This window comes from Erigeron canadensis, chromosome 5 (genome assembly GCF_010389155.1).
Source record: "Erigeron canadensis isolate Cc75 chromosome 5, C_canadensis_v1, whole genome shotgun sequence".
In the NCBI taxonomy this organism is placed as follows: domain Eukaryota; kingdom Viridiplantae; phylum Streptophyta; class Magnoliopsida; order Asterales; family Asteraceae; genus Erigeron; species Erigeron canadensis.
The window spans coordinates 36,981,845-37,126,023 of record NC_057765.1 but is presented as its reverse complement, the minus strand read 5'-3'; the positions used below and the strand labels follow the sequence as shown (position 1 = coordinate 37,126,023).

Here is a 144,179-nt window from a genome sequence, read left to right as displayed (position 1 = left end):
CCCAAACAGCACAACGGTGTATTCTAAATGCACATACCTTGTAGGAAACGTCGTCTTGAGATGTCATCTTTACGGACGCGCAGTTGGCTCTAACCTAAACGAAGGTAAATCTTGGAGGAGGGATTAACACCTTCTAGTTGATCAAATGAGTTCTCATTTATCGAGAATGGATACTGGTTTCTTCATCGTGATGCTTGTTCAATGCCCAGAAATCGATTCACTTCATAGAAGGCTCATCGTTCTTCCTGACAATGGAATAGGAGCTCCCCATGGTGATTGGTTAGGATGAATGAACTCTTTCTCTTGAAGCTCTTTAAGTTGAGGTTCCAACTCTTGCATTTCCATTAAGGCGAGTCTATAAGGAGCTTTGGCTATGGATGCGACGTTAAAAGTTAGTTCGATAAAAAAATCAAGTTGTCAAGACGGGGTAACCAGATAAATCGTCCAAAAGCACATCGGGGAGGTCATGAACGGTATGAATGGTTTTCAACTCAACTATTGTAGCGATAGCACTAATCACTTTTGAACTAGAAGGATCCGATATTTCACCTTGAACTCTTAAGACTTTTCCGTTAGACAACAGTATCTTGACCATTCTTCCACCACAGTCAATAGCCGCATTAATCGTCAACCTCCAATCTAAGCCCATAATGATGTCAAACTTCCCATATCAAATGACATAGAATCGCTGAATAAATCTAAGTCGTTTAAAGTCAAGATACAATCACGGAGTATTTGACTAAGTCTAATTAGAGCGCCATTGACCATTTCAATATCAAGCACATAGTTTAAGGCACGAGGATGAATAACTATCGAAGGAACGAAACTATGCTCAGCATCAGGAGTCAGATAACACCGTGGCGTAATTATCGTTAAGAGTAAATGTACCCGTCACTACATTAGGATCGTTACGAACTTTAGTAGTACCCGTCACAGAAGTCCACCTAACCCCTTTTTCCTCTGGTTGACGTCTTGCACAACACCCTGCTTTTCACCATAATGCTTGGCAACACCTATCGGTACGGTTAATTGTATCCACCATAGTAATGATCTTAAAGTTTATGACCCGAAGGTTAGTCTCAAAGTCCTTACATGTTAGTCACATAAGTAGTCAATGCTCTCTTACCGACATGTCATACACAATTCATATATTTACACTAAGGCAAAAGTACTAATGTTCTAGGGGAAGCATTATGTATCATGCCATCATACCATGTTCACAATAATTGTTCATCATCAACCTACATACTCATGTTCAATAAAACACACAACCGAGCAACTAAAACAAGTGGTCCAAAGTATAATCCGAATTCGATATGCTCCCTAGTTATTGACCGGGTATGTATACAGGATGTACCAACGGCTAACCCTCCACCCAATCAACTCCCATTAAGCATATCAGTTCCTTATTATACTCCAAGCCACACGTGTGCAATCCGCGATGTCATTAACTTGTTATAATACCGGGTAACCATAAAACAGTTGATCGGGTTCTTTTAGGGTTGCCACAATATTATATCATGTTAATGTCATAACTTCATTTTGCCCTAAATCATCAACAATATCAATTTAATCATCACAATATGCACATGACCTCATTCACTTCAAATAACCACATTGACCTCATGCACTTGACCATCACACAACAACACATTTGTCCACATCAAGCCAATTGTACTCATATCATTATGTATAACGATCCTGCCTACAAACTCTTAGTGTACACTTACAAGGTTCATACATATCACATTGCATCCAAATTCCTAACCATGCATGCTATATGAAGAGTTTTTACTTAAGCCGTAGTCTAGGTCAAACCGCCTAATTCTCTACGACCTGGCATGGGCCACCATTCTGTAACACCCCGAGCTAGGCTCGAAATACTACTGAAAAGATATAGTGTATGCATGGGATTATCGTAGAACATGAACTATATGAAATAGAGGGGATTCGGTGAACCCTTGAAAATTTTGAAAACGCGTTCAAAATAAAAGATGGAGTTTTCATTTTTCCATTTTAGAAAACTAGAAAACATGTTCAAATTCACTTGTTTTCTAATTTTAGGTTTGGAAAATAGAAAAGTGAAAACAAAAACTGAAAAAAACAGTTTTCGAATTTTAGTGCAAAAATTGGAAAGGGGAATTTTCATTTTCTAGGAAAACTTTTCTAGAAAAATACAATTTGAACGCGTTTCTTATTTTCCATGTTTTCTTGGAAAATGAAAATGGAAAACAAGGGAGTTTTCTTGAACTAAACGCACCCTTAGTATTTCTGTTTTCTTCAACCCAGTACGTTTAAGCATCGACTTGCCAATATTGCCTTAAACTGAAATAACAAAACAAAATGAATGAGCATTGAAAGTAGCGGCCGAATATTCGAACCATGAAAAGAACACTAGTTTACGAAGGTTGGGGAGGGATGCCATTATTATAAAAAAAATTTTAAAAAAATAAAAAAGGTCCCTAAATTATGTAAGAAGACGTGTTACCCCCAAAACTCAGGCAAGTGACCTTCCAATATAAATTGTTTGGGATAATGTCAAAATTATAAATCGGAATGAAAGTATTAGGGTTGATTTAGAGGTGGAAACGAACAGGCCAGTGGGATAATGGTTAGGAAAGATTGGCATTTTAGAAAAGAATAACTCATTTAACATCATTACGAAACGAATTGAAGTTTTTTTTATACAAGTTACCGGACTTAATGATATGATCTTAAATTGCAGCTTCTACGTCAAGATAAAAACAGATTTTAAAGTGCAAAAAGTGAAAGATGAAGTTCCTTCTAAGACTAGATTGTGCCTCAATCATTCATAAAGTGAAACGTACGCAACACCATATTCCTATTTATTAATAAAGTGAATTATTATAATCGCGGAACAAGAAAAGAATACATCATTTGTATAATTTGCACAAACACTCTGTTTCAGAAGCAAAATGATGCTCTTAAACAAGCCCTTGATTTGCAAATTCAATACGCCCGCAGTCCCACACATCCTGAGTAACAATTACAAAAGGAGTAACGTGCTAAAGTTCCCAACAATTCCAAATCCAAATTTAAACCGACATGTGAAAATGGAAAAGTGGAGTTTTCACAAAATTTCAACCAACATAGAATTATAGGTTAGTTCAGATTTGACAAGCAAACGGTCTCAAATAACTGAGGTGGCAATTTTAACCTATTTATATATGAATGGTTTTATTAGGCCTGTGCTTATAGGCAGGCCGTCCTCAGGACTTCTTGTCTGCCACATCAGCATCACATTTTTCAGGACTTTCCTCTGGACACTCACTGCCTATAAGGACAGTTTCTTCAGAACTTTTCACCACATTATCAATTCTTTTAACATTTTTTATAACTATATATATATATATATATATATATTTAACATTAAAACACACTTAATTAATTGAAAAAACACATTTTATTATAAAACCACAATTATTCATAACGACAACAACACGATAACATAAATAAAATAAAAACACATTACAACATTTATTTAAAAAGTTACAATCCTAAACATAATAAAAACATTAATAAAACATCATCAACGTTGACGGTAATTTTCCAGGAGGTTCCAAACATGTTCCACTAGAGCATTGCGAAGTCAATGGTGCGTCCTTCTTTCACGTAACTCCCCAAAGGCCCGCATTTGCGTTGCAACCCTTTCATCCCACGTACGTGTTGGCACATTAGTTGGATCGGACAAATAATCTTCCTCAAAGTCGGATATTGCGTTACCGTTGTCTTGAACAATCATGTTGTGTAGAATAACACAAGCATACATAATACGTTTTATTTTGTTCACCGAAAATGGGCGGGCATTATGTTTAAGGATTGCCCAACGACCTTGAAGCACCCCGAAAGCTCGTTCGACATCCTTTCTTGCAGCCTCTTGATAGCGCTTGAACTTTCCAGTCTTTGGATCCATCGGGCATTTAAAAGACTTGACTAGTGTCGCCCATTCTGGATAAATACCGTCAGCTAGATAATATCCTTTGGTAAACTCTTCACCGTAACAGTATATTGGAGTGCAGGAGCCCTATCTTGGAGCAAATCTTTGAACAAGTCTGATTCATTAAGGACGTTGATGTCGTTGTTCGAACCTGCGGGGCCAAAGTAAGCATGCCAAATCCACAAATCATACGAAGCTACTGCTTCAAGCATGATCTTTGGATGTCCTTTGTCGCCTCGTGTTTACTGCCCTTGCCAAGCCACCGGAGAGTTTCTCCAACCCCAATGCATACAATCAATATTACCAAGCATACCAGGAAAACCATGTATCTGTTCATGCTTGCTTACCAAACGTTGGACATCTTCACTTGTCGGCTTTCTCAAGTACTCATTCTAATATAAATAATAAACACACTTACAAAAGTTATTTAAACATTCCATTGAAGTCGCACGACCCATATGCAAATACTCATCTAGTTGGTCGGGATTAGCACCATACGCCGGTTGACGTATGGCAGAAGTATATTTTTGAAAAATGTTAGAAACCATGCCTACCAGTGCAATCGGTTTGATTTTTTTGAAAAAACTGAAAGTGTTTGGGTAGGAGTTGGATGGCGCTAAAGCTGTGTATAGCTTGGCATATGTAGATAAACATATGTTTGCGCATTTGAAATCTTCGTCGGAAATAATCGGCCGGGAACGTTGGTGCATCAGAAAAGTAATCATTCCATAAACGTACCGCAGATCCGGCATGATCTCGTGATAAAACCCTTCTGGTTCTAGGAACATATGAACCAGACGCGTTATCGTTTGATTCTTCTTCGTTACAAAGATCAAAAACGACGCCTGCGATCTCTGGATTAAATAGTGTGTTCATTTGTGTAGCAGTGTTAGAAAGGAAATTGAATTCATCACTTGCTGATGATGAAGTAGACATAATTTGGGTGGTGTTTGAAATAAAATGTTTGTGCGTTAAAATGAAATGAGAAGTTTGTTTGATGAATTGTTTGTGTGTTAAAATGAGAATAAGGTTAGTGTTTAAGTAGTATTAAATAAATATGTTACCGTTGAAGAGAAAAAAAAAATAATAACTAACGGCTACAAACGGTCCCACTTTGGACGTCCTCGAGCTTCCTGGCGAAGAACAAGTAGAGGGACGCAACGAAGAAGATAATCAAGGCTTATACACCATCCACGTCTTGGCAGCTTGGGACGCTACTCAAGACAGTGTATAAGCACCGGCCTTAGAGATTTGACACAGGTCAAATGGGTTAATTCAAAATTTTCACTGAAGAGGGAAAAGGTGAAATGGTTTAAACGAGTTGAAAGTGGCACAAGGTCTCTATTTTTATTGCATACAATTTCCAAATTCGTATTATAACATTCAAATTTGTATTATCCAAACCCGTTTCAGTCTAAACAAAACTGAGGTACTTCAATCTAACCCGTCTAATCCTACCATCTTGCCAACTCTAAAGCATATGAAGTAAGTCTGCACTGCACCTCAAAGTCTCCACTTGAAGGATGGGCATTTGGAGTGATCCTCATCCCACCAAAGAATTGTGCATTTCCGATGCACGGAGCAATTACCTGGGGATATACTTCCTACTCGCCATCATTGACCTATAAAATTCAGCATCAAGAACAAGTATGTAGGGCGAGAAAGAACAGGAATAATTATTAGTTCAGTAAAGGGAAGTGCTAACTCTGATTTTTAAATCATGGTTGTGATGTTCAAAAAAGGCTTGCAGTGCACCAATCACATAACACAGTTCCCAAATCTTTTGTATTTAGATGCATGATAGCCTAAATTTGCACTCTTGAAATTATACATAAGTAGATTCAATTGGAAAAGTACTTTGTGTACAATATTCAAAGGAGACAAAATGAGGGGGTCTGAGGATTGGGTGATAGGTCAAATCCACTAAATCATAGTGCAGGTCAAAATGGATCGGGTTGGCAACTTGTCCAAATCTTGTTGAAGAGGCTTGTCAACAAGCTTATCCCCACGTCCCCAGGCATCTCCATGCCTCAATAGGAATTTGATCTGGTCTTACTGCTTTGTTTCTCCCCATTTTCTTTAAGGCGAGCCTTACTTCCTCTTGACCGATCATCGTGGCATCGCCGTCGTCGTAGCGTGTGTCTGAGTGTGTACGATATCTTAATTTTATTTAAGTAAGAAGTTACAAGGTTTGCATCTTCAAAAGTAGATCTCTTTAATATAAAGAAACTTCCCTTTTCTTTGTGGGTAGGGGAGTCTAACATTCTTTTATCTCTCTAATAGTTGTAGTTTAATTCTTTCTAATAATTTTAAAAACGAGAAGAAAAGAATCGCCTAACATATTGGTGAATGATGATGCTTACAATGTTATTTTATTATGTTTACGTTAAACAAAAAAATCAATATGCAAAGTATACAAATGATGCATCGACAAGTTAACTAACACAAATTATTGCCATTCCAAAAAAAAAAAAAAAAACCAAACACAAATTATTTGATTATCTTTTTACCCCATGGGGAAGGGGGATGTGCACCGATTATTAATCCCCCTCTCAGCCCCAAGTTAGGTCGCATACATCTAAGTCAAAGACTCGTCTTTCCTACATAACCTGAATGTTGAGAAGTTTATCCGTTTTGTTTTGATGTTTTCATAACTTTTTCTTTTTAGGGTCTTCAGTTATACATGATAGTTTTTAATGTATATGTTATTAGAATTAGAATAAAACTTATCGACCAAGCCTAAATATGTATCCAATATTCCACGAGGGGAAAAAAAGCATATGAAGTCTGCACTGCACCTCAAAATCTCCACTTGAAGATTGGGCATTAGGAGTGATCCTCATTCTGCCACCAAAGAATTGTGCATCAGAGCAGTTACCTGGGGATACACTTCCCACTCGCCGTCATTGACCTACAATATACCATACCATATATGATTCAGCATCAACACAGAAGGCTGAGAATGAACAGGAATATATAATAGTTCAGTAAAGGAAAGTGCTAACTTTTCAAATCATGGTTATGATGCCCAAAAAAGGCTTGCAGTGCATCAATAACAATATAACATAACACAAGTTCCCAAATCTTTTGTATTTAGATGCATGATAGCCTGCATTTGCACTCCTGAAACTATACATATCAACTGAAAAACTACACATATTGAAAGGAGGCAAAATGAGTGGGTCAGTAGGATTGGGTAATAGGTCAAATCCACTAAATCTTAGTGCAGGTCAAAATAGGTCGGGTTGGGAAGACATATAATTATTTAAACAAACTTTTATCTAAACATGAATTTCAGAACTATAATTATTTAAACAGACTTAGGAGATCTTTGCTCATTTAAATACACCTCGGATAACTTCCAACCACATTTGACCCAGTCAACAGGCGTAACCCATTTCATTTTGAGTTAATTCACTTAGCTTAACCTAATTGACCTGTTAGTGATATAGCACGACCCTAATCAACCCATAACGGCTAAAATTGTTCAAAAAGATCCACCTCTAATATTGAAGTTGGTTATACTAGTTTCTGAACTTCATGATGCACATGCACTTACAGATAAGTAATGCAAATCTCCACCTTCTTTAGTGTTTACACCTACATCAAATTCGTGACCTAGACCCTACAGAACACTCCCATTCAGCAAAATGCATACAGCAGGTTACACCCTCCAAAAAGTCATATGTACTACGGTACTACCAAAAAGAGGACCCGTGACATTTGACTAAGTGTTCACATGATCATTTTTCTGAACAAAGAGAAAAAGATATGCTCAAGGTAATTGAAACAGTGATTGATGAAAATACCAAATAGCTAGAAGAAACCAATTGAAGGGGGTACTAAACTACTAACCAGCCAAAAGTTCTAGCAAAATCAGACCCAGTTCCCAATGGGATTAACTACAATACAAAAGCATAAGAACTTAGACTCTTCCATCAGATAATAGAATATTTGAAAAATAACAATGCCGATGATAGAATGCAATCACTTACAACGAAGGCTGTTGCATGTAAGTTCTTCGAATCATGTTTAGAAACTGGTTTTCCACCCCAGAAATATCCATTAACAACCTGCCATTCAAGCGAGTGATATTTCAGAATAAATCCACAGAAACCTCCTCTTTTAGCACTAAACTTAGCACTTTTTTACGTTCCCGGAGAAAGTGCAAATGTGCAATTATAAGGAATGATATTGTGTTTTTTACATTTAGGAATTGTGCTCAGGTGATGGTAGTATTGTGGTACCTATAGATTTGCCCATTACAGCTGACTAATAGATGCTAGTATAGTATGATTTGAAGGCTATAGACACACCACATGCTCATTAGCTATAAGAATGCAACAAGGGACAAGGAGAAGTTATGGTATTGCAAACACCAGTCAGAGCATATTATAAATACCTTCTACACTTATTAGCTGATAACTGCAGCATGTACTAAACATGAGTAACCTATGGGTAATCAAATTAAGTAATTAAGCTGCATATCCAAACTTCACATAAACTACCCACTACGCGTTGATGTGTCGCTAATGTCATGGTGTGGAAGGTACATGCCTCTTGCTTAAAAAAAACATATAATTTCTTCAGCAAGTTTCATGTGTGATTTCAATACCCCAATCCATGTCCAACTTGGACATGGATTAAGTATCGACACTTTTAAGCTTGACTTTTGATTTCTAGATTAAGTATTAAGCATTAATTGTTATATATTTAAACATACACTGTATGTTGTTAATGTCATGGTGTGAAAGGTACATGTCTCTTTCAAAAAGAAACCATATAATTTCTTCAGCAAGTTTCTTGTGTGCTTTCAGTACCACAATCCGTGTCCAACTTGGACATGGATCAAGTATTGACACTTTCAAGCTTGACTTTTGATATTTAGATTAAGTATTAAGCATTAAGTATTATATATTTTTATATATTTCATAATAATAATATTTCGAAATTCCCACCGAAACTGAAATTTTCAAATTTTGGTCCTTGACCGAAACACCGAAATTTCAGTCTTTTAAGTGCTGTAAACAAAACGTACTTAGTGTTCTAGTAACTAAAATCTGTTTACGACATCAAGTTGGTGACGATGTGACTAAAACATTATTAATACATTCTTAGGTGAAAATGATGTTCATACAAGGTACATGAAGGTGTATTGATGAAGTAAATCTCAAATACATTGTGCATGAAATTAGTCCTTCTAAAAAGAGTTTCACCTCATGAAGAGTCACATTGCCCCCAACTGCCACAACTGCATCTGCACCTCACGTATAACCTGCCAACATTTAATCAGGTTTTGTAAATTTGTATGATATAAAATACATGACTTTATTACTGCAAATATCCTACCTCTCTAGGTATGCCTATTGATATGTGAAAATCTAGTTAAATTAAAATCCTTAAAAATACTCCGAATCGAATACCACACACAATCGGGCAGTGGACCCGTCCGTATGCAATATAGATTAAAGCAAGTAAAGGTTCGTTCCACGGAGACTACAAAGAGCTAATGAGTTTTAAGTAGTTAAAAAGATTTTGGTTTTTAAAGACACCACGTCATCTTGATTTTATATTAAAAAGTTAGTTGATTGAAAGAGTTAGAAATTCCTAAGAATTTATCGAAAAGAGAATTGTCTTATGTCAAATAGAATGAGAGAATCATCCACTTTCGACTCCGTGATACACTAACTCCGGTTGCATTTAAATTAAGACCCAATCCAAATATGTTGACAAGATAACCTAGACTCGAACAAAGAAACTCACTTGATGGCCGACAAGCTTATAACTCTATTCAAACCCATTAACTAACTAGTTCAATCCTAGAAAATTGGCACCACCAACGTTTAATAAGATTTACCCCAATTAATTAATTTGTTTTGGATAAGTATTAACAATTATGTCTACTTGAAATTAATGTGACACCATCAACTATTAACTCCAATTAACAAATCGTTTCCTATAATTACTATGCCGTTTACTATCACTCCATGAACTAGCACCAATTACTCATAGACATGTAATTGAAATCAAACTTATATACTTCCGACACAATCGACAAAGCATGTAAGAATCACCAACAAGCACAATAATATAGAATAAGAAAACGATTCATTAAGATCACAACATAACGCTAATAAAATCAACTTGGATTAAAAGTATGCAACCATAGTCAATGTATCACTTCATATCAGTGGATGATGAATTATTTAGCTACTCATAATCATAAACATAGCACAAAGAGTAAAAGTATAAGAGAACATATTTTACCAATGCCTTGAAACTCACGAACAACCCTTAGACCTTGATGGACATAAAAGCTGCTGAATATTGCCTCAAAGAACCCTAAAATCGACTGGAGGTGATTGTATGTCGAATGGGAGGGTTTTGGTCTTGTATTTATAGTGAAATCTCAAAGGGTTTTCAGTCGACCTAGTTTATGCACCGCACAAGGAATCTATGCACTGCACAAACTAGAGTTTCCATATTTTGGGCACCCGTTATGCACCGCACAAATTAGCTGTGCACCGCAGAAACTTCAACTTCCAGACTTCTTGCCCGTTATGCACCGCATGACTTCCCTGTGCGCCGCATAGACACTTTTGCTCGACTTTCTGACCAAAATCACATATTTCCATGCACCGCATACCCTACTTATGCGCCGCACAAGCTACCAGAACTCGCAAAACTTGTATTGTTCAATCCGTCTTCACTCGAACTCGTCCAAAAACCATCCAAATGCATCTTTTAACCTTCTAAATGTCATTTCTAACCATTGTACCTGTTCTAAGCCTGAAATCACTAACAATACCATCAAAGCATCGAATATACATACAATTTGCACATTATTAAGCTTAAAACGACTTATAAACGATATGGGAATATACATATAAATGAACATATCACCTATCAGATGATATGGACTCGAAGTCATAGATTTGCATATCTGCTCAGCAATGAAGACGATAAACACGTTCAAAAAGACATCATTAAGACACGCCAATCAAATGCACTTAATGAATACAAAACAAAGTCATTGACTACGACTACATGTAGTAACAATATTTTTGCCCAGCATTCATTAACTTGGAAGCATGCATATGTTTGGTTACCAATTTTTAACTAACTACAGCAACACACTATTCTCAGAGCATTGTTGATTCCTGGTACCTCTCATGATTACCTCGAGTTAAGTTACTCAAACCAAGAAACTAATAAATAAAAAACACAGAGAAACATGATTACTGTATGGAGTCATAATCAACATCTCTGTTATGTGTTTAGAAAACTAAATCAGAAGCCAATAGGAAAACCCATCCAATTCTGAATCCAACAATGCCACCAACTCAGCCTAAATATCATGGGAAGCCATCATGAAAACCCAACCAAAAAAACCGACTTGGAGATTGATTCTGAAAGTCGTGCATATGATCTGAATCCAAGCAAGAGTCTGATGCTAATCTAGACTATGTTGCCAACAAATTGTTACCTAATCCTCCTAGATATCAACTGAGATCTGCCTCATCTCAATCTGTTTCACTTGATGAACAATTTTCCATCCTCTCAAATCTGCAATCTGCAGCCACAAACCCTAAAGCCACCAACTAGTCAGAGCAACTATCTATGTATGGAACAGGGAACATCCAGAATAAGAGGCTCAAAAGATGAGTAATGAGAGCAAATGTCACTAAACAGAAACCAAACATCTTTTAATCACACAAGTCTTGAAAATACTATAGATTCAGTGTTCTATGATTACCTATTCACTGGTTCCAGTTTAAATGGTGAAACAGAAACAGCAATGATTTCAACAGACAGAATAATAAATGGAATATAGTTCATTTGTGTACAACTAAAGAATTATTACAGCATGATGTAATGAGGTACCAAAGTATTATCATCTTAAACGTACAAGAATCTAACAAACATCGAACTTATTTACTGCATCAACAACAACTGTGTAGGAGAACATTACCAAAACAAGTAGATGGCTTTCTGAGTATCATAATTGGATATCATTACAAAAAACAATTGTTCTTACGAAATACAAGAGTGCAACCGTAATATTCTAGTTTGCACTTTCACAACAACAATAGTTAGTTTGTAATGAAAAGCCAAGAGTGATAGGTCAAGAAACACAAGCAATTGTTCTAACTTCAAAACTTAAAAACATACAGTGTATTTGTTATATCCATACTTGAGTATCCATTCTTCAAATTCCATACTTGAGAGTTGACATCTTCAATTGCATTAGCATGAAATGTTTAAAATCAAACATCCACCACAGTAGGCTTTGGATAGCTAGATTTTAGATCAATTTCAGACATGGGTACGCGTGACCATCCCTCAGAATTTTTGGCCTCGGCCTTTCTTCTCATAACAAGAAACGCAATTGCCAGCAAACATACTGCAGCACTCAAAGATAATAAACGACTCACTTGACCACCCGACTGATTTTTAGACTCCAACTGGTCAGCACACATATCACCATCAAGACTCCTCATTGAATTATTCATCTTCCATATCTCCAACCCATTTAATATACCATCAACCGCATGTGACTTGCTCAAACTTGAAGGACCGATATCAACCCTTATAACATCATTGTACTTCTCAGGATCAACATCAAAATCAGCATAAAATGGAGAAGCTAGCATATAGTTTGTGAGCGCCGACAGATCCAAGTTCTCATAAACCAAATTCCTATTTACATAAACATTGAAATAAATCAATCCAATAGAAATACTCGCAATATCACAGAAATGCAACCTTACAAGATATTTAAAACCATTCTTCACAGGGAAAACCCAAGTCATATTCACTTTCGGGATAGTATCATTCCAACTAGAAACAATCCTCGCACTATTATACATATTATCCGGACCAACTTCACGACTCGCCCCACCTAACCGGTACTGAATCCATCCATCAAAATGAACCTTTCGGTAACTTTCAACCAACCCATCACCCGATTTCAAAAACTCATCATCAGGAACCCAATTTCTCCATAAAGAATCATTAAAGGGAGTAACTTTAACACCGCCAACACTAACCCGATAAAGAGTCTCGTAAGCACGTTTCGGATCATTATTACCCGTATCGATAATTATATCTTTAGGAGCAGAAATGACTTCAATAGCATTAACAAAAGCAAAACTAGTTTTCTCAACAGGAATAAACCTAATCACAATCTCATCATCACTAACCCAGATCAAAAAATCCTTAATTTCAGACTTTCCATTATTAGAAAGCGAGTAATTATGTAACAACACATACCCATTAGCAAAAACATGAAATTTATCATGACAAGTATCACTAGTACTAATAATACCAATATTCTTGAATTTATAAAAATGGATTCTTACCAAAAAGTAGGCACCTTTTTGCTTAATTTTGAAATTATAAGATGTTGGTTTTGTGAAAACCCTAGCAGTGTTATAAATTGGGGAAATATTCGGATCCGGGTTCGGGTTCTTGAACTCGGTTGATTTCTTGGTTGATGAGAGAACCGGTGAAGATCCGTCGCCGGTGAAGTGACGGTGGTCAAGGTCAACGGTGGTGGTGGATGCGGTGGTGCCGCAGTTGATCAGGTAGTGATCGGCCGGAGAGAAAGCGGAGACCGCCAGTGTGAATGTGATGAAAAGGAAAGCTTTGATTTGAAACGACATCGTTTTACGGTTTTTAATTAATTGAAATTATGGAAATTATGAAATATGAAAGTATTTATATGATTGTTATATGCAGATGAAGATGAAGATGCTTTAGCGCGTTTTTATGATGTTTCCTTCAGTGGCATTTTCGGTAGACTTTTTCAAAAGTCTTTTTAACGCTTTTTCTTGTCACTATTTCTTTTTCTCATTTGTGTGGTTTTCATTATTTCAAACAAAATAATTAATTCTAGATTTAAAATCCTCTTAAGATTTTGAATTCGATCCTTAAAAATAATAAAATCTTACATTTTCTCATCTGAATATTTATAACGACTCATAATGAATATCTCGTTGTTTATGGTACATGTAAGATTTCACTACTATACGGTGAGATTTTTCCGATGATGTATAAAGACCGAATGTTCGAAAGAAACTCTATAATTACAACATGTGAATTCCACTTAAAAGCATATATCATTTCCTTTGTAATTAATACTGATATTTTCATGATATACACTTTAATCTAATAACTTTCTAATTCTATTAAAATGTGGCAAATGTTATATTATTTTTTCTCATCATATCATCTTGTGAATTTTCATATGTTTATGAGTAAACTAGCTAATCAAACACTTTAATTTGATGCAATACACATTGCTAATTTCCTATGTTGGTGATTAAGCAATTTGTTGAGACCTTTTTACACAAAAATTATACTCGTATTTAATCAATGTAATTGTTAAACTAGTTTGAAGAAAACAAAAATAGTAGATTCTATAGTACATATAACTATAAACTTCCTTTTGATAACGTTAACTGTTTACTTCAAAGCAAACTAGCTATCAGAAATTCAGAAGCATATATTTCTTACATAGATTTACCCAATTCACCCAAGTCATTTTTATTTATAAAAAGTGTATATGTCTTCTTGCAAGTTTCCTTGAAAGGATGCTTTTGGTTGGAGAACATGCATTTATTACATAATTTCAAGAGCGACTTGTGTTTAGCATCATCAATATTGATTTACTTCAGCTTCTGAACTTATCAAAATCATGAGTTCAACATCATTGTTTTGCTTCAACTCAACATGAATTCAGCATTGCCATTCAAAAGAAAACATTAGTTGAAGTGTTCAACAAGACAATTAAAGAGACCCAGGATTCAGACTCATAGATATTTAGATATAATTAAACATGGTGCGATTGTTTCTGACCGACACAGGATCTTGTTAAAAGATGTGCATGTAAACCATATACACCAGATTGTGCACGAGCCAACTAAGTCATGAAGGCTTTGAGGCATGACTTCCACTTTTCCTAGTATAGTGTATGCATCTAAGTAAACTAAAAAATGCCTAGATTATACAGTTCACTACACATCTTCCACTTTCCCTGAACATGACTTGTGAACATTTCTCAGAGATCAAAGTCAAAGTTCCCATGTGTAACATTACCAGAACAGTTGGTATTACCATCAAATTTGTTCAAGAATCAGACAAGTTCTGGATAAACCTTCAAGTCAATTGCTAATTGCATATCATGGCTCATTTTGCTTGCCCGGAGCAAGCCAACACACGAAGGTATGAATCATGTCACAAAAAGAAGAAAGCGGTAGTCATTTAAGAATTAAGATTTAAAAGAATACAATCAACATAATACAACACACATCTCCGTTAAAGCTTCTAGTAGAGAAGCACTAAACTCTCATTCTCACTCTTATTCTTCAAGAATTTTGGCAGCGAAATGCTTGGCATAAAAAGTTCCATCATTTTCTACAACAGTTATCATGGGAATTTGTAAACCACAGACCAATTATCAGAGGTAGAAAAGGACCGAACTCCCTACGGATGATCAGAAAAGTTAAGGTCAATATTTAGCTTTTTTTCACCCTGATGTAGGCTGCAGTATCTCAATTTCCAAGCATGCTTTTGCTGATCCATGAGAAAAAAGTGTCTTTATAAATGTGAACTCTCAGCTAGCAATGAGCCAGTTATACAAACATCTCCACGACATAACGGGCAAATCCTGTGTCATCAACCGAATTTAAACTTATTTACATCACAACTTGTTCAGGAAAATATACCCCTTTTCATACCTAGGGAGCATTATGAGGTACAAATTGTCATAACAAGGTGTCAGATTTTATGTTGCTGGTCCGTCATTCTTATGGTCTAGCGAGCACACAAAATGCATTTTTAGGGGGTCTTTGGATATGCAATGTAACATGCGGTTTTGAATAATGCATTATGAAAATCAGGTAATAACTTATAACAAGACAAGTTGTACAAAAAAGGGTCTGTATGTCCTTTTGGTGTTTAAAAATTGTAATAATCATCCAATTAGTTGTTTCAAGTGTTTGACAAATTCTGATTTGTCATTAAGATTAATACATATAAATATACAATGATCAAGAAGGACATTCTAGTAAAAAAAAAAAAGGAGATGCATCTAGAAGATTGGAGTAAAAAGTTTCTCAAATTTAGGTGATTTGTTTAACCCTTTATGTTTTGTTGGAAGTAGTATTTAAACTGATAACTTCAACTAATTAAAAAAATATCAGTTTATAAAACCCAATAATATATAGTTACAACTTTACAAGATAGAAATTACTTGGAATAAACATCCAAAGGGATTCATCTTTTAAGGCTATTTCTATTTTCTAGGAACAAGTAGGGGGGAATAGGAGCAGAGATGAGATAAAATACCAACAAGAACGCACCTGTGAATTTCCTTTAGCCATTTGTCAATACATAATCTATGAAACTCATGATGGCACGGGAGCACCCTAACTTCATCTCCATCGTCGTATTCAACAAGGCATATATAGCATCTATTGACAGGACAAATGAAAGGAGAAGATTGATATTACCATTAGATCAAGGGTAAAGAACAGCATATAACTCTACATCGTATCATAGTACTTCCAACATAATGCATCACTTTTAGAGGAATTCCAACATTCCTTTACTAGAAGGATATTTAAGGTCAAACTACCTACCATGCCATTTATCATCGTTACATGCAATCAAATGTACAGTTTAAATGCACAAGACTTCTTTGTTTCTAATTGATTTAGAGAAAAAGTGGCTACTTTATCTTTATATGGTATTTGGTAAAGCTCAATGCTTGTTAGAATTAAGAGACGGTGAGCCCCAACACATTAATACATGAAACTTTTTACAGAACCCAAGTTTTATATGCAAGTACCCGTATTCTATATTTCCACATGTCGAGTGAGCGACATTCTGAACTATCGTATGTGGCTTTTTGCTGTATACAGATAATTGCACACCCAACATGCCTATGTCTTTGCCTATCAAACAGATGAATGATGCTTTGTTCTCACCACTACCGAGTATACTGATAGGAAAAGCTAATTAATGAAAAGAAGGGAAACAAGATACATAACAAGCATCGTATTCAACATGACTAAAACAAAGTGAAGATCGATTGACAGCCTAAGTCACAAGATGATGTATAAGTTCAAAAGACTGATCATATACTAACATATTTACCAAGAGAAAACTATAAAATACATCATATGGGATCGTGAGCATAAACATTAACACCTAATAAACCCTCATTCTAAACGCTGCTAGTTACAAAGCTATGGGAAGTTGATGCACAATGATAGCATCATAAACTAGAGACCTTATGATACAGAGAAATTGAGTTGGAGAGAGAGATTTGGTAATTTCTGATTATATTCAGATCAATTGCAATATTCAGTATTTATACAACGGAACTCACTTTGACTCACGTTGACCGACCATTCTAACCGCCTTACCAAACTATTCAAATACTTGACACAAACACCCCCTGACTTATTAATATAATACATATCAACCCAAACTAAAACAAAACTATATTATACGTAACACCTTAAAGGGTGACACGTATTAACCAGGTCATCTCATTTCTTCGAGGATTGAGGCCAAATGGGGTACACATGATTTCCAATGTGTTCTACAATTTAGATCAATTTCAACCAATCATCAAACTATCTATGACTAAGACCTCTTTCTTGACCTAAACTAAACATGACTGTAGCTCACTGCTCACATTAACAATATATTCAAAAAAGTTCGTTCTAAGCCTCACCGTAACCTCAAATACTTCAGAAAGTTCCAATTAATCTTGAAGTTAAAGTAACTAAATAACTAATAACTATTATTGACCTCAAATGTCAGATTCAACTTCATTGTTAGTTCAAATGACAAGAAACAGAATACGTACTGTGCATCATCTTCATTTAAATGCTTGGATGGCTTGCAGTATAGTTTAACAGGGAGTGCTTCCACAACTTCAAGTGGAGCAGGAACCGACCCGATTGAAGACAGTGCAGGCCGGGAAGAAGAAACTACAGATTGCTGGTGAATTTCATCTAAAACCTAATTAAAATAGGTCCACGAGGTTCAACTCAAAAAAGACTAATTAAAACTTGAAATACAAAAGCCTTATCTTAGAAAATATGACATCACCTCAAAGAGAGCTTCTGCCAATAGAACAATTCTTGATATGCTACCCCTAGCATTGTTCCCGTCATTTGGATCTTGATTATTGAGACGACATGAGCAATGTCCCGTCCGGTGTTGACCAGACAAAATACAAGACCTTTCATGACCAGACAGGTTCTCAAAACGACTTCCCATCCTTTGCAAGGCATGTACCTACAGCAAGCATGTACATTTTGAAACTGATTATGTGATACTGAATAGTCAAGAGTCAGACACTCATGCTTTAAAAACATTTGCTGCAAGAGATGGTGTCTGGATGTTCTTTTCTGTTTGGAGTTGAAATGGTCATAAAATCGGTTGTTATAGTGTATGGAAAATTTCAACTATTAAAGGACTAAAATGATCAAAACAGACACTCTTAAATCTTATATAACATAAGAGTGGTCAAACTTTATATATGATAAACTAATTCGTTTTGGTAACAGTTACATTTAAATGTAGTGTACATACCTGTGACCTTATTCTTCTTCTTCTTTCAAGAAAGTTTGCCCTATGTTCCAAAAGGTTAGTATAACTCATTTCTCTTGCACTCCTAACTTCAACCTCAAAATCATGACTCCCATATAAAGAGTTAGACACGGTGGATGAAGAATAATTAGAAGAGGTTGTGGGTGTCATCAAATTTTCATTAGACAAATGTGATCCCGTTTCACGAACTTCACCACCACTAACCACGTCTCGTTCAGATTGCAAGGGGAAAGATGCTGATTCAGGAAATGTTGGTCTATGAAGAACTCTATCACGAAGTCTTCCAACGCTTAAAGTTCTGCTAAACCTAACATTTTGTTCAACAGGCTCTCGGGCTTCCATTCGCCTATTACCATTTCTTGGAGAAAATAGGTTTCCATTGGATTCCAATCCATTGTAATTGCTATTTCGACCCAAATCATGTATAGAACTAACATCACTGTTATCAGAATCAGAATCGGAATCGTCATCTCGTGGTCCAGGAGATGATGGCATGAAACATGATGGAAAAAGCTCACAACCTTGACGTGTTTTAGTTTTAGTCCCATAACGACCAGACTGATGATCATCATCATTTGAAATAATGGAGCTTGTAGAAGATTCCGGATATGCCCTTGATGAACGAGAGCTTACACTGCCCGGAAAAAAACTAAAATGAGAAAGAAAACGACTAGAACGATTGCGAGAAGAACCACTCCCATTCCTAGATACACTACCACTCAAACTTGATTCACCCCATTCACCAAGTTGAGTTTCAGAAGGTATGCAAACCCTTTTATCCCCTCGTTTCACTTTATCATTATTGTTTCTGACCGTCTTGCTTTTTGACTTTGACGTACCCCTAGTTGAACGATTTCCCTCAATACCATTTTCTTTTATCCGATGATCAGATACCTAAATATTCAAAATATCCACCATCAAATATTCAATAAATCAGTGATTAACTTCTTTTTTTTTAAATAACACAAATGACACACTAGACATAATAGACTCCATATTTGCATATATTCACTATATTTACATAAACTCGATAGATTTGCATACATTCACATACAACAAACACGCACACATGAGATACATGTCCACATAGACACAAGCACATACACACATAATATACTTCAACACACTTGACGAAAGTCATTCTGGAAGCAATCTCTCTGCCTTCGGCTAGAGGTACCACCCTCCCTGTACCCTGCCCATGGCAAAATTTACGCATCATTGTTGTTGTTGTTGTTGTTATAGACACCTGACAAACAATTGTCACATGATACTCATTGGCTTCATTCCATTAGTTGAGTAATCACATATGTATCAAGATTCACTAATTTCAACTCAAAGTTTTGGTTCAGCAAAACGATTTCACTTAGTACTAATAAGCAAAAGGCCTTTTTCAGAGAAATGATTCAAATGTGTCAAAATTCACTATTTTTATAATCACCGCTATTTTTTTCTTTTTAGAACGGCGTGTTAGTGGTTTGAATCCTAGCAGTGACATTGAGGCAGGCAGTATGTTCAACAATAACGATACCCAATCCTGCCATGGACAGAGTATGCAAACCGTCTTTATACATGATTTGAACTAACCAAATTCTCAAATAAGCATCTATCAATCACACAACATAAAAAACAAACTTCATATTCACTAATGCATAACTAAAGCTTCTAACTTTACTTAATAAATGCATAAAAATGTTTATAAAAAACAAATATATAGCATAAAAATATTTGTTAAAATACCTGTTGATCATCAATATCCACATTATCGTCATCATCATCATCATCAACATCACTGGAATCCGAAGATCCGGATGCGGGTCGGGTACAAGAACTTTGAAAAACATTTCTTGAATAACTCCGGCGACCACCACCCACCACCGTCGCTGTCGCCGCCGTTACAGGATCAATAGATTTACTACTACTGGATCCCATTTCTTTAAAACTCAAACACCCACCAACCCAAAACTTAAAAAATCCACAAAGTTTTCATCTTTTTGTAAAATAAATAAATGGGTGTTTTTCAGATCCAAAAATAATTAATGGCATTGTTATTATATTGAAAAAATTAAAGAAGAATGTTGGGGATGATTCAAATGTAAAATGTGTTGATTGATTGATTGTACAGATTGAAAAAGTTTGTACTGGTAGATGATGATGATGATGTGGGGCTTTACGTCATTTACTAAACGATGTTTTTGAATTGATTGTGTTTGTTTTATGTATAATCCATATATCTATGTGTATAATGAGCCAAGTGTAAAACGGCAAATTCATCCCCCCCAAAATGCATAAAAAAACAAATTTACGATTCATATACTGTAAATATTTTTATATTAACAAATTCTTAAAATGCATGTAAAAGACAATTTGCCACTTATATTGATATCAAAAGTGTAATTTTACCATTTATTCTATCATGCAAGTTGTTAGATTAAGAATTTAGGCTTCCCTTAAATCTTTACATGTATTTTGAGTGTAGATTTACCCTTTAACTTAAATTTAGTTTATATTGAATTTTAAAACAAATAAAAAGGTATAAAACTTCAACTAGTTTTGAATTTTATATGATTAAATGAATATATTTTTAACTAACAGTGAGGATATTATAGTAAGTTTTCATACTTTAAATTTTCAAAATTAACACTTCAGGTAGGTTTGTTTTATCATTCGAAACTTTGGATACACTGTTTGAACAGATAACTATTGTATGTCAATTAAGTTTTATTTTTGTTTATTTTATGTGTTAAATTTAAAAGAAACTATTCCGTGATGCAACCATAAATTACTTAAACTGTATATACCCTATTAATGAAAACCTAATTGATTATTCTTGTTATTGTTTAGATTAAGTATCGGTCATGACAGGTGGAGGTGACGGTGGTGGAGGCTACAGTGGGGACGGTGATGGGGGCGACGATGATGTTGAATGTAAAGGTAATTAATATTAAATGTGGTATTGTAGTTATTTTAAGTGTTAAGGGATCTATACTGTAAATTATTTCATTAAGTGTATTATAAGTATATTAGATGGAGATATTTAAATTTTAGATTAGTGAATAAAAAAGAATGATATTTTTGGTTTTTCAAAGGTAGAAATTAAGGGGGGAAAAGATAGTTTGTTTTATTAGATAGTATAGATTATTGATTACATACTTATGTATATGACTAAATGGAAAAAAAAATGTACATGGATAGATGATTTCGTATTAGACGTGGGGGACATGAATTGGTAAGTACAAAATTTGACTTGTGGCATATGTGGCTATGTTTGATACAAACTTTTCAAGAGCTTTTAAGAAGCTTTAGCTTTTCGTTTTAAACCAAAAGCTTCTAAAAACAATTAAAGCTACAGCTTACAAATGTGTTTGGTACGATAGCTGTAGCTGCAACTTAAAAGTATAAAATGACTAAAAAGGACAAAATATTATAGCTATAAAAATTTCACCATAAATAAGTATATGCACAAAAACACTTAAAAGTAAATGCAACATAAAATGCTAATAAGAAATCATCGGCGTCATGCATCCCATATTAAATAATAAATCGGCAATCTCATCTCGGGTATGTTTTATCTCATTAGACGTTCCTTAGAAGGAGTTTTCGAAGTTTGTTTCATGACCATAAACATCATGAAGTTCGTCGCGTGGTATGTAATTTGGATGTTGTTCCATCACTGTAAACATCATGTCTTCTTGAGAACTATTGCGAATATAGTTATGCAATGCATAGCCATAATAACATCAATTTGAGTTTTCATGCTATACTTGGGCATTCGATCGAGTATTTTCCATCGTTTCTTTAGAATTCCAAAGCACCTTTCAATATGACTTCTTAAAGATGAATGACAACGATTGAAAGTTTTTTTTTTATTTGTTGGCGCCTCATGTTGAAATTGAGATTGATGATATCTTGTCCTTGAATATGGTACAAGATATCCTTTTCTATCAGGGTATCCTTTATCAACCAAATAATATTTACCTTTTAAAAATGTTAAGCATAAAAATAATAAGCCGACTCTATAATAATAATATTGAAATAATAACATACTTATGTATATTTTTAATTACCTTCAAGTGGCTTTGGAAAATTCATTGAGGATGTGTTTGTTGCATGCACAAAAACACGTGTGTCATGTGCCGAACCCTCCCATCCAATTGACACAAATGTAAAACACATATTAAAATCGCATGTAGCCATTACATTAAAAGTTGATATTCCATTACATTAATTAGTTGAGGGAATGCTTATAAGGTAGTCAATCCAATCTACGGTTATCGACAGATTTATGAACATTTCTCTTTTTTTAGGATCCTCAAATAAATCCATAGCAAACATCCAAACATCCTCACCTTCTATCATTAATTCTTCCAAAAATTATAGTGTAGAAGAAGTTCAACTAGCATCCAAAAATTACAAAACAAATTTTCTCTTTTTTTTTGAACGACACCATACAAGTACTATAATGCAATCCAGATGCCAATAAAGAGCTATTAGAATCAAATACCTTTACCAATGATAAATAAAAAACAAAAAACTTTGATTTGTATAAATAAAGATGCACATATTTGAATGGATGAGGTTGTACGTATTCGGTATTCTAGATGGTCGCATTATCCCTTAAATTACTTGATGTCATATATAACAGATTATATATATATAACCATAGTGTGCTCGTGATCCTAAAACACAAACTAGAAACCCATAATTACATGATTATTATCATCATAATCAAATACATCAACATACATATCAAAATCTAAGCAGCATATATGCACATATTTGTAAAAGGAAGCAGCAAAGATAAAAGATTGCAACCACATACATACCTAAGAGAAGAACAACCGATCGTTTGCTTGATTTGTTATGGAGGAGATTATAAGAGGCAGTTAAAATAGTTTAATAGGGTTACCAAAGACAAAATCCATGAATAATTACGTGAGGTTTACAAGGGGTAGTAAGTAAATTTGGACTCTAAAAGCTCCAACCCAAGCTTACAGCTACAGCTACAAGCTACAGCTACTATTGCCAAACATACCCGTGGTGTGCATCTATGTAAAAATATCAATTTACATATAGTTTCGAAAAAAATTATGACATGACTGGTGACATCGTCGTGGAAAACAAGTTGTTATATCCGAGCGTGACATATAAAACAAGTGTTGAGATTGTGTAATAGAAACCCTTTAAACATTTCTTTCTGATATGAGGCAGAAACATCATTTTAAAGATTGTATATTCTAAGTCTTACTTAAAACAATTGATTTGATAATTGGGTAATACTGTAATAGTAATGTTTGTGGCACTGCAAATTTACGGAGGACATTGTCTCATTTCAAGCTATTTATATTTGCCAATTTCTCCTAAATAATCCAAAGTCGTGATCTACCAATAAACTAAAACAGGATTGAGATATTATTAAAATGACACATGACGTAATCCTTGATTGGCACGTGTCCTTTTAATGTATTTAATTAAATTAATTATCTTTTTTAATTGTATATTGATTCAAATTCCTTATTAGAATTAGAATTAAACTACAACTCTTAGCTTATAAATACAAAACAGATTATAACCTTATTTGATGCATTGTTTTCTCATTAATAAAATTGTCTCTTTTACTTAACTCTTTAACTCTTATTTACTTATATTATTTATACTAAGTTATTAACATGTAAATTCAAAAAATTGAGTTTAAAATCCGAAATCACAAGGCTATTTGCGTCATCAACTATGCTTACAAGTTCCGATTTTGACGTGATTAGAAAATTTAAGGTAAATCCAAAACTCTAACTAAACATATATTATATTTATCATTAATGTTTATCATGATCCGTTTACTTTAGATACAATTTATTTCATACTCAGGAATCAGATATGAGACATATTCAAATTTCTTTATAATACAATTCATATAGCTACCGTATATCATACGGGTATTACGACTAGTATAAAAATAAACTATATAATAAAAGACCCACATTTATTGATTACAATTATCCAAATAAACAAAGGAATGCACCAACAGAAAGATATTGGTGACTTCTCTTATATCACAAGAATATATTTTAATTTACTAATTTCGTATACTTATAGTTAAAACCAGATTCCTTCCATCATTTGGGAACCCGACCTTTTGGCGTACGCGACTCGTGTATCTCTAATACCAGCTTGAAACCCGCATCAAAGAATGTATGGTGAAACGTACTTAGATATCTCGTTTACATAGATTAACTTTCATGGTGAATGTTCTTTGAAAACTGAAAATCTTGATGATGCAAATCTCTAATCAAAAACACGATTGTGGCAAGTTTTGTCACATGGGTATGGACAGTCTATCTTTTGAAATGCTGCCCTTTCATAGTACCAGTCACCGACTGCTTTTGCAATTGTCTGATGAAAATTTAAACGCATAGACAGAACATTAGTTCCAAATATATGTGAAACAAGACCTATGTTTGCATCAATCTACCTTGAATATAATGTGATAAACTATAGTGCAAAGTTTGTTCAACCACGTGTGAAAGTACTAGTAAATTAAAGTGAAGATGAAGTTACCGTGTTGCCTAACAATGGCGAATCATTTCTCAACCATGTTTCTTGAATTCCCGTTTGGCAGTGGGCATAGCAAGAGTTGATGAACATTCCCCTGGAAGGAGAGTTACCAAATCCAGTCAGTGCCTTTAAGAACTCCTGTCTATACCCTGTGAAAATTAACCAAAACGTCAGTCAGGAAGGGGCCTTGACGTCTAAAGTCTATATTTAGTTCAAAGTTCCTCCTAAACCATTCTAATCAAAGCTTTAGATTGTGTTTGTAGCATAATGAATCCAAACTGTCTATGGAAATATAAAAAATACAAATCAAATGATCATATATGGGTCAACCATGCCCGTTTTGATCTACTAGCAAACCTGTCTATTTTGCATGCTAAATGTATTAACTATTAAAAGAGAAAGTGTGTACCTTGTAAAACATTGAGTTGAGCAGCTGAACACTTTGTTATATCAAGTTTACATTCACGCCATGTGCCTTTGCGATCAGCAACTCCTGGAGCCAATATATTCTTTACCTGTACATATATATAGATGAAACGTTCTAGTTAAATGGTACGAGTATAAATGCAAAAAGTCACCTACTGTAAAAGCCGAAGAGGTTTATATGGAGTGTTGCTAACCTGCCATGAATCGTAGGCAGCATTTATCAAGAAAATTGGTGTCTTGATGAATTGCACCATGTTTTGTGGGAAAAAGCACTGCCAAAGCCAACAAAGATGTCACATTTTGATAAAGAATAAAAAAAAGGTTTTAAGGAGTTTTCGTTAATTTCGTTCTTACCAAACCAGGACTCATTTTCGCTAAGCAAGCAGGAGACAAAACTTTAGCCGATCCCTACATAATGACGTACGGTTATAAAAAAGTTTGATGACAGATGAATACGATGATAAATAAAATGCTACTAAAAAATATGGAAAAGGGGATTAGAAGATACATGTGTCTTAACAACATCGGCATAGAAGCCTTCAATGTGACTAGTTCCTAAAATCGTCTTCCTGTTTATGGAAAATTAATAAAAACTTGTGATACATTGAAAACACAGAGCGAAACATGAGATAAACATTCGAAAAGGGAAGCTTACCCATTAATGAAAAACCCAGCATCGGAAAGACATTTCACTTTAGTGGTCGCGGGTAAAAGTGATCTAAAATTATCGCACTGCAATATGGAAGTCAGTCCACCAGCTGAACAACCAGCAAGTATGGCCTGTAACGTAAAGTTGAAAATACTGTTAAAATTGAAATACTTATTCATGATGGGTAAACTAAGTGATCAACAATGGAAAGTCAAAGTGTGAGCATACATTCTTAGCATTCTTCATCCCCTTCGCTAACAAATCGTCAATAACAGCACGGAAAATCCTTGCTCCTCTGTAATGAAGATTTGTTTTCTAAGAAACAAAAAACAGAAAATGTTATTGATTACTAGAAACTAGAAGTGGGCAACATGGGTGGGCAGGGGCGGACGAGGACAGTTGGGTGCAGGCTAAAATTGGTATTGTCTAGTATTACCTACGAACATTTTTTCGTTTTTTATATACATAAATTAAGCTTAATATAATTACAAACACTTTATTATTACAAGAATATGTTTTTTTTTAAAGAATGAATAAAGAGGCTTTACGAAACTTTATGTACATGTTGAGCAATTTTCGACCCATTATAGATTTATAGCCATTTTTTTTTACTTGTTAAAAGAAAAGAAATAATTGGATTGAAACTGAAACATGTGCTAAGAGTGAAAAAAAAAAAAAAAAAAAAAAATCAATTTCAAGATTTGTTCTAAAATTTGGACTTACAGGATCAACTGCTTCCACATCGCCAGTAAAAGAAGCTCCATCACAATACCGAACCTTTAGCCTATTCCAGTTATAAAAATCTAGAAACAAAGTCAAAAGTATAAGAAAGCAAACACTAGTAGCATTTTTAGCTAACCAAGAAAGATGAATGAAAGGCATACCAGGGTTATATTTCGGCTTGTTGTGAAACATCCCTGAGAAGGTCTCAGTTGTCAACATTTTCTTGGAGGAACCCAAACGTGTATCTTTACGGGTAAGGCAGTTTGTGGCGTTGTTGCACCAACCTCCTCCCTGATAATATAAAGTGTCATAAGTGAGAATTTTTCATGAACAATTTTCATATGGGATGTGATTTTTACCTCAAAATTAACAAATTGATACACATCAAAAGAATGCAATTTTGTGTGCATATCAATCTATTTGGTGCATGAATAACCTCTTAGAATAGAAATTGACTAAGTTCCTTTATTACATGCAATGATCTGCTCATACTATAAAAAGCAACAAGCATCATAAAAACAATTGATGAATGTTATATATCTAAACTTAAAGGGCCTTCAATTCAAACTTATATGTGAGTTTTGTATATCGAATCTACACAAAACTTAATCAATTCATGAACATCTAGCTTGTAGTGATCATAACTAGATATGAGGGACTAACCTCGAAGAAAACCAACCAGTTGTCGACTCCTGCACCGAATCCCTTGTCTATATGATAAGCAGGTGCACTTCCATCCAAACACACTGAGTACAATCACAAATTTCAATTCAACATCATATATATCGAAACTAAAACCGAAAAAACTTACATGCTAGCTAGTTAAAATCATTATTCCATAAAGAAAGAGGGAAGCTAGCTTACCAGCTCCTTTAGCAATAGCACTGGTTAGAAAAGTGAGTCCAACCTCATAAGCTTCAATGCTCAACAAGCTTAATAATCCCACAAAGATTATACATAAACCTTTATTCATCATGCTTCAATTATCTAAAAAATTTCAATACAAAAAATAACTAAATTGATTAACTCAAAAATCCTAAATGGAACTTGTAGACCATATACACACATCCTGTATATAATATGGTTTTTTGCAAGATACCAAACAAGTCCTTTTCTAAAATTGACATGCACCCACATTTATTAAATTTTAAAAAACTTGACTTCTGAGATCATTAAAGTCATTTTTTTTATTAAATCCAAAAAACTTATAGTAATATATACGTTCTTTGTCATTTTCAAAGCTGAATGTAAGATACAGAAAATCTATATGAAAATTTTAATTTTCATCCATCTTGTTCAAAATTTATATATACACAACTCTATAAATTAGTTCAGATTTAACAACATAAATTTAGTTAAAAAACATCCACATGAACTCACACATACACACACACACACACATTGATGATGGAAGATCTAACTATATATATCTAAGCTAATCTAGTACAAAACAATTAATAAAATAAACCTTTCATTAAATATACTTCATAGTTCATACCTTGATGATATAGCTAGATAAATAAATTACAGCAGTAATTTTTTAGTTTCTGACAAGAAAATAATAATTAGCTAGAGAGAGCTTTTATTTAGTGACCAAGTGACTTCAAAATCTTTACACCAAGTAAAGAGCTTAAATAAGGTGATGAAAATCAAAAGAAAGAAATGGTGGCCGGAAGTTTCGGATTCACGCGTAAAAGTAGTATAGTATTAATCACCGACAAGGATTCGAGGGAATTTAAAGGACCATGTTTGTATCAAATAAAGTCAATAGACATAAGAACATGCACAGCTGGCCACCATATCTTAGAATACATTATTATTTATCATTATTGATATTAGTTATTGCAAGCTTTTATTTAAGACAAGCAACGGTCTGCCACACTCTTACACATGGAGATAAGCTATGCATTCGGACAGATTTACGTATAAAAGTAATTAATTTTATTCTATATATAGGTGTATATATTCATTTTTTTTTATAAGAGTGATTTGACTTGGTTATATGTGTTAGGCCGGCATCTAAATTAAGTATTAACGTATAAATGTTAGGTAAATAAATAATTGTAACTTTTATATATAAGTAGGATAAGAATAAAAAAATAAGATAAGGATGAGAATATATACTTATGATCAGGCTATGATTGACATTCATATAACATTTTAATAAGCATATTTTCATAAAAATAATGAAGATTTTATAAATCTACTAAAATGTTTTATATACTTTTGATCTTTATCTATATTTCTTTAATTTCTTAATTAGCAGGTGGCCGGTGTTTTTTGTTTTAACTTTAAAATATTTTTCATCTTTAATATTTTTTTCTCTTCGTATTCCTGCAAAATTTATAAATGTATAAATTTTATAATAAAATATGTTTTTATTCATGATCACCAATAACAAAACCTTAAAACATCAGATAAGTAATCAATCATATAAATCACTATTATTTTTTTAACACCGAGTTTATCTCTATTATACAGCAAATATTTTAAGTTATCTTTTAATATAAGAGAATAAAACTCTACTAAGAGCCAAGGGTGCAATGGGCATGCATTTTACAACGGCTTCTACCATTAGCAAGCATTGACTTCTTGGTTCGATTGTATCATATCCATTGCCAAGCATTGACTCTTTGTATCGGCTCCTTCAATCGACTACATTTGGCCGAGTATGTGAACTTCAGGCGTGGCTAAAGTGATCGTTTTTTATATTTTGAACGTCAAGAGCGTGCATTTGTGTTTCTTTTTTCAACTTCTATATAAACCATCAAAAAACTACATACATATTCATCAAACAAACTATACATACAAAACATACAATATAAACTATCAACATATATATCATCCATTGCAAATTACAGGCCACATATGACTGTCTTCGAAGTTAAAAACTCGATGTAGCACCACATGTTTGACGATGACAAGCATAAAACGGACGTTAGGTCTCTGATTAACGACATACAAGCTCAAGAGTTTGCTCATCTTGTCAAAATTGATGAACAACGAGCGAACCATAATGAGCTCGACGTCCAGTACGTTACATACGTGCAACAGAAGGTTGTCTGGTTGGACCAAACCCTTCAACAACTTATTGCCGTCGAAACCACATTAGCGAAGACGCTTAAACATGCGGAGTTTTGGCAAGGTAGCGTCGGCGAAATAGACCCGGGGGAGGACTCTGACGATTTGTAGTTTGGTTGCCACTGACTTGTAATTTCAGTTTTAGGATTTGTAATTTCAATTTAGTACGTTTTCGAATTTTTTAAGTATATAATATTTTATGTTTTAGGTAAATGTAATGTTTAGTTATTTAATGTTTAATAATAAATTGTTTTAAAAAGATGGTAACTTTTGACAAGAATTGTCACTACACCCTCACATTTGGCTAATTTTTGGCAAGAATTGACAACCTTTTAGCATATCCACTTGACATCTTACTATTGGTTAAAACTAAGCCAAAGCTTCCCAAAGAGCCAACATTTAGCACTGCACCGTTCCCTTTTAGTGAATTAATCTCATACTCGTCAATCAAAGTCAAATATGTTTTTATACTTTATTTGATTGACTGACTTACAATTGGGTAGATGACAAGAGTTTGTGTGAAAGATTGATATATCAATTTCATTTTTATTTCAAAATTTAAATTTTAAGAGAAATTAGATAAACATCAATATATATAGTGCTAGTTATAAATATATATCTCTTATATTATATTAATAAAACAAAATTGTTATTATATCATTTTCTTTTAAAAGAAAGTTTCATGATTTGTTAATATATAATCTTAATTTTTTTATGACATCATCCTAAAAAATCAAAAGTAGACAAACTAAAGAAAAAATGATACAGAGTAGCTTATTTCATGATATTATGATTTTAAAACGAGCATAATATCTGCGCGTTGTGGTGGAATTTTAGGAGTGACAATTTATTATAAGGGTAGTTATGGTAATTTAGTGTTGTAGTATGTGGAGGGGCATTTTGAAAACCATTAATATGCTGAAAAGGGCTTTTTGGAAGGAAAAAAATATGTTTAATTTATTAAGACACATCATAAATAAAATTTAAAATGCTTTATAAGATAGTAAAGATAATTTTAATACATAATCATGAAAGGGTGGATAATAAAATAGGAAACAAATTTATAGATCAAAGTTAATTATTGTAATACTATTTTGGAGTTAACAAATACAAGATTTGAATTTTGAATTATCATAAGATTTTTTAACATAGCTTATGTATGTATTAATATATATGTTATGTTTTTTAAACAAATCATAATCTTAAAATCGTGTATTCAAAATATACAGTATAAAAGTCTTCAACATAATAAAAAGTTAAACACGTACGTTGTGTATCTTAAAAAATCAAATTTTATTAAACTGTCCGCATAATATGCAGGTTGATTAGCTATTTAACCTATTTTACTTAATAATCTTTATTTTTACATCTTCCACAAATAAACTTTACATATTTATGTGTTAGACAATTTTAAAAGGGAAGTGAGGTACCATTTATTTTGATGTATGTATCACAGTTATGCATTATTGGTTTGTATCATAAGCTATACAGTTTGTACATAGTGATACATTTATCAAAAATGATGGTACGATTATTAGTTCCCTTTTAAAATTGTATGTAGTCTAGTCGCTACATATACAAATTGAAGTTTATGAATACTAATTGTTTGCAAAAACTTAACAATTTTGTAGAATGAATTCACCGTCACTATCCAGTTCCTGAACTTTGTCTACAACTCCAGTTGTCCTATTAATCGATAATCAATGGAATAAAATCGTGTTGATGATTAAACATGCAAAAATGCACTATTTATAATTCGATGGTGTCAACACTGTCAACGGATTAATGTGGCTTTTATCATTTTATTATTTCTGAGGTTGTTGAGAAGGCATCCCATTGTTTCCCTATATTCGTAGGTAAATGTTTATATTTTTTTAAAAATAAAATTCTGAATCAAATCAAAATAAATAGTAGTCAATTAATTGATTGCACTAAGTACCAATTACTCAATTTTTTTTGAAAGGACCAACTACTCAATTAGACACCAACTTGTGTTTTCTGAATTTTGTTGTTTGTTGATAAATTTATATTTATTATTTACTCGTATTATTTTACATCAAAAGAATGCATATACGTAGTTCATAGAATTTTTTTTTTCTTTTAGGTCGGATAGAAAAATGTTTTTATGATAAAGCCTATCTTACTCTCTTTTTTATATGCATTCGGGATTAATCATCTATTTAGTTCATAAATTTTTCTTTTAGGCCGGTTAGGAAAAAGGTTTATATTAAAAACAATTTACGAATGCTTGCTTCTTAAGGGTGTGTCTAAATTTTAAAATCTAAAGTTCTCTAAAAGGTTTAAATCAATAAAGGTTACATGTTAAAAATTGTTTCAATCATTCTAAGTTGGAAAATGACTAATCCTTCTAACAAAATAGTCTAAAAATTCTCCTAACATTCTAAGAAGTTGACATGTGGTATTCACTAATTCTCTTTCCTAATCTTGCCCCTAATTTTTTCACATGTCATCATCTAATAATTAAAAAAAATTTTAAGCTATTTTGTTAGAGGGATTAATCTTTTAAGTTACAGCGCTGACTATTTATGCATGCATCATTTGCTTTATGCATTATTGTGTCTACTCCATTTTGGGGCCCTTCGATATATACCAAAGACGTCTTTTTAAGTTTGCTTTAATAATTTGGGAACCTAATAACTTTTATTTTTGTATTTTTTTTTATATGAAAGATGGTAAATCTTTCTAAATATTAACTTAAAAATCCTCTTAAAATTATGAGAAGTTGACATAGGGTATGCCTGATTTTTCTACATGTAATCATCTCATTATTAGAAGGATTTTTAGGCTATTTAGTTAAGAGGATGAATTGTTTCTTTTTTTTTTTCTTTAGCAGCGAATTAGTAGTTATCAGTTATTATTCGAGACACCACAATGGATGCACAAAACAAAAAACGTGATTTTTTCGATTTAGACGGATTAATGTGTTGTTAAACATTTAAATAATAATAATTAGTTATACACTATGTTTGTTTTATGAACTTTTAGTGCATCAAATATGAAGTTTTTAGATGTACTCACCGTATTTTTTATTTTAAAGTGAATATAAGGTTGTTTGACACTTAAGCTTAGGTGTGGAACACCTCACTTACAAAAAAATTTTATATTTTTTTATTAATGAATAAATGCTTGAACCCTCATGAATTTAATGAATTAAAAAATTAATATGTGAGTGTTCTACACATAAATTTAAATACGTAACAGCCTTATAAAGAACCCTAACCTCGATACCATAATTATCAAACGAGAGAAATATATAGCTAGGTTGGTGTATCTTGTTTTGTTATCATGTGTTCTGTTACATAACATTTGTCGTGGTTATTATGATATCCATATGGATTTAGAGCTAGAGAGACTTTGTGTGTGAAGTGCTAAGAGAACGGTGAAAATGATAGTTCACGGTTCAATTGGTTGGATCGGATAAAAAACACCCGGGTTTTTTCCAATTGATAATTCATGCTATTTTTTATTTTCTCATTTATCTCTGTAACATATATTGTAATTGTAAATATCAATAATGGTCATGGTTATAAATAGTAACCATGGTCATTAATGATGAAAAAAAATTCCTTAAATTTGACTAACATGACTAATTATGTTAGCTAAATCTTGGCCCTTGTATTAAAATCAAGGATTAAGATTTAGATTCTGTCTTTAAATTTTGACCCTTAATTTCAATCCAAGAGCCAAGGTGTTTTCTACTTGACCAATCAAATTGGAAACAACTTGAGATAATCTCTTCGTTTTGTTTTAACTAAATGACAAATACATTTCTAAACATAATTTTTACATTTCTAAACATTTTACACGTGTATTTCACGTAGAATGCGTAAGATGTTCAAAATTGAAGAAAGAGTTAAGTATCTGAAAGTGTAAATAACTTTTCTTTTTTATTGTGTGAATGTAACTTTTATTTGGTTCATTGTATGCAACTAACCTACTAAATTTGAACGATTAATGTAAATTCTTTAGGTTGACCAATCAAAAAACTTTTACATGACAACTCACATACAAATGAAAGTTAATTTGACGGGTTGATTACATACAATGAACCAAATGAAAGTTACATTTACACAATAGAAAAAATATAAAAGTTACTTATATCCCCAGATACTAAACCCTTGAAGAAAAAGGAATCCAAAGAGTAAAACTTATGAAGCACATTAAGACCAAAAGAGTAGAACATTAGAGAAATATCTCTCCACCTATCAAATTGTGACATGTGCCATCCAATTATTAATAGGACATTCCTTTTACTTTTTTAAGTTATTTAATCTGTTTTTTAGGAAGCAACGGTCAAAAGGCCAGAAACTTCCAATGGTTAAGACGCGTTACATTTCAGCCGGGGCACGCTAAATAAGGAGGTGGGCCCCCACTAGGGGGGGGGGGGAGAGGGGCATTCTGACGGCGTTTCAGACAAAAAAATAACAGGCTATTCCTCACAGTCAAAGGCCCGTATTCTTTTTTTAATTAATAAACTTAATAATTAAAAATTTAATACTTTAAGTTAAATTTTATGTTTTTTTTACTTAATAAACAAAAATAACCGTTAATTATCTAATTTTTATTTAATACGTACAGACGTTATTTATACATTCAACCACTTAATATATTCAATACTTAATAACTAAAAAAAACCTTAAGTAACTTCATAACCGAATTTGAGGTGTATTGTAATCTGACACTGATTATTTCTTAAAGCCTTATTTGGAACCGGGGATTGTTTTTTGGTTCGGTTTTCACTTTTCAGATAACCCTACGTTTAAGTAAAGGCCTTTACGAAAAATAGTTGTGAGTTGTCACATAAAGCAACAATACAAAATGTGGAACATAACTTTACTAAAGTGATAGAAGAAAATAAATATGATTTGGTAAATTGATGTATTCATGTCCCAATCATTCACAAGACGTGTTCCATGTTAGAAAGTGACTCTATAGATATGTAACAACGACTATTAAATTTGATATGTGACTACGAACTGTTAATATGTTACCTGAATACCCTTGATATTATATGATAACATTGCTAAGTTTATTATTATTATTATTATTATTATTATTATTATTATTATTATTATTATTATTATTATTATTAACGGGAAATTTTGATTACCGACGGGTTATATACACATCCGATCATCAGCATTCCTCTGAGTACAAAACCCGAAGACTACCCACAAGAGAAAACCTACCATAGCCGAGAGCCAAGTTAAGACTCGTAAAAGATGTTATTGTTAACCATCTTGCTAACTTACGAGCTAACCTAATCGGATGTAACCGAAATAAGAGAGCCACACCACAAAAATTCTACCTAGTCCACACTCGGCACTCCACACCCTAAAAACAACCATTTAGCACATTAGCAGTAAAACTCCGTTCAAGATGGCCCCAACTAACTGCCAGAAGCCCATGATATAAACATGAGTCAAAACTTATAAGTTATAATGCAACCCTTCTCTAAAATCAAGTGCAACACTTCTCTTTGTTATAGCAACACGTTTAATTGCTTATTTCAACACTCTTGTTCTTTTATTGCAACACTTTAACAGCTTTATTTTATTAGAATCTTGTTATTTTGAGGAAAAACATTCATTATTAGAAATAACTAGTATTTTTACTCGGGCGTTGCCCCGGGAGAAAAACAAAACTCTCGTGACAAATGTTAAAAAACATTAAGCCGAAAAAACAAAATTTTCGTGCCAAAAAATTTAAGAAAATAAAAGTCGTTATTTAAAGTAAAGAAAATGAAACTTTGGTAACAAAAGTTATGTAGTAAAAAGCAAATAAAAGAAAACTTTCAGAGCGAGACCTAAAAAAAGCAAAGTTATGAAAAAAAAAAGTACAAAAGTTAAGAAACTTGAACATGAAAGCAAAACTTTTTAAAGTTATGAAATAAGTAAAAGATATTTGTTAAAAATACGAAAAAAATAAATTTTTTGTTGGGTAAAGATTAAAAACCAAAAGTTACATGGCAAAAAGTAATTAAGGCAAACTTTAGTGGCAAAAGTTAAAAAAAACTAAAATTGAAAAAAAATCTCCGTTAAATGTCATTTTGTACCTACCGTTAGTTAGCCAAACAACACTTAACCGTTGTTAATTATTTTGGTTGTGCAACAATAAATCTTTGGGGGAGCAAACTGTAAATATGAAAGTTAACGACAGTTAGAAAAAGAACCTAATTTGTAATACTTTTTATGGTTATATTTAACGGCCGTTAAAGTTATTAAATGTTTTTGTTTTATCTATGCATTATATAGTTGTATCTCTAGCTTTATAGCTTATATTTTTAGCTACAATACATTTGTCTCACAAAGCAAACTTGCTTTTTAGTATATACTAGAAATAAACACTCGCGCGTTGCCGCGGAGCTTTTATAGTAACGTCGTGGACAATGATTCATTAAGCTTAAACACGTTGCCGCAGATTATACTACACAACTTGCGGCGAGACTCAAGTAGATTATCTTTTCAGATGACAATGTTTTGGTACAAATTTGATAAAGTCACCAACAAACATTTATTTGACATTGTAACAATAAAGTATTTTATTGATAGGCTAAAATGTAAAAGATAAAAAATTTAGGGGGTTAAAAGGTAAAGACGTAAAAGTTGATGGGCTAAACTGTAAAAGGAAAAAACTTTGGGGGTTAAAAAGTAAAGAGAAAACTTTAGGGAGTTAAAATGTAAAGTAGTAAAAGGTGATGGGCTTAAATGTAAAAGGTAAAATCTTTAAGGGGTTAAAAGGTAAAGAGTTCAAAGTTACATGTATGTGTAGTTGTACCATGTGCATAGAAACTTGAAAAAAACCAGTTGGTTTTTAATATATATATAAAATTGACATTGTAACAATAAAGTATTTTATTAATAGGCTAAAATGTAAAAGATAAAAAATTTAGGGGGTTAAAAGGTAAAGACGTAAAAGTTGATGGGCTAAACTGTAAAAGGAAAAAACTTTGGGGGTTAAAAAGTAAAGAGAAAACTTTAGGGAGTTAAAATGTAAAGTAGTAAAAGGTGATGAGCTTAAATGTAAAAAGTAAAATCTTTAAGGGGTTAAAAGGTAAAGAGTTCAAAGTTGCATGTATGTTTAGTTGTACCATGTGCATAGAAACGTGTAAAAAATCAGTTGGTTTTTAGTATATATATATAAATATAAATATATAATTAAGAGGGCGCCAGCGTTAGCTTCGACACTCGTAATGTTTTTTTTTTATTATTATTTTTATTCTTTTTCCTACTAGCAACGTTGAAAGAACTTGCTATATTATATAAAACGTATCGAAGTGTTGGAAGAACTTACTCCATGTTGTAAGATAATCTCAAGTGCATGGAAATGTCTCTAAATCTAAAAAATCTGAACGTGTATAAATTATGAAAGGTTTGTTATATCAAACATTATTATTTTTATTCTATGTATCCAGAAAACCTGACATCTATGAAGTGTAATTTTTTAGCTGTCATTTGAAGCAGTTGGCTGGCTGCCTGGCTTTTGATATAGGATATGGAGTGTAAGCTGAAGTATTCTTATACTGTTACTGATGCTGCAAGGTGTTGAAGATGTTGGTTAAGAAATTGGTAGGTTAATGTGTGCGAATGAGAATAGAAAGCGGTAAAAGATGACGCTTTTTGGTCCCATTCTAGCATTAACTGTAATTTCTTATTTCTGACTTGTTTGGTGTTGTTTGATGCATTGGATTTGTTGGTATTGAGTCTGCATAGTGGTTAGGATTATTGTTGCGAGTATGTTTGAGTCCATGTTTTATGATTCTTTGTACATTTGTGATTAGTAATGAAATTCACCTTTAAATTAGAAAAAAAAAAAATGACATCTATAATAAGCTACCATGTAGTGTCACATCACCAAATTTGCAAATTACTTGAAAAATAAACAAACAAATAGACTCATTTAAGATTGAACATTGATTCCGGGTTAGAGTTTTTTATACCGTTGAAAATAAAATACAAGTATATAACCTAAAGTGAATAAGGCTTTAAAAATGTAAAAATCCCCATCGCTCATTGGGGAAAACTTAACTAAATGAAACAAGATCGCTAAATTAATGAAGGGTCAACAATGAACAATGTAAAATCGTAAATAGGCCCCTAAAAATATTCTAGGTAAATTACATGATCAATAAAGAATATAGCAATTACACCTTGTATACATTGGTGACATCTTGAGCTTCAATTTCAGCTACAATTACCTGTCCAAACTCAACAAACCATGTGGTTTCTTGCATGTTTTCGGGACCCAAAAATAGGCTTGGGATATATCTGCGTATAAATGAGTGATTGGTGATCCAAAGAATGCAAATGTGTATGATTATTATCCAAATATACGATTATGGCAGGTTTTATCACAGGGGTAAGGGCAATCTATCTCTTCAAATGGACTCCGCTCATAAAACCAGTTTCCAACTGCTTCTCCAATCGTCTGTGGTAAATTTTGTGGTTCTGGTTAGTTCCAAGGTATATTGATCAACTTTTGAAATACGAGTGCAAAATGGGCAACTTGGGTAGTCTGAATATTGGGTCAGAACTGGTTGCTTTTAGTAGGGCCAAATTGGTTTTGGTTGGGCGGACTAGCAAGCATTTTCTAACATTAGCTTATAGATTCACTATGAAGTAAAAACCATTTTATGAGGCAGTAATAAAACACTTCGGATATTATAAACTGTCTGCCTCATCTCTCGTTTATATGACTTGGCACCTTTGACCAGTTGGCCGTTAGCAATAAACAACAACCCAAAACGAATAAACCAATGGATCAAAACTTTCATTACTGGTTTTTTAGAAAGAAATGAAATAAGAGACAAACCAAAGCACTTTACCGTATTACTCAACAAGGGGGAATCATTCATCAACCATGTCTCTTGCATTTCAGTTTGGCAATGGGCATAGCAAGAGTTGATGAACATCCCTCTTGGTGAAGAGGTACCAAAGAATGCATCCAATGCACGTAAGAACTCCATCCTGAATTCTGTGAAATAAATAAAACTGTATTAACACCCAACCTTTACAATTAAATTCTATCACTGGACAATAAAGGTGAAAAAAATATGGATGGATTGGGTCAAGATAGGCCGGGCAAGTTGGGTTGACGATGACAATTTTTTTCCCTAAAAGTTTTAACTCTGATCAACAATTAGATAACTAGTGTAAAACTTTATGATTACGATAAGTAAAACTTCATGATAACGATAATAAACTTTAGGATTACAATAGTAATCCAACATTTTGAACAAGATGATTTGAGAAACTGTGCATTATATACTGTGGGTGACTTTCGTCCCATTTGACCATATTGCCCTTTTAGCTAAAAGAGGTTAAATTACTCATTTTACGCGATAGATATACAATATAACCTGGATCGACTAATTCACAAACAAATGTCAAAACTTCAACTACTAATTGCAAATGGGTTGTCTTTTTCAATGGTAAAGCAGAAAGGGCACATGGAAATCCAACATGACACCAAAACTTGGTGTACATATTTTAATAAACTAAGAGGAAAAAAAAAGGTCTAAAGAATAACTGGAACTTGGTATGAAATATGAAGGAAGCTAAAGCTAACAGAAGAACTATGGAGATTAGTGACCTTGCATGATTTCAATTTGATAAGATGAACACCTCTCAATATCAGCTTTGCAGTTGTGCCAGGTACCATGGGGATCAACAATCCCTGGAGCCAATGCATTCTTTATCTGTAGATATGTAGACCAAAATTCACGACATACATCAAAAACATATATTGAACTAAACTATAGAGAAGAATCACTACTAATTGGATTGCCGTCTTTTCATATGAACATTATATCATGTGCTGAACACTGAAAACCTATTGATGGCACTCTGTACTGCGAAAGATTCTGACCTGCCATGAATCATAGGCCGCATTTATTAGAAATATTGGTGTTTCTAGTTCTTGGATCATGTTTTCAGGAAAAAGGCACTGCAAAAAAATAAAATAAGAACAAATAACTAATTTAGATTTGATAGTAAAGTATAGCTTTTCAAGAAGCTACAAAAAATCATTTCTTACTAAACTATTATTCATCTTGGAAGTGCAAGATCGAGGCAAACTTTTGGCAGATCCCTACAATAGAAGCAAGCCAACATATTAAATTCCCAAAAGACAAATTAATAGAATGTAAACAATAGGCATAAAATGGCGTTACTAGGCTAAAGAAACTATAATCAAATACTACTTGAATGGAATACAACGAAGCTACAAGGGAAATTGATAAGAGCTTCTAGTGGTATAAAGGGCAAGAGAGTACATGTGTATTGACTACATCATCATAAAAGGCCTCAAGGCGTCTTGTTCCAAAGATATCCCGCCTGTTTATGAACAACGGATATTATGTGGCTATGGCGAATAAGAAGAATAATAACGTAGAAGAAACGGATTTGAGCCGAATCTTACGAATTAATGAAATAACCAGCATCGGCGAGACATTTCACTGTGGTTGTTGTAGATAAGAGTGCTTTAAAGTTATCGCAGTGTAATATGGATGTCAATCCACCAGCTGAACAGCCAGAGAGAATGGCCTATCATAAATTTCTACTAGCTATCAAGCAAACAACTTACATCAGGGTGCAAAAAGGGAGGTAGCATAGGGATAAAGGATCATACGTTTGAGGCATTACTCATTCCCTTGGCTAACAAATCGTCTATGACTGCACGGAATATTCTTGCTCCTCTAAAGTGAAGTTTAGTTGTCTGCAGTAATTCAAATGTAGGAAACCAGTCATCCATTATTGCAACTTATGAAGAAAGTTAAAAGAACAAAATAAAAGTTTCTAGAAGTACTATATCCACTATGTGTAATGTCATTTCAAAGCAAGATATAAGGACTTACTGAATTGACTTCTTCAACATCACCGGTAAAGGATGCACCGTCACAGTATCTGACCTTGATCCTATTCCAATTATAAAAGTCTGGAAAGAAATCAAAACGCTCAATAATGTTTAAGATTTGAAATTATTACTGTTACATCTTACTAAAGACAAAATAATATATATATTACCAGGGTTGTACTCTGGCTGTTTACTTAAAATCCCCGAGAAAGCAACTTGTTCCGCCATTAGGGTTGAGGATCCTAAACGGGTTCTACTACGTGTAAGGCAAGTAGTGACATTATTACACCATCCTCCTCCCTTGTATTCATTTACAGACGAAAGCCAATGTCAGTTCTAAGTACAATAGTAAAGGTATAATACATTAACCAAAATAACATCAAGAACCATTTAATCTACTAAACATCCTTATATCCTCATCACAACTATCAACATATTCGAATTGTTTGTCGAGAGTTCTAAACAGAAATGCTTATCAAATGAGCAAACTAATACACAAAAACACTATACACATGGAGTACCATAACATTCTCTTAAATTTCTCATAAAGATGTAGTAAGAAACAAACCTCAATGTGTATTAACCAGTTGTTGATACCGACACCAAATCCCACGTCCCAATGATATGCAGGCGGGCTACCGTCCAAACAAACTGTAAAAAACCGTCACTTTTTAACCAAAACATGTCAAAACAATACACAAACTAACTTCATCAAATCAATTTAAGTCAACTTACCAGCTCCTTTTTCCACTGCACTGTCGAGATAAGTAATATTAACATAAAACCCATATGTTTTCACCACGCTCAGTAACCCGACAATTAGTACACATTTCCATCGACAAGACTTTTGAGCCACCATACTGCCAAATTCCAACAACACACGTTCTCACTCGAAACTTTGAATTCTACAAAACATATATATAGATATAAATACAAAACATATCACACACATTTATTTTGACTTTATAATTTTTACTTATCATTGAAGATAACTAACATTAATAAAGTGTACACCAATACATACTTTACATATACATAGATATTTTTCACTTTTTACTTTTAATGATTTTTACTTCTTGTTGAAGATAAATGATATTCACAATGTCCCTAAAAATAAATTAGATTAGAAAAATCATCATATTTATATCTTAATTTCCCCTAATTCTCAACTAACTAACTAAGTACAGATGAATGTATGTATATATATCTATCTATATCTATAAACTAAATAAGTGAATTAATTACACAACTAAAAATGTATATCACATTCTGTATCTATATCTATATACTGCAACTACAAACATAATAATAATTACAAACTAATAAAAAGCTGCTAAAACTATAAATAAAATAAAATCTCAAAAGTAACATATTTAAATTCACAGTTAATTAAGCTAAGAGCTGATTTACATGAAAGTACAGCTAAAAAGTTGATTCATTTAACATTTTAATAATGCTAAATTTATAAAAATTAAATATGTTTTTTTTATATATAATTAATATATGAAAATGAAGTACATAATGTGTTGAAATGGATACCTGTGAGAGAATGAGAGTGATTGTGAAGAATTTGAGAGTGTGAATTTGAGAAGATAAAAATGAAAGAGAAAATAAATTATTTATTTTTACATTGAAATGAAAAAGGTGTAATAGCTGCTGCAGTCTTGATTATGTTTTGTTTTGTTTCCCTCTTTTTATACAAAAGCTGATTAAAATATTATGATTTGAAATTATTACCACAAAAACGCTTAATCGCATCGAGACAAAATATGAAATAGATAAGTATGGAGACAGTCGCATCATACTCCTTATATAAACAAACTACCCCTCTTCATATTAAACACTCTACCTTTAAATTTCATATTTTACCCTTTTAATTTCTACTACCACCAAACACTTTAATCATGAAATATCAAAAATAGCCTTAAGAAAACATTACGCCCAATTTGTCTCCTTTCCCTTCCCTCGAAGCTGCTCACATATTATACAAAAAACACACCCATACATCCCCCAGAACAAAACACACACATACATCCCCTCAAAACCGTCTCCATCTAAAACAAACATAGCCATCGCCCCCCATAATTGTCGTTGTCTCCGCCATCTAAAACACACATAGCCATAGGTACGGTGATCCGGTAATCATGCGGGTACCGTTAATTAACCAGTGTTTTTTTCTTATGCCCTGCCGCATCGCGCGGATACAAGGCTAATTTTTATTTAATGGTAAAGACTACTTAATGGATATTCATTAACGTTAATGAGCTTTATGAATAATTGATATTGTTTTGAAAAATGTTAAAATAAGAATCAAAATGCTTTGTTATGGTAAACGTGATAATACATTTTTGAATTGAGATATTAAAATGTCAGTCTCCTTTAGGGGCAAAGATGTAGTTAGTAAAAATTATTGGCAAGTTTTATTGGCAAGTTTTGGCAAATTGATAAGGCTATAGCATGTGAATTGACAACTTTAATTAGCAAGTTTGGCAAGTGACATCGGCAGGTTTTGACCGATTGTGGCAAGGATTGGCAAGTAATACATAGTACAAAATTGTTTTTATTTTTGTCTTTTTTTGTGTTGTCATTTTTGTGACAAATTTGGCATACTACACTACAACCATTGGCAATTTATTGGTAAGTTTTGGCTAGTTATTGGTAAATCTACATGACACAATTTTATTGGTTAAAAGCTTGTCAAAACCTTGACAAATTGACACTATACTTTTGTCCATTAGGAATTCAGGGTCTCTTTGCCAATTCCTACGGATGAGGCGCTTAATAGCAGTCTTTTTTACCCCTTAAAATGAGAGATTCCACCATCGTACACATCCCTAAATCCACCACTTCCGATTTTTTTGGTTTTATCAAAGTTGTTTGTGGTTGATATTATCTTTTCTAAATATATTTTTTATAATATATTTTAAGATGTTCATACTACTTCATGGTAGATGAAATCATATCATTTGCTCATCAAATACTAGTAACAATGAAATGAAACTTTGGAACCTAAAAGGAGATGTAATACTACTATGATAACCAACTTAAATAAACATGATAAAAGGTGTTAACACCTTTGCAAAGTTTTGATCAAGTAGTTATATCCTTGCATCAGGAGATAGAGATCAAAGATTCGATCTTCACTCCTTGCAAAGCTGGAGGTCCTATTCAATTTAAAATAGAACCAAAAAGTAATCTCTTTAAAGCGTGATGAGAGTTACTTTTGTATTAAAGATGTAAATGAGTACATAAACAATTGTTTAAGCAAAAAAAATAGTGACTTACTATGCGGAGATTGAATGAACAAAACAAATAAGGTACTAAGAACAAAATGAATCAAAACCCGGCCAGATGATCAACCAACCAATCTATTCGATGAAACTGAAAAATATGCAAAGAGATATTCTAGCAAAAACTTAATCAATTTGATGAATGATGAGATTCAAGAGCAAAAAGAAAGACAACCTTGGGGTATGTAGTGGATTACGTGTGGATGTAATATCAACTTTACTTCTAAGAAAAAGCATGACCAATAAAAGAGAAAGTTTGAGAGCTCGAGAAGAGCTTGAGTGAGTGTATCTTCTAAATCTAGTACTTAGCTCTTATTGCATTATCACCGTTTATATTCTTCTTCTAAGACTTGTCGTACATCAGTTGTCTCCTTTAAGTTAAACTAAAACATACAAAGGATTGCATTTTCATCACACTGATGGCATTAAATCCCAATTTTAAAGAATCTAGCTAGTAGAAAAAAGAGATGTATTTCTTTAATTATCCTTCAATTTTTTTGATGTATGTGTTCTACGGCTGATTATCAAAAGAAATATACTAAAAAGTAGAGGTGAGATTGGGTCGGTTTTTGCATAAATCCGAAACCCAAACCGAATGTTTCGGTTTTTCATCTTTAAAAATCGAAAACCGATCCAAACCAATGATTCGGTTTGTCGGTTTTTGGATCGGTTTGGGTCGGTCTTCGATTTGGTTAGTTTTTTTTTGAAACTTTTAAAACCTTTTTAGCTTATTAAAATTATGGATAAACATTTAATTTATGGTTAAAAAAACTAAAATATAAAGTTCAGTTATAATAAACAAGCTATATACTAAATAACGAATAGGAACTTAGAAACACGAAAATGGCCCTGATTAGTAAAAATACAAATATGTTTTCTTAAAACGAGAGAAAGGTATCCGCGCGTTGCGGCGGTGATGATGATGTAATGGCGGCAGCGATAACAGGTGGTGGTGGTGGTGAGCAACGGCGATGGCGCCGGCGCCGGTAAATTGTAGAAGTTATTGATGTATTGTGGCTATGATGTATGGTATATCATGCATTAGAATGTGTATTAGAAAAAAAATATGAAAAGTGTTAAAAAGTAATTAAGGGTATTTCGGGAATAATGAAAAAATGCTTAATTTCTTAATCCAATATGCTTTATAAGAGATTATAGATATAGATATAGAAGTAACGAAGTATATTGTATATACACTAGCCAGAACTATATACACTAGCCAACTGAGAAAAGCTAAGATGCTAAACTAAATTACCAAATTAGCATAAATCATAGATTTAGAAGTAAAATATAATATAACTATAAGATAAATTGAAGTATATAGGATTATGGTTTGGTTCGGTTTAACCGAACCGATCCTTTACAAAAACCAAATCCATTGAATTTTTTATTTGTGTGGTTTTATCGGTTTTTATTCTCGGTTCGGTTTTTGCTTAGCCTGCTAAAAAGTTAATTAGAATCTTTCAAATAACCAATTTTCCATGCTACGCCTTAAAAAGCAACCATCATGACCCACGAAAGTTGTACAGGCCACCTAAATACTAATGGGCCTACCTTGTCGTATTCGGAAGTCCAAGATACTATCGGAACCCAATTTATTTCGCTAGGGGATTTAAATTTTAAATGCCAAAATATTTTCGTCTGTTTGTTAAGACTGTGAGTAGGTGTTGTGTAATCAAGTAAAAATGTTATTAACTTTATAAATGACAAACACACTCTAGGTTCCAGTCATGATAATCAATAAGTTTGATAAAAAGTTATATTTCTATATCTCAAACATATATAGATACATTGATGAAAATCTTTATAATTGTTGAAAACAATAAATTTACTGATTCAACCCAAAAATGATCTTCAATAAAGTTTTCATAATAATTGAAAACTATAAATTTACTCGTTCAATAGATACAAATGCATCAAAAATTATAAATTGCTTTTCACATATAAGCCATAAAATCTTCCCTTGTGTAAGAACTCTCCTAATAGACATTTTGACCCACTCTAACAAAATGTATTTGTATAGTACGTACATATACTTGGTACATTGAACAATTAACGATCGCAGAACAGTTAAAAAGCTGTGAAAGAGAACTATTACGTGATGCATGCATACACAGTTCCCTTTCGAAGCATAAATATATACACATATCACAAAACAGAAAATAGAGGAAGAAAAAGTATATTTCTATATTGGTCTAAACTCAATGCCTTGTACAATAAGCCCATGAAGCCAAAGGGGACTGCGTGAAGTCAAACTAAGATTCATATGAATCTTTTCGGTGGTAGTAGTGGTTCGAAACTTCCATACTTGTACTTCCATCCAATTATCGCTCCTTTCGCGAGGAATGCCTTCTCTTTTGGGTCTATTCAATGGGTTGTAGATGTTTCTGTCAACCTTACCTCTTGAAATGACTGGCGTTATAGGACTAGCTAAAAAGATATACCAAGAAACGCCTTTATTCTGATCGACTGGACCTAAAATATCCCCGAATCTCACTTCAACAGGAGCATCACACTTGATTTGGTCTTCTGGTAATTTGTATATAAGGTAACTTGCATATGTTGTGTCAGGTGATACTAAATGGGATTTAATATCACCATGAAGATTAAGGATATAATTGTATTCTATCTGCAACGCTTTTCCAAATCTGCAAAAAACTAGGAAAATAATCTTGTGTGCTATAGATATACTAGAAGTGATCGAGCATGATACTTGTTGCAAAGACTTTGAAAAGTTAAAAGGTAATGTCTAAAGTTTTTTTTTTTTTAAAAAAATAAATATGAAACCATCTAATTTGTTAATAGTTGATTTTTTTAACATGTGTTTTCCCATAATTCGTAAGAACACGTCTAACATGCTTTGGGTAAACCACTTGTTAACAAATTCGGCAAAGGAGTGTTCATTATTGGTCTAATAGACCCGAGAACATGGTGTAGATACGCGTAGAACATATAATTTTTACAAGATGTGAAGATAGTGAACGAACCTTGATTCATGTGAAGACTGGCAAGTTGGGTCGCGTCCACTTATTACCCTCGCTACTCTTGGTGATAGCATTACACATTTCTTCCCATTTTTGTCAAGAGAAAACCACTATAAATGAATCATTAAATACAAATGTTAGTACTTGTGTAGCAATATCGTAGTACATCAATTTCCTTTAAAACTGATGGAACCATGTATTCGATAGGTCCATAACAGCTACATACGAGAAATTTTATGTTTTGAAAGGTTTCAAAATGAGATTAATGAACCATGCATTCATACGAAATTTACCTCATGACCCTCATTGATTAGAAGTCCATTGCAAAGAATAGAGTAGAGTTCCTTCTTGGTTGTCCATTTCACACCATCTTTTGCCCACTCGATAATTTGTTCATAATCATCTGGCAGTTTTTGCTCCCAGAATGTGTCTTGATCTGACATGATTTGCAAATCCACGTTCTTATCATCCTCTGAGATTTCATGTTCCACCTATAAGACGGACCCATATTGGACTTTCATTGACTACCATAGACAAATAATCCTCTTCTCCAAAGTAAGTTAAATACATGAACTACGTACCTTTTTCACAGGTTGAAACTCGATGCCATCTACCAATAACCACTCGTTATTGTCTTCAAATATAATTTCAAGATCAATAGTCGTTGTCCCGTCGTTGGTAAACTGATACAATTCAGCAATCAACCATTCATTTTCACTCTCATCTGCAAGGTATGAAATACAAGTTTTTGTCTCCCCTTCTAATCTGTATTTGAGGGCTACATATTGCTGTTTGCTTTCCTTCTTTCCATACTTAAATTTGAAGACAAGGTTAACGGTATATGTGATTAGTGGTGACAAGTGTTGAGGTTTGACATGTGTTTTGAACTTCTTGCCATATGTTTCATAGCATCCCACTTGGAATCTGCTAGAATCAGAAGCAACGTACAAAATGTGATACACTACTATAAATAGTCTATACTTCTGAAATATTATTCCAACATGGATAAGCTGAGAAGAAAGAAACTGTCACCTTGAATTGTACTTGGGAGAATTTTGAAAAATGTGATGTTCATTTGCATCAGGATTCAAACACTCTGCTATGGAGATCACTTCGCAATGTTTTCCATTCTCATCTAATGATACCCACTGTCCATTTTTACATTAAAAAGAAAAAAACTTTTCATCTTTTAAGGAAAAATGTACTGTACTTTGCAATATTATTTATTTTGTTAAAAATTAATTTTGTTATGAGAAAATAGCTAGAAAAAGAAAAGAAAATCTATAAAGTAAAGTAGTTAATAAATACGTACCCTTTTTTCCCGGTAGAGATAGATCCCGTTGGCGAGAAGTTGTTTGAGTTCCACAAGAGATTTGTACCTCAAAGGAGGTACCACAGCCTTCAACATCTCTTCATACTCTTGTAGTTCCTGATCATGAGGCTCCTGAAATTTAAGTGCGGTCTCAAGTTTTTCCACAACAAGAGATATTGATGGTCGTTTTTCATGAGATGTCTTCAAACATTGAAATGCAATGTCTGAGAATATTTTCAAAGAAGTCGGGTCCATTGGTTGCACCACATCTTGAAACATAATCTTGTCCAACTCCCCGTCTTTGTAGCTTTGTTTCCATTTTGGCACTAAATTCATGCGCATACCTTTGTCAAAGCATAGTCTTCCACACAAAACTTCAAGTAATACCACGCCAAAAGAGTATATATCTGACTCCTTGGTGTGGATGCCCGTCTCCAAATAAACAGGATCTACATAACCAAGGAAACCACCAAAAATCTCACCGATAAAACTTATGAACTTATTAGCTAGTAGTTCTGAGAGTATCATATCAGGAACTTTAGCATTCCAGTTGGCATCTAGCAGGATGTTGGAACTCTTAATGTCACTGTGGGTACGACTGTGATAAATGTTGGTCCGATGCTCATGAAGGTATCCAATTCCCTTAGCAGCATCAAGGCATATTTTGATACGCCGTGTCCAAGTGAGAGCGGGAGAGCTTAGATGGAGATCGAGGTTTCCATAAGCGGAATGTTCATACACAAGTATCGCCTCACTATCCTCATTACAAATTCCTAGGAGAGTGATGACATTTGGATGCATGTAACAGGAATGTGTCATGACCACCTTCCACACATTTGAGTTTCTCCCATATACTCTACTGTCCATTCGCGTAATAGCAACCATGCTTCGCCCCTTAGAGTGACAAACTTCTCCTTTTCCTTTATATACTTCCCAAACAGGACCAGCTCCTATAGCATTTTCGGTATTAAAGTTGTTGGTGACTGATTTTATCTCTTCCAGTCGGATTTTAAGATGTTGCAATGGTTTGATGAAGGACGGATTTATCTGTGGCCCCTGTACGTAGATGAGATCAAGTTAATTATAGTGAGAAAGTTCAGAGACAAAGTGTTTCATTCAATTGAAAGTTAGTTGTGAAGTGTATGTATCTAATTAATGTTGTATACAGTACTAGTTTTTAAGAACACTAGCTAGCTAATTCCGCATCTCTTTTTATTTTTTCTCTTTCGAATGGCGGAACTAATATTAACTAGCAAGGTAATAATTCCGCATCTCTTCAATGCAAGATACTCGTAATATTGTGTCTAAAAAATGATTCCTTACACACGTACAGATTAAAATAAACATTTAATCAACTATATATGCGAAGATATCAGTATTTTTTTTCAATCACCATTTTCTCAATTCCATATACCACACAACTAAGTTGGACACACATACTTATGTTCTTTTACCAATCCCACGTACTACTCGTATTAGACCAGATAGATATAAAATAATTTTATATTATATGATCAGTTTATTAAATTAAGTGTACAACACAATCTATACTTATATCAATAAACAAACTACCTCTACTCTTTTCAACCCTTTATCTTTAAAATACCCTTAACTTTCAACAAATTCATAACTCACACACTAAATACGTACCCTCCCCTCTTTTCAGCTCTCTACCTTTAAAATACCCAAAATACTCTTCACTTTCAATACAATCATTTTGATGCATTAAAAGTCCATAAAACTAACATAGTGCTTAACTAATTATTATTAATATTTAAGTGTTTAACAACACATTGATCCGTCTATTGAATCGTTTCAGATGGATTATTTCGAGAATATCTGGCCAGATCCAGGTGACGAAAACTACGAGTTTCAGTACGAAGAGCCTAATGAATGTGACTCCCCGAAGCAGGTCCTGGATTTGACTATGACGTGGTCGCATTCTATACTAAGGAGGTATAAATAAATGATTACGTTAACTTATAAATACAAAAAAAATTCTAAATAATAACGTTTCTTTGTTTCGGGCACACTTACTATTTTAAATAAGCTCAGAATATCGGGTAATCAAATATATTTAACAATAATTAAAAAATTCAAAGGAAAGAAGTTATTTAACTACCTGTTTGGGGAGAAGCAGCTTCTTTAGTTTCATATAATTAGTAAGGGGGGTAATCTCTTCATTCTGCGGTGTGAGATCATGAGGCTTCTGAAGTTTAAGTGCAATTTCAAGTTTTTTAACTATAAGAGACATAGTTGGCCGTTTATCAGATTTCTGCAAACACTGAAATGCAATGTCTGAAAATATTTTCAAAGATTTCGGGTCCATTGGTTGAACCAAACCCTGAAAGATTATTGCATCTAACTTCTTTTCTTGGTAGCTTTGTTTCCATTCCGTCACGAGAATCTTTATTTGGTTGGTTTTTTGATAGCATAATTTCCCACATAAGACTTCAAATAAAACAACCCCAAAAGAGTATATGTCCGATTCTTTCGTTAGGGTATATGTCTTAAGATATTGTGGATCACAGTATCCAAGGGTACCTGCAGCGCCTGTAAAAAGAGCTGAATGTAGCTGTTTAGCCGGTCCGATTTTTGATAATCCCATATCAGAAATTTTAGCATTCCACTCGGCATCTAGCAGGATGTTGGAACTCTTAATATCACGGTGAAGAACTCTTTGATGTGTTTTCCTAGGATCATGAAGGTAGGCAAGTCCCTTTGCAGCATCAAGACATATTTTAATACGTCGTGTCCATGTGAGAGCAGGGGAACTTAAATGGTGATCCAGGCTTCCTCGAGCTGCATGCTCGTACACCAGGATCTTCTCATCACCATGGTCGCAAAATCCAAGGAGAGTGATGATATTTTTATGTGAATAGCGGGAAAGGGTTGAGATTTCTTTCAAGAACTCGGGTTCTCCTTGCCCATGCCTACGGACTAGGCGCTTAATAGCAACCATGCTTCGCCCCTTGGAGTGAGACATTTCGCCTTCATATACATCCCCAAAACCACCGCACCCGATAATTTTGTTTTTATCAAAGTTGTTGGTTGCCGATATTATCTCTTGCAATTGGATTTCAAGACTTTTAAACTCTTTCATAATAGACTCCATTATAGGGTTGGTTATTTAGATAACGTACACTTGTGAAAATCCAAAGTTGATGTTTCAATGAACTGAAACTAGAACCTGAAACAAGATGAAATATAAACAGCCGACTTAATTAGCACGATAAGAAAGGGTGGAATACGTATTATACACACAAAAAAATTATGGTTTTTGCTAGACTATATCAGTGGAAAAATAATATAACAAAAACTTCACTTTAATAATATTTATTTCAGGTTTCATTGGGTTTCATTGAGCATATAATCAAATGGTTGATGTACGTCATATATTACGAGTATTTTTGCATTGACTCGCCCAACACCTCTTCTTTCCCTTGTTCCCTTCAACGGTGTCGTCCAAGAGATGAAGTCAACGAGCCGTTGACAAGGGTCTAGGTCTTCATAAGTGGGTTTGTTGTTTACAATCATATATAATACAGGCCGGATAATATAAAGAGTTAATTACCTTAAAATCTTGAGATGGAAAGAACAATATGACGACCAAATCCTGATAATTAGCCAGCCAAATCTATGCGTTGAAACCGAAAATATATCTACTAAGCTAATATGCTCAATGAAACCCAAATGTTTGTGGCTGATGATTTTATCTTTTCCAGTAGTATTTCAATAAAGATGTTCAAACTACTTCATGATACACGACATCGATCATTTGATTGATCAAATACTAGTAGCTAGTAACAATGAATTGAAACTTTGGAACCTGAAAGGAGATGTAATACTAATTAATTATTATAGACTACCAAAAAAAAAAAAAACATAATAAAAGATGTTAATGAGTACATAAACAAATTTTGTAAGCAAACAATAATAAAAACAAATACTTACTATATATGGGGAGATTGAATGAAGAAAACAAATAAAGCTTCTAAGAAAAAATTGAAACCAAACCCAGATGATCAACCAACCAATATATTAATTTGATGAAACCGTAAAATATACAAAGAGATCAGATTCTACCAAAACTTCAATCCAATTTCATGAATGATCAGATTCAAGAGCTAAGAAAGTCAACCATTTGTACATTATTATTACAAAACAAAATACCTAAAGGATATATAATTATAGGATTGATATATTACTAATTATTTAATTAATTAATTAACTTTTCTTGTTATTATTTTTTTTCCATTAGAGAATGACAAACTTTTGTGTATTTGTTTTTTGGAATGGCATCGTTATTCATTACTCTAACACTAGCTCAAATGTCTAGAATGAAAATTAAAATTTTTCACGAAAATACATAAATATATATTCCTCCCAAGATTTGACCTCTAATAGAAAAACAAAGGTATAAGTATCTTGCAAATGGAGCACCAATCCCATTAACCGAATCTTCCAAATACTTCCAAAATAGCCCAATACTTTTAAACTACACGAATGTATGCGATGGATCCCAATACTTCCAAAATAGCCTGAGCTAATTCACCGTAAAAGTAATATTCAAACCTAGATTTAATACTTTAAAGTCTTACTATTTAACCATCAAATCCCATTGACATTTATTTAATTAACTAATGGGATGTATGAACTCGATTTAGGAAAATGATTAATTTTTTAAATATTAGCCTAAAAATCTTTTTAGAACCATATAATTGTGACATTATCCTATCAATTAAGAGGAATTTTTAAGCTTATAACTTAAAAAGGATTATTCATTACCTTTCACTTTAATGTGTTTTGAAATGGGTGCATTGAATTTAGTTTTGATTCCTAATGGTTTTAATTTAGGTTTAATCTTTAATGTTAAACGATCTAGAAAGAAGTCTTAGATTATATCATTGACTATCAAAAGTTGATCAACCAATTTGCAGTGAAGATGGTGTACGGAATATAATTTTGCAAATCTTGAAACTTCTTAATAAAAATGTAACTGATATGGTTCAAAACACAAACCATGACCGGCCTGGATAACTTGTTGGACAAAGTAATAAAATTAGTTATATAAGTTGAACTTGATACGGGCCGATATGTCTCTTCCGTATCACATATTATCATCAATTTTTGATCGCCAAATTAATAATTAATTAGGGTTTCGATAATAATGTCTGGTAAACGCAAGTTGATGAAGAAGCCATTAAATAAGGAAAAGAAGATTCCGATAGAGGACACCATACTTGAGACTTTGCCATCCAAAACTGGAAGCAACACCGCGTCTGAAACTCCAAAAAAGAAATTCACTCATTAACGAATTAGCCGCTATCAAGAACCATCTAGAGGCACACTTGAATAATAATAACCAGCAGGCTTCTAAAATCCTATTAAATTCTGTTGAAAAAGCTGTTCAAATTGTTGATCGATATCGCCAGGAGACCAAGAGTCAGATGCCCCCTTTTGATTGGAATAGGAAGGTTTTTTTGCCGAGGCCCGTAGAGATTGCTCTCGAGGATGCCCCGGGGGCAAGTCTGCCAAGAGAAATCTTACGGATTCTCCCCGGGGACATACTTTGGATTTCCAAAATAAAGAATACAACTGATGTCATTGTAGCGAACCATATAATTGTCTTACACTTGGTAGACTCAAACGATCTGTAGCACAGGAAACTTCTAGCTCTTGCACAGTGGCTCAGCCTTCGTTGATCGTTCTCAAGCTTTAACACGGCGTGTGAAACGCATGTTAAGAAGGGTGAACACAACAACCTTCATAATTCGGAATTTATGGAGTGCAAATACATGAAAGTTACCAATGGTTATTGCTTCTACATGACCATTGAGGCTATCGAAGAAGGAAATCTTGGTGTCTACGAGACTGAAGTTGTGTGCGGTGTTGATGACGGTAGGAGAATATTGAGCAAGTTCGTTTTAACTAATCGTACACCTGTTGGTACGAAAGCAATGGCAATATCTCACTTTTCTTGCGTCAGATCCATATGCAAAATTTTAGAAGTTGTGACAAACCTCAAACTCAGGTTGCCGAAGAGTATACTCGCTGGACGTTACCATAAATAAGGCACGCGGTATACCATATGTTGAGAAATCTCGCATTCAAAGGCACCATCAAGAAACTATACAAGGTCTTCAACAAGTGCGCGCTTTATATGGACCCTCCCTTGCTTTTTCCACCTGATTGTAATCCAACGACTAATCAAGATGTTTGGTCACATCCCGATGTATGGGATACGACTACATCAACCAAAAAGACATTGACACCGCTTCGATCTGCCTCAAGGAAAAACTGCTAAGCTAGGGAAACAAGTTATTTCTGTTAAAGCTAGGGAAGAGGCTATTGTATGCATCCTGTTTTCTATTTGGGTTGCCCCTAACAAGCAGGTCTTTGATAGTCGATCTGTTAATGTTACTAAGGTTGTCGATGATATACGAGCATTGAACTTCGTATAGGTTAGGTCTAGAGCCAAGTTTTTTTAGCCAGGAGTGGGATAGCTAGAGATCATGTTTCGGCTTTATAGTTCCTAACATGTTCTGTTTCTTGGTTGCTTCATGTATTTAAACTTTCCGGTTCTAGCACCTTTTGTTAGACCATTAATAAAAATTTTACTTGGCCGTTCAAAAAACAAATAATAGCATCTTTTGAGACCTTAGTGTTGTACTGTGTTCATATTCTTAAATTATGGTGTGTAAAACTTAACATCCCACCCCCCACAATCATGTCTCACAAACTTTAGGTTTGTCTAGGCATTTTGGAATTGAAGTTGACTTGAAATCTTGGACTTAGAAGGTAAATTTGAGATTAACTTGAAGGTAAAACTTGAGAATAACTTCCTTAATTAATAGTTCAATTTTCAAAGACAAGATAAGTTGACGAAATGGAGCTTAATTTGTATAAATATAATACACCAATGACCCCAGTCCAAGTTTCACATGTAATAAAAAAAAAATTAGAGTTTCATGTTGGGTCGATAGATTACTCTAACCCATGGTGAGTTTCTTCCTGCGGGTTTTGGAGCCCGTCAACAATCCCAATTTGCTTTTTTGAAAAAATAATTGTATAATAGCAAAGGAGCATAACCATCAATCATAGATATGCCAAGTCCACTCCACAAGCCATCTAGTATTTATACTACTCTTTAGAGGTGGAACAACATATCTACAAAATTCGTACAACACATCAATATACATCATTGGATTTCAAAACGGAAAAATCCTCATAACCACCCTATAAGATATCTATCATAAACTCGAGTGAAAATCTTTTGTGGACCTATTACACTAGTCGACTATTTCAGTTACAAGATTCTGCATAATCAGAATATGTAAAAACCAAAACCAATGCTATGCCACATGCTCCTCAAATCTTCCTCAGTTGCCCAGAAATCACAAATGCATCTGCCATTTTCTACACTCCTACTTGCACAAATTACTCTACAATCATCTAAGTAAACCAAACACCTTCTATGGATAACGAAATACAGGCTCAAAAGACCTCAAAAAGATCCACCAAACAGGGCAATTAGGCACAAATACGTATATCATATATGCCACGGGAAGAGCAAGGCTTTTCAGCAAAAGAAATGGCCGTTTGACCAAAAATAGCTGAACCTGCCACTTGCTTTACAACTGGCTACCTAAATTTCAAAATTTTTTCTTTCCCAAATGTTTACAAAGTGTCTTCTGGCTAATATATATAGTTTCAGCAAGAATCATGCTAAGTTCGGTCTGCATGGTATTAAGGCGAATAAGTCTATTTATGCAAAATCATTACCTTTATGTGTGAGCAACTTTTGTTTATATTCAAATTTCACAATCATAACCAACCACATGAGCCTGAATCTGAAAGACACCTTTTCATGGAAGAATGATTTCAGAAAAGGAGCAGGTACGTACATTTATCCACTTGTATATGATCAATGTATGACTATTAACATCTGATGATGCTTCATTTACCTTTCCAATAACATAAAGTAAAAAACCGAAGCTCTTTCTCCACTTCAAGAAGTTTCAATCGATATTATGCACACTTTCAAATTTGAGAAGCCAATGTAGCAGAAAGGAAGTAAATCAATATCTGCAAGTCTCTAGAAGGTTTTTGATGCTTTGAGGTTACAGGAGTAATCGAATGATTGAATCCTTGAATTTGGTCATCTATCTCAAAGATCACAAGCCTGGAATGAAGTAGTGAACAATTGTATTACATTCAAATGAAATAGTATTGAGATCAACAAGATGCTCTGATAATAAACTGGATATTGCAGAGTTGCTCATTCACTGTAAGCAAATTATGATAAAGTGAGCAAGGGTGAGTAAAAAATGTCAAAACACTGTCAAATGATTGTAACTTGGGAGAAAACATGAAAGTGCAACTGTGTAAGACCATGTTTTATTGTAGAAAAATGGGGGTGTTTTTCAGAAATGTTTTCATGGCAAAGTCACAAAGAATAAAGCATGCACTCAAATAAGATTTATAGCTACATTTTGGGAGCTCATTTTATAGTTTTCAACTACTTTCTATTTCTGAAAAGGAAAACTCCTTGTGCTACTTAACCACCTTGCACTACTTAATGCGTTTCAAAGCATTGTAGAAGCGTAAGTTTTCTTCTCTTTAAATTCTTAACACTATTATTGTACCCAGATCTCCATGAACTATTTCAGTATCACTCTACTTTCTCGGTATCTTTTCCTACACAACCACTAACAATACATTTTCCTAATCTTTATGACTTGAACTAATTCAAGGTTTCCGAGAATGATCTATTTTAAGATCTATCTAAAGCCTAAATAAGGAGCATATGCATCAATGACTTTACTAAATACCTCCACGGTTTCCCACCCAACTAGATTGCTTACACGAGTCTATCCATTTGGCTTTCAATCTCCACTATTTTCGAGGTACCAAAAATTAGCAGTTTAGATTTGTACCTAAATACCTAATATGATGTTCTCGAGGTATAGCTGAAAACTGTCTTAAAACATTGTCTCAAAAGACTGTCCTAAGTCAGAAATCTAAAAAAAAAAATATTCTTGGTTCTGTGTTGATTCTGCTATTTCACATTATCTGAACTTGTGTTACAAAATATCCATGGCAATACTTACAGTTATAATCAAACAACATTCTCGCCTGATTGAACTCCCATGCAAAATGTGTAATCTTAGCATAAATCAGCCAGCACTCCCAGTTATATCTATGTATTTGTCCTTCCATTTGGGTATGGCTTGAATTATCTTTCATGGTTCCTACATATAGCTTAAACCTGGATATGTAAAAATATAAATCATAGGGAGTAATAAATATAAAAAGACACAAGGTAAAGGAATGTCTAATTCACCTACCAACAGTCTCAAAACAGGGCTTGCCTCTTCAGAACTCTGCAGTCTGCAGGATTTCCCAACCCTCATAAATTAACCTCAACATGTTCACATGTTGATATACCCAAAAATGCTTTCACATGTATCAAAAAAAAAAAAAAAAAAACTATCATCTTAGATCTTCCAAACAAAATATTTACATGGATCCGATATTGTTGTACGTCAAATCTTCAAACGGCATGAAGTGTTAATTAAATGGGTTGAAAGAAGTTCAGTTAAAAGATTGGTGCTAACATCAAATACATAGACATCTAATACTGTAAAGCAGATGGATGCAAATATATCAAGTAGTGTAGAGTTGCATATAGCATTTCCTAAACGTGTATATTGTCCTGCTTATAAAGATCAGTATCATTTTTGGTCTGCATAAAATCTTTTGTTATTTGAAATGACTTCCTCAAATTCTACAATCTATCTATATGAATCTGCATAAACTCAAGTCCAACACTCCAAACATTGAAACTAGATTATACATTCTATGTTCATATAGCAAAGATCATATCAGATACTTAAAAGAAAATCAGCAAATCAAATGACTAGAGATGCATGATCATTTATATGCTAGAAATGTGAGGAAATGACTTACCAAGAAACAGGAACATGCTCAAATCTGTAGCAAATTTATCATCACCAAACAGAGGTCAAATGTTTATCTCCTGTGAATATAAAAAGAGCATTTTACCCTGTTTATCTTACATGACAAACATACAATCAAAAATTGATATTATATTCACAAATATAGTTTTAGAAGTACAATTCATATAAAGGCTATAACCTACGTATAATCAACAATTAGCTTGTCTAAAGTCTAAACAAATTTCAAATCAGAGGTTATAACAAATAAGTGTGTATATATTTCCATTCCACTTATGAAGTAAATTACAAAAGCAATATCTGTCTAAAAATCTCATCTACAAAATTGGAGACCTACCATTTAGGAGTCTTCGATCATTTTTGATTTTCAACAACTGATTTCTTTCTCCATCCATCGATTAAACTAGTGTATGTTATTTCATCTAAATTTACACCCCTCTGAGACATTTGGTCATATAACTTGAGGGCATCTTCAATTTTCCCTTCCTTTGAAAACCCATTAGCAAGTGCATTATACGTGACAACATCAGGAATAACACCCTTTTGTTCCATCTCACCAAGAAGCTTCACAGCTATTTCTGTTTGACCAAGTTTGCAATACCCATCTATCATGACAGTATACGTAATTTTATTAGGGTTTATGCCATATGAGGACATTTCATGCAATATCAGGGCCACTTTATCCATCTGGCCCGTCTTACAATAACCACCGATTAATGCAGTATAACACACGACATTTGGTAATAAACCCACCAACCTCATTTCATCAATAAGACCCTTTGCATCATCAACACACCCATTGTTTGAATAGCCATGAATTAAAGAAGAATAAGTGACCGAAGTTGGTTGTATACCTTTACTTTTCATGTCATTAAAAAATCTAACAGCCTCCGTAATATCACCACTTGTGGAATATGCTCTGATAAGGCTATTATAGATAAAAGAGTCGACTTCCATTTTATTGTCGATCAGCTCGTTAAACAAATTTTTACCCTTTTGGATTTCATTATTCTTACAAAATCCTTCGATCAGTACTCCATATGTATAAACATCAGGAGTAAAACCTTGAAACTTACACTTTTCCAATAACACGACAGCTTCATCCATCTTACCCTTCTTGCATAGCCCGTTTATAAGTGAGGTGAAAGTCAAATTATCCGGTGAAATACCTTGTTTGACCATCTCTTCACTTAACTGTAAACCTTCCTCAAATCTTGCCTCTTTGCAATGCCATGAAATCAACGTGTTATATGTAATTCTGTCCAAACTAAACCCTCTATGTACCATCTCTTTAAGAATCTTGATTGCCTCCTCAACATTCCCGGATTCACAAAGACCATGAATAAGAGCATTTGATGTCACAATATTTGGATAAATACGTTTTTCAAGTAGCTTAAACCAAAGTTCAACTGCTTCTGAATGCTTACCATGCTTACAAAGCCCAGTAATAATCGTTGTCAACAAACTATCGTTTGGCCTAAAATCTCTTAACAACATTTCATTAGCTAAACGCAATGCAGACTTCATTTTTGAACACTTACAGAGCCAGTGAATAACGGAAGTAAATGAACCAACATTTATCGTCAAACCAAGAGATAGCATCTCTTCTAGAAGCTTCTCAGCCTCGTTCATTTTATTAGTACGGCAGAAACCCTTTACAAGGGTGTTGAAAGTGACTGAATTCGGAATTAATCCCTTTGATAACATGTCATCTCTAGCATCCAATGCCTTCTTCATGTCACCCATTTTACAGTATCCATTTATCAACGTGTTATAAACAAACTCATTTGGAACAAGCCCATTTGCTGTCATCTCAATCAAAACACGACCCACTTCATTATACTTCTCCATTTTCAACAAACCATTAATAAGTGTACTATATGTAATAAGACTAGGAGTCACACCTTTCTTGACCATTTTCTCTTTTATCCTAAAAGCTTCTTCCAAATCCCGTCTGTTGCAAAGACCATGAATGATATTATTATAAGTAACAACATTAGGCAAAACGCCAGCTTTCTCCATCTCAGATAACACACTCATAGCGTCTTTAATCCTCCCATCTATACACAAGGCCTTAATCCCAGTCGTAAACATATAAACATCCGGTTTCACACCTTTCCGCAAAATACTAAAAACTTCATGACTTTTCTGAAGCAAATTCGACTTTATAAGAGAATTCAAAAGAAAATTACAAGTATTCAAAGACGGAAACACACCCTTTTCCGATATTACCCTAACCACGTCGTACGCAAGATAAAGTCCAAAGCTTTTAAACTGAGTACAATAAACATGAATCAACAAATCAAACGTCCGAACCCCAACCCCAACCCCATCACCACCACCCTCAGACGCAAAATGTAAATCAAGAAACGCGGTAGCAAGCTCGATATGTCTATTCTTACTGTCATTAACTAAAACCGAAACCTTATCGTCAACTAACTGGATTAAAAGCAACCTAGCAGGGGAATCAAGTTTCGAAACAAGCAACAAACGAATCAACAAGCAATAAGACTTAATAGTGAACTTAAATCCACAAGAATTCGAGCCATAATAAAAGAAACTTAAAGCGGTTTGAGGCTTAACACTAGACCTAATATTGAAAAACAAAGCATCAAAATGATCTGGGGATAAATGATTAAATAAATCTTTACATTTATAACTATCTAAAGAAGTATTTGAAAGTAATAAAGATACAAACTTTATCAAATCTTGATGCTTGAAATTGGAATTTGTGACATGGGGTTGTGTTTTTGGTGATGAATTGAAATGGGTTTGTTGGGCTTGAAATGGGGGTGATTTTAAAGATGAAATCTTGGGGATTTTTACAAGCCTTTTTATATCCATTAATTAATCAAAAGGATGAGAAAAAAGATGAAATTGGGTGGTGGTTTATGGTGGTGGTGGTGACGACATTATGTTTGTGTGTGTGAGTGTGTGTTTGAGAAAGGGCCACGAGATCTCTTTGTAAAACCCTGGTGTAGGGTTTGGGGCGGAGGATGCCAATGAAAAGAGTGTTTTGTTTAAGCAGATGGACTGACCAATTTTTCTTTTTAAGAAAAAATAATAATAATATGGTTAAATCATGTTAACTGCACCAATTATCCAATTGTATCCTTCAATTTTCCCCCAAAAATAGTTGTGACTTGTGAGAAAGTATATAAAATTATGAAAAAACCAATATGCTTGTAGTAGCATATAAATTATATGATTTAAATGAATGATTATATGTGTATTTTTAAAATAATTAAGGGTCTGGAAATGCAAATTATTTTTAAAATTTTGCCTTGGAAGCACCTAGAGTTATATACTTCTAGAACCATATATGTTATCCCAAATTAATTATCCCAAAAAATAAAGAGATAATATATAAATTTTATACGATGATATAATTTCTATATTTTTTGGAATAAAGAGTTTCCAATAAGAAAATGATAAATCCCGATTAGTCTAAAAATGTTCTTAAAATCATAAGAATGTAACATGTGGTTTTCATTAATTCTGATTTTTCCACATGTTTCACTAATAGTTAAGATCATTTTTTAGACCATTAATTTAAGATGTTTTTTTTAAAAAAAATAAAATTATTTAGGATGATTTATGATTTCTCTTTCCAATATATTGTTAGTTGTTAAGGGCTAAAACTAATGTTGTGTAGTATAACGTGGACTAACTTAAGTCACTAATTTTGTTAAGGCATATAGACTCAAACAATACAGATGTCAGGAGGTTTTAAAGTAAGTCTTGTAAAACTAATTAAATGAGTAGGAGAAAAAAACATACTCCGTAAAAACATTATATTGATGTATACATTCATGAAAACCGAAACTCACATAATTGTCAAAATTTAAATGCGTATATTATTATATGAGCTTATGTACATAATAGTAGAAGCATTGGTTAATTTCCCTTGATAAATTTATCACATATTTGTTCATTATGCTTTCGATCTTATGGTGTTCACTGGAGTCTGTTTCCAATATATACGACCTCCATTCATTTCATTTCTGCCTTTCGGATTGAAAACCGCATTTCTTGCATTCTTTTGTGAACCAACGGGCCATTGTCCGCAACTGATTGCCATGTCTTTCAAATTTTGTAGCCCTTCAAGGGTTTCAATGATCTCAGTCATTTTAGGCCTGTCTTTAGGATTCAAGCTCACACAATATAGTGCTAAAAGGGCCATCTCCTTGGTTCCCCTGACCGAATACTGCCCTGCCAACCGTGTGTCTATAATGCAACGAAGTCTTCGGCTACTAGTCAAGTATGGTTTTACCCAATCCACGAGATATTGCTCGCTTTTGGGCCTAGTTTTGTCCATTGCCCTTTTCCCGGTCAGTAGTTCTAGCAAAACCACTCCAAAACTGTAAATATCGCTCTTTGTGGTCAAATGGCCTACAATATTTGTACAAAAACAAGTTTAGTTATAATTGAACTTCTAAAAAATCTAACTACATTTAACCAAAATGGCCCGAATCAAACTGAACCGGGTCATGCCAAAGCCATACCGGTATTGACATATTCAGGGGCTGCATAACCATAAGTACCCATGACTCTAGTAGTAACATGAGTGTTTGATCCTTCAGGGCCCATTGTTGCCAGCCCAAAATCTGATAACTTTGCATTAAAATCCTGCCAACATCAAAATTGAAATTTAAGTAGTATTATCTAGTATCTCCAGAGAGATATGATAAACAATCACACATTCACACTTAATTTGCAAAGAATATAAGTTATAACAAATCATTCATATTATTTTGAATGTTCATTGTGTATTTGTGTTGTGACAACTAGTTATATGCTTCTTTAGTTTCTTATGAAGTTATAAAGTATTAATGCATACAGAATCAAGTAAGATGTTGGATGTCTTGAAATCACGATATATGACAGGCTTGTCAGCACCATGCAAGAATGCAAGCCCTTTGGCTGCACCGATCGCAATCTTTAATCTGTTCCCCCATGGTAAGCAAACCGATATCCCTGTATAAGAACCATCACAGTTTACAACATCATTATGATTGGAAAAACTGTACAAAAATATATTATAAACAGTTAACTTACTCTTGAACAAATGATTTTCCAAGCTTCCACGAGGCATGAACTCGTATACAAGGAGTCTTTCTTCTTCTTCACAACAATATCCGATCAATTTTACCAAGTTTGGGTGCCTAAGTTGCCCAAGGAATATCACTTCTGCCTACAATGAGTCCAACATTAAAGCAACATTTATATGTAACTTAATTTACTTGTATATATTCTTAATCATATAAACAACATAATATATTGAAACGACTTACAAGCCATTCACGATGTCCTTGCAACCCTTCAATGTCGAGAAGCTTAACTGCAACGGCTTGAGACTTCAATCCAGACCTCATGTTATCATCAACGTAACCTTTATGAACCGTGCCAAACCCACCTTCCCCTAGCAAGAAATTGCTTGAGAAATTCTGAGTTATAGCTCGCAACTCACTAAGTTTGAAGTCAAACAAATCAGGACCAAAAGTGTGAGTTATGTCTTCGTTTATACGTATAGATGAAGATTGGCTAAGGTCAGAGAACGATATATGCCTAAAAGACGGCGAGGGTGTTATATTTTTCGAAAAATCAGACCTTGAAGTCCTACACCTACTGAAGTTGTCGAAGACCGTATGATCTTCAACAGAACAACAGTTTGCGATAAAGGGTTGCCATGATCTTGATTTCGACGACTCTTTCATGGTTAGTTCTGAAAATGGTCGGATATCTGAAGAAGAGTGAGTTGAGGGAGTATATAAGCATTGGTCATATGGAAATTTTTGGAGGGCAAATAGTTTTTTTCTTGTGTAACAACTCTGCAACCACTATGCCAAATTTGGGTGTTTTGTTGCAAAGCTTTAGAAATGGGCCATTGTTTAAGTAACTTGATTTTGGCATTTTGGTGATGTCTACATGTAAAAGTAGACCATGGATATTGTGTGCATTTGGTACTATTTGATTTTTGTGACATTTGAAAATAAAACTAAATTCATATGTACGGTAAATCCTAACTCATCAAATATTTAAATGCCAATGAAAATACAATCTGTTATGTTGACTTTACTGTGGGTTGTTTTCTTTTTTGTCAAGGATACAATCTTTCTTTCTTTATTTTTATTTTTTATTTTTTTATTTTATTTTTTGACAACCCTAAAAGTATGTTTATCAAGTGAGGTGCGAACCTAAGAAATTCAGAGAATATTAGGATGTCTGACCACTAACTCATCTTAAAGATGGTTATTTAGGTATGTTATCGAATAGAACTTTAATTTGTCTTGGTTTTTCACCCATTACCTATTCGTTTGACATGCCCATTTTATGATATCTAACCACAAGCCATATAAGCATGTGATGGGGCAATGAGAAATATAATATTGAGAATGGTGGTCATCCAGGAGTGGTTTAAATGGATTGGATCACAATGCTAAAATGGATTAGGGAATCTTAATCTCATTCCTACTCCACTTTCAACACATATATATTGGATTTGGATCCTATTTCCATATTCCTACTATATGACAAAGTTAGGTTATAAGGGAAATGATCAATGTTTTTAAAAAAATCAGTAGCAAGTTTTGATGATATTAGAAATAAAATTTAAGCTGTTTTTGAAAGGATTAATCATATCTTTAAATCTAATGTGATCATTTTTAATGCATATTATAAAAAAGAGAGATAATTGAGAGGCCTAAATTAGTTAGCCTAAAATTAAACCTAATGATACGGTTATGACATTTGTCCATATTGACTAGCCAATTTTTGTTTTAAATGTAATTCCTAATATACCCTACCAAAGTATTAAACATCCATAAACGCTGAAACCTTTCTTTTTCGCCAACAATGATTTCGACAAAATCACAATTCACAAATACCTTATATGCTTTTCACCCTTTTATTTTTTTTTTCACTAACAATTTCATAGAGTGACTATTAAATGAAAATCAAATTAAAATGTAAACAAATAAGAATATTTAAAAATTACATTTTGATGCATTGAAAGTCCATAAAACTGACATAGTACATAACTAATTATCATTATTTAAGTGTTAAACAACACATTGATCCGTCAAAATAGAAAAAATCACGTTTTTTGCTGGATGCATCATTTTGAGAATATGCATCAAAGATGAATGCACAAAACAAAAAACGTGATTTTTTTCGATTTTGACGGATCAATGTGTTGTTAAACACTTAAATAGTGATAATTAGTTATGCATTATGTTAATTCTATGGACTTTTAATTCATCAAAATGATGTTTTTAATTTTTTCTCACCGTTCTTATTTTAAAAAGTGTTCTCACCGGGGTGTTACCCCAATTCCATATACCACATATATAATACATGTATATTTCTATATATATATATACACACTCTTCTACTATTTAATTATTTATAAAACATATTCAAAAGATACCTTATCAATCTTATACATCATCTGGAAACCATTTTGAAATGGATAAATATTTGTTCCAAAAAACAAAAGAGTTACTAAAAGTCAGTGGTGGCCCTAAGAATTTTAACATCCTGGTCGAACAAAGAAAATTATGCCCTAACTTTAACCGAATTCAAATATATAAATAACTAGCTAATAATCCTGGGTTTAACCCGGGCACTAACTAAAATTTTAAAATAAAATAAAAGGTTAATAGATTATATGTAGCTTTTGTAATTGATATATCATAACTTGGTTTGGAGATATTAAGTTGGCTAACATAATATATATGTATGACTATTTATTGCTTTAACAAAACATAAAAAAGAAATTCACAATCAAAAAGTAAGAATTTAAAATAAACATTTAGTAAGCTACCTATTTATCTTTAAATATATTACAATATTAAATATGACATATGACATCATAAATAAAATAAAAATTTTTTGAAAAAAAATATAGACTTGCCACATAATACTTTTTCTAAAAATAATTTTAGAAGACAATTCTTCTTTATTATATATAAAGATTTTTTTTATAAACGATAATTAGCATTATAATAGAAAATTATATATGCATAATAAGATCATAATTTTAGAATTACATACCATAATAGTTACTTATTTACCCGATGATCCATTAAGCTCTCCTAGCATTCTTCATATCAGATGGGTTAATTAGCTCTTCACAATTTATGTTCTCTATGTTTTTGTTATCAATAACTATCATGGCCAATCCACTAAGTCTTTCTTGAGACATTGTTGATCGAAAATAAGATTTCAATAACTTTTAACACATCTTTTAACATATTATACATATAAATTTCAAAAATTTATGCCCCGACCGAGAATCGGGTTTGCACACCCTCTAGACCTCCCCTACTAAAAGTTATACTACATATAATCATTTGCATTTTATAAAATCAACAAGTCGCTGTCTTTAACCCACAATTAACCATCTGAAAAGCAATGATGTAGGGTTCTGGATAATTCAAGGATATAATAGGAAGACACAATGATGTGGTTGAAGTCAACATCGCGAGAGGCCGATCTAAGAAACGAAAAATATATAACCCGAACAAAAAATGGTAATGATGTAGGGTTCTGTTTTCTGACTAATTTCAAGGATATAATAGGAATTACACTAAAAGAGTTTTGGGTTTTTTTAAATTGGTACAGGTATCATTATTTTGAAGTTAGGCCTACTTTTAGGCTTAATTAAGTAAGTCTCTTAATAATCATTTTTCTATAGAAAAGTTGTGACCAAAACTTTAATAGAATTGTGTGATGCATACATTGTATGTATACCAACAATGTTTTGTTTAGGGATCGTTTCTTTTTTTTAGAAAGGTAATTTATTTCATTACTGATTAGATGTTAAAAACAAAACCTCCAATAACACACATTATTTTCAACCACAATCGGAAAAAAAAAATCATAACGTCATTTTAAAATCTAATGTTGTGACTTGTTTTGAGTTGCGATTTTGCAATCACCTTGAAAATTTCATTTGTATTTTTGCAAACCTAATGGTTCAAAATTATCCATTTAAAATTATTTTGGATCAAACCAAGTTATTTTTGTTACAAATATTCTTTTAGTAAGAGGAGTTTTATAATATTTTTTTCGAAGAGTCGGTACGACATCGGAGAAACATCACCGTATAATGGTGAAACCTTGCACGTACCCTAGACAAAGAAATATTGACCATGAGCCGTTACAAATATTCAAAGGGATAAACCTCAAGATTTTGACATCCCTAAGGATCGAACTCAAAACCTTGGATAAAACCAAAAATGTCTTTAACCAGTTAGACTGACCTTCATTGGCAAGAGTTTTATAATATTAAAGTGATAAAATTATAATCATATAGCATTATTTCTTATTATAATAATAGTATATGATAATAGGCATGTAAATGGGTCAAAATTCAACCCGACCTAACTCTGCCGCAAATACCTGACCCAACAAGGCAACAAAATCAAACTTGTTCATTTTCGGATCATATGCTCATCTATATAAATATAAGGAAAAAGTGATTATGGGGTTGTTATGCACCCAATTTAAATGAAAAATCCCTTCCCATACTAGAGTTCTCATATTTTGAATAAATGTTTGACCCCATGATTTTTATGGTATAAAAAAGGTATGTGAAAGATTTTTAATTCGCCTACAACCTCGTATTACCTTCCCTAAATATAAATATAAATATTTATTAAAAGAAACTAATATTGAGTGGACAAAACAAAGCCGCGCGTGTACGGCACACTATACAACAACAGTCAGTTAAGCCTCACAGTGGGGGTTTGCTGCCCTAGCTCGCGACCGACCAACGTTAACCAAATCATCACCGTTTATTGTTCTGCAATTTGTTACATGGTAATCTTGTTATACTGCAAAGAAAAATCTTAATTTCATAAGTATTAAATAGGAGTATTTACTCCACTTTATGGTGCTTGTTTAGTGTATACATCTTGAATCTTGAAGTGGTTGGCATTTGTCTTGCATACCCATTTCATTTTGTTAATCAAAATACAAACTTGATTGTAGTATAATTGCCAATTAATTAACCCTTTTGCCGGCTAGTTAGATTTAGATCAGTTAGTTGGACCACCATTTGGCTTGAATATAATTAGGTGAGAGCTTGATTTGTCACTCATTTGATGGGTCTGGTTCGGTTCAGTGTGGGCCGGACCCGGTTGTCGGAAAATCGATCTTTAGTTAGGGATAAATGTTTGGAAATGTATTCATATTTGGTCGAAAATGTCTATTATTTGAAATCCAACTTAGAATGCTTCAATCGTGTGTATCCAACTTTCAAGTATCGACATTGTATTTATCCGGGGTCCTTATACTTTTGTTGATGCGACATTCATATAAGCTGTCACATCAGTATAACTATCACTAGATACGAAAGCAATATTTGAAATCGGGATACACACTATATAACATTTTAAGTTGGATACATTTCCATGCACTTAACCCTTTAGAAAATGTGGATTGAGTGTAAGATTAATTTGTCACCCGTTGAGATAATCTTTAAACAACATTTTCTTATACTTTTTTAGAATATGTGGTCACTGTAATTGCATTAATTCGTTATTGAAATGTACATGCTGATTCTACGACTATTAGTTACACATTGTGTTTTTTTCTGCACAATCGTCGTTAGATGTACACATAATTTTATTTTGTTGCTAAACTAACCATATAGTTCGCAAGGGCACCTTTTAATAACCTTATTGTTGATTTAATTTAAACGTCATCAATTCTTACAAATGTAATGTTGATTCAAATAAACAGTGACATGGATGTTATAAAATGTGATTCTTGAAGCCCATATCTTAAAATACTTTTCGCACATTTGTTGCCTTTATTAGTCACCATCTTCTTTTAAGCTGATGAAGCACATCGATCTCTTAAGCCTGCCTAGTTTTTTTTTTTTTGTGAACAGTTAGTCGGTATTCGACATCAGGGAACACCTCACCGTATAATGGTGAAACCCTGCACGTACTCTAGACTACGAGATGTAGACCATAAGCCATTGCAGTCAAGGAAAAAACGCACAGACTTGTCACTCTTAAGAGTCGAACCAAAGACCTGTGAGAAAAACCAGGGATGCATCTGCCAGTTGAGCTTGCTTCATTTGCTGCCTGCCTAGTAATCTCTGAAATCTGTGTACAACTTTAGCCTTCCAACAGTGTTCCAATATTTTGAAATCTACATATAGACATAGCTGCCCTTTCCTGACTGATTTTATCAGCTTACGGACTTATGACTCCTACGGTCCTACCGTTCTTATGTTGTAGGATAATAAAGATTTGGTACCACGTGGAATAAAATTGTATGAAATGTATTTTTTTTTTCACCTGGGAATGCTATAGGTAGTTACTTGTGCTTCTTAAAGCTTAATCCAGTTGGAGAAATTATGGATGCGAAGATGAGACAGTTAGCGGGTTCTATTGTACTAATTCAGAACCATGAAATTGTTAATCATTGTGCTTTGCAGGTAGTAATGATCATAAAGGGCTTGTTCAGAAGGTACAAGAAATGGAACCCTGTTCATCCTACATCTGGAGCCTTTTGGGGCATGGGAATAGGCTTTGGTTGTGGAGTCGGATGGGGTCCTGGGTTTGGACCTGAAGTTATTGGTTATGTTGGTGCTGGTTGTGGTGTTGGATTTAGTGTCGGCATTACTCTTGCTGGTGTCGGCATTGGTCTTCCTGCCAATCGCCTCCTTAAAGTTCCCTTTAGTGGTATATTATTATATCTTTATATCCTTGCTATGTTTATATCTGCCTCTGCAAATAAGTTACCATAATTTCTTAACACATTTGCTTTTTGAAATCACACATGTTACTTTTAACTTTTCCAGTTTATACTTATCTACGTATCTCAACAGAAATTGTTTATGTGCTTTCTATTGAATTGGCTATTTTTCTTCACATCATTGGTCTAAGAGTTGTTTTCTTCAGTTCTTGCAATGTTGTGGCTCGGTTGCTGGCCTTCAAAAGTGGTGGCAAGTCCATCATTGCTTTAACATGTACTTGAGGTGGCAAAATGGGTGGGTTGTGCAAATGTTAAAACAGGCAATGATTGAGAACTTGATATGGGCTGGGACGACCCAATGCTTCTTTTTTATATATAAATATTTTTATGGAACAGCAAGGTTTTTTTGATAAATACCACAAAGAAGAAAGAAATACTGTCCTAGGAGCCAATACATATATCAGACCCCAACTTTTTTTTATTAGTGTCAGATTGACTAGAAAACCTTATCGAAGTCATTAGTGTTCTTTGTTTGTTGTTCAAAATATCTGACATGCCAAGTATAATTACGAAATCTATATTGTTTAAGTGATAGTTTAATTTCAATGATTACCAGCTTTAATACACTATAGGCGGCTTTCGACTATTCAACCCATCTGACCCTTAATCCTTTGAGCTATTTTATCTTATCCTTATTTGGCCCCGTGTTACCCATGTGTAAGTGAGAATTGAAAATGTCCCCTCTAACATGTGGAATAATTTTCTTAAGATTAAGGCTGGTATTGTTTAATACTCTTACGGTCCATAATCTTGCCCTGTCTTTTACAGCTTTTATGGCTACAAGAAGCGGTGCAATGGACTTAGCACGATCTAGTGGTCTTCTTGGCACAAGCATTGTGAATGGGGGAGTAGATGTCTCTGGCTTGGAAAGGTGGGTCTCCAATTTCAACCATGAACAGTCTGTAGACAAAAGTTTACATTTCTCAGGGATCAACAAATTAGTATCCTCTCCGGCGAAGATGGTTATTGATTGTTTTGACCAACTAAAGAGTCGCATTAACCCCCCTCATTGAGGTATGATACACAGAAGTTGAGCCCCTTATGCATATATAGAAGATCTGTTGAACTTGGAGAGTTTTATGTTAAACAGTTAATTATCTTTTTGAAGCCTGAGAATAGGTTGTCCAGTCCATCTGAGACTGTTTTTTGTTGTATCGCACTTGTAGGTTTAATCGATGTAAGTTCATAGTGTCCACGTATCACACTAGAACCTTGGTTTTCTTCCTATCTATATTGCTTTTCACTCGACAGATATTAAAATTTCAAGGGCCACTGGGAACAAAAATAATCAAAAATTTAAGCATCAGATAGAAAAGATGTTACTGCAACAAAACCAATTATCAAGATTATATATTGTTTCTCAACTTCAATGACCTTAATGCAACTACAGTTATCGATCATCATTTATTCATTTCATTCTGAATTCTGATCTGTGAACGTAATAAGACAAAAAAGGCACATCCAGTCACCACTTGGAATGAAGAAGTAAATCCACGAAATGTTTGTGTTCAAACAATAAGAATTTTATTTAAAGTGAAACAATGTGCAACTTGAAATTGGCCAACATTTATTCCATAAAAAGTTGCTTAAACAAGCTTATGTTGGATGAAGCAACAAGTTTGGCTACAATTGTGTTGACCCAAAGACAACAAAAGTCAACATGATCCAAAACTTACATTAACCTGATGTAATCCAAGATCATACTACATAATCAAATACACATATCATCTCTGGCACAAGCTTGCATCATGATAGCAGCCATTCTTAAGCATCTGCAAGAAACAAGAAATTTTCAGTTTGTTTTATAGCTTCCCGAGCCACATATACATGTGTACATAGTGTTTTACACACCATTTGGGGTGCAGTCACTTCGTGTAGAATATTCAGAAGTCGTGGACATGGACAGCTGAGTTGTGGAGAATGAATTCTTGCCATCAGTATCAAGACTGGACCATGGTTCCCTTGCTTCTGGCCACTCATCAAAGAATGGGCGCATCATATGTTGCTCATGTTTCACTTCAACTGGAGACTCAATCTTGCTACCAAATAAGCAATGTTGTTGACTAGGCTTTGACCCTGTTGTATCAATCAGGGGTTCAAATGCATTAACCATGGTCAGTTGTGGTGATTTGCTTTGTATATAAGAGTCGTTTCTTGATTCCATTAAGGAGCTCGTGGATAGTGGAGTTGGGACCAGACGCCATGTACTGTCGGCATTTGATTCCATGGCGAGACCCCGTCCACTTGAAGCTCCAGAAGAGTAATTTCTATCATCCACATCAACAGTTAGTCCTTGATCGTACCTGCACGTAATTACAAAAACAATAGTCATATTAATCCAACTGATTTTTAAAAATAATATAAAGAGCTTGTAAATTCAATTAAGCATGACTTCTGACCCATTAGGCTTGTTTCCTTCAAAGCTATTTTGCCTGTGTTTCTTTTTTAGAACGACAGAAGCTATATTGCCTATTTCACCAGTTATCGTCGACCCATAGTCCACCAAATGGCCATCAATAATCACGAGGTGAATCCACTCAGTTTTTACTATGTCATCCTCTATAAGACTGTTCTCAAATAGAAATTACTTGATCTTCTGGAAGACATTAATGAAACTCTATTCCTTGTGTGTAGCTACATATATAAATTAACAAATTTTTTGTAGGTGATAATGTCTTGAATTTATCGAAGAAATTTATTCTTGAATATGTCATCAGAGAATTGTTGGTATTTATCAAAGAACTATTAGAATATGTATTTGTATTTGTCAATCAATAGTTAGTTACTTAGAAAACTATTTGCAATGATCTTTATGGACAATTATCATATTCTTAAGTGAAACAAGGCTTATAAAGAATTTCTTCAGGCTCATGCATACCTACAAGTTATTATAGTCCTCAAAATGAATCATTGAATTGTATGCTAAAGGCTATTAATTTATTAAGTGATAATGATCAGCAATTGCATCTGCCATCTTTTCTTTTGGCAGCAACAAAAATACAAACACACACACTTCTTCAGATTTATATGCAGTTCAATCACATAAGAGCCAAAAGTATATTAAAAAGCATGTTGCAAAAAAATTGGCATTTAGATACAGCTTAGTAGGAGACTGGATGTGCAGTGATTCAATAATCAAATTTTCAAAATATCCTACCAAAGTAGGGTTAGAAGATAGTGTGCTTATGTGTGCTTTATGTGTGCTTCCAATATGTTATGCGTTTTGCTGGTTGGTCCCTACTTCACTGTCTCGCTGCATAGATGGTCGTGTGCCATGTAAAGTGATTGAAGTATCAATTTTCAGTTTTGTTATTAGACTTTATTTTAGTTTTAAAAAATTTTTAGTTATTCTTTATACTCAACCTCAATGACTTGTATAAAAAATACATCAAAACCGCCCCAATATATTCATCTTCTCCAACAAACTCCTATCGTGCTCCAAATCCACAAGACCTCCCTGTAATTTGTAACCAATATACACCTAACCCTGATACAAGATCTCACCTATTATGAAATGGAGACAACTGCTTAGCACTAGATTTAAAGAAAAAAATAAAATATTGTTGAAGAGATGAGAATTCAATCTCCAGTCTCCACGCACCTTTCCCATCAAAGTTCATCGCAAATTCAAGATTTCTTAAAGAAAATATCACAATTTTAATATTTTCTTTCAGCAAATCTATAACAATTTCAAAATTTTGATTTTAGAAAAAAATCCACATTTCAAACTTTCCAAACAACCAGAAATACTTCATGTAAAAAGGTAAAACACCACAAGCTATTGCTGATTGTAGATAAGAATGCATTCTTTAGGATTTAGGAAAAGGATTAACAAAGAAAAGTTAGAATAATAACAATAGAGATGTTTGTGTGATGGTTGGTGAGGGGCTGATGGTAGGGGAACAGGAACACAAGAGTTATGACAATGTTGCGAGTGGGTGTTCGCCGAAGGTGTTGTAGAGAGAACGAAGAAAAGATGGGGTGTGGTTAATAAACCAAATAGAATCATTTCTGTATCTTTACTAGTTCTTTAGTATACAACATTAAATATAAAAGGAGTAAAGGGGCCATTTAAGCAGCAAAACAATGAAAGGAGGGACGGCCCTAAACCGTTCATGCAACTTGCTCTTATTTAAATACTTTGATTGATATATAATGGCAAAAAAAAAAAAAGAAATTTTGTTTGTGAAACTTGAGTAGAAGTCTTTTAATGGTTAGACCAATTAAGTGTTAACGCTTTAAGAATCATTCTTGTTGCAGCTGGTACGCAACAGATTCTTTGACTATTATATAATTAAATGATCAGAAGAAGGATGATATTGTCCAAACTACATCACTATGCGGCACAACTATACATTTATAAACAGATAGTATATATTATATATATGTAAAATGCTCTTAAAAGTTACTTTTGTAAGGAACATAAAACATACCTAAAAGTATTGTTGTTGATCCCATACGGACTAGCATTCACCTGCACCTTTGATACATTGCTCCCAAAATCAAAACTCCCCGAATTAGAACTGGGATATAAATGTGAGTTCTGGAGGTTTCCACTACCAATACTTTGGTAGCTTCTATTACCACCAGTGCTGCATACAGTAGTAACATGTGACACTGCAGTTGATAATGACTGAGAAGCAGATTGAGATTCCACAGGCTTTCTTGAACGGTTTCTGCCACGGTGCATGTGGCGCTCACAGTATTTAGAGTCAGGATAGGCATCTTTGGCACATCTCCATTTTTTCCCATCTGTCCTCCTACACCTCCCTGGCTCGGGGTCAAACTTCTTCCCATAATATGAACAATAGCCCAATGCTTCAAAAAGTTCAAAATCAAAATAAGACTAGTCAGAAGACCCGACATATAGCAGTAAGTAGAGATGTCAATATAGCAGGTTGGGTAATGGGTCAAAAGGGGTTTCAAGTAAAAAACACACTGTTCTAGAATAAGTTAAAATAGACAGAATTCAAACAATAGTTGTCCATTTTTTACGAGTATTGTTGCACTGGATTTGGTTACAAATTCTATCATTCTATGTTCACAAATCACAACTATCGTATAACTTCGAACACATAACATAATATTCACATAGATTCAAAAATTAATACTCAGAGATTTTTAACTCGCTTGACTTGTTACCCTTTAGCTAACTTTACCCATTAGGGACAAACCATTACCCACAACCGACCCATTAAAAAATAAGCTGGTTGAAAATTAATAGTTCACATGAATATGAGCTGAGTCTAAACATCCAGATACTAAATCTATAACAATCATTGTATCAAGCAACAATATATAGCACTAGGTTTTAATTAAAGAAAGAAACAGAAATCCTATGAAAAATTCAACTAGATACAGTTAAAATGTTACGAGTAGTTAAAGAAAATTTGGAACAAACATAAGATACTTAATTTCCTTACAAATAACTCTTCACATCTGACTTTTCAACATAGAAATAGATCTTAAACTTTAACTACAAATAAAGAAACATTCTTTATTATATTTCCTATTTATGAAGCAACCTATTAACTTCAAAACACAATCTTTACTTCATCAATCAAAACCCAAAATCCAAAATCAGAAATTAATCCAACCAAACTATAGATACACATAAATTATATATAAACCAAAACCCAAATCCAAAACATAAAAAGATGCAACCTTTAGCTATGAATACACTCCAAATATTTACTACATATACACAGAGATAAAGATTTATATAAAAATATTAAAAATTATTTAAAAAATTGAAATATATCCAACATCTAAGAATAGATGCACAAAGATTGATATATAAACAAACCCAAATTCAAATAACTGAAAAAGATGCAAACTTTAGCTAGAGAAATAGATGAAAGATTAATTAAAAAAAGAAAACTTACAAGTAGGATTACTAAAGAACCTAGCAGACAAAGCTTCAAGACTTCTTCTAATAGGAACAACAAGATCATAAGGAACAGGGACTCCTGCAACTAAATATTTGTATATCAAAGCTTGATGTTCAAGTTCTTGCCATTGCACCGGAGTAAACGGTGGCCGGAAACCAGTTATTCCACCGCCACCGCCTGCAACCGCCACAGTTGTGCTGCCACTCATTTCTGCTTCAATTTCTGATGTGGGTCTCTTTTTTTTAAGACAAAAACACTGTAGTAGATAAAAAGATAAAATAAATAAGTTAGATATATATATATATACTATATAGTTAAGAGATATATAGAAATGTTTGTATATGTGTATAGTAGATTTATATAGATATGTGATAAAATATATATATATATATATATATATGTATATATGTGTGTGTGTTTGTAATGTATACGTGGATGGATGGGGGAAAGAGAGGTGGATGAGAAGAAGAGGGGGGTTACCTTTGAAGAGGCAAAGGCAGACAGATCTAGGGTTTGGTCATGCTTGGTAAGAAAGGAATTTTGTGTGATGTGGGGATGAAATGAAATTTACTTAGAAAGCAAGGGTGGTTTACAAAATACCCAACCAATATTTTACCTTTTAAAAATTAGTATTAACGTTTTGTTAGTAATAGCCCTTAGAGTTGTCAGTAAAAACTAATTGAATGCATTAAAATTTGTATTTTGCTGTTAAAAAAATCAGGAGACGGTTGTAATATATAATGTACAAATTTTTAAGCATGTAATATGTTATTAGTAACAACCCTTATGGCTATCATTATCATTTTCCTAATTTTATAAACCACTCTAAATTCCAGTAATAATAAAGAGTACTACAAAGCAACCAACACAATACACAATACAATAGTAGTGTTGATTTACTAAAAGCTTTTAATTTTATTTGGGGATAAGTACAACAATAGTATTGATTTGCTAAAAGTTTTTCATTTTATTAGGTGACTAAGGTCAAGAAATAATGTCATAAATACGTTGAGGGTGGAGGGAATTTGTTTGATTTAAACGGAAGTGGACTTGTTTTAATAAAGAGGTGATTTGGTGTGTTTACTTATAGTTAAGATTTAATTAATGTTAATGTATTAATGTATGACATTGAAGGCATACTACTATCTATATATATGTGTATAGGATGGCTACTCCTGCCACCAGCCAAATGGATGTACCAATTTATTAAAATAACCATATTTTATACGTTAACTATATATTGATTTTATTTATACGTTAACCATATATTGCTATTTCTCTGATTAGTTTATTTCTACTCTAGTCGTTACCTCCATCCCTCTATTCATTTGAACGTTTTTCTTTTATCAAGTGAAGTAATAAACAATGAAAATTTTTATTTATTGCTATTTCATGGTCTTTATCATTAGTGTTACCTTTCATGTTGTTCCTTACCAAAATACTGTGATATCACAATAGTAAAAAGTGAAAACACAATCCCATCTTTATGAAATTGGGATTTGATAGAAATAGCTTTATGGTTCTATTTCAAGACATTTACATAAGCTTAATACCATCAACTCTTACTGCATTTTTTTTTTTTTTTGGAGATATGCACACTCAATACTAGGTAGTGCATTGGACAACTCATATTGTAGGTTGACTTTAGAAGTTTATTGGATAAAAATGGTTGTTGATTTAGCACATATATATATGAATATATCTTTCATTTGCAGGTCTAACATTAAATATTTAGGAGACAATTTTCTTAAGTATTTAGAAGGCTAACGGGGTAAGTTTCATGTTTTGGCAGGAATTGAGATAGAAATGGTATCCTAATAATTAGGATTAAAATAAGAAATATATAAGTAATTAAAGGTAGATATTTAGGGTAGAAAATTAGATGATTCAGATATAATCAATTGAGTCAAAAAGTCAAATAAAGAGAGGGGCAGCTAATATATTCCATATATATATATATATTAAAACAGTTGGTAACTGAACGATTCTAAAGTCTGTTCAACTAAAAGAATTTTCCGCACATTGTCACGTAAGATTTTATTCTATGTGACATCTTCACATTTATTTTAACAATATACTTAACAAATTATAAAATTTGATAAGACATTCAAATCCATCCATTTACTACTTATATTTGCATATCTTTAGTTTTATACAATTCGTAAAACTTTAGTAATTTAATTCAAGACAAACGACCTTTTCATCATAATTGTATTACATTAAAATCAAAGAACTCATGATATTAAGATTATATATTCCATTCCGTTTCTAACAAATTTAGTTGGGTATCATAAATTATAAATATAAACAACTATATATATTTTTTATTTCTAATTTGTATACATAAATATAAAAAACACATTAATATCATGCTAACTAAACTAAATTTTATTGTTTATCAATATTAATATTAAAAGCTTTGATAAATCAATTAAACATTCGCACATCGTGCGGGTAAAAGACCTAGTATAAATATTAGAATAGTAGTTAACCAAGCTTTCTCAAGCCCTCGTCAAGCTTAAAGCTATGCCAAAAAATTGTCACATAAGATTTTATCCAATGTGACATCTCTACATTTTTTTGACAGTATTTATTTATCTTATTTATTATATAGATCTAAAAAAGTTATTTCAATCCAAATCAACCATATTTATTTGAGTTTAAAATTATATTAGATATTAAATAGATTACATTAAAATAAGTCACGTATATTACGATAGACAAATCTTCTATATTACTTTTAAGGGATTAATCACGGGAAGACCAACGTACTTTCTCATTTGTACATGCTCATTATACTTTTTTATTGATGAGGTTTACCCACATATTTTTTTTTGTACACGGTTGACCAATATTACCGACTATCACAGGTAAACCGGTCAACTTTGGGTCAACCGTGTAAAAAAAAAAGTATGTGGGTAAACCTCATCAATAAAAAAGTATAATGGGCAACCGTGTACAAATGGGAAAGTACGTCGGTCTTCTCGTGATTAATCCAATTTTAATCAACATTCGTAAACATGTACTTTTTAATCAACACAACTATATATTATATTGTCAATTGTTTCCTTACATTCTATCTTCATAATTATGTCCATATTATAACTATACTCTTACACACAACTCAACATCGTTCTAATATAGATCATTTTTAAACCACACGTTAAAAATGAAAATAATATAATTTATCTCGGATGTACAACGCACGGATCTTAAGATCTCGTTACAAAGAAAAAACAAATTTTGAGGTCGGACATCAACGTTCATTATTATTGGGTTGCAATGATATGCAACATCCACAACGTCAAAATGTTCAAAATTTTTGTATTTTGGGTTTCGTATGAAATATTTGGTTGTTATTCCTTTTTTAGTAAGAAAGATTTGCATGTATTAAGTATGTGAGATCATCTATAAGATATTTTTTTAGCCATACATCACTATTGTTTTTATTTTTTTTGATTAATCACGAAAAGACCAACGTACTTTTCCATTTGTACACGGTTGCCCATCATACTTTTTATTGATGAGATTTACCCACATACTTTTTTTTTGTACACGGTTGACCTAAAGTTGACCGGTTTACCTATGATAGTCGGTAATATTGGTCAACCGTGTACAAAAAAGAAAAGTATGTGGGTAAACCTCATCAATAAAAAAGTATAATGGGCAAATACAAATGAGAAAGTACATTGGTCTTCCCGTGATTAATCCCTACTTTTAACAAACATATTTTTTTTGTTAGATTTTAAAAATCTCACATATTACTTGAAATATCATATTTTTAAAAAATTCTATATTACTTGAAATATATCATTATACTTTAAATCTATTGATAATATCAAATCACCATATATTTTCCTATTAGATTGGTTGTTCCTCAATATATATGACCCATCCCCAACTCCATATGAAAGTTAGTTTGTTTTCTCATTTATGTTTCACTTACATGTTTTAGTTTTGTTAGTTAGTAGTTTAATTATATTATATATATTTTTAATTCCATTTAATGATTTTTTAAAGTTTATGAGTATCCTATTCAGATGTTTAGTTTGACATTTTGACAATGGTTAATTAAGATGCAATGATCGATGGAAGCAAAAGATATGTTATTTCCCTTTCTTACATATAAACTATTATGGATTTGTTTTATTTCTGTTAATTAACACTGGTACTAAGTTTATTGATTTTTGTTGTTAAACCTGTGAAGTATTAAATATTATATTATTCATACTATTACAATTATTTCTTATGAAAAGTATTGTTATTGATATTTTTATTCATGTGATTAAATATTATTACATATCACATTGTTTTATCTTTATCCTTATATCTACAAAATAAAAGAAATTAAGATTTTGTTAAAATGATTCTTTTAAATAGTCGCACAAATGTATAATATACAAATTAATTTTCTATATCATACCATTGACTTTTAGTGTAAGAAAAAAAAAGAATAGCAAGTTTTACACATGCATTTACTTTGGTTCTCTAACTAGCATGATGTCCGCACAATGCAGTGGTAATGGCACCAATGCGGTGGTGACAGATGGTGGCGGCGACAGGTAGTGATGACGACGATTATTGTGGGTTATTAATATTAATGTAATTAATTTAATGATTAATGTAGTTATTTTAAGAGTTAAGAGACTGATGGTGTAATTCATTTAATTAGGGTATTTTAGATATATTAGTGGAAATATTAGTAAATGAAAAAGAGAGTGATTTAGAAAAAAGAAAAAAAGGGGTATTTTTAACCATACACAACAATACATATTTCATATGGTTGTATACTCACATGTACAATTGTTGTGTATGACTAAAAAGTGTTGTAAAAATATTACTTCCCTTTTTTTATAAGTAGGCATAAATAATATAATTAACATAGTCTAATTTTTGATATATTTGTAATATGATTAACATAATTCAATTTTTGGTATATCATATATGCAATTATGTTTGAGAGTAAAACTTTGGTATAAATGGTGTTAGAAGTTCATGACAAAACTTATTTTGATATTGTAACTTTAGAGATATGATGCATGCATTGTTCAAAGTTGCGTTTCTGATTACATTAGTGCTTAATATGTGTGATCGCTCATTTGTTGAAGCTGAATCGATTCCAATTATGATCAATCATGTTAAAAGTCTGATAGAAAATGTACCCGTCGTACCAAATGATCAACGTCCATGTAAAACACATGATGATTGTGGTGGTTATTGTCCATGTTTTGAAGGATTTTGTGAATGTATAACATCTCCGTTTGAATAATGTAATGTTATTAAACATGTGATTTATTAAATAATAATATCACGAAGAATGTAATTTTTATATATGAATAACTTTCATTCACTATATATGTTTAAATTAAATATTTTTATTGTACTATTGTATTTTTTTCCCCGCAGGTCATGCTTACATATCAATACAAATATAAGGGGCTGTTTGATTTGTTTATAGGACTCACTATGTATAATTATTGTGGTGGTATTTTGAAATGTAATTGGCTAACCAGTTATCTATACTATATTATAAAGCAGATTTCTTTCAGATTTTCAACATTGAGTTGAAATTTTTAATATTGATTTTAGGTACATCCTCAAAATACCCCTCTCATCTATTCTATATTTATCTAAAATAACCATAATACTCTTTCTCTCTCCTCAAATCTCAACCAATAATCTTTTTATACTCTCATCCATAAATCATTTATTCCTCCAATTCATTCAAAATCTTTTATCTCAAAAATCATACGTCGATAAATTATAAAAATTGTATGGATGTTCTTAAAATTTCATGCTCTTTCATTAGAGATGTCATTCGATATACTTTCGACGAATTTTTAAATCCGAGGACGGAGGGCGAAGGCCGTAGGCATTTGACTATCACACTCTCTGACTTAGCTATCACCCCCACCATCTCACCGCCGCAACGCGCGGGTACTTACTCTCGTTACCAATAATGTTGTTTGGTTTATGCCGAATATGATTTCAGAAGTACTTAACTTGGTGCTTCCAAAAGTAAATCAAGGTTATATATGTGTTTTCATAAAAGCCGGATAACCTGAAATATAAATATGTTTTACAAATTTATCTTAGAAGCATCTAATTTAAATGTTTCCAGAAACATATTGGTTATTACCTTGTTTGTATATAAAAATGTTAATCAAATATACTAAATTTGACAAATAAGATTAAGAACAGGGGCATTGATATGCCGAATATTACCTTGTTTGTATATAAAAATGTTAATCAAATATACTAAATTTGACAAATAAGATTAAGAACAGGGGCATTGATATGCCGAATAGTAATGTCTTAACTAGATGGAACAAATATGCACCACGTAAAGTGAGTTTCCATGTATGGAGATTGTTACTTGACTCCATCTCTACAAGGATTAATTTATCTAACGGGGACATTGATATGCCATCTATCTTATGTCCTTTATGTGCTAAAGAAATAGAATCCACCAACCATGTTTTGTTAACTTGCGAGATTGTCCATATTATTTGGATAAAAGTTTTGAAATGGCTCAACATGGATACTGTTCTTCCAACTTCGCCCGCGGGTTTGTTATATTGGATTGATGCTCTTCAGATTCCCATGGCTAAGAAGATTGTTACTGTAGTAATTGTTTTTTTCGAAATGTGGGTCATTTGGAAGTATCGAAACAATGAAGTTTTTTCACCTGGAAAGTTGAGGAAGGAATTTTTGTTTGAGTCTATTGTATCTTACTCTTATTTTTGGTACTCGAGTCGATGTAATAAATGTAGTATCTCACAGAATGAGTGGTTTCAAAACCCTCTATTAGTCATGTAACTCTTTTCATTTTGCTAATGGTTGAATCCTTTTCAACTTGTTAGTGTTTTTAATAAATTTCCGTTCGAAAAAAAAGAAAAAAAAAAGAACAATGTAGACGTGGTTGGTTAAAAAAAAAAGTCAACTTTTAAGAAGTTTTTTTTTTTTTTTTTTCATTTTCAAATTAGTTTTTCATAACAATAGTATCGTTATATTATTCTGTATGTTATAAGATATACTATATGAAAATGTATTATTATTAGGTGATTTAAAAATCTTATTTTTGATATCAAATATCTCATTGACTTAATTCATACTTGTATTGAGGGTCTAGTATCGCAGTATCCGCGTAATGGGACAACGATGGAGACGCCTGATGTTAGTGACAGAGAGTGATATAGGTAATTAATGTAAAGACAATTGATCTAAAGGGTCAATGAAAATATTTTAGAATTTGTGATGTAAATAACTTATTAAGGGTGGAACGGTTATTTCGCATCTAACTTTTTTCAAAGACGGGTCATTAAAGGTACTCGAGTCAATTCGCAACTAACTTTTTTCTAACTCATTATAAAAATGAGATGTGAATGTTCTTTATATAACATTAAAGACGAGTTATAGAGGAATTGACAACAAAACATTTTCAAAACACACATCCAATTAGACATGACAAACACATTGTTCAAAGTTGTCTTTATAGCCACATTGTTGTTCAATGTTTGTGGTTTTATGTTTGTTAATTCATTAACAGATACTCAAGCTCAAAACCTCAATTCATCTGATGTTCCCAATATCAAACGAAGATGCAAAAGCACATATGATTGTACAGATTACTGTCCTAGTCCTTTAAAACCAATTTGTCTAGAGGGATTTTGCGAATGTACTAGAGCTCCGTAAGAATCTTATCATATAAATGCTACTATATGTTAAGAAAATATCATGAATGTTATAATAATGATATAATAAAAATAAACTAAATTATGCTTCCATTGTATTACTTGGATTCATTTCTACGGTCATATTAGGCATGCATTCATTTCCAATATTACCTCCTTTTACTTATTTGGTGAATTACTTTAGCATTTATGAGAGAACATTAAATTGATCAAAGCACTATGAAATGCTATTAATTGATTTAAATTACAAAGTTTCATGATCGGCTATATGTTCAATTTATTTAATGATAAACTGAGACAAGTAAAAAGAAAATACAATAATGAGATCAAGCCATTAATTGAATGGATTGTTATCTACTCGTTTCGCATAAGCTTTATGTTGTTGGTAATACTTTTCTGCTAATACTGTACTTTTCTGCTGGATGATCCCTGCTTTATTTTATAAATGGCAATGAAACATGTTTCATCGTAAGAAGTTTCAAGTTTTAGTTTTGCCATAGGCATATTCGAGGCTACCAAAGAAAATATCTAGAACCGATCACAAATGACAATGCCTAGTTGCACTGTTATACTGTGCCAAAATCGGCTTGCCATTCCTGGATATTAACTAAGGTAGACTTTTAAAAGACGTAAAAAAAAAAATTATTTTTAAATTCAAAAAGGGCTATCTGGTCAACACCTTTAATTTTGGTACGCCTACTTCAGGTTTTGATTCCCTATAAGAAGATCTTTATTTGAACCAATTACATATTACACATAACCGATAACACCAAAAAAATAGTAACATGATTGACACATCACCTACAACCCATCTATCTTAATTTCAAAATAACATGGATGGATTACTTGTTACAAGCGATACCAATTCGTCTTTGACCATTTAATATCTTATCCGCAACCTAACTTACACCAGTTGTGGTTTGCCCCATTTACCCATAGAATGTATTTTTTTTTATATATATACTTTGGTAATATATTTGAAATCTAAAACTACACAAAAAAAAAAAAAAAAAAAAAGAACGACAAATGAATACCACCCACGATTTAAACAGATTAACATATAATTAAAGTTTTGACAACTTAGGTTTTTTGAGAGAGACAAACTTATGACTTAGATGTATTAAACCTAATCAGGTGATTATCGTTTTCGAACCTTTAGCTAGTCATCCCAAGGTATCTACCTAATAATATATGAACTTAAGACAACTTTGTAAATATATTGTATAAAGAATGACTCTTCTCCTCCAAGGTATATACCTAATAATATTTTTGAAACGCATCGTTAATACTAATTTGATAAGTCGAACTAAAATGACTTTAAAGCTGAAGAGAATGAGGTTGCTAGCTCGACGACTTAGTCCTTAATCGTCGGCTAGCAGCCGGAAACACTACCCTATCCATGTCGCTTGGCTTTAAGCCACCAACATAACTACACAAGACACCTTGTTTGACAATCACATACTCCCGCACACTCCCACACACCCACACACATAAATTAATCACTAAAGTTGCCTCATCCATGACAGCTTCAGTCCGTTTATTTTTCTTAGCTAGGCTACTCATGATATCTTCAAATGTCACATGATGTCACCACATATAAATATATAACTACGCTCAACCAAGACCATATCATTGTTCTTAGCCTAACAATTAAAGTGAATAGTAGTTCATAACTTCACATAACCACACAAAAAAGTGTGTTACGAAGTTAGGATAACGACTTTACGATGTTATACCACGCGGGCTTATAACAATCACGTTAAAATCTAAACTTGTAACACTACACAATACCCCATTATATATAATCTCAATGATCACATGTTTGAACTTGACATGAATGGACCACGTTAGACTCCAATGACACCAGACGACGACGACAAGGATCCCAATATCTTTATCCACAAGGTCGTTAATTTTGCCAGCACAGTCTACTCTTATTCTTGTATATATACGATATACTCTATTAATCTTTTGCATTTAGGTAAAAAAAGTTGGTGAAAAAGTTACAAATTTGTGCAGGTGTGACTTGGTATAGGTGGCAGACAAATCTTATTGGATATTAGAGTCAGTGCACAACTTTTTCCGAGGATACCCACTGAATTACACTGCACGCAAATCAAAATTAAAATATAATCATATATACGTTCTCTCACAATTTTTCACCCCATTAATTATTTTCTAATATTCCATTCCAAAAAAATGAATTATAATATTAATAATAATAAAATAAATAAAGTACAACTTATACATAAAAAAGTAGCAACTTTTACAGGGCAGATCCCTGCCCTGTTTTCCTTTTTCTTTTGCCCCCTTTTCTTCTGCGTTTACAAGAATCCATACGTACAATATTTTCTGTCATCTCTCTGTAGTCATGAGCCTTTTTGGTCTTGGCAGGCAAGTTTTTTTTTTTTTTCATTTTTCTTTTCATATGAATGTTTTGTTAGATATTGTATTTTTCCTGATATGGGTATGCATGATTTATTGTTATATTGATGAAATTTAGTGTTTTTGTGATTATTATGATGACTAACAAGAAACAAGAATATGTTACTTTAATGTATTGGATGAATAGCTTGGGATTTGGTGAAATCTTGATGACATGCATTGTATAGATGACTATTTGTTAGGAAAACAAGATTTGTGCAAAAATCCAACTTTTTGAAGAAAATTTATGTCAAGTTTTCAAAAACTGAAACATCAAAAGCCAAAGGGTTGACCTCAAAATTCAAACTTTACATATTTTTTGAATCACATAAAGTATGTATTGTTTAATGTCTAGTGAAGGAGTGCATACAGGCATATAGCTTATTGTGTTATTTGAAAGCCAAAATAAGTATTGCTTAGTAAAGGAATGCATATAGGCCATATAGCTTATGCGTTTCTTGAAAGACAAAACGCAGTTTGAAGTGTTTCGGCATTAGGTGTGTTTTGGCTTATTTTAAGAGAACAATGCACTTATGTTTAAGTGAGATGAGTGCCATGTATTTTAAACACAACTTTTAGGCCATAGCACTTACTATTAAGCATGAATTGGTGGTGTATGAACAAAAGCAGTGGTATAAATATCGCTACATACCCTTAAAAATAGGGGGAATGATATATCTACATCAATTATTGGCCATCCACAACGATGTATGTTTTACGCAGTTGTAACCTGTGCAGTAAAACATATACACTTGTTGTAGATGGCTAATAGTTGTTGTAGATTTATCACTTTCCAATCTCTCAAAGACTTTTTGAGTATGAACTCTAAAGTGTAGATGTTGAACAGATGGGATCAATAGAAACTTATTGATTTGGGAGTTCGATAAAATTACGAAAAAGGGTCAGCTTGAGCAGTTTAGGTGCAACCTTGTGGAACAAATTTTTTAAGACTGGATTATGCAAGTGATGAGTTCCTAGGGGTCATTCATAGCTAATTATGATGTTTATATCAGCGTGCAACTTTTGGGTTTGAGATGAAATAGGTTTAAAGTAGCTTAAGCTATAACATTTTAATATGCTTAGTAGACTGTAATTCTAGATACAAATTTCTGCTATCTAAACATTTCTTTCATAATGATATTTGATAGTTAATGGGTGATGTCTTATCTTTGGTTGAAAAGTATGTACACTTAATGGTAAGACATGCAGATTAGTTGGCAGCAAAATTATTTTATGGCTTATAGGAGCAACCCACCAGCCATTATACTTAAACAAGTCTTTTGTTCCTCAAAATTTTGACCTTCCGATAAATAAGAAAGCATCACTTATTTTTCATCAGTAATATAGATCAGAAAGGCAGAAATGAATAATAAGAGAAAATTTTGACAAATGGGGAAGGCCAATAGAGTGTGACATATGGAATATTGTTTCCTGAGAACAGTTACTTGAAATTATATGATAAGGTACAGAAGCTTCGGTTATGATTGTAGCAAGTTTAACTGGTGATAGTTGTCATGCTACTAATTCTTCATTATGATAACCGATATGAGTGGAACTTTAGCTAAAGAATTTACAGTTCTGATGATTTTGACAGGAACCAGAGGACATTTCGTCCCAAGAAAAGTGCACCATCAGGGAGTAAGGTTGAACTCTCTGCACCTTTCCTTTCTATTCTTTTCTAAGTTTATGTTTTGAACCAGTCAACAAATTGAGACTCCGACTTCTCTAAAGATACTTGAACCCGAAGAATTTAAGAAATACATTGATGCCATTTGGTCAATGCTCTTTGCTACTGATTTCCTCCTGTTGCATACGAAATACATAGTGATGCTATATTTTGTTTCATTAGATTTTAAATCTTCTACATAGAGGGTTGGCTTATTATGTGAACCCATCTTAACTGTAAAACCAGATATAGCCTCTAGTCTTGAGGAAGAAAGTGAAATATTGGTCAAGGCCACCTAGTCAATGCGCTTTGCAACTGATTTCGTCCTGTTGCATAAGAAATACACAGTGCTTCTATATTTTGTTTCATTAGATTTTAAATCTTATACATGGTGGGTTGGCTTCTTATGTGAACACATCTTAAATGTAAAACCAGATATAGCCTTTAGTCTCGAGGAAGAAAGTGAAGTATTGTTTTATATACTTATAACCAGAGGAAACTTATTTCATGGCGTTACAGGGTGCACAACTAAGGAAACACATTGATGCTACTCTGGGTAGTGGAAACCTGAGAGAAGCTGTAAGACTTCCACCGGGGGAGGATATAAATGAATGGCTTGCTGTCAACAGTTACTCTCCATGACTTTCTCTTTGTTAAATTAATGTTTAGAGGTGGCATTTTGACATGTTTACACATAAGCAGGTCTATTTGGGCTATGTTTAATTTGCTTCAAACCAAACATCTAATTTAAATTATAAATTGGGTAAGAAGGTAACCGGTCAAATGGGTCGAACTTGTTTTCTAATTTCATTTAAATGTCCTATATTAATTTATTCAGTAATTTCAGGTTATTGTTAAAGCATAACGTTTTCTAAAGTTTTAATATTGAATCACAAGTTATGGACCACAAGGTGTTTTGGGTTACCTGCCTGTACAAAAGCTACCTATTTTGACCCGAACTAGTTTTAACCCGTAATCTGACCTTTGCATTTTGCCATCTGTAAGTTTGGTGAATAAGGTAGTCTTAGCTTTGGCATGTTGATTGTTGAGAATGTGAAGTACCACCTTATTCAACGTTAGTTTCCCTTCGAAGTTCTCTGTGATCCCCAAACTCTGTGATACTACTAAGCCAACTGTGCAGGATAATAATGTTTGTTACCTGTTGATCGTCAACCAGATTTGAAACAATAACTTCATCTTTTAAAACTGAATGAAGGTGGTTTGATTTTCAGCTGTGGATTTCTTCAACCAGGTGAATCTTCTACATGGCACGTTAACTGAGTTCTGTACACCAGAGAGCTGTCCCACTATGACCGCAGGCCCCAAGTATGTCTTAGTAATATAGTGCTACTTCATGAATCATATATTCCTTTCACGCACTATCGCATGTTGTATACATTGCAAAATGATAGACAAGATATATGTCTGATCCATGATAAAGCTGTGTCTAAAGTGAAATATCTGCTATTTTTCTCACATTATTTCTCATGGAGTAAAAGCTACCAATTATGTTTCACTAAACCACAAACAGTGGTAGTAAGTGAAGTCTTCTGTTTTATGTTTGGTCATGCATGTATCTTAGTTATTGGAGAATTTAACGTGTTAATATATGGAAAATTTCTGATTTTATGCAAATGAAATTTCAGGTATGAATACAGATGGGCTGATGGTGTGCAAATCAAGAAGCCTATTGAAGTCTCAGCTCCTAAATATGTCGAGTACCTAATGGACTGGATTGAATCACAATTGGACGATGAATCCATCTTTCCTCAAAAGCTCGGTAATTTGCTGTTTACAGTTTGTGTATTTGCCCGTATGAATTGCAATATGTCCCTTTCCTGGAAGAATTCGAAACCACCATTGTCCGTCTTCCCAGTTTCACATTACAAATTAGGTTTAGTCTAATTTGAGTTTAAACTTTATGCATGCACTCATGGGCACATGATGACCAACCCTTACAAATTATTGATGATTTGATGGTGGTGTTAAAGCATATAAGATTCTTAATATGTCATTATGAGATAATATACATCTGATAAGTAATCAAACAATTTTGTAAACACATGTCAAGTCAAATGTTGCCACTTTTATCAGATTTAAGGGGAGCAGTATATATAATGGACTAACGGTTATATCTGACTACTTTCAGGTGCACCATTTCCTAACAACTTCAGGGATGTTGTAAAAACAATTTTTAAACGCTTATTTCGTGTATACGCTCATATCTACCATACACACTTTCAGAAAATTGTGAGTCTCAAGGAGGAAGCACATTTAAACACATGCTTCAAACATTTCATATTGTTTACCTGTGTAAGTGTTCTTAAACTTGGTCTAATTCAAGTTTCATATCCACTATGCAAATCCTTACGTTGGCTCTATAACATACAACTAACCTTAGAAATCAGTCTATAACTCTTAGCATTTCCTCAACGTCCTGTTTCTCCATTAGTTATTTATCGCAGTTGTTATTTAGCTTATAATTATTGTTTCTGCATACAGGAGTTTGCGTTGATTGACAACAAGGAGTTAGCTCCACTTCAAGAGCTTATAGAATCCATTGTCCCCCACTGAAAAGCTCTCTAGTCAATCTATAGTTCAAAGTTGATTTCATTCAGGTACAAAATAAGAGGGTATGGCTAAAATTGTCAAATATTATTTCAGCCTCTGAAGCAAAAGTTCTGATATCCAAACCCTTGTATGAAACTTGTTTACTTCTATTTTTATAAAGTTAGATCTTTTTAAGCTAGTTACCCCTTTCATTGCGTGCACCGTGTTGAACACGGCTGTCGTCCACATTTAATTTTTATTTCTTGGTGCACAGTTTATTAAAGCACCAAGACATGATATCTACTTAAATAGAAGTTGGGTATATATAACCTGATACATGCTAGATTTTTGCGATATAATGCTCAATAGTTTATTATTTTAAGCTTTTCGGATAATACATGAGTTATATATTGTCTTTTGGTGCTGCAAGGCACAACACACTTACGACACTTGAATTCGAATTTATATGGTTCTGGATGTTTTGTTTGGGAAATACAGCACATATTTAGTGCCTTTTGCTGTCAAAGCAATAACAATTAAAAAAGAAAGAACCATTTTTGCATGTTTTTTAGGTTAAGTTATATTGGTGGTGTTTTTTTTAACGATAAATGTTAGTTGTTAGTAATTAGTTTTTCCCAAATTAATAGTAGTGTTGTAAGTGTATTTCCTGTCAAAAAATCCAAAGAAAATAGTGTAGTTTAATACTATCCAAGTCAATGTTAAACGCTGCTTGCCATAGTCCATTAACCAGTTTGATAGTCAATTTTTTCTTTCTAGTAATGCAATTATATATTCCCAAAAAACCAAAAAAGCACCTTTCACACACCTATTGCCCTACTGGCAAGCTACTACATTTGGAATTATAATTTGGACACTTGTATATGTACACAACATTAAACTTCAAACCAATCAATCTTTTTATTCACTTGTTGACTACCAATCAAACACGCCCAATTGTGAAATAACTAATATACATACAATATTACAAACAACTGAAACTAAATCTTTTATTCTAATTACAATATATACAATATTACAGACAACCAAATCTTTGAATTTGTTCAACTTTTGTACGTATTCGATCATGCACTAACCACACCGTTTTGTAGCTTATCAACCTTCTTTCCTTCTTCATCAGCCAATTTTACATCACTGTCTTTAACTTTTTTACTGTTTCCTTCACTCTTTTTCTTTGCTTCCTCCTCTGCTTTAATCCTGGCATCTTCTATAGCTTTGAGTCTTGCTTCTTCTTTTGCTTCCTCCAATGCTTTGATCAAGTTGTTAAAGCAAACATTAGCATTCTCTTCGTCCGACTTTGGCATCAAGTTTTCAGCAACATCAGCTGGAGTTATGTTGGTCTCTTCTAACATTTGACGGATGGTTGCAAACAACTCGTGTGTTTCAACATCCAGGTAGTTCTTTGCGAGAACCTTAAACGTTTCAAAACTACAATATGACAACTCGATATGCTTATCCATTCTTCCTCTCCTTATAAGAGCAGGATCAAGTTTCTCAACGTAGTTCGTCGTGAAAATGATTAATCTTTCACTACCACAAGCTGACCATAACCCATCAATAAAATTCAATAGCCCAGACAAAGTCACTTCACTTCCCTTTTCCTTCTTCTCACCCTTTAGTTCCTTTTCCATCTTTTGAACCGGGTCCATTTCCTCCTCTTCCTTGTCTGCTTTTTTCTTTTTTCTTTGCCCTGTTAAATCAAGTGAGCAATCGATATCCTCTATCACAATAATCGACTTACTTGATGTCTCAATGAGTAGCTTCCTCAAATCCGTGTTATCTTTCACAGAAGTCAATTCAAGATCATAGATATCATACTCTAGAAGGTTAGCCATTGCAGCAATCATACTAGACTTCCCGGTTCCTGGTGGACCATAAAGAAGATATCCACGCTTCCACGATTTACCCACCTTCTTGTAGTAGTCTTTCGATTTGCTAAATTTGATAAGATCATTCAAGATATCTTTTTTCTTTTTCGGGTCCATTGCAAGAGTATCAAAGGTAGAAGGGTGCTCAAATACAATAGAACTCCACATAGTCCTCCCGTAACCACGCCAATTTTCACTCTTGTTATTCGTATAAAGCTTTCGTTGCCTTGTTCGTACCTCAATTGCCTTCCCTTCATCAAGCACATGTTTTAAGTAAACATTAGTAATGATATCACGGTGTTCCCGTCTACAAGTGAGCCTGTAGAACCTATTCTCTTCATCACCACGAAAAGAATAAAGAGATTGTTGTCGAGGGATCTTTTTGCTCGAAGTCCACCATATTTGGATACCATTGAACTCATCCGTGACTTCTTGATAGTCGTCCATGCTCAAAACCACGTTTTCGCAGTCCTTGACCACTTTTGCTTTGAGCTTCTTAGCTTTCTTGGAGGAGTTGGTACTAAGGTAGCGTTCGATAGAAGCAAACGCTTTGCTTCTCTCGAACCAACTATCTACTTGGTATTCATGAAAAGTGATTTCGATGTAAGGGTACACATAGCTTACAACTTTATCAATATATTTTCTTACAACCCTTCTAAATTCTTCAGGAAACATTTGCCTGACAACTGCCCAAACTAACATAAATAGGCCCATAATAGACCCAAACTGAGTAACATCTCCTATCATCATCTTCTTCTAGCTTACAAGTCACTCACATATATATTTTGGTAAAAATGCTATTAATTCATATAAGAGATATTTGTACATAGAGGCTTACATTGCACTCTATTTATACTACTAACTTATGTGGCATTTAGCATGCAGCAACTCATTAATCTTTGTAATCTTGTGTCGTGTAGAAACTTTTGATAATATAAAATGCGTGAAGAGGTGGCCGCCCTTCTTTATGTCTATAAATTAATGTGAAAGGTTAAATCGATAGGAAATTTCTTCGCATCAACGAGTAGCGAGTGATGATATCATGGCAATTGCATCATTTCTTGCTTCCCAAGTAGTACATATATTGGTCTTCAATATATAGACTTTTGACTATCAACTACCTACTATTTCTCCATGTGTGATGTTGAATTATAAAGGTCTTATGAAATATTGTTTAGGACATTCGTATTAATTAAACTTCAAATAATAATAATAATAATAATAATAATAATAATAATAATAATAATAATAATAATAATAATAATATTAATGATAATAATATTGCTGGTATGGGGCGACTTCCTTAGCACCCGGGGTGACTTCAATATATGCATCTAAATGTGTGGACAACGGGTAAAAGTTCATGCCATTCGCTTTCTATACATTCAAGGAATTCGATAAGGATGCTTTGGACACACTCTCACATATTAAGTCTATTTCTAGTGGTCTTTCTAATAATGCTAGGACCGGTAGATTTATCTTTCATAGATTATGTTTTTGCATTCAAAAAGGGGTGGGAGCACAACTAGTGTCTAGACTCCCATCCAACTTTATGTAAAAGCTTCTATTTAATATATTATTATTATGATAAATAGGGGTTGGTTATTGTAAAACAAATATTAAAGTAAAACAAATAAGATAAGATCTGGACCCTTAGATCATGATAAAACTGATGCACGAAGATTCACATATATATTGGTGCACGATGATTTTCATGATGCACAGTGATTTCTGGTGAAGACAAACCTATTGTTTTATATGTTTTACTTTAATACTTGTTTTATTTTACCTAAAACCATGATAAATAATAATAATAATAATAATAATAATAATAATAATAATAATAATAATAATAACAACAACAACTACTCCTAGTTTACAAGCCCGCGCTGCGGGCTTCAACTATCATGTTTACATGCAATATCGAATAAGCAATCAAACTAAAAACATAAAGAAATATATATATATATATATATATATATATATATATATATATATATATATATATATTAAGCAATCAAACTAATAATAAGCAATCATGTTCAAATGTTTGCAATATCGAATAAAAAGACTAAGCAGGCGACAAACAAACTACATAAATAAATATGGTAAATCTGCTTAAAAGTTTGCATATTAAACGCATATGTTTTATTTAATTAAAAAAAAAGCAGACTGAGCAGTAACACAAGAAAAACCAAAAAGGGTTGCGACATGGTAAAATCCGAAAAGTAATACATGGCGAAATGTAATAAAAAGCCATAAAAAGCAATACTATAACCCTACTTAATATTTTGTTATATTAAACACATAATTTTTTTTTTTTTAAAGAACTAAAAAAACATAGCAAATAAAACCATTATAAAAAATATGGATAAAATCAAATCAAAAATAAAGATAGACGAAATTTAAACAATCCTAAAATAAAAACATCATAATAAACCTGCTAAAAAGTTTGACATATTAAATATATATGGATCTAAAAATAATAATAAGCAAGCTAGCAGGCAATTGCGCAGTTATCTGGCAGCTTTACTATTCATCATTTCATTCCTATTAATAATAATAATAATAATGATCAAATGTTTTTCGGGTCAATTTTATATTGGTGGTGTTTTTTTTAACATTTGCTCGTACTTGTTAGTATTTAGTTTTTCCCAAATTAATAATTATAGTCAAGGTGTGGATTTGAACCCGGGATTACCAGAGAGGCAAAGTACTGTCACACGTATTTTTCAGCCAATAAGAGTATGGACTCGCATATGTAATCCAAACCATCGACTTGGATCCTAGGAATGAGCCTAGTCACATCAATCATCCTTATCTACGTTCCCGGTTGGATCTTCACTTGATTGTTGGACACAAATTAAGCCATTTTTCAAAGCTCAATCTGCCTAAGTGCTTCCAAGCTGACTGGTAATCCCAAGCTGATTTCCATTACAAGCTTAGTCTTCTATCTTCAATCATGCTCTTTGACTTGGATTGAATGCTATGTACATTGTTGATACAATTTGAAGAACACTTGGTTCTATTAGTTATTACAATTCCAATACATGAAGTATGATTAAGGTCATATTCAAATCATAAGTTGTGTCAGCTTAGTGTGACCTAAATCCAATTACAAGAACTAAAAGATTTACAAGTGTTTAACCATTAGATTTCATCATCAAGTTTACATTATACATTAGTCAACACAAAGCCCACCAAATAACTCATTGGCTGATGTTTATTTATTTAGGTATTTTTAGCGATAATTTGATTAATTAATGCTAACATATACCAAAAATTAAGGACTGAGCCAATAATTTTATCGTAAGGGGGCAAATTTAAAACATTATATAGGTAAACTTTTTTTTTTTTGAATATAACGATCAGATTCCAATAAATTCGTATACCGACAAAATAATAACCATTTCAATAACAACCAAAATGCAAACCTAATAGACGACATAAAACCAACTACAACTTCGTCGTATAACTAAAAGCACAAACTATTTATTAAACTTAGACGACCAATATAATGTTATATTATATATATTCATCTTCATATTAAATCAATACAAGATAACAAATAATATGTTGTCTAGTGTTTTATTTGTGAGATTCTCAAAAACAAAACCCTAGTAGAAAATAAGAAACCCTAGTAGAAAATAAGAAACCCTAGTAATTAGGGAAAACATATATGGATAATTTTATTTAGATCAATAAATGAAAGTATTACTGGTTGAAGAAGAAAAGATGTATGGAGAAGGAAAATGGAGATTATCTGCTAATAGCTACTATCATTTAAAATTTGAAATTTGAAAGTTGAGATTAAAATCGTATGTCACTGGTTGCAAATGTATTTTTTTTTAAAAATCTTTTTGGTGTGAACAAATTTCCAAATATAGTTTTAAATAAAAAAATTTATATTGTGAAAAAATTAGGGTGTAGCAATTACGCGCCATGTTGGAGCCGTGCGTGCTAAAAATAAGCAATCATAGTAATGGAATATGATTTACAAATCCAATCAAACGAAATGGAATATGGTTCACAAATCCAATCAATCTAATGGCGGTAGTGTTGTAACTTGTAAGTGCATTTCCTATCATAAAAAATCCAAAGAAAATAGTGTATTTCTATACAATCCAAGTCAATGTTAACATCTTGGCATAGTAAACTGTTTGATAGTCAAATTTTGTTTTCTAGTAATGCAATATATATCCAAAAAAACATTAAAAAAAAAGCACCTTTCAGTCTTTCACCCATACCTACTGGCAAGCTACTACATTTGGAATTATAATTTGGACGCTTGTAACATTGAACTTCAAACCAATCAATCTTTTTATTCACTTTGACTACCAATCAAACACGTCCAATTTTAAAATAACTACTCGTAATATACATACAATATTACAGACAACTAAAACTAAATCTTTTATTCTAATTACATTACATACAATATTACAGACGACAACCAAATCTTTGAATTTGGTCAACTTTTGTACGTACTCGATCATGCACTAACCACATCGTTTTGTAGCTTATCAACCTTCTTTCCTTCTTCATCAGCCAATTTTACATCACTGTCTTTAACTTTTTTACTGTTACCTTCACTCTTTTTCTTTGCTTCCTCCTCTGCTTTAATCCTGGCATCTTCTATAGCTTTGAGTCTGGCTTCTTCTTTTGCTTCCTCCAATGCTTTGATCAAGTTGTTAAAGCAAACATCAGCATTCTCTTCATCCGACTTTGGCATCAAGTTTTCAGCAACGTCGGCTGGAGTTATGTTGGTCTCTTCTAACATTTGACGGATGGTTTCAAACAACTCGTGTGTTTCAACATCTAAGTAGTTCTTTGCAAGAACCTTAAACGTTTCAAAACAACAATATGACAACTCGATATGCTTAACCATTCTTCCTCTCCGTATAAGAGCAGGATCAAGTTTCTCAACGTAGTTCGTTGTGAACACGATTAATCTTTCACTACCACAAGCTGACCATAGCCCTCAATGCTATAGTGAACTTCCATCTTTAACCGTCTCTTTCTCCTTTTCAGAGCTTTACTGATAGTTACTGTAGATAAATTTTGCAAGCTTCACTCACCGATCACCGTCTTTAGCTCCTCGTCAGCTACCTTTTCAAACTCCATCTGAAGATTTGATTTACAGAGCTCTGTAAACTTAACATCATTTCCGTTAACCGTGATCCCATTGCTTACACTCTCCACTGGGAACAATCACGCTACCGCTTTCATTTTCTTCCATCATTTCATGATCTTGACTATCCAAACCCTCCATTGTAACCTTACTCTTTTTACCCTTCTTTTATTGACACCTTTGTGGCTTCACCTTCATCGCTCTCAGCCACTCCCAACAACAAACCAGACCCAACTTCCTATGGATTATCGCCAACAAGCGCTACCAAATCAGTAACATCTTCATCACCATTCTCGCCTTCAACATCTGGAAACGAAACCCTAACACCAATTTCTTTCTCCAACTTTAAAAACTACTTCTACAAACCAAACGAAACCTTCCAATTCCCTTTAAAACAGTTACTGGACAACACTATCTAATAAAACTTCCCCGCAAACCCCATCTTCAATGCTACCCGCCTCAAATTTACATCCTCACTATCATACATAAATAAAAAATATAAAGAATTCAAGATTTTAGCAGTAAAGTACATGGAAAGCAAAATCTAAAAGCGACCTATTTTTGGTATGCACTGTATATTAAGGAAAGGGAATCTAGGATAACAATGGAAAACAAACCTCACTATAACCAGCATTCATCCTTGCTTTAGCTACACCAAAAACTAGGTCACAAACTTATTTGATAAACCCTTTATCCGGAAATGTTAATGCATGTCATGAAAATAGCGTAACAACGGATAGTATATCCAGATTTAAGAAACATACCGTTGAGGATGTAACTAACTCTCACATATCCAATCGAAGCTAGCTCGTCATCTTTTGCCATCTATAAAGTTTATCACATAATGAAAGTATAAGATGCTGACAAGTTATAAATGATAAAATGCATATAACAAGTTAATAACCATCTTTTAATTTTGAGAATGACACATTTTGACTTTGCGGCTTAAGCCTAATGCTTACTACATAGTACATTCAAGATATAAGATGCCTATAATTCTACAAAAAGAGGTTATTGCAACTGTCACATGAAGTCAGACTACCAAAATGGAATTTCTATATTAGTCCCAAAAAAGTAAAAATCTAACTTTTGCGGCCAAACAAATTACTTTAACATTCAAGATATAAACTCTCTGAAGAAAATTCTGCGGTTGATGATGTAAACTAAGCAGAAGTATGCAAAAATACATTGTCCAACGAAACACAATATCTTTTGCTCTCTTGCTCCTGTTTTGATTCATCTGCAAGAACCTTTATAGCAGTATCTTTTTAATGTCTTAGTCTACCCTAAAATAGAAGTTAATGTAACATGCTAATAAAAATTCAAAAGCACGGCCTCAAAAATCAGAACCAACATTAATCCTACGTCTCTTGGTCTTCCAAAACAGTATTCTTAACCGAATTCCAGTCATTGTTGTATCTCTTTATATCGAGATGTGAAAAAGCTTTTTGAGAAAATATGGGGAAATGGATATGTTTGGTGAAATGGGTATATGTTCAGAGGAAGCAATAGAAATAAAGGGTAAAACTTCACGAAAATATTAGATAATGAAAACTTATATGAAAAATCTAGCATCCTCATTCACGTATTAATTCTAAATCATTCCGTTCGTTGAATTTTACTCAATGAAATTAACAACTTTTCAACAATTAGCATCGAATTATTAAAAGGGCATTCAGAAATACCTTTCAGCTGAAAACCCGATCCAAAGCCACAAGCTTTTGCAGTTTGTTCATCGAATTTTCCAAACCTCATCTTCTGCACCAACCAATTACAGAATCAGTTCAGAACAAAAACCACTAAAACTACTTCTGAAATACACAATCTATAGGTATTAGAGTTTGCTTCTTACTGGTGTACCAGAAAAATAACTAATTGTATAAATAATCAACTCAATAAATCTATGAGTTTAAAATTTTTTTTTAATCATTTTAACTTATAACTTTAACTTTTCTTAAATCATATAAATAAACAACTCCATCAATGTAATATGATGTAAAATTTATAAAAGAAAAATAACAGTACCTATAATTTAGTTTTAACTATATATAAACTTCAATAATGGCCACAAACTAAACATAAAAAAATGATATTATAAAGTTAAACCATAAAGATAACCTAATATATAAATGCAGATTAGGCTAAAGTAAAAAGTAACAACTGGTGTATATGAGAGAAGGTACCCTCGAGAAATCAACGCAGGCAAGATAGTAGAATTCAGATGAGGAGATGAAAAAGAAGATGAAGGAGCTCCATTCCATTTTCCAGATCTCGATAATTGTGTTGTGTGATACTGTGTTGTGAGTGTAGAGAAGGAAAGAAGATGTAGAATTTCCTCGGAAACAAATATTCTAAATGTAATCTATTTCCTAATTATTATCTTATTGTTTAGAGGATTTTTAAGCCAACTAGTAAGAGGATTAACTGGGAGAAGGAATGAAAGATATTAAGGGGATGTTTGATACGAGTAAATCACAAAGAATCAAATTAAAATAAAGAATGGAAACATTAGTAAAGGGAATGACCTAAAAAGAAAGATAAACTGTTACACCCCACCTTAGGCGGAATCGTAGGATATGACGAAAAGAAATAATATAGCACATGGAATTTATAATAGAGTTATACTAAATGAAATCCAAATAAATGTGATTCCCACAAGCGGGATAAGTCTAAACAACACGCCTCAAATAGCAAAAGAAGTAGCAAATAGTATTGAATGTTCAAATGCAATCTAGGAGTCCATGAAGGATCTCTTTACTGGTCTTCCTAAAGTCCTTATACTCAGTCTCCTTAAGCATTGTTATTACCTGAAAATGAATGCTCGAAAATGTCAACATAAATGAAATTGTTGTGCATGATATATGAGGTTTGGACAATAGTGTAAATATAAACATGTGGTAGCATACTAAATACTGATCAATGTCATCATAGTTATCCAACAACACAATCCCCATCACTCCTGCCAACAACTCAATCATGCTTTAAATAGCAACAACTACCAGCTGGAGTATAAAGTTGGTCGATAGTTTTTCAATAGTCTTCAATAGATATCAAAAGACATCTATTGCATCAAAGAAATCAATACAAGCAAGCTAACATACACATTTCATAATTACACGTATTTGTCCATGAAAACAAACAAGTTTTGGCACAACTAGTAAAGAAATGAAAAGTGTTTTGAGCATCATTTTCCCCCAAAGAAATAAAATAAAAAAGGGCCACGAAACTCACTTCAACAAGCAAGTAGTTATGCAAAGTCCAACAAGGTCGCTAGAATCTACACAACATATATATATGAACAAGTTACAATTATGAACATGGTCAATAACCGTCCATTGTAACCCCTATTTGATGATGTACATAGATGGATACTTTCAAAATATTCACAACTGATTTTGTCATGTATTATTAAGTTACAAGTCACATAAATTAATATAGTGTATTTGTTTTAATGATATACCATTGGTTTCTACAAGTTCATATTCACTGAAATTTTTGGTAACTTTATATATTTTTTATTAGGACGAAACGAAAAATTCAAGCTTTCAAATCTTAACCACTGTAACCTTAGAGTGTTATACACTTACATGAATTTTTACTTAATTTATTTCGCACGTTAACTATTTTTAAAAATTCCATAATCACATACTAGTCAGAAAATTACCTGTTTTCGCGCAGAAAAGTTTTATAAAAGTTAAGGGCCTTCGAAGCTTCAAAAAAAATCCAAATTTTTACTTAAAAATGTTGCTGGAAAAAAATAAACTTCCAGTTCATAAAATCGACCAAGATATGACTATTTGAAGTCGACCTAAATCTGTTCGGAAAACTCAGCTTTGAGCAGTTTTGTTATAAAATTCGTTTGACAACCTTAAACTTCATATTTTGACACTAAACCACTTCCACCAGAAAGTAGACTTCCTGAACTTAATTTTAGACACCAAAAACATGACTTAATCATCTTTCATGACCAAGATACAACCTTTCAAAGTTAACAAATCGAATCTGTCCAGATTTTGAAATAATTCCACTTACTATTTTAAAGACTACTACAACTAAATATTTATGTAAACTTTCAAATCTTTCCAACACCTATTTAAATCTGTTATTATGATATCCATGTATTCATAATTAGATTTCTTAATTATATTAATTATTACGCTACGATTAATACATAAACTTTTAAGATTAATGTGATCTATACTTCAAGCTCTTGATTTAACCTTAAAAAAAACCCTTTTATTCATTATTATAAATTTTGTCATAATATACATATTCATCAACATAGGTTATTTATAAATAAAGATTAATAAATAAAAAGATATGCTTATATATATATATATATATATGAAAAGAGAAGACAAGTGATTTACCCCAAGATTGATGATTTCCTTCTTAGATACCTTGAAAAAAATAGAATATAATCTTTAAAATTTTATTATTAATTGTAATTTAAATCAAGATTCATAAGAATTATAATTAAACTTACCAATAAATTATAGCTTTGATCTTGATAGGGTTTCCCTCTTTTATTCTCTCTGGGTCGACGCAAGAAGGAGAAGAAAGAAAAAAAATATAGTTTTATTTTATTTTTGTTTAGATATTTACTTATATTTATTATAAGGATAAGTGTTTTAGAATTTGAATGTAATTAGGATATATTAATATATAATTAAACAAGAGTTCTAATAGAATTACAATTTCTCTTTTCTTTCTTTTTTTTTTCTTCTTGGCCGTCCCCCTTAAGTATACTCACCATTTTTTTTTTTGCTTTATTTATTTAACTTTTAATTTATTAGTACAATAAAACTATTATTATTACTACTATATATATAATTATTAAAATTTATTATTATAGACTTTAAGCCATTTTTCTACACTTGTTATAATATATAGGCTCATTGACTAATCAAGAAATTAAGAATTTGAGTTAGAGAGTATAATAAATTATCAGTTTTGGTGACGGATGTCACATAAACATTCTCGTGTTTGATATGTCTAGAGAATTAAACTTGAGAATTTTAAGAAAGAATTATTCTCTTGTTTGAATATGCAAAGGAATGGAATTAAAGAAGGTTGATCGCTTATGTGTTCATACGAGTATACCACCAAAAACTCAACTAACTTGTGATTCATAGTAAATCAAAAAAAAAAAAAAATTATAATGTGAAATAAATTAACAAACAAAACACAGCTTCACCCACAAATTAAATAACCTTGTATCATCACAACACAACATACATCGAGACAAAAGAGAAGGAAAAATCAGACGATCAATATTTTTTTTGGTGGGTAGGGGGTTTTGACAGAACAATCATAGATTAAAACATTAGCTAGGTTTGAAAACTCTTTTGATTGAAGATAAAAAAAAAAAAAAGAAGAAGAAAACATTAACCGTTGTATTTGTGATGAACAATAAATTTATGAGTTTAAAGTAGATTTGAAAGTTGGGTTGGAGTTTACCAGAAATAAATCTGAAATTCTCTTTTTGGTTTTGGACAAATGTGCAACTCACGTGATAGGAGAGTTTTATATTATTCTTGTTTTTCAAAGCAGCCTTTCATTCACAAGGGAATAAGAAGTGGGAAAGGCTCTTATATAATTTTTCATTCTCCGTCTTTCCATCCTTTTTATAGAGGAATCAAAATTAGAGAATGAGAATGGATATATGGTCCTTTGTTTCCATTCCCTGTATCACCAAACAAGAGAAATGTTTCTTTCTCATTTCCCATCTTTCCTTTCCATCCTACCAAACATCACCTAAGGTAAGAGAGACAAAGGCTTTTCTTTTTTTTTAGAAAAAAGTCACCAACTGTTAGCCTTTACATAACAATTGCTTGGCCTACAAAAGTAAAAAGAGTCTCTTTCTTATATCCAAAGAAAATAGTGTAACTCTATTCTATACAATAGTCAATGTTAAGTTGTTAAGGCTATCTCCAATAATAAAGATGCCCTTAGGCTTCTTTAAGCTGACACATCATATCCTTACAAATTTTTATACGTTCTTATAAATCATTCAAATCTTATAATTTTATCTCCAATCATACAAATATCCTTATATATCTGTACATATCCTTTTACCTCCACCAAAAACAAAAATATATTAGGTAAGGACAAGTGCCCTTAGGTAAAAGCATCCTTTAAAAAATTCTTAGTTTTGAACAAACTTCAACAGCAAAGGATATCTAAAAACACCATATTGGAAATAGCTTTAACATCTTCTTGGCATAGTAATCAGTTTGATAGTCAAATTTTGTTTTCTAGTAATGCAATATATATCCAAAAAAACATTAAAAAAAAAGCACCTTTCAGTCTTTCACCCATACCTACTGGCAAGCTACTACATTTGGAATTATAATTTGGACGCTTGTATATGTACACAACATTAAACTTCAAACCAATCAATCTTTTTATTCACTTTGACTACCAATCAAGCACGTCCAATTTTGAAATAACTACTCGTAATATACATACAATATTACAGACAACTAAAACTAAATCTTTTATCCTAATTACATTACATACAAGATTAAACTTACAATATTACAGACGACAACCAAATCTTTGAATTTGGTCAAATTTTGTAAGTACTCGATCATGCACTTACCACACCGTTTTGTAGCTTGTCAGACTTCTTTCCTTCTTCATCAACTAATTTTACATCACTACTGTCTTTAACTTTTTCACTGTTTTCTACACTCTTTTTCTTTGCTTCCTCCTCTGCTTTAATCCTGGCATCCTCTATAGCTTTGAGTCTTGCTTCTTCTTTTGCTTCCTCCAATGCTTTGATCAATTTGTTAAAGCAAACATCAGCATTCTCTTCGTCCGACTTTGGCATCAAGTTTTCAGCAACGTCGGCTGGAGTTATGTTGGTCTCTTCTAACATTTGACGGATGGTTTCAAACAACTCGTGTGTTTCAACATCTAAGTAGTTCTTTGCAAGAACCTTAAACGTTTCAAAACAACAATATGACAACTCGATATGCTTATCCATTCTTCCTCTCCTTATAAGAGCAGGATCAAGTTTCTCAACGTAGTTCGTCGTGAAAATGATTAATCTTTCACTACCACAAGCTGACCATAACCCATCAATAAAATTCAATAGCCCAGACAAAGTCACTTTACTTTCCTTTTCCTTCTTCTCACCCGTTATTTCCTTTTCTTTCTTTTTAACCGGATCCTTTTCGTCGTCTTCATTGACTTCTTTTTTCTTTTTCCTCTGACCTGTTAAATCAAGTGAGCAATCGATATCCTCTATTACAATAATCGACTTACTTGTTGTCTCGATGAGTAGCTTCCTCAAATCCGTGTTATCTTTCACAGAAGTCAATTCTAGATCATAGATATCATACTCTAGAAGGTTAGCCATGGCAGCGATCATACTAGACTTCCCGGTTCCTGGTGGGCCATAAAGAAGATATCCACGCTTCCACGACTTACCTACCTTCTTATAGTAATCTTTCGACTTACTAAACTTGGTAAGATCATTCAAAATATCTTTTTTCTTTTTTGGGTCCATTGCAAGAGTATCAAAGGTAGAAGGGTGCTCGAATATGATGTGGCTCCACATAGTGCTGTTGTAACGATAATACCCACCACTTTCGCCCTTATTGTTCGTATAAAGCTTTCGTTGCCTTGTTCGTACCTCAATTGCCTTCCCTTCATCAAGCACATGTTTTAAGTAAACATTAGTAATGATATCACGGTGTTCCCGTCTACAAGTGAGCCTGTAGAACCTATTCTCTTCATCACCACGAGAATAGAGAGATTGCTGTTGAGGGATCTTTTTACTTGAAGTCCACCATATTTGGATGCCGTTGAACTCATCCGTGACTTCTTGATAGTCGTCCATGCTCAAAACCACGTCTTCGCAGTCCTTGACCACTTTCGCTTTGAGCTTCTTAGCTTTCTTGGAGGAGTTGGTACTAAGGTAGCGTTCGATAGAAGCAAACGCTTTGCTTCTTTCGAACCACCAATTATCTATTTGGTATTCATGAAAAGTGATTTCGATATAAGGGTACACATAACTTACAACTTTATCAATATATTTTCTTATAACAACCCTTCTAAATTCATCAGGAAACATTTGCCTGACAACTGCCCAAACTAACATAAATAGGCCCATAATAGACCCAAACTGAGTAACATCTCCTATCATCATCTTATTCTAGCTTACAAGTCACACACATATATATTTTGGTAAAAATGCTATTAATTCATATAAGAGATATTTGTACATAGAGGCATAGACTGCACACTATTTATACTACTAACTAATTATGTGGCATTTAGCATGCAGCAAGTCATTGTTTTTTGTAATTTTGTGATGGTAAGTTCCTTTGAGGTGTCGTGTAGAAACTTTTGATATATAAAATGCGTCAAGAGGTGGCCGCCCTTCTTTATGTCTATAATTTAATATGAAAGGTTAAATCAATAGGAAATTTCTTCGCATAAACGAGTAGCGAGTCATGATATCATGGCAATTGCATCATTAATTTCTTGCTTCCCAAGTAGTATATATATTGGTCTTCAATATATAGACTTTTGACTATCAACTACTTCTCCATGTGTGATGTTGATTTATAAAGGTCATTTGAAATATAATTGCTTATTTGTTTAGAGACATTCATGGATTTGCATACTTGCATCCATTTTTTTAATATATATAAAAAGGTTCACCATTAAGGATCCAAATATGAGTAGGAGTTTTCAAATGTATTAATTAAACTTCAAACTTGATACACAGTAATTTTCAGGAGTAGGTAGTACTAAAACTTAAGAATAAAGTGTGTGTGGTTATTATTATGTTAAAAATTTAACATGCGTGATAACACCCAAATGGTGTCATGTGTCTTTTTGCCAAAACATGTTAATTCATGCCAAAGTGTAGTTGACAATTCATTCACATTATACTACCGAGAAATTACAACAACCAATTATGGCAATAAAATCAGCAAATCACAGTCAAAACAATACTACAAAAAGATTTCATTCAGGAAATTCTGGCAAACGATTAATATTGGGTAATATGGTCAACTGCATTAATATAGTCAACTCGTAATAGTGCGTGTGGATTGATAGTCGGATCCGTACTAGGCTTTTAGCAGCGACCTCGATGTTAAAAGTGTATGGTTGGGTTATATTCTTAGATGGGACGTAATTTATTCTATAAAAAACATGGGGTTTAATCATATATCCATTATATAATAAATATTAAAAAATTAGTAAGTTGGAGGTTCTATACTCAAGCCTAGGTATCTAATATATATAGGGAAAAGAGAATATAAGGTTGTCCGGTACCTAAGCTTAGGTGTGGAACCCCTCACATACTAATATTTTATTATTTCTCGTTTAATGAATAAAGTCATGAGCCCCCATGATTTTAATGGATTAAAAAAACAATATGTGAGTGTTTCACACCTAAGCTTAGATACCCGACAACCTTATATTCTCATCCCCATATATATATATATATATATATATATATTTGAATGTCATTCTAGTCTATATCTATTCCTAAAATTTGGGAAGAAACCTAAGAGTCACGAAAAATCCTTGTTAATTAATCCACTCCACAAATGTGCGCCAATACGTGGGAAGTATGACTCGAATTCAGGTGGGTTCTTTCAAAGCCAAAAACCTTACCAATACACCTATAACTACATCTAATATTGAATGGTGTTATATTATTAACACCATGTTCTCGAGTTAATTTATAAAAGAAATGAAATGAAAAGGGAATGGGAAAATTTAATAAAATTAGATATGTTTTTTTTCTTTACAATCATTCCAAAAGTGGAATGATAATATTTACACTAAAATCTATTAGATTTTCCTTTCTTTTGTTTTCTTTTCTTTTTTTTTTCCTTTAAAAAAAACACTTACTAGCAAATTAGAAAGAAAAATAGTGAAACATAAAGTCAAAATGAATGCATTGCACAATACGTATACCCGATGATATATGTCAATGCTCGGTGCTGGTAATATCTTCTCCTCATGCATTGCCGAAGCCAACGTTACCTAAGATAACCCATTACTAATTAACATTATAGCAATAAACAGAAAGTTAATATATGACTGTAGATAACTAGTCAAAGCATACTTTTTTTAGTATGCCAAAGCATACTTTTAGAAAACATATTTGAAATATAGTATGAAATTTTTCAAAAACTAAAAATTACTCCAAAAATAAAAAGAAACAAATATACTATAAAAGCTCAAATAGTTACCTTGCAAGGTCGATTTTGGATAACTATGTAGTCAGCTTCCTTGAAATCACGGGCTAACTTCTGAGTTGCCATTGGTTAGCCGGTGGAATGTGATGTGGACTAGCTAATCCATACCTTTATATATATAAGGAATGCATGACATTGGATCCCTCATGACATCTCCGTCTACACATCAATGAGATTACTAAAAACTGATATAAGGTGCAGATTTTGGGTCTATGCAAAAAGGGTTTAAAATGTGAAAAATTGAAGTGATAACAAGTACAGAAAGAGATCTTTATAGTGAGAAAATGGAGTTCTTCTGAGAGATGGCGTTACAAAGAGGTACTATACATAAAGTGCTTGCAGAGAGATATATACATATATAGAGAAAGAAAGGATGGAATATGGTGATTAAGTGTAGTTATTTAGTGTGTGTGTGTGTAAGAGTACGGTTTCTTTTAATTTGAGAATCCATGCTGTGTATTAAGTCGGCAGGCGTCAAGTCTGAAGAAGGTACTCGTATTAAAATGGAGACATACACATAATTAATGTATTAATTAACGTAAGTAGTTATTTATGGTAGAGTACTATCATGATAATAGCTAGGAATATTTCATACACAAATTATTGTGTTTAAATCGTTCGTAATACTTGACACAGGGTACTAACTAAAATTTCTTCTCATAACTCATTAGTACCATCAAAGACATCTGTGCCAACATATTCATATTTTCTATTCTCTCGTATCGTATTTATTTTCATAACCTAGCACAATTACAAAACAAGCAATCAATGTACAAGTATTTAACTAAAAAAAAATTAAATTTCAAGAATTTACTTAGTTTTTCATTACCAATATACAACAATAGATAGTTACTAACTTTTAATGATATTTACAATGAAAAATATATGACTGTAGATACTAGTCATCTTTAAGTCTTTAACCGCTTTAATGATTTTTAGTATGCCAAAGCATAGTTTTAGAAAATATAGTTGAAATAGTAAGAAGTTTTTCAAAAACTAAAAATTACTCTAAAATAAAAATAAACAAATATACTCCAAAAGCTCAAATAGTTACCTTGCATGGTCGATTTTGGATAACCATGTAGTCACCTTCCTTGAAATCACGGGCTAACTTCTGAGTTGCCATTGGTTAGCTGGTGGAATTGAATGTGAGTTTTGTGGTTTAATGTTCCAAAGCCATACTTCACCAACTAAAAGTCCTTGATTAGTCCTTTCCGTTGATGAATGTAACCAAAAAACTTAGATGGGTAAGAATTAGGAAACTATGAATGTAACCAAAGAAGCCACTCAGCAACACATTTCATTCATTTAAACTAAGCAACGAGCGCATTTTTGTATGAATTGGATGCATGGCGTTTAATTTGATCCCTCAAGATGTCTCATTCTACACATCAATGAGGTTACCAAAAACTGATATAAGGTGCAGATTTTGGGTCTATGCAAAAAGGGTTTAAAATGTGGAAAATTGAAGTGATAACAAGTACATAAAGAGATCTTCGTAATGAGAAAATGGAGTTCTTCAGAGATATGGAGTCACAAAGAGGTACTATAAAGTGCTTGTAGATATATATATATATATATATATATGTATTGGGAGAAATAAAGGATAGATGAAATATGGTAATTGTAGTTATTTGTGTGTGTGTGTGTAGCACGGTTGCTTTTAATTTGAGTATCCCTCTGGTGTGTAGCATGATTTGGAAGAATTTTAAAATTTATTGTGTTCTTGAGTTTTTATAAAAAGAAAAAGTAAAGGAAAAGAAAGCAATTGAAAGGAAAATCTAATAGATTTTAGTGCAAAAATTATAATCCCATTTTTTGGATGATTATAATGGAAAGAAATTTATCTCTTTTTATTTTATTTCTTCATCTTTTATTTCCTTTCTTTTATAGATTAACTCGAGAACAAAATGTTAATTAATAATCAATCTATAAACTGAAGCTAGACATATTTGGATATGTTGTTGAACCAGTTTAATTTTTTTATTTATTTTTATGATTATGGCAACGATTGCAATCATACAAGAGTGATTTTGCCAAATTGCGTACTTTCTTATTTAATGAAGTGGTCATTATTGGTTAAGTTGATTGTAGGGTTTGAAATGAGAGTAAATTTAAAGTGAATGACCTTCAATTAACTTCTTGTTGGTTTTATAGCTGAGTGAGAAAGTCGGTCTATTTGTTTTGGTTGACACACAAATAGTATTGGAGCAAAATAATTCCATTTTTGTCCCTGGCAATACGCGTGTGTCAGTACTCTATAATTTATGAGAGAGGCACTCGTATAATGTGGCGGCGACAAGTAGTGGTGGTGGTAACGGTATGATTATTAATGTAAAGTAATTCATGTATAAGAAGGTAGTGTAGTTATTTTAAGAATTAAGAGATGTTTGTTGTACATAATTCATTAAGGGTATTATAGGTATATTAGGTGAAAATATTTAAATTAGTGAATAAAGGAAACATGTAGTTTGGATAAATAGGGTTGAAAAATATTTTAAGGATATTTTTGGTAGATGTAACGTGTGAGTTGAGAATATGTTGAAAGTTTAAGGTATTTTGGTGTTTTTTAAAGGTAAAAAGTTAAAAAGAGAGAAAGATAGTTTGTTTTATAAATGCGTAAATATATGTCTTTGTATACATCAAGTTTATTATTATATTTTTTTTATAAAAGGCAAAAATGTAAATCAAGTAATGACAATCTTATCTTTTGATCTTTTCTTTTCAAGAGTGTGAATTACATACATTTTTTTAACTAGTTTTTCGTTTGTAATTTTTTCATAAAACTAAAAAAAAAATTCCTTATTACTTATAGATCCGAAGGGAAAGAATGATCACCCAGTCCACAACTAGTACAAACTTCAAAGTCATCTATTGTTGATATTAAAAGGGTTGTAATAATAGTATGTATTATGTGTTGTATTTGATATTAAAAGTGTTGCATTTGATATAATAAAAAGTGTTGCATTAAGAAGTGTTTTCTACTTCTTAGATGGAATTAATTCAATAAGATCAGGACTAGTCTTTCACTTCACTGAACAGATAGAGATCTATTTTTTATTCCATGGGCGCATGTAGCAAATACTTGAAACACTTATAAAAAGTGTTACTTTAGACCTAAGACGACGTTGACGAATGAAACCGTTAATAAAATTTTGCTTTAAGCTTAATGCAACATTTTTATGTCTTAATGTCATACTTTTCGAGTGTTGCAATAGCTTTATTTTGTAATAGTACCGCTATCCGAGAACCGTCTCAGGCAGTCACCCATTACATCAAATGGAGAAAATAACAAATTGCATATATACAATAAACACGATTGTCATTAAACGTATCGTAAATAATTGTGTATAGTTTGTTACATTTTCACGTCATTATATTATAAATATACTTCAATGACGTACTATATTATATATTGAAAGACACATCGCATGCTTAGCTACTACACCGAAGTTTTAATTTCAGGCTTGCAAGCCAAAGTTAAACCACCCAACGAATCATCGATTTAACACTAATGCTTTTTAACTACCAAACATTAACAATTAATTAAGAGAGTACTCTTTTATTTTTTTCATTGAGTGATGACACCATTTTCTTTCACTTTGTTAACTTGTACACCGTCTTTACCATCTCCATTAGCTAAGTTGGCATCATTGTCTTGTAAATTTTCACCGTTTTCTTTGGTCTTTTTACTGCTAGCTTCCTCCTCAACTTTTACCTTGGCATCCTCTATAGCTTTGAGTCTTGTTTCTTCTTTTACATCCTCCAATGCTTTGATCAAGTTGCTCAAGCAGATTTCAACATTCTCTTCATCCGACTTTGGCATCAAATTTTCAGCAACATCGGCAGGAGTCATGTTTGTTTCTCCTAATAGTCGACCGATAGTTGCAAACAATTCATGTGAATCAACATCCAAATAGTTCTTTGCAAGAACCTTAAATGTTTCATAACAACAATAAGACATCTCAATATGTTTGTCCATTCTTCCTCTTCTTATTAAAGCAGGATCAAGCTTTTCGATATAATTCGTCGTGAAAACGATCAATCTCTCACTACCACAAGCTGACCATAACCCATCAATAAAATTCAACAACCCGGATAAAGTCACTTCACTCTCTTTCCCCTTATTACCCTTTTCCTCCTCAACTTTTTTCTTAATCGGATCTTTTTCATCTTTTTTACCATCTTCCTTTTTCTCCTTCCTCTGACCCGTTAAATCAAGTGAGCAATCGATATCCTCAATCACAATAATCGACTTACTTGATGTCTCAATGAGTAACTTTCTCAAATCCGTGTTATCCTTCACAGAAGTCAATTCAAGATCATAGATATCGTACTCTAAAAAATTAGCCATTGCAGCAATCATACTAGACTTCCCGGTTCCTGGTGGGCCATAAAGAAGATATCCACGCTTCCACGACTTACCTACCTTCTTATAGTAATCTTTCGACTTACTAAACTTGGTAAGATCATTCAAAATATCTTTTTTCTTTTTCGGGTCCATTGCAAGAGTATCAAAAGTAGAAGGATGCTCAAATACAATATGACTCCACATAGTCCTTTTGTAATAACCATACCCACCACTTTCTCCTTTATTATTGGTATAAAGCTTTCGTTGCCTTGTCTTAACCGCAATCGCCTTCCCTTCATCAAGCACATATTGCAAATAACTTTTAGTAACGATTTCTCGGTCTTCACGTTTACAAGTGAGTTTATAATACCGTTTTTCATCATCATCACGGCTCGAAAAAATGGCCCGTTGTTGTGGAATAGTTTTACTTGAAGTCCACCAAATCTTGATGCCTTTAAACTCGTCCGTGACTTCTTCGTAGTCGTCCATGGTTAAGACAACCGGTTCACAATCTTTAACCACATTCGCTTTGAGCCGTTTAGCTTTATTGGAAGAGTTGCTACTAAGATACCTTTCTATCGAAACATAGGCTTTGTTTCGCTCAAATTCATCTCCTTGGTATTCATGAAACGTAATTTCGATATAAGGGTACACGAAACCGATGACTTTGTGTAAGTATTTTTCGAAATGCTCACGAAATTCGTCGGGAAACCATTGTCGGAATATTGCCCAAATGAACATAACTCCGGCCATTATGGACCCGGCTTGAGTCATGTCCCATGTCATTTTTTTGTTCACAACTCACTAAGATTTGTATTTGGTGATCGATTAATTAAAATGTTTTTGTTATGACTATGTAGTAGTCAAGGCTGCCTCTATCATATCGATCGTTTACATATATATATATGATGAGAACAAGTTGCATATAGAGCCAAGAAAGACCACCTAATCATTATTCCTTCATGTGGGGAAGGTTCCTTCTTTAAATTGTGTAGATAAATTTTATTGGGAAAAATATCATATATCATTATCCAATTAAATGTGAAGAGTTATATATGTTGATGTGTCGACACGAAATTTCCTGAAAAGACGCATGAGCCATATATATATGACATCATGACATTTGCATCTAGTCAGTGTAGGTCTCGCGTATATATGTTTTCTTCACATGTCAAATGATATAGTACATATATTAATAATTAATTCGTTATACGTCTTTTTGATGCTTTGATGCCAGCTATATTATAGTGTGAAAGGTCGACTAATTATCAGGATCGACAAAGAAAATGTATCATGAGTATGTATTGTAACTCCCTTTCACACATAAATTTTGACTAATTATGACAAAGAAAATATATCATGACTTGATGAGTATGTTGATAAGAAGTCTGACTCTTCACTTTTTCCTGGAAAATTCTTTTCGATCCTTTTGAAATTTGATTTTAGAAGTGTGCTTAAATCTACACCACGGAGCTCTTATATATTGTCAACTTTTCCTTTTTCTTTATAATATATCTTTCAAAGTACGAGTATGATGATTTATATATGAAATATATTCATTTAGAAACTAAAATTTATGTGAAAATTAAAAAACTGTTCAAAATACACTGTGATCTGAATTTAACACAATGTGTGTTAATTATGTATTGTTTTTATTTTGTAATCTAAAAACACATTGTGTTAAGTTGTAAATCATAATGCGTTTTTGATAGTGCGTGAAAATCAGAAAATTGTTCAAACACATTGTGATATGAACTTAACACGATGTATTTTCTAAAAAAACCTAAAAACACATTGTGTTAATTAAATTCAGATCACAGTGTGTTTTGTCCAACTTTTCAAGTTTTCACGAAAATTTTGGCTAAGAAATTACATACATACATATGTACATTTGATCTTTTATAACTTTATAATATATAGTAGTCTTTTAATAATCTCTTAAACATTCAAAAATATAAAAACATTCAAATATTTTTAATTACATAGAAGGTCAAATTAGCCAACTGTATATTTTTTTAACTTCGATAAAACTCAATTATTTATGATTTATTCGAATCAATTATATTTTTATATTTATTCAAAATAAAAATAATATATTACATAAAGAACAAAAAAGGTTGCATCAAATTAAATTAAGAAATTAAAATTACTTTGAGAGTTGAGACCATGGCGTAAAAATAAACCGTAAACCAAATGATTCCTAGACATGTATGTTAAGTGACCTCGCTGTATAATGCAAGAGCATAATACTACTAGTATATATAAACTAGTCTTGTGCCCCTACCCACGCGATGTAACGACAAAAAATTACCACGTGCAATATACCATAACGGTGATAATACACAATGGTATTCGTTTTTTGCTAATTATTATTTTTGTTGTTGGTTTTAATAAGCAAAGAACGTGGTTGGAGTGAGCGGGTCTATGAATTAATTAATCATATTGAGTGGAGCGTAAAGGTACAAAAGCAATCAAATGAAGGTGCAACAATAGTGCCGGCTAAAATATATATGTGTAGGTATGGGCTTTAGGTCCCCCTAAAAGATATAAAGACTTCTTTATTTTATATTTTGGGCTTAGTGTTTAATTAATTAACTAGGCTCTAAAATTAATTTCCTCTAAAGTTTAAGCTGACACTTTGTAACATGTATATAAATAATGTTCAGTTTGTTATGATACCGATCGAGCTTGATCTGATACTTGAATTTAGGATTCCTGATTCTTCTAGTGAAGTTTTTGTTGATACGGTACTGAGGTTGATGATATTGAAATTTACATAAATGAGTCTTTGCTGAAACGTAATGCAACGGATTCACTATCTTATTTATGTACCAACATTTCATGATATATACTCGTAATTACAACATACAGAAAATTAAAGGTACAACTTGTACATGTAAATAAACAACTAATTAAATAACCATATATATATATATGTATGTATGTGTGGACTTTGGAGTTAACATTTCTCGATCTAAATCGCTTCATTCTTCATCAGTCGAGTCTGCATCGCTTGAGCCTGTAGTAGTGTCTTGTGACTTTTCACTATTTTGTTCACTCTTTTTACCATTAGACCTTTTGTATATACGGTGCCACCAACGACTTTTTTTCTTAGATCCGCCACTGTCTACTACATCATCCGCTATAACTTTGAGTCTTGCTTCTTCTTTTGCATTCTCAATAGATTTGATCAGACGGCTTAAGCAACTCTCAACACTCTCTTCAGCTGTTTTTCGCATCAAGTTTTCAGCAACATCGGCCGGAGTCATTTTAGTCTCTTCCAATAGTTGACTAATGGTTGCAAACAACTCGTGTGATTCTAGATTCAAATAGTTCTTCGCGAGAACTTTAAACGTTTCATAACAACAATAGGACAACTCAATATGCTTATCCATCCTTCCTCTCCTAATAAGAGCAGGATCAAGCTTTTCAATGTGATTTGTAGTGAACACGATAAGCCTTTCACTACCGCACGCTGACCATAGCCCATCAATGAAGTTCAAAAGACCAGACAAAGTAACTTCACTTCCCTTTTTTTTCTTATCTTGTTCTTGGTTTTGAATTTGATTATTCGTCTTTTCCTCACCGTTGTCCTGATCCTTTTTCTCCGTCCTTTGACCCGTGAGATCAAGTGAGCAATCGATATCTTCTATCACAATAATAGACTTACTTGATGTGTGGATTAGTAGCCTCCTTAAATCCGTGTTATCTTGCACGGAAGTTAACTCAAGATCAAAGATATCATAATCAAGAAAGTTAGCCATAGCAGCAATCATACTAGACTTTCCGGTTCCAGGAGGCCCATAAAGAAGATATCCTCGCTTCCACGACTTGCCCACCTTCTTATAGTAGTCTTTGGACTTGCTAAATGTCATAATATCATCCAAAATATCCTTCTTCTTTTTCGGGTCCATTGCAAGAGTGTCAAAGGTAGACGGGTGCTCAAATATGATGTGGCTCCAATTACCTCTCTTGTTAGTATAAAGCTTTCGTTGCCTAGCTTTCGCGGCAATAGTCTTGCCTTCATCAATCACGTTTTGCAAGTAAGCGTTCGTGATGACATCTCGGTGTTTTTTGTTAAATGTAAGCTTGTAGTACCTCTTTTCTTCATCATCACTATTTGCAACAAGTGCCTTTTGTTGGGGGACTTTTATGCTAGAACTCCACCATAGCTTGATACCTTTAAACTCATCCGTGACCTCTTCATATTCGTCGATGCTTAGAAAAATAGATTTATAGTTGTTGATCATATTCGCCCTAAGGCGTTTAGCTCCATTGGCACAATGGACACTAAGGTAGCGTTCAATGGCCATATAAGCCACACTTCGCTCGAAATCATCCACTTGGTATTCATGAAAAATGATTGTGATATAAGGGTTCATATATCTAACAAGTCTTTGAAAATATCTTTCAATTTGATGACCAAGCTCGTCCGGAAACCAATTCTGGAAAATTGCCAACACGAACATAAGACCGGCCATCATCGACCCTAACTGAGTCATATCCTGCATCATCATCGTCTTCTTCGATATCCTTACTTAATTAGTTAAGTTGATTAGAAAATTATAATTAAGAGTGTTTAATTTTGTATGAACTTAATTTGTTGAGTTCTTAATTAACTAGTACTTGTAGTTAGTGTCTTAATCTATATATATATATATAAGTGAGTCAACTTATACTTTATAAGTCTTCCTATATATAATCCGTGGGAAATTTCCAACACGGTGTTGTGTGTGAAAAAAATCAAACATGATATGCTAAAAAGAAACCACTATACGCGATGGTATGTCTAGAAGACTAAAAGAAGGCTTAATTAGTTTATGTATGTAAACATTTCTTTTTACTAAAAAACATATAAAGTAGACGTGGTTAACTTGTATGTTCCGTGTATTGTGTATAAAACAATAAGAGGAAAAGCACAAAAGGGGTGCCGGGTGTATCCATTAGCTTTCCTTAGGCACCAAGCTTAGATATCAACATGTGCCTTTTCTTTTTTTTTATAACGAAAAAGCTTACATATATTAAATACTTGAAAGATGCTGAAAACATATAAGCCAATCGCCAAAAAGGGGGAAAAAAGTGTATGAATGTGACTCAAATAAAAATGGAATACCTGTTGCATCCAATAAATTTATTATACTACTCGTAGTTAGTTTAGAGTGAGGTAGATATATTTACGTGGCCCGCGTGAGGTAGTTTTTTCAACGTTGAAAAAGAAACAACGACATTTTTGTAAATAAATTTAGTGACATTTTCGTATATAAACCCGACTTTTGCTTTTCTTCTTTCAAAGTTTCTCGCCAATTACAACGTAGAAATGTTTCTTTTTTCTTTTTCCTTTTTCAAAACTTCATCTTTAATATTTATTCACCAATTAAGACCAAATGACAAAAAGAAAAACTTTCAACGTGTATATCGGGCTTCAATTGTTTTAACGGGCCTGCATTGAAGATTTGAAAATCACAACATTTCCAAATTTCCAATAGTATTCTTAATTTCAAATATATATTGGGCTTCAAGTGTTTTAATGGGCCTGCATAGGAGACTTCAATTGTATATTGATGAATGATTGAAGGCTTAAGATTTGTATTTCTTTTTAGATCGTAGAATTTTAAATAAATATCGATAATGAAAGACTATTACATTCTACTTACCACTTTTTAAATAAAAAGACAATACATATTACAATAAAAGGTAAATTTCATATAATCAAAACACAATACATTTTAAGTTTTATTAATACAGGATTATAAAGGGAGTAGCCGAGAAGGTATTCCGATTGAGAATTTGAGATACAAAGCGTTCAAGTCCTCTAAGCCCAATAGGCCTCAACCAGGCCCAACTAATATTTGGTCAAGACTTGTCTGGAAAAATAACGATCAATAGCTCTGCTTAATGCTAACTATATCTCAATTGTGTTTTTGTTTTTGTAAAATTTATGAAACTAAAAGTTATATTATATATTTGCTATAAAATACTCCACAAAATTTACTTATATGAATTCAAAATACTATATAATAATATAAATTCGTAATTAGTAAAGCTAAAAAATTTTGCAACTTCATTTAGGAAGTAAAGAACAATGTAACTAACATGTCAAACAACATTTTTCATAGCCATAAGAAATACTGCTTCTAAAGTTTTATATCGTATGGCAACATTTTTAAGATAAATATAATTACTAAAATGTAAAGACAATTACTAAGTAATTAACAACCTCTGTGTTCCTTCTCTGTTATGACCCAACTGCTAAGATCCTCCCTACTCAAACTTGCATCTTTTTTTTCATTCCCTTCTGACTTTTTCTTCAAACTTTCTGTTTCTTGATCAACTTTCTTTCCTTCTTCATCACCTACTTGCAGTTCTTCCCGATTTTCGTCACTCCTTTTTTCACTTGCCGCCTTCTCATCCTCGGCCTTGATCCTAGCCTTCTCCAATGAATTGATCAGCTTATTCAAACAAGTTTCCGCATTGTCTTCAGATAAACTTGGGATCAAATTTTCAGCAACATCAGCTGGGGTCATGTTGATTGTCCCCAAAAGCCGACTTATGGTTGGAAACAAATCATGAGAATCCAAGTCCAAATAGTTCTTTGCAAGGACTTTACAAGTTTCAAAACAACAGTATGACAACTCGATATGCTTATCCATTCTGCCTCTTCTTATAAGAGCAGGATCAAGCTTATCAACATGGTTGGTTGTAAAAATTATTAGCCTTTCACTACCACAAGCTGACCATAGCCCATCAATAAAGTTCAATAGGCCCGAAAGAGTCACTTCACTTCCCTTTTTCTTCTTGTCCATTTCTTTTTCACCAATCGGATTCCTAGCCTCTCCATTTTCGACATCCTTCTTATCCATCCTCTGGCCCGTGAGATCAAGTGAGCAATCGATATCTTCTATCACAATTATCGACTTACTTGATGTGGAGATAAGTAACCTCCTTAAATCACTGTTGTCCTGCACTGAGGTTAACTCAAGATCATAGATGTCATACTCAAGAAAGTTAGCCATAGCCGCAATCATGCTAGACTTTCCGGTTCCAGGAGGCCCATAAAGAAGGTATCCTCGTTTCCACGACTTGCCCACTTTCTTGTAGTACTCTTTCGAGTTGCTAAACTTGATAAGATCATCCAAGATATCTTTTTTCTTTTTCGGGTCCATGGCAAGAGTGTCAAATGTGGAAGGATGCTCAAATAAAATGTAGCTCCAATAACATTTCTTGTTATTTGTATAAAGCTTTCTTTGCCTTGTTTTATCAGCAATGCATTTTCCTTCATCGAACACATGGGGCAAGTAATGTTGTGTGATAAAATCACGATTTTTACGATGGCAAGTGAGCTTGAAATATCGCTTCTCCTCATCGTCAGAAGAAAACAGAACTTGTTGGTGACTAATTTTCTTGTTCGAACTCCTCCAAATTTTGATGCCATGAAACTCGTCGGTTACTTCTTCATAGTCATCCATGCTTAAAAACACGGATTTTCCTGACTTGATCACATTTGCTTTGAGTCTTTTAGCCCCTTTGGAGGAGTGGGCACCTAGGTATTTTTCGATAGCCTTATAGGCTTCACTACGGGAGAAATCTTCAACTTGGTATTCGGGAAAAACTATGGTGATATAAGGGAAAACACGGCTTATGACTTTTTCCACATAGTTTTCGATACGATAACCAAGCTCTTTTGGAAACCATTGGCGAAAAGATGCTAATATGATCATAACACTAGGCATAATCGACCAGAAATGTGTCATGTCTACCATAGTTAATTAGCTAGATCGAACAAAAATCAGGAAAGATTATAGTGAAATTTGTGGGGTTGAAAAGAAGTAATTAAGAAAAGGAAGAAGATGAAGATTATTGCAACGAAGAATATGGCAATAAGAAGTTGGGCTGTGAAATGTGAATTGTGGGGTTGTAAATTTATATAGGCCAGATAGAAAGATCCCTACAAGCACAGATATTCTACACTTTATTTAATGAACTGACTACATATGTGAATGATCATATATAGCTTGAACTACTTTTTGATACATTTGACAAAACTATAAAATGTTAATAAACATGTGTTTTATGTTACCATTATTATAGCTAGTAAGATATACATATTCTTACATAGCAATAATTTGTTGTTGATATTATAAGATGCATAATAGTGTGGCTAAAAAGAATACTAAAGGATATACTCGTAGTAAATTTTAGGTGTGGAAATGGGTAATTTATATGTCAATCATTGAGAGTATTAATATTACTTAATTAATACATATAATAGTTAATAAGATAAACGGGCCTTTAAAAACAGTTGAAACATTATATAAATAAGAGGAAGATTGCCTCAAGTTCTCTCAACTTGACTATTCAAGTGGAGAGAATCTTGACCCTTGGATAGAAATCTCATTCCATACTACATTTATATAGTTATACGTGAGTTTAAAAGTTGATATAATGTAAAACTAGATAAATTTATATGTACTTTCTATATTTATTTAAGTTAAACCCCTAACGTAAAGGAAAATGCTAAATACAGCCTAAGAGCTGTATTTAACGTGCATAAAAAAACTTGTACCTTATATATTTAAAACTCGCCCCCTGATTTTTATGGTAAATGTACAAACAGTTTATGCACCTTAAACACAGCCTTAAGGGTTGTATTTAGCAAACCCCGTACGTAAATTCAACCATTTGGTTTCAGAGACTAGACGTGTTCAAAACTATAGTTTATTCAAAGATCCGATCCGAATTTATCCGAAATTTCGGATATTTGAGGGATTCGGAATCGGGTAGTAATTTTTGAAAATTTCAGATATTTCGGATCTTATTTCTTTAGAAAAATATCAATATTTTATTTTTTATTATCCAAAAAGACCCGAAATTATCCGAACATATCCGGAAAAGCTATACTCAATACCCGAAAATATTCATATATCTATATTATTTTCTTAAAGTTAGGATATTTCGGATAGTTCGGATATCCAAAATTTCGGATATATGTTCGGAAATTAAAATCCACTATCGAAAATTTCAGATATCCGACTTTGAACACCCCTAGTCTAGATGAGTGTCCATGGGTTTCCAAGTTTCCAATTATAATAGGCCCAAACGATTTATTCAACATAAGTCTCAAGTTGTGATAAGGTTTCCACGTTAAGGGGTTTAAATGAGTATACATTCCGCAAAAAAACGCGCTTTAAAATGGACATACTTAGGCCTGGCAAAATTTACACAAAAGAGAAATTCCGGGTAACTTTTCCACTCATGTGGGTATTTATGGGCACCCCTAAAATCATACAGCGGGTCAAAATGGGTATTTAAGGTTAGTCTTCAACTCTTTGTGTGGGTCGATCGAGCGGGTTTACACTTGCATCCAAGAAATCAAATATGGAGAAGAAAGTATAGATCTACAAAATGACAGAGATGATGATGATGATGATCGCTGGTGGCAAACCGGCCAACTGAAATCGATTGACGGAGATGAGGATGGTGGTCACCGGTGGACGGTGGAAAACCAGCCAACTGAAGTTGATTGACGGTGGCAGGGATGGCGTTTGCCGCCGGTGATGACGCCGTAAATCACCATCTCTGAGTTTGACTTTCTAGTATTTGATGTTGGCAGTGGCGACTAAGTTGTTGGTGATGGTCATGGTGGTTTGACCGTCGACTCATGGTGGTGATGGTGCTTGGAACGTACTCTATATTGTAGCTTGTTAATGGTCGTGAATAAGAAAACATGTAAAAATAAGAATTATACTGTATGCATACATAAAGTGAGAAAGAGAATTTATCTATAAAAAAAAATGATAATTAAATGTGTGGATAGAATTATAAGAGGACTCTGATCTTTATTACTCTAAGCAGCATGGTTGGATCAGTGGTAAACACTCTTGCTTCTGGAAATAGAGGTCATGGGTTCGATTCTCATCCCAGCCTCTCTACTTAGGTAGAGGTAAGGTCTGCCTATATCTTAACCTCCCTCATACACCATCGAGGTATTGGGGCTCAAAACCCGCAGAAGGCGGCACTGAGCAGTTACTTACTTACTTTTTTTTCTGATCTTTATTACTCTGTATCTTTTTATTTTATGCATAAAATAAATATAATATAAATATAAATATATACTACTAATTGTTATGGAATCGTACAAGACTACAATATAAAAAGGATTACATAATTTATAGTTAGTTTAATTCTAGTAATTATTTTAAAAAAAAAACCAAATCAATCATTAAAAATGCGGGTTGACCCGTACCCAACCCGCACTCGCTTGACTAGCATTTTTAAAATTACACGCTTGGATCCGTACCCGTTACCCAAACCTGCCCACTCCGCCCATTTTGCCAAGTATACTTAAAACAATATATGCTAAACCTACCGATATTAAGTATTTACATTTGGAAAAAAAAAATATATTAGTGATAGCGTACGTAACATCTGGTCAATATGTATGTTAATTTATTCCTAGTATTGTTACAAACTCATTGAATTATCTATAAGTCTTTTTTAATAGACCTTAACTTCAAATTAATTCATAGAAGATTTTTGTTGCAACCATTAACAATATTCACGAAAAACTTAATAGATGTACCAAATATTAGTTATAAAGGACGCGGAAGGACGTACTTAAACAACACTATACCTCTATTTTGGTCAACCATACTTATTTGATGAATCTTCATGCAGCCTAAATGCTTAGACATTTAAGTTAAGCGTATGGAGTATGGACCATACTGTATGTATAGTATGTTGATTACTTTTGTTACAAGTCTTTTAATGTACATTTAATTTATACAAGGTTTGTAATATTGCAACCTTTAATTAATAGTATTCATTAGTACCCTAATTTCTGGTCGATATGTATACAAAATATTACCTATAAAGGACATAAATGAACGTAGTTAAACAAATTATTGAGTGATATTCGTTATATCTAAAGTCTAAAGTGTACATATAAGTAGTAGTTTGTTTTGCAAAATTTACATATAGATGATTTTCTATGAAAAGAAAATAAGTGACAATTATGTTTGATTATAAGGTTAAGCAATTTTTTAAAAGTAGATCGGGACTTTTGTTTACCAAATGATATGAATTTCTCGCGGTTGGCAGGGTCTAGCATACGTCGCTTTAACCAGTTTCATGTTACAGAGCTTTTTCGACGCAAATCCTCAATTTAAACTCTCCGATAAAAATCCTCTATCACTAAGTAAAAGTTTAATACGTGTAGTGCCCATAAAAACCGATTTTTTTAAAACTGGGTTAGAAAAACCGAAATCGGAACCGGTCAAACTAGGGTTTGACCAAAAGCGGTTCGGGTTTTGGAAAACCCGACGGTTTGAAAGCGGTTTTGGTTTTGTGTTTCGAAATCAGCTAGATACCGGGTTTAAAGTCGAGTCTGGTTCGTTTGGGCAAACAATCAAAATAAAACTGATAAATACCGGCCTATCATTGATCAAAAAGCAAACCCGGTATTAATTAAAACCGGTTCAATCCGGGTCAAGTAAAACCCAACTTTGTGTACGGCTACCCTCAAGGCCTCAAATATGCCTAAAATAAAAATCAAACCTACTATGCTCCCCAACCATAGAAACCAATTATTGGTGGTTTCAGACGTAGAGACATGTTGCACCTATTTGATGTTGTCACGTGTATGTATGAAAATGCAAAAATTTCAATCCACATTTTAACCGATTTTATTAAAACTAATAAAATAATACAAGTTTTTTCGCATAAGGTATAAGTTTTGTTTACTTTTATTAATTTTTATTTTTATCCTTTAAATTTTTTCAATCATTTAACTTTTACTTCATCATAATATAATTTATCTACATAGTGTATAGTACCTTTTCAATTTTGCTTTTATTACACTTTAAATTTTTATCTTTAAACTTTTAGCTTCATCAAATTTTCCATTTTGAATTTTTTTACACCAAGCATTTGAGTTTTCATATTTTTTAATTAATTTTACCCATTTACATTTTTTTTTTACCTTTAATCATTTAATTTTGATTATTTTCATATTTTTTGTTATGTATAATTTTTTTGACCTATAATAATTTAATCATTGTTACATTATATTTTTGTAGCATTTAAAGCAGATAAGTTTTTTTTGAATAAAGTACAAGTTTTATTTCCTTTTGTTAGAATTTAGTTTTACCTTATCATAATATAATTTCATGTACATGATGTATAATATTTTGCATTGATATAACTATTTTTTCTATGTGTTTATATATCTTATTATTTTTATAGTTACTCTTATTTTTATATGTAACTTGTAGTTCTGATTAACGTATATGCGTGCTAACATAACAACTATAAAACTGCTATATCATATATCATATATATATATATATATATAAAAGACATCTAATTGAAATACAGATCGGATAAGTTATATATCCATGGCCAATGAACGTAATGATCCCAACATTATTCATCTTCATTACACCAAAATCCATGTTCGTCAAGATTGGTTACAAAATTATAGAGTCAAGTCATCCTAAGATTAGCTTCCTAATTAATCACCAACGATCAATAACAGTTCATATACTTTTACTGCCCCCCTATTCGGTCAACAAGAACAAAATTTTATTTTTTGGGTTGCAATTGCTCATATGATCGATTCACAATGTAAAACATATGTTATGACAAGCAAACTAATTAATTAACACTATATATAGGTGACGATGTAATGTTAACCTTTACCAAGTTGGATATGTTCAAGACTAAATAATTTAGACTCAGTTGGACCAAATGAATGTGTAACACACTAAAGTGTTAGTTTTTGGATCTAATCCGATCCATTGCTAGTTAGCTAATGAATATGTATGTCTTTTAAGAACAAATCCAGATGGTTGAAGTTAGGACGTTATGACATACTTTATAAATCTCTTGGTTATAATTTTATATTTTTTCATTTTTAAAAGTAGGCAAACATGCCTTGTAATGTGATGAAAACTAATACTACTATTAACTATAAAATGATATACGTATTTTGTATGTTCACAATGAGATACTGTAGTTTCATATTATTTTTGATGTGTAAAATTTTAATATTATAAACAGAAGTATATGAAAAATTTTATAAGCTACTAGCTTTTATCATTACACCTTCAACCATCAAATAAAGCTACTTCCATTAATACAAGATATGCCACAGTTATAACCACACATTTAATACAAGATATGTCACAACTGCAACCAAATGTCACCATATGCCACACTATAACCAAAGACATTAGACCATCTTTAACGCTCAATGTATTCCATTCAATACGCCGACTTTCCGGCGTGGAGGGTTAATGCATCCGGCGTATTCCATCAAATTGGTGTCTATCGCGCTGAACTATTATAAAATAGTAATATAAGTTTTAATGTTTTTAATATTATTTCTTTTGTTTTGTTTACTACTACTCCTATCGAATGGAAGAAAGAAAAATCTCAAAGCTTTGTGAGTTGGAGATTTGGGAATTGGGATGTAAAAGACAACGATTTAGATGGCAAGATGTAAAGCTTTGGTAATTGATATAAGTTTTCATTTTACCCTATGAACTATTTTAAAATAGTAATATAAGTTTTAATGTTTTTTTTAACAACCACTTATTTAATTTTATCTGTCTTTTTATATTTATTTATTTTGTGTTTTAATTTTTAATTTTAGTGTTTTTTTTGTTAGTATTATTATCTTTTATTATAATTAGTGAAATGTGTTTTTTACTTTATTAAAATATGTTTTTTATTTGATATAATGTGTTTTAATAATAATAATATAAATTATAATATGGTACCAATAAATTGAGAATTCAGTGTGGAGGTTAATGTTAAAACTGGTTCAGTGTGGTAGGTCAGTGTATTACTGATGTGATATCAATAAACTGAGTTTCAGTGTGGTAGGTTAAAGATGGTCTTAGTTCAAAATTGTTTAGACTTGTTAGACGAACAATTTATATATACTTCGCTCTTCACATATTAAATGTCTAGTTTTAGTTTGTTAAATCTTCCGCCTTTAATATTAATCATAAATTTCTACATTTTTATTATATAATATTGCATTTAAAATATATAAACTGATTTAATTTTACATATATACTTTTCATTATATAATTTTCATTAATCAACTATTAACTACTACTATATAACACAAATAAAAAATTATGGTCAAAGTTGAAAAAAAAGTTGAAAAAAAAAACACTTAACAAGCATTCAACATGATACGGGTGAGTATATAGTTACTCGAACGCTTCCCATAATTTAAAGTATTACTATTCATCTTAAAGCTTAAATAACTAAATAAGTATATGTTAAAAAGGTATACCATAAATAGGTCGTTCACACGTATTCACAATATAATTTCGAATGTACTTCATCCAAATTTTGCCACAACAAAATAGATGACACAATTTGCTGACTCGTATCGTTCGGATTTAAAGTATATGAAACGAAAATCTGACTGGAAATAGGACGTACTGACTTCTGTAGTTGTGTTGTTTTTCCATTTTACAATCTTGTTTGGGCCACGGGGCCATGTTAAACTTAAATTTAATACGAATAATTTTTGTTGATAATCAGAAACTAATAATAACGACTTTGAAGTTTTTATCAATGTAGAGAGAATATTTCTTTCTTCTGTAAGTGCTACAACAAGAATAAAATAAATTTTACCTAATTTCCTTTTAAGCCGGTCAAGATTTTTTTATCTGAAAAAATTGTAGAATTTGTATGTATATTGATCACTGAACATAAATACAAGAAACGGCTCGATGCGGCTTAAGTAACATAATTAGTGATCACAAATAAACCATTACAATGTTAAACTACAAATTAATAATTAATAGCAAAAAATTAAAATATAAAAAACCAAAATGATCCACCGACTAAAAAGAAAAAAATTGAATTTGTTTTAAAAAATGATTTTTTTGGTTCACTCGGTGTGGCCATCAGTTCCGGTTCAACCGGATAACGTACCCATTCAACAAAGAATAGTAGAATTTTGAACTTTAATTTAAAACAACATTAAAAATTATTATACTAATTAAATAAAAGAGGGGTTGGGGTACACTTGGCACCCCTAATCTACCTCCTTGAGTCTAAAAAATTATTATACTAATTAACTAAAAAATTTTCATTTTTTTTTTACACCAAGCCTTTAGTTTTCATATTTTCTATATAACTAATTTTACCCATATACATTGTTTTTACCTTTAATCACTTAATTATGATTATTTTCATATCTTTTGCTATATATGTATAATTTTTTTGACCTATAATAATTTAATCATTATTATATTATATTTATGTAACATTTAAGGAGATATTCAATTTTATAGAGTACAAGTTTTATTTCCTTTTGTTAGAATTTAGTTTTACTTTATCATAATATAATTTTATGTACATGATGTATAATATCTTTAATTTTTGTCTTTGTTAGTTCTTAAAGTTTATATCTTTAAACAACCACCCCCCCCCCCCCCCCTCCCAAAAAAAATAAAAGTTTTTGTCTTCACATACTCACGGTTTTTAATTATAAACATTTGTTTTGATTATTGTCTTTCGTTATATATTACTTTCTTTTAATAAATAATAATTTAATCATTGTCACGTTTATATTCATATAAATTTTTAACAAATCATCATTGTCAGAATGTTATTATTTGCATTGATATAATTATTTTTTCTCTGTGTTTATATATCTTTTAGCCCCTTTGGAGGAGTGGGCGTCAAGGTATTTTTCGATAGCCTTATAGGCTTCACTACGGGAGAAATCTTCAACTTGGTATTCGGGAAAAACTATGGTGATATAAGGGAAAACACGACTTAAGAGTTTTTCCAAATAGTTTTCGATACAATAACCAAGCTCTTTTGGAAACCATTGGTAAAAATATGCCAATATGAACATCGCACTAGCCATAATCGACCCAATATGCGCCATGGCCACCCTTGTTAGATCGATCACAACTCAAGAAAGATTTTAGTGAAATATATAGGGTTGAAGTTAAATAAGAAGTTAGAAAAGTAACAAGAGATTAGAAAATGAAAAAGAATAGGAAGAGCAAGAAGTGTGTTTCGCAAGAATTAGGAATTGCAATAAAAAGATGAAGATGGGCTGTGAATTGTGGGCTTGTATAACTTTCCTTATATATTTATTTTGGAAGATCCATACAAGCACAAATACATTCTACAATCTACACTTTATAACTTAAAACTTAATGTGAGGACATAATTGTATAAAGTATAAACATCTAAGCTTCAAGTTTTATACATTTGACAAAACCATAGTATATATATCACGTTAATCAATAAATATTTGATGTTATGATAAAGTAATATAAATTGTGAAATTAAATAATAATTTTATATATGCATTTTCGAAAATTTATTCAAATACCTTAACTTCTGGTCAAAAGGTGTACAAAATGTTTTCTATAAAAGTATAAAGGACTGAAAAGGACGTACTTAATTAATAACCGAACCTCTATTCTGGTCAATTGGTCATGACCTTAATTACTTATTTGGTGAATCTTCATGCAGCCTCAATGCTTACCCATTTAAGTCATGTGTATGGACCATACTATATATATGTTGATTTATCATCACTTTTGTTACAAACTTATAGTATTAGTTGATTTAATTTATGGATGGTTGGTGTTGCAACCTTTAATATATAGTATTGACGGTCCATATGTATATTTTTCTAAAAACTTGGACAAAAGGTGAAATCTATCGACTTCATACAAATAAAAAAAAAAATTTGATTCGAACCCCCCCCCCCCCCCCCCCCCCCCCCCCCAAAAAAAAAAAAAAATATATATAGATTATATATACTGAAATCCAGGTGACACTCATGCCTTAACAAAAAGTTGAAACCACTAATTGAGTGATGATTCATTATATCTTGGGTCGTGTAGTAGACATACAGTGGTTTGTTCCGTGAATAAAGTTTACATATATGATTTCAAATAAAAAATTAAGAAAATCAGTGGCGAATATGGATGGTTATATGCTTAAGCATTTGTGTTAATAGTTTCAGTTATAATGTCACACACATATGGTATGTCTTGTGTGTGAACTAGTATAGTACACAAATTATACTACTTATTTTGTAATGTTTTTGAGTGGTATAAAAGCTTACCAGGGTTTCAATTCTCCTTTACCAAAAAAAAAAGTAGAGACATGTTAAACTTATCTAATCTTGTCATGTGTTTGTATCAAGATGCCAAAATTGTAATTCGATCATATATTTATTAGAGTAGTCGCAATGCCTTGACTCGCTCGTCTTTTAAGGGTGGACAAGTAAACACCATTAGGTCTAATTAGTATTTGTTTCGTCTTTTGTTATTGGTCTTCCAAACGATTGAGTACTAGTGTTTGCTAGAATTTTTTATTTATCAATTTATGTATGTGTGTTTGAATATTTACTCATATATTGTAAAAGGGTGAGTCTTAGATTAGTCATTAAGGTTGTTTTGAAGGATTAGTCTTTAATTTTATCTTGATGTAAAGTTAATGTGACGTTGACAATTAATAGTTTGACCTAAAATGATCTTATGTATGGATTAAAATCTTTTAAAGTTACAATGTCTAATAATATATCTATCAAAGTATCAAATTAGGGATTGAGATTCTCTAAAGTTGATTATCAACATTAGGTAAAGTTGTTTCAATTTTAGCCATTGGATTAAATCCAATGGTTAAGATTTAAATATCATACTTTAATCTTGACCATTGGATTTAATCCAATGGCCAAAGTTGATCCAACTCTACCTAAAGTTGATGATCAACTTTAAGGAATCTTAATCCTCAAATTAGAAGATGGGAGACAAACAAAGTAATGAGTACTTATCTCTCTATTAATACTAAACAACCAATTCATCAATAGATGGAATGTTTGACCCCACCTATGAATTGAAGTTAAGGGATGGAGGTTCGATCTTTAGGCCGGATGATTAGATTATGTGGGAATTAAGTGAAGGTAATTCTACTTATCATAACTTTTATGAGGTGAGGTTATGGGAATCTAACATGGTTTCAAGGACATGAAGGCTGAAGCCCTTCATTATTTTATTTTTTTTAATCTAATACGAAACATGCATTTGTGCTAATGTGTTACCGTATATCATATTTAAATACGATCAACTAAATTTATTAACACATAACACATGAACCTTAAATTTAACTCGAGACAACAAGAATACAAAATATAAATTTACGGTGGTAAGCTTTAAATTTACATTTCATAGTAAAGTTGCTAAAATCATATGACACATCTAACATAACAGCCATGTATAAAAGTTGCTAAATCATATGATTATATGACGATATCTAATAATCAAACCCAAAAAGGAGTAGTAATCCCTAACGTAAAGAACATAGCGATCGCAACATTGATCTTCATAACACCAAAATCCATGTTTTTGCTCAAGGTAAGAACCAATTGATTATTAATCAATTGGTACCGTCATCATAGGGGCGGATGTAATTAGGAAGATAACGTAGTGCAAAAGGTTCACATGTTTCATATAGTAAATTCAGTGTAAACCATATGTGCCCGTCTTGAACTGACCGTGTCGGTAACCCACTTAAATCATATTATAGCTACGCTGAAAGTAAACTTAATATAATATTGAGCTTGTTTTATAATTACACATCTATCCTTCTCTTTTCTTATTCTTCGACGCGGGACTTAAACAATTATCAAACACATACTTTGTTTGTTTTGTAAGCAAACAAAAACACCTAACAAACAAAGTAATCAAATATTCATCTAAACAATTTGCTTGTATTAGCTATTGTTAAACTTTAAAACTCAAAAGTTAACTTTTAACTCAAGAAAAACAAAGTTATAGTTTTCTTTATTACCTTTTTTCTAGTCTCTTCTTATCTCTTCTTATTGATTTTTCTTTAAATTTTGGTTCTTCCTTACATCTAACTAGCACATGTCGTTATCTGTTTTTTTATATATGTTTTAGAAAGGCATTACATTATATATTGTATTTTTTTTTATTTACAGTTTGCTTTTAAAAATTACAAATTTAGAACAACACATGATGATTCAATTTTTTTTTTTTCTTAAACTTGATTTCAATCAAATTTTTTGACCTAGACTTACCTGACATGACTATGGGTGATCATGGATTCAATCGGGGCCGACCCGACCCGTAAATTGTGCTAATTCGGGTCGGCCTACATTTTGATCATTACTATCTATTACATACTTGCGAGCAGTGTGCAATATAGTTATTTACTTGGTAAATCCGAGGTCAAACACAAGGACTGTTGTTTAAGAAAGTTATTTAAGCTAAGTGATTCAAGTACAGGAAGGGGGTTTGTGACCGTGTTGCCACTTTGCTTTTGAAATCAGTTAGTAGACTGAGAATCGAGTTGGTAATTCCAAAGAATTAATCTGAAAGTGGTTTTGTTTTAAACAACATTATTAAAAGTCATCCACCTTGAATACGTTCAACAACATATAAGTGAAGTTCAAATCCATCTTAAAGTTGATTAAATAATCGAGACTCAAACAAAGCACCAAACCCGTACACGTCAAGTTTGTGACCTCATTCGACTCTTTTAATTAATTAGTTTCATTACAAAGGCCAGTATCCCAAGACATGTTTTATAATTTCCCTAATCAATCAATGGTTTCGGTTATTAAGATAATAATTATGTCTATCGATTGTACCCAAACCATTAACACATTAATTCTTATTATCAATGAACGATTATCCACCACATTACTATCCAATTGTATACACCAAAACAATCAAAATGACATATATATGATCAAAATCATCAATCCATTCAAGATAAAATGATAAGGAATTAATACGCAAAGATCCCAACATATCGTTATATGAAATCAATATTGAATTAATAAATTTATGTGATATTCACATAACTTCATCAAAATTAGATGATAAAATAGTTAGCTACCCATATCAATAATAACAATAACAGATAAAGAATTCGTGTGTTACAAATAGATGAATAGTATGACTTTTCTTATATTCGCTATGGTACCACTAAAAAAAGAATAGTCTTTTGCGTGCATTGCGACTAGGGCTGTAAACGAATTGAACACTTCACGAACAGTTCATGAACCGTTAGGCGGGAAATTCATTCGTGTTCGTTCGTTTAGTTAAATGAACGAACATGAACAAAGCTCTCATTCGTTCATGAATTCGTGTGTTACGAATAGATGAATAATATTACTTTTCTTATATTCGCTATGGTACCACTAAATAAAGAATAGTCTTTTGCGTGCATTGCGACTAGGGCTGTAAACGAATTGAACACTTCACGAACAGTTCATGAACCGTTCAGCGGGAAGTTCGTTCGTGTTCGTTCGTTTAGTTAAATGAACGAACATGAACAAAGCTCTCGTTCGTTCATGAACGTTCGATAATCTGTTGGTGAACGTTTGTTCGTTTAAGTTCATGAACCGTCGTTCGTGAACAATAGTTTGTTTATGTTCGTAAACATTTGTTCGTTTATATACATATATATATATATATATATTATTTAAGAAAATGTTTAAATAAAAATACTTAATTTATAAATATTCGTTCGTTTGTGTTCGTTCATTAGTGTTCGTTCGTTTGTGTTCGTGAACATTCGTTCATGAACACAAACGAACGAAAATGAACAAATCATTATGTATTAGTTTAGAATTTGTCATAAGTTCGAGGTAGTCGAATGAAATAAATTCAAGGTAGTTAAATGTAATTTGTAATTCTATAAATTGATATTAATGAGAAGGGAAAACCCTAAGAGAATTCATTATCATCTTACAGTTTATCTGTTCGTGAATCGTTCGTTAAGTTAAACGCACGAACATAAACAAAGTTTCGTTCATATTCGTTCGGTTCGTTTACAACCCTAATTGCGGCTATTTTGTGCGAAAAGCAAAAACAAAGTGTCTTGTGTAACATTTGTAAAATTTGACCCGTTTGACTTTTATTAAAAGTGATTTAACGTGATTAATTGATTCTCGAACCGTTGACTTAAATGTGTTGAATGACTAATTGCTCTAGTAGTTTATATAATTAATTCATTTAAAAACGAATTTAATGATGTGCTATTATGCCAAACGAGATTATGTGAACGTATTGATTGGGTTAGAACGTGAAACGATTTATTTGATAACTAGTAATATAATCGGGTGATCCATGGGTCGACCCATAACCCATGAACCAACCCTATCCACCCACCCAATCAACTTCTTACACTCTCATCCATTCATTCAATCCTTTCATCCACCTCTCTCTCTCTCACACACTTAATGCAAGACTTTCATGTCTATCTCTCTCTAGCAAATTATCATCATTAAATGTTACTCTAACTAAACTAGTCATAAATCCATCATCATTATCATCATTTAATCATCATATCAAATAATCAAGTTTTCAAGTGCAAGAAATCTTGTTTTATAGCTTATATTCGGATTTTTAGCTTTGGTGGAGTTTTGGTAAGTCAAATTCGTCTCAATGACTTCATTTCATATATACATTTGGGTTTTATTAATATATAAACATCTTTGAATCACTTGCTATGTCAAATTCGGATTTAAGGTCAAATTAGGGTTCTTAATGCTTCAAATGGGTCAAAACCGGGTTTCAAGCCAAAATGATGATATGGGTCAATTTCTTGGAGGGGGTTATGACTTAAATCATGTTTGTAATCTAATATAGTCGACTCCTAGTATAAATTCGGATTAAACCCACTAAAAACTGAAATTAGGGTTTTATACAAAAATTAGGTCAAAAACAATTTAAATTCAAAAACAATGATTTGCAATCGTTTTTGGATCGAGGGTCGAGTTGGTTTAGGTTCATCTCGACTAACAACACCCAAAACAAGCCTCAATTAACTGCAATTTGATCCAAGCAGCTCGATTTTTAGTTGATTTCAAAAGGTCAAACAGTTGACTCAAAAGTCAACTGTTCTTGTTCTTCAATTCCTGCCCAGATCGTCCCTGCTCCCCTGCACCAGCGTAAGATACGCCTTCCTTGGCGTAGGCTACGCCATTCTGCTTCTTCAATCTAGACCTTACGCCAGAATTTCCTGGTTCACGCCTAGTTTACGCCAACAGACGCCAAAACTGCCAAATCGGGGGCAGCGTAACCTACGCCCCAAAATACCGTAATTTACGCCAGTTCAGTAGCCACCACTGTACCTTACGCCTCCCAGCACCGTACCTTACGCCCTTCTGTCTTCCTTCACCGTAGTTTACGCCGGCCACCACCGTAGATCACGGTGGTGGGGATTTTCAGTTTTTCCAGAAATTAGCCCAACTTCTTTTCTTCTTCTTGCCTTGAATCCTGTGTCGTGTGGGGTCTTCTTGATCTCTGTTTGGATCGTTTTCTGTTTGATGGTGGCAAAAGAAACCATAAACCGAGTTTTTGTTTATTTCAGGGAGAAGACATCTCCTATGCGTATATAAAGTATATATATATATATATATATATATATTAAAAAGTTAAAATGAGAACCATAAAAAATGTCAAGAACTACGAGAACCAATCCTATCATTGAATTAATTAAATCAAGGGCTAAAATAATTTGATGACATTCATGTAATTATTGTGAATTCTTTTAAATTAAAAATTTAAAACAGGGTATAATTGGAATATAAATTTTAAAAACAGAAGTCTTGAATTCAAAAGATTGTATTTTCGATTTCAAAGGCTTGTACATAGTGGTTTGATCATGTTTTAAATTCTTTTTTTTTTTTAGTTTATTTAATAATTTTGTTAACAGAATTCCATGTTATTTTTTTAAAGTTGTACTAATACGTGAATACTATTCTTTGCTATCTTTTAAAATATCTCTTTTATATCATATTGAAAAAATTTAGTTTTGGGACTTTTTTTTCAATCAACGATAGTATCTTTATAGCTAGCATATATTGTTGAATGTGTTTGCATACATGTTAAAAAAAAACCTCGTAGTGTATTACGAGTAGTTTAGTTATATAGTTTAGTTTAGGGATATTTTTTTTTTCAAAATATTTAGTCGGTATACGACATCGGGAAAACCTCGTCATATGATGGAGTCTTGCACATACCCTAGACAACGAGATGTTGAGCATGAACCGTTACAAGTATTCGGAGAGAAAAAACCCAAGGTTTTGACATCCCTAGAGATCGAACTCAAGACCTTGAGTAAAATCGATAGTGAGTTTAGGGATATTATATTTTTAATCAACGATTACAACTTTATGTGAACATTAAATTAGTATATTTCGTGGAAAATTTCGTTTTACTATGAATATCAAGTGTGTTTACCTATAAAATAGTGTTATTTTATCATGTTCACGTGTAACATCTTTACTATATTTTTGTAATGTACATATGTGTTCTCATTTACTTTTCATGACATTATTACATCTTCAAAATGTACATAGATGTACATATAATTTTCATAGGTATATATGTGTACATTTTCATAGTGTATATATGTGTACACAGGTGTACATATGATTTACATAGGTACATATGTGTCCATTTTTATAGAGTACATAGGTGTACGTATGATTTGAGAAAATTCTTATCATCATTTTATATAAAATAGGTAACCTTGTCTATTTTTAATAATAAAAAATACACAACGAAATATGAACCAAAAGACATCTAATCTATAATAGTTTATCCGAATTATAAGCAAGTTAATTGCTACATAAGTACTACGTAGTTAATTAATGTAGGACATGTTATAAAGTTTTTGGTTTTTTAATCAGTAAAATCGTATTAAATCATTAAACACCCATTGAATATAATTTATAGATTCACTAGTTAGATCATATAATACTGATGGCGTAGATAAAAAAAACATGAAATTAGTTAAGCATTAAACCTTATTGGAGCATATAGTGGAGATATTTATGGGATTATTATTTAATTATTTTTTATTTAAATAATATATAACAAAAGTACAAAACTGCCCTCATATAAAAGAGTTCTCGATAAATATTTGGTTCTCACAATAACTCAACTCTCTCTATATATATATGTATATATATATATAGTAAAAAGTTAAAATGAGAACTAAGAAATTGTCGAGAACTGTGAGAAATAGTTTTTAAATAAAAGTTGTAAGGATACTATGGTCAAATTATAAATACAATTATATTAATTATTAAATGAACAATAAAAAATCATGAATTAAACTATCTGATTCCTTGAATATCTCAATCGGTTATCATGCATTGTTTCTCTATTCCATCATTAAACTTTTCATCATTTTCCCTCAACCTTCAATTCACGCTAATTAGTTTTCATCATTTTTTGATTTTTTTTTTTGTAAAAATCTTTTATGAATGTTATTCGTGAGTCAAAGCTTTTATGAATGTTCTTCCTTTTAGATATCAAGACGAATATGAATTCTTATGTGCATATGTCATATGTGTACATTTCATATATGGATTCTAACCCATCATTTTCATGTGTTTCTTCATATGTGGGCATGTGCTCATATACATTTTTATATGTTCATATGTGTTCGTATACAATATCATATGCTAATGTGTATTTGAACACATCAATTTCATGTACACATTTAGAATTATTAACATAGATTTTAAATGAAAATGATGTGTTTACAACTTTACATGTGCGTACATTCTGTACACATATGTGCAGCTTAAATTTGCTAATTGTCATCAACAAAATTACATAAGTACATACGTGTACGATAATTTACGTGTGTTCATATACTAGTATTATTATTAGAACAAATGAACTAAATTGAGTTTAAACAGAATTAACTTTGTTGATGTGAATTTTTATTAAAAAACAATAAAGGAAAATGATCATAATTTGTAGAGTCAGATGCTTAATGCACGTGGACATAATTATCCAGTTTTATAAAACGTAATATGTGGAGTCAAGTAGTTAATTTGTGATGTGTTCCGTTTTTGCCCTTTTACGTTTTTAATGATTTTCATTAAATTCAAGTTAATAATGAAACTATCACTATTTATTCTAACCCTTAGATTAATAAAATCTGATATTGGTTTTCGTAGTTCTTGACATTTTCAAAGTTCTCACAATATCCTAACTATATATATATATATATATATAATTACGTTCCTTTTACTTTTCCTTCTTTTATTCTGTTTCTAGCAGGGCCTAATTCTCTTGGGTTTGGATTGGGCTCCTCTTGTGCCGTCCCTCTTTCCCTTTGGGCTTTGGCTGTCCAAGTCCAGTTTTTTTTAAAACAAAAGTTTAATTAAAGACTAATGAACAAAAGTCGATTTATAAGCTAATGTGTACAAAACTGCAAATAGATATATACATGAATACATATATAAATATGAGTACATATGATAAGAAAATGTTATGAGTTCATACAAATATGCAAATATGTACACATACCTATATTAATACGTATGTCATATAACATAATGATAGGTCGTGAGCATTGAAGATCCTTGAACGTTTGTAGCTCATTGAATAATTGTAACTCAATCTTAAATTGCTCGTAACCGGCGAAGGTGAGTTTCGTAGTCCCTATGTTTACATTATTTAGGGTGGAAAGTGTACTTGGTCGTTTAAACATTGTCGGATGATATACTTTGTTATAATATGGAACGGGGCATCAGTTAGCTAATTGTTTACTTGTGATATGTGTTAATGGACGTATATGTGTGATAATAGTCATTGGTTTATATTATATAAGACGTTATGTTATTCATATATTTATGGACGTGGACGTGGACGGTGGATTGACGAATCCACACCTGGTATGAACATTACCGTGGATATGGGTTGTTTAACCTAAATGTGGACGATATTGCATGTATATGGACGATTATTGGACGTTGATTTTGATTTGTGTTGACTTGTGATAACATGAAACCTTTTAGGGTTCCTTGATTAGGTATCCTAATCCTAGTATATCGTTAACGGTGGATATCCCGACACACTTGATTTTCGTTATTTAAACCTACGAACTCACCAACTTTACGTTGACACGTTTTAGTACACTTTTCAGGTGAACAGATTAACCAAAGACGTATTGGATGATTATTTGCTTAAAAGAGCTAGGATTGAACTTGAACTTGGACTTCATGGATCCGTGATTCATAGTTCCCGATTATGGGTTATGCTTAGGATCATTTACCATCTTTTGAACTATTATTTTGTAAACGTTTGATGGGCGTGCTCCTTATGCATTTTTGTATGATCCGGTATTTGTAATTGAATGATTTGTATGGATTTCCAATCCTTTGTATGCATTAGTTTGGATCTACTTAATTTCCATGTCGTGCTGTGCTTTCCTTATGATATCCCATTATTCCGTCTTGTTGGGGTGTTACATCTTGGCTTTTTGTCGCTGCCACCTCACGTTCCAATTCCCTTTGGAAGTCCACGTATGGGACTTTTGTCCCCTCCAGCTGAGTCACAAAGAATTCATGGGCTTATCTTGTTTTGTTAATTATTTAGGAAGCCCATCATTGATTTCTTGGTCCAAATCTGTTCAAGACTAGTCCGTAAACTACAATAAAGTATTCTCATGATGTTTCTCGCCATTTTTAACCATATTATGAACCTAAAACCACTAACAAATGCCATAAAATATCAAAAGTATATAGAAATGACATAATAAATACACATAAAATGGCCAAAACTACGTGGGAAAATATGTTCATATTTAATTACATGAGACTATGGTCGATACTATATATATGTTGATTTATCATCATTCATTACTTTTGTGTTGTGTTAATTACTTTTAATTTATGGAAGGTTTGTGTTGCAACCTAGCTTTAAAATATAGCATGGACTTTTTTTTTTTTGAAAACTTGTGAAATCTATCTAGAGTCTAAAGTGTAGACATACAGTGGTTTGCTCTGCGAATAAAGTTTACATATATGATTTATTGATTTCATATGAAAAATTAAGAAAACCAGTGGCGAACCAGTGTTTGTCGAACCTTTTTATTTTCTAATTTACTAGCGAATTTACCCGGGTTTAACCCGGGTATTTTAATTAAAATTATAAAACTAAAAAATATGCAAGTAATTTTTGGAGATAGTGAATTGAATAACACAATACTTATATATTGATAAAGTACCTATTGCATTAACAAAACATAAAAGAATACTTATATATTAGCGAATTTACCCGGGTTTAACCCGGGTATTTTAATTAAAATTATAAAGCTAAAAAATATGCAAGTAATTTTTGGAGATAGTAAATTGAATAACACAATATTTATATATTGATAAAGTACCTATTACATTTACAAAACATAAAAGAATATTATATACTATATAAAATAATTTTCTTTGTTTATAAATAAAAGATTAATAACTTTAAATAAGCATTTAGTGACCTACTTTTAATTTAAAAAAGTGTAAATTCTTTATGACATCATAATTAAAATATAGACCTTTTAAGTAAAATTATAGACTTGACACATCACATTTTTTCTAAAAATACTTTTAAAAGACAATTGTCAAGTAAAATTATAGAGTTGACACATCACATTTTTTTTAAAAATACTTTTAAAAGACAATTTTTTTTTATTTATTATATTATTATATGTGTGTTTGAATATTATATTGTAAAATGGTGAGCCCTAGATTAGTCATTGAGATTGTTTTGAAAAATTAGCCCTTAATTCTTTTTTGATGTAAAGTTATTGTGATACGGGACAAATTACGGTATGGTGATTTTATATGTATAGATTGAAATCTTTTAAAATTACAATGCCGGCCTCTTAATCTCCATCGAAGTGTCAAGTTAGAAAATGGGGGAGAAACAAAGTAATGAGTACTTATCTCTCTATCTAATATTAAACAAAACCAATTCATCAATAGATGGAGTGTTATTAATAACCAATAAAGTCTGAACTTACATATGAACTTAAGGAATGCAGGTTCAATATTTAAGGATGCATAAATCATATGAGTATTAAGTTGAGTTATTTTACTGGTACATAACCCTTACGAGAATACGAGGTGAGAAATAAAACGTGGTTTCAAGGACATGAAGCCCTCCTTTATTTATTTTATTTTTTTCCTATTTAATACTAAACATGCATTTCTGCTAACGAAATGACACGACTCAAAATTTAAAATGTTTATTATATATATATACACACATGTGTGTGTGTGTTACCGTATATCATATTTAAATACGATCAACTAAATTTACTCGTATAACCCATTTATGGACCTTTTAACTCGAAAACAACAAGTATACAGAATACTCCGTAATATTCTGACAGTACACTACTAAACTTACGATGGGGTGTCGTAAATTTACATTTCATAGTGAAGTTGCTAAATCATATGACACATGACGACATCTATTAATCAAACCCAAAAAGGAGAAGTAATCCCACACGTAATGAACATAGCGATCGCAACATATATCTTTGTAACACCAAAATCCATGTTTTTACTCAAGGTAACAACCAAGTGATCATATATCAACCGGTACCGTAATCATGTGATCACATGAATCCATAAATGAAGATTACAAGTCACAGGTTCAAATTTGTCAATGACAAATAGATAAAAAATATATAATGTGATTCATATGCAAGAATGATGAGTCACTAGTCATGAGTTTTATACTATGTGTGATATGAGTACTAATGCGGTATGAGAATGTTCCCACTCATACCATTTTTTTCTTTTGCTCAAGATAAGACACAAAATTCAGTCGCTATTCATTCATGAAAATTGGCTTACAAATTTATGGAACCAATCCAAATTTTAATTAGCTTCTCAACCACCAACATGCTTTTGTTATACCTTACTCTAATATATGTAAATCGTCATTTCAAGCTTTATGCGTAAGGCGGTAATTATGAGTGTGTGAAAATGAAAAAGAATGTTTAAGGCAATAATTGGAATTAAATGGGTTAAAAAATGTTACAATTAATTAATATAAATGACACGGTATTTGTATTACACGTACATTGTCTCCTCATCTTTATTTACATATACAAAACTAATAATGGACTATCAGAGAGATATAGATACAAATACAAATCAATCACTATTTTTATTTCAAACGTACACCTACTCAATTAACGAGAACAAAAAAAAAAACAATTCGATTTAATTTAGTGATTGCTCATACAATCAATGATGTAAATCATGTGGAATCACATAACAAAAAGACCAAATAGCCGTTCAAAAAACAAGAACGAAGACATATAATTAAACAAATATAGGCTAGCTAGGTAACGATTTGATGTTATTTTTGCACGATTATTGAATATGAGAATTGATATTTATACCACAAAATTTAATATATTTACCATACAGTACAATTAGTAAAGGATATTATATAAGTGTGTAAAGCATGCTTATGGTAAATAACTCAAAAATTATGGTACGAATATCATTCCTTATTGGATATTGATCTTCTAAGATGTAAATAGTTCAAAATTCAGTTGGATCAAATGAATTTTTAACACATTAAATTGTTATATTTTGGAATCAGTCTGATCCCTTGCTGCTAGTAGCCAGCTAGTTTAGCTAATGAATCTGTACGTCTTTACATAAATAATTTAGATGGTTTAATGTTGTGAAGTACTCTTTTATAACACTTTACTATATTTTTAAATCTTTTATGTTTAAGGGCATAAAGGAAACTAATATAAAAGTCGCCCTTTCTCGCCCTTTCTAATGTCCTGGGCGAAGGCAATGCAGGTGAAAGCCCACCAATAACTAAGATTGTTCAGGGTTGGATAATCTATCAAATGCTAATGTAAAATATAATTACGTTTTGTTTGCAATGACATACTAAATTTCATACTCTATTTAAAATATCGAACTTTATGATTAAAAACACAAGTGTAGCAAATATTTTTCAAGTTCCTACCTATTATTATTCGCCTGGTGTATCTCGACCAACATTTTTGGTATCTCGACCATATCGCTCCAAAATAGTGTGGGTCTCCCTGTCTGTAATGGTAAATCTAGTAGAGTAAAAATGGCCCCCCAGTCACTAATAATCTAGTCGGGTTACCAAAAATATGGTCGGGATACCAGACGCCTTATTATTACACCCTCTGCCGTTAAGAGCTCCAATACTTCCATTAATACGGAAGTACAACCAAACGCCACCTATCATCTCCCAGTGGCAGTTTGCATAAACTATGACATTAATTCAACATGTTAAAACTTGTAGATGTACCATTGTACCTTATATATATCACCTTCCCATAAAATCCATTAATTAATGTTAGTTATATCCTTGAACAATGTGACGACGTAGTAATGTAGCGGCGATAACGGCGACAACGGTAGCGGCAGTGGTGACACTGGCGCCAGGGGCGGTACCAGAGACGTTTTTTGTGAGGGGGCAAATTTAAAGGTCTTTTATTATATTTATCAGAGTCATCTTTGAGTGGAAAAATTTTTTTAAACAAAAGTTAACTCTCACCGGAGAATTCGAAAAAATGGACCCTTAAAATAATTTCGTCTGGGTGTCAGTTATGAGAACATCTATCTTTAACTGAACATTGGTCTTTGCAATTTTAGAGCATGTGATAACGAAGGAGTTACATTATATTAAACAACATAAATAAGTACATCGAAATCAATAATTTACAATTTAGCCTCTACTTAAATTTTGACCTGACTATTATGATTACTATTATATAATAACTTGAAAATAAAATAACATTTTCACATACAACTATACTATTTATCAATGTATGATACAATTACTCAAACAAATAAAACACTTTCTTCAACTTCGTTAAAAATCAAAATGACTGGAGATTTTTACTTTACCAATAGAAGATTTTATGTCAAAACTTAATGCTTACAACATAAGTAACATACTTTCAAAGAAGAGGCTTATGGCAACGATGATGACATTTATATGTATAATGTATTTTCTGTTTATTATAATTATTTAAGAATAAAACTACAAATATATCTCTAAAAAATTACATTGTACCAAAATTGGAATGGTGGCAGTTGCCCACACTGCCCCCATTGTAAAGCCGTCCCTGGGCGGTACTAATGGGGGGGGGGGGGGGGAGCAACGGGGGGCTAATGTCTCTCCTCAAAATTTGAACTTTGTCATGTATTTTTTAATTTCTCATGGACTTTTAAATTTTTTCTGTAGGTTTTAAACATTTTGTCCCCTTTTACATTTATTCTTCACAGATTTTATAATTTTGTCCCCTCTGGAATTTTTTTCTGATATCGTCTCTAACTGACGGTAGTGACAATAATGGTGTGGTTATTAAAGTATCAGTAATTGATGTAAAATGAGATCTAATTAGCTTAACGGTTAAGGTTGTATACAATAAATAATTTAATTAAGAATATGGTAAGTATTCTAAGGGAATATATTTCAATTACTGAAAAATGAGAGAAGTGTGAAGGATAAATAATTTATATGTAGTGTAGTATAAGTATTCTATATGTACCAAAAATCTCATAGTTTTATTTTTATATGTATATATAACAAATAAACTATCTTTCTGTTAATCAAAATAACAGGGGTCAAGGTCGGCCAATGAGATGATGGGGATAAGCTTCAATCTTTCTGTTAATACATATGTCTATATCAATAACAAATATATATTTTGAACATTTATTTTAATCTATATACTTTGAAGTGTGTAAAATCTAAGCATCTATACACTTTTAATTGTATAGAGTTTTATTTTAAGTTCTACATATTTAAATATGTAGAATTATATATTATTAGATAGAGTAAATGTATAGCAATAAATAGCTGTCAACCGTGTAGGAGTACTTCAGATAATAATTATATCATTGATGGCTATATGTAGCCTCTCGTTGATATCATTGATATAATGGAAGGCTATATATAACCATAAGTGATACAACTATTATCTGTAAGACAACTATTTATTGCTATACATTTACTCTATCTAATATATACTCTATACATTTTTAAGCGTATAAATTTTATTTTAAAATTTTATATACCTATGTGTATATGCATGAAGAAAAAATCAAAAGATTATGCATCTCATCAAACGCATAGAAATAAATGTGAAGAAAACAATAATTTGTTATAGTGTACATTTTTCCATTGCTCATCAACACCAACATGCAACTTAATTGAACGTTCTTCATTATATATAACGTACCATTTTTACTACATTTTCATGCTAGAGGGACTT

At 32.4% G+C, this 144,179-nt stretch overlaps 15 protein-coding genes and 2 long non-coding RNA genes across 22 annotated transcripts; 3 read left to right on the top strand and 14 right to left on the bottom strand.

Moving 5' to 3' along the window:
• Positions 1-3,610: 3,610 nt before the first annotated feature.
• On the bottom strand, positions 3,611-3,934 carry LOC122601726. Its single transcript, XM_043774464.1, has one exon. It carries the CDS (start codon positions 3,932-3,934, stop codon positions 3,611-3,613), a length of 324 nt encoding a protein of 107 aa, XP_043630399.1.
• Positions 3,935-6,590: 2,656 nt separating this feature from the next.
• On the bottom strand, positions 6,591-10,768 carry LOC122601965. Of its 2 annotated transcripts, XR_006324130.1 has the most exons (5): positions 10,226-10,768; positions 9,175-9,233; positions 7,954-8,031; positions 7,814-7,860; positions 6,591-6,869 (listed from the first exon to the last, which is right to left on the bottom strand). It is a non-coding gene; the product is annotated as an uncharacterized LOC122601965 (long non-coding RNA). The 2 variants fall into 2 exon arrangements; XR_006324131.1 differs by lacking the exon at positions 7,814-7,860.
• Positions 10,769-11,874: 1,106 nt separating this feature from the next.
• LOC122599342 (probable receptor-like protein kinase At5g24010) lies at positions 11,875-13,713 on the bottom strand. Its single transcript, XM_043771845.1, has one exon. The coding sequence runs from the start codon at positions 13,621-13,623 to the stop codon at positions 12,226-12,228; it is 1,398 nt and encodes a 465-aa protein (XP_043627780.1). The 5' UTR covers positions 13,624-13,713; the 3' UTR covers positions 11,875-12,225.
• A 1,481-nt stretch (positions 13,714-15,194) lies between these two features.
• On the bottom strand, positions 15,195-20,762 carry LOC122600736. Of its 2 annotated transcripts, none has more exons than XM_043773490.1 (6): positions 20,327-20,762; positions 18,572-19,483; positions 18,086-18,274; positions 17,841-17,974; positions 16,324-16,434; positions 15,195-15,629 (listed from the first exon to the last, which is right to left on the bottom strand). In XM_043773490.1, the coding sequence occupies exons 1-6, from the start codon at positions 20,516-20,518 to the stop codon at positions 15,560-15,562; spliced, it is 1,608 nt and encodes a 535-aa protein (XP_043629425.1). In that variant the 5' UTR covers positions 20,519-20,762; the 3' UTR covers positions 15,195-15,559. The 2 variants fall into 2 exon arrangements, with proteins under 2 accessions (XP_043629425.1, XP_043629424.1); XM_043773489.1 differs by having other exon boundaries at positions 17,841-17,995; positions 20,327-20,761.
• Positions 20,763-24,549: 3,787 nt separating this feature from the next.
• LOC122599622 (pectin acetylesterase 8-like) lies at positions 24,550-28,542 on the bottom strand. Its single transcript, XM_043772158.1, has 13 exons — positions 28,435-28,542; positions 27,801-27,923; positions 27,600-27,682; positions 27,098-27,227; positions 26,937-27,016; positions 26,442-26,528; positions 26,220-26,344; positions 26,073-26,133; positions 25,919-25,972; positions 25,759-25,836; positions 25,548-25,653; positions 25,142-25,287; positions 24,550-24,976 (listed from the first exon to the last, which is right to left on the bottom strand). Exons 2-13 carry the CDS (start codon positions 27,910-27,912, stop codon positions 24,869-24,871), a joined length of 1,170 nt encoding a protein of 389 aa, XP_043628093.1. The 5' UTR covers positions 27,913-27,923; positions 28,435-28,542; the 3' UTR covers positions 24,550-24,868.
• A 9,524-nt stretch (positions 28,543-38,066) lies between these two features.
• On the bottom strand, positions 38,067-42,537 carry LOC122600042 (pectin acetylesterase 8-like). 3 transcript variants are annotated; one of them, XM_043772689.1, is made up of 13 exons: positions 42,432-42,537; positions 41,628-41,797; positions 41,461-41,543; positions 41,063-41,192; positions 40,894-40,973; positions 40,668-40,754; positions 40,458-40,582; positions 40,312-40,372; positions 40,074-40,127; positions 39,906-39,983; positions 39,630-39,735; positions 38,863-39,011; positions 38,067-38,305 (listed from the first exon to the last, which is right to left on the bottom strand). In XM_043772689.1, exons 2-13 carry the CDS (start codon positions 41,749-41,751, stop codon positions 38,246-38,248), a joined length of 1,137 nt encoding a protein of 378 aa, XP_043628624.1. In that variant the 5' UTR covers positions 41,752-41,797; positions 42,432-42,537; the 3' UTR covers positions 38,067-38,245. The 3 variants fall into 3 exon arrangements, with proteins under 3 accessions (XP_043628624.1, XP_043628622.1, XP_043628623.1); XM_043772687.1 differs by having other exon boundaries at positions 38,067-38,465; positions 42,432-42,536; XM_043772688.1 differs by having other exon boundaries at positions 38,067-38,465; positions 41,628-41,752; positions 42,432-42,529.
• A 13,469-nt stretch (positions 42,538-56,006) lies between these two features.
• Positions 56,007-61,302, bottom strand: LOC122601725 (pentatricopeptide repeat-containing protein At4g19440, chloroplastic). Its single transcript, XM_043774463.1, has 5 exons — positions 58,796-61,302; positions 58,451-58,520; positions 57,829-57,937; positions 57,592-57,749; positions 56,007-56,663 (listed from the first exon to the last, which is right to left on the bottom strand). Exon 1 carries the CDS (start codon positions 61,300-61,302, stop codon positions 58,813-58,815), a length of 2,490 nt encoding a protein of 829 aa, XP_043630398.1. The 3' UTR covers positions 56,007-56,663; positions 57,592-57,749; positions 57,829-57,937; positions 58,451-58,520; positions 58,796-58,812.
• Positions 61,303-62,292: 990 nt separating this feature from the next.
• On the bottom strand, positions 62,293-64,213 carry LOC122599678 (probable serine/threonine-protein kinase PBL15). Its single transcript, XM_043772222.1, has 5 exons — positions 63,753-64,213; positions 63,517-63,652; positions 63,299-63,435; positions 62,964-63,087; positions 62,293-62,850 (listed from the first exon to the last, which is right to left on the bottom strand). The coding sequence occupies exons 1-5, from the start codon at positions 64,173-64,175 to the stop codon at positions 62,393-62,395; spliced, it is 1,278 nt and encodes a 425-aa protein (XP_043628157.1). The 5' UTR covers positions 64,176-64,213; the 3' UTR covers positions 62,293-62,392.
• Positions 64,214-68,148: 3,935 nt separating this feature from the next.
• LOC122600216 (cadmium-induced protein AS8) lies at positions 68,149-71,458 on the top strand. The gene is made up of 3 exons (XM_043772895.1): positions 68,149-68,283; positions 69,914-70,160; positions 71,002-71,458. Exons 1-3 carry the CDS (start codon positions 68,281-68,283, stop codon positions 71,244-71,246), a joined length of 495 nt encoding a protein of 164 aa, XP_043628830.1. The 5' UTR covers positions 68,149-68,280; the 3' UTR covers positions 71,247-71,458.
• A 276-nt stretch (positions 71,459-71,734) lies between these two features.
• On the bottom strand, positions 71,735-76,663 carry LOC122600177 (growth-regulating factor 3-like). The gene is made up of 5 exons (XM_043772848.1): positions 76,605-76,663; positions 76,119-76,380; positions 74,667-75,051; positions 72,085-72,536; positions 71,735-72,005 (listed from the first exon to the last, which is right to left on the bottom strand). Exons 2-5 carry the CDS (start codon positions 76,330-76,332, stop codon positions 71,998-72,000), a joined length of 1,059 nt encoding a protein of 352 aa, XP_043628783.1. The 5' UTR covers positions 76,333-76,380; positions 76,605-76,663; the 3' UTR covers positions 71,735-71,997.
• Positions 76,664-86,082: 9,419 nt separating this feature from the next.
• LOC122600548 (MOB kinase activator-like 1A) lies at positions 86,083-90,657 on the top strand. The gene is made up of 7 exons (XM_043773280.1): positions 86,083-86,212; positions 87,837-87,885; positions 88,428-88,536; positions 89,141-89,234; positions 89,555-89,688; positions 90,058-90,221; positions 90,411-90,657. The coding sequence occupies exons 1-7, from the start codon at positions 86,190-86,192 to the stop codon at positions 90,480-90,482; spliced, it is 645 nt and encodes a 214-aa protein (XP_043629215.1). The 5' UTR covers positions 86,083-86,189; the 3' UTR covers positions 90,483-90,657.
• A 694-nt stretch (positions 90,658-91,351) lies between these two features.
• Positions 91,352-93,246, bottom strand: LOC122602273 (AAA-ATPase ASD, mitochondrial-like). The gene has a single exon (XM_043774982.1). It carries the CDS (start codon positions 93,092-93,094, stop codon positions 91,541-91,543), a length of 1,554 nt encoding a protein of 517 aa, XP_043630917.1. The 5' UTR covers positions 93,095-93,246; the 3' UTR covers positions 91,352-91,540.
• Positions 93,247-103,857: 10,611 nt separating this feature from the next.
• Positions 103,858-105,717, bottom strand: LOC122599185 (AAA-ATPase At3g28580-like). The gene has a single exon (XM_043771646.1). It carries the CDS (start codon positions 105,631-105,633, stop codon positions 104,068-104,070), a length of 1,566 nt encoding a protein of 521 aa, XP_043627581.1. The 5' UTR covers positions 105,634-105,717; the 3' UTR covers positions 103,858-104,067.
• Positions 105,718-111,029: 5,312 nt separating this feature from the next.
• Positions 111,030-112,922, bottom strand: LOC122600249 (AAA-ATPase ASD, mitochondrial-like). The gene has a single exon (XM_043772936.1). It carries the CDS (start codon positions 112,842-112,844, stop codon positions 111,279-111,281), a length of 1,566 nt encoding a protein of 521 aa, XP_043628871.1. The 5' UTR covers positions 112,845-112,922; the 3' UTR covers positions 111,030-111,278.
• A 1,949-nt stretch (positions 112,923-114,871) lies between these two features.
• On the bottom strand, positions 114,872-116,658 carry LOC122600699 (AAA-ATPase At3g28580-like). Its single transcript, XM_043773453.1, has one exon. The coding sequence runs from the start codon at positions 116,573-116,575 to the stop codon at positions 115,043-115,045; it is 1,533 nt and encodes a 510-aa protein (XP_043629388.1). The 5' UTR covers positions 116,576-116,658; the 3' UTR covers positions 114,872-115,042.
• A 1,524-nt stretch (positions 116,659-118,182) lies between these two features.
• On the bottom strand, positions 118,183-119,863 carry LOC122602003 (AAA-ATPase At3g28580-like). 2 transcript variants are annotated; one of them, XM_043774740.1, is made up of 2 exons: positions 118,475-119,863; positions 118,183-118,393 (listed from the first exon to the last, which is right to left on the bottom strand). In XM_043774740.1, the coding sequence occupies exons 1-2, from the start codon at positions 119,816-119,818 to the stop codon at positions 118,268-118,270; spliced, it is 1,470 nt and encodes a 489-aa protein (XP_043630675.1). In that variant the 5' UTR covers positions 119,819-119,863; the 3' UTR covers positions 118,183-118,267. The 2 variants fall into 2 exon arrangements, with proteins under 2 accessions (XP_043630675.1, XP_043630674.1); XM_043774739.1 differs by having other exon boundaries at positions 118,183-119,863.
• Positions 119,864-133,301: 13,438 nt separating this feature from the next.
• Positions 133,302-138,301, top strand: LOC122600903. The gene is made up of 3 exons (XR_006324107.1): positions 133,302-133,512; positions 137,456-137,538; positions 138,039-138,301. It is a non-coding gene; the product is annotated as an uncharacterized LOC122600903 (long non-coding RNA).
• Positions 138,302-144,179: the final 5,878 nt, after the last annotated feature.

Excerpts from the sequence above, each read along its gene's own strand:
- LOC122599342 (XM_043771845.1), bottom strand. The coding sequence starts at position 13,623 with ATGTCGTTTCAAATCAAAGCTTTCCTTTTCATCACATTCACACTGGCG.
- LOC122602003 (XM_043774739.1), bottom strand. The coding sequence starts at position 119,818 with ATGGTAGACATGACACATTTCTGGTCGATTATGCCTAGTGTTATGATC.
- LOC122600216 (XM_043772895.1), top strand. Across the intron at positions 70,161-71,001 it reads CCTTAAAGTTCCCTTTAGTG|CTTTTATGGCTACAAGAAGC; the intron begins GTATATTATTAT and ends TGTCTTTTACAG.
- LOC122601725 (XM_043774463.1), bottom strand. The coding sequence starts at position 61,302 with ATGGATATAAAAAGGCTTGTAAAAATCCCCAAGATTTCATCTTTAAAA.
- LOC122599622 (XM_043772158.1), bottom strand. The coding sequence starts at position 27,912 with ATGATGAATAAAGGTTTATGTATAATCTTTGTGGGATTATTAAGCTTG. Across the intron at positions 26,134-26,219 it reads GCTGGGTTTTTCATTAATGG|GAAGACGATTTTAGGAACTA; the intron begins GTAAGCTTCCCT and ends TTCCATAAACAG. Across the intron at positions 25,654-25,758 it reads CTGCCTACGATTCATGGCAG|GTAAAGAATATATTGGCTCC; the intron begins GTTAGCAACACT and ends ATATATGTACAG.
- LOC122602273 (XM_043774982.1), bottom strand. The coding sequence starts at position 93,094 with ATGATGATAGGAGATGTTACTCAGTTTGGGTCTATTATGGGCCTATTT.
- LOC122600699 (XM_043773453.1), bottom strand. The coding sequence starts at position 116,575 with ATGATGATGCAGGATATGACTCAGTTAGGGTCGATGATGGCCGGTCTT.
- LOC122600249 (XM_043772936.1), bottom strand. The coding sequence starts at position 112,844 with ATGACATGGGACATGACTCAAGCCGGGTCCATAATGGCCGGAGTTATG.
- LOC122599678 (XM_043772222.1), bottom strand. The coding sequence starts at position 64,175 with ATGAAAGAGTCGTCGAAATCAAGATCATGGCAACCCTTTATCGCAAAC. Across the intron at positions 63,653-63,752 it reads AAGGACATCGTGAATGGCTT|GCAGAAGTGATATTCCTTGG; the intron begins GTAAGTCGTTTC and ends GACTCATTGTAG. Across the intron at positions 62,851-62,963 it reads CCCTGAATATGTCAATACCG|GCCATTTGACCACAAAGAGC; the intron begins GTATGGCTTTGG and ends CAAATATTGTAG.
- LOC122601726 (XM_043774464.1), bottom strand. The coding sequence starts at position 3,934 with ATGGATCCAAAGACTGGAAAGTTCAAGCGCTATCAAGAGGCTGCAAGA.
- LOC122600548 (XM_043773280.1), top strand. The coding sequence starts at position 86,190 with ATGAGCCTTTTTGGTCTTGGCAG. Across the intron at positions 89,235-89,554 it reads ACTATGACCGCAGGCCCCAA|GTATGAATACAGATGGGCTG; the intron begins GTATGTCTTAGT and ends ATGAAATTTCAG. Across the intron at positions 89,689-90,057 it reads CATCTTTCCTCAAAAGCTCG|GTGCACCATTTCCTAACAAC; the intron begins GTAATTTGCTGT and ends GACTACTTTCAG.
- LOC122600736 (XM_043773489.1), bottom strand. The coding sequence starts at position 20,518 with ATGGGATCCAGTAGTAGTAAATCTATTGATCCTGTAACGGCGGCGACA. Across the intron at positions 17,996-18,085 it reads TGGCAGAAGCTCTCTTTGAG|GTTTTAGATGAAATTCACCA; the intron begins GTGATGTCATAT and ends TATTTTAATTAG. Across the intron at positions 16,435-17,840 it reads TTAAATGAAGATGATGCACA|ATGCTATATATGCCTTGTTG; the intron begins GTACGTATTCTG and ends TCCTGTCAATAG.
- LOC122599185 (XM_043771646.1), bottom strand. The coding sequence starts at position 105,633 with ATGATGATAGGAGATGTTACTCAGTTTGGGTCTATTATGGGCCTATTT.
- LOC122600042 (XM_043772687.1), bottom strand. The coding sequence starts at position 41,751 with ATGGTGGCTCAAAAGTCTTGTCGATGGAAATGTGTACTAATTGTCGGG. Across the intron at positions 40,755-40,893 it reads ATGTTGAAGAAGTCAATTCA|ACAACTAAACTTCACTTTAG; the intron begins GTAAGTCCTTAT and ends GAATTACTGCAG. Across the intron at positions 39,012-39,629 it reads TCAAATTGAAATCATGCAAG|AATTCAGGATGGAGTTCTTA; the intron begins GTCACTAATCTC and ends TTTATTTCACAG.
- LOC122600177 (XM_043772848.1), bottom strand. The coding sequence starts at position 76,332 with ATGAGTGGCAGCACAACTGTGGCGGTTGCAGGCGGTGGCGGTGGAATA. Across the intron at positions 75,052-76,118 it reads GTTCTTTAGTAATCCTACTT|CATTGGGCTATTGTTCATAT; the intron begins GTAAGTTTTCTT and ends AACTTTTTGAAG. Across the intron at positions 72,537-74,666 it reads ATCAACAACAATACTTTTAG|GTACGATCAAGGACTAACTG; the intron begins GTATGTTTTATG and ends AATTACGTGCAG.